Source organism: Electrona antarctica (assembly GCF_951216825.1).
Source record: "Electrona antarctica genome assembly, chromosome: 16".
In the NCBI taxonomy this organism is placed as follows: domain Eukaryota; kingdom Metazoa; phylum Chordata; class Actinopteri; order Myctophiformes; family Myctophidae; genus Electrona; species Electrona antarctica.
Genome location: NC_136797.1, coordinates 42,074,070 through 42,184,389, shown reverse-complemented (window position 1 = coordinate 42,184,389; position 110,320 = coordinate 42,074,070). Strand labels below are relative to the sequence as shown.

General features: G+C 44.3%; 4 protein-coding genes and 1 long non-coding RNA gene across 17 annotated transcripts; all 5 read right to left on the bottom strand.

Annotated features, from left to right (window-relative positions):
• Positions 1 to 16,904: 16,904 nt before the first annotated feature.
• LOC306939959 (uncharacterized protein) lies at positions 16,905 to 19,860 on the bottom strand. Of its 2 annotated transcripts, none has more exons than XM_079524808.1 (4): positions 19,674 to 19,860; positions 18,532 to 18,670; positions 17,850 to 17,954; positions 16,905 to 17,322 (listed from the first exon to the last, which is right to left on the bottom strand). In XM_079524808.1, exons 2-4 carry the CDS (start codon positions 18,667 to 18,669, stop codon positions 17,155 to 17,157), a joined length of 411 nt encoding a protein of 136 aa, XP_079380934.1. In that variant the 5' UTR covers position 18,670; positions 19,674 to 19,860; the 3' UTR covers positions 16,905 to 17,154. The 2 variants fall into 2 exon arrangements, with proteins under 2 accessions (XP_079380934.1, XP_079380935.1); XM_079524809.1 differs by having other exon boundaries at positions 19,683 to 19,860.
• A 2,225-nt stretch (positions 19,861 to 22,085) lies between these two features.
• On the bottom strand, positions 22,086 to 41,413 carry LOC306940164 (protein PRRC2B-like). 5 transcript variants are annotated; one of them, XM_079525174.1, is made up of 20 exons: positions 41,349 to 41,413; positions 41,065 to 41,121; positions 40,841 to 40,948; positions 40,518 to 40,595; positions 40,253 to 40,425; positions 39,817 to 39,837; positions 38,620 to 38,684; positions 38,084 to 38,190; positions 37,650 to 37,797; positions 34,349 to 34,702; positions 33,873 to 33,974; positions 32,906 to 33,110; positions 32,198 to 32,295; positions 31,747 to 31,874; positions 31,004 to 31,244; positions 30,216 to 30,398; positions 28,458 to 28,534; positions 27,134 to 27,203; positions 25,650 to 25,862; positions 22,086 to 24,770 (listed from the first exon to the last, which is right to left on the bottom strand). In XM_079525174.1, the coding sequence occupies exons 10-20, from the start codon at positions 34,559 to 34,561 to the stop codon at positions 24,603 to 24,605; spliced, it is 1,698 nt and encodes a 565-aa protein (XP_079381300.1). In that variant the 5' UTR covers positions 34,562 to 34,702; positions 37,650 to 37,797; positions 38,084 to 38,190; positions 38,620 to 38,684; positions 39,817 to 39,837; positions 40,253 to 40,425; positions 40,518 to 40,595; positions 40,841 to 40,948; positions 41,065 to 41,121; positions 41,349 to 41,413; the 3' UTR covers positions 22,086 to 24,602. The 5 variants fall into 5 exon arrangements, with proteins under 5 accessions (XP_079381300.1, XP_079381302.1, XP_079381301.1 ...); XM_079525178.1 differs by having other exon boundaries at positions 24,634 to 24,770; positions 25,650 to 25,902; XM_079525176.1 differs by lacking the exon at positions 38,620 to 38,684.
• A 374-nt stretch (positions 41,414 to 41,787) lies between these two features.
• On the bottom strand, positions 41,788 to 43,018 carry LOC306939762. Its single transcript, XR_013791923.1, has 4 exons — positions 42,862 to 43,018; positions 42,521 to 42,752; positions 42,309 to 42,416; positions 41,788 to 41,840 (listed from the first exon to the last, which is right to left on the bottom strand). It is a non-coding gene; the product is annotated as an uncharacterized lncRNA (long non-coding RNA).
• A 20,256-nt stretch (positions 43,019 to 63,274) lies between these two features.
• Positions 63,275 to 66,034, bottom strand: LOC306939782 (uncharacterized protein). The gene is made up of 4 exons (XM_079524473.1): positions 65,844 to 66,034; positions 64,701 to 64,839; positions 64,025 to 64,129; positions 63,275 to 63,504 (listed from the first exon to the last, which is right to left on the bottom strand). The coding sequence occupies exons 2-4, from the start codon at positions 64,836 to 64,838 to the stop codon at positions 63,337 to 63,339; spliced, it is 411 nt and encodes a 136-aa protein (XP_079380599.1). The 5' UTR covers position 64,839; positions 65,844 to 66,034; the 3' UTR covers positions 63,275 to 63,336.
• Positions 66,035 to 68,258: 2,224 nt separating this feature from the next.
• On the bottom strand, positions 68,259 to 107,566 carry prrc2b (proline-rich coiled-coil 2B). 8 transcript variants are annotated; one of them, XM_079524626.1, is made up of 33 exons: positions 107,336 to 107,566; positions 104,238 to 104,416; positions 103,456 to 103,633; positions 102,114 to 102,216; positions 101,475 to 101,538; positions 100,959 to 101,102; positions 100,012 to 100,343; positions 99,549 to 99,676; positions 99,278 to 99,447; positions 98,835 to 98,916; positions 98,551 to 98,710; positions 97,355 to 97,730; positions 96,896 to 97,083; positions 92,895 to 93,102; positions 91,540 to 91,744; positions 88,568 to 90,321; positions 88,132 to 88,251; positions 86,949 to 87,213; positions 86,335 to 86,501; positions 85,358 to 85,473; positions 84,459 to 84,606; positions 83,226 to 83,302; positions 80,971 to 81,324; positions 80,478 to 80,579; positions 79,519 to 79,723; positions 78,425 to 78,522; positions 77,974 to 78,101; positions 77,231 to 77,471; positions 76,443 to 76,625; positions 74,686 to 74,762; positions 73,362 to 73,431; positions 71,877 to 72,089; positions 68,259 to 70,983 (listed from the first exon to the last, which is right to left on the bottom strand). In XM_079524626.1, exons 2-33 carry the CDS (start codon positions 104,350 to 104,352, stop codon positions 70,816 to 70,818), a joined length of 6,939 nt encoding a protein of 2,312 aa, XP_079380752.1. In that variant the 5' UTR covers positions 104,353 to 104,416; positions 107,336 to 107,566; the 3' UTR covers positions 68,259 to 70,815. The 8 variants fall into 8 exon arrangements, with proteins under 8 accessions (XP_079380752.1, XP_079380754.1, XP_079380755.1 ...); XM_079524628.1 differs by having other exon boundaries at positions 88,132 to 88,248; XM_079524629.1 differs by having other exon boundaries at positions 98,551 to 98,707.
• Between the last annotated feature and the right edge of the window lie 2,754 nt (positions 107,567 to 110,320).

Here is a 110,320-nt window from a genome sequence, read left to right as displayed (position 1 = left end):
CAAATGAAGGGGAGTGGTATGCAAATGAAGGTGCGTGGTATGCAAATGAAGGGCAGTGGTATGCAAATGAAGGGGAGTGGTATGCAAATGAAGGTGCGTGGTATGCAAATCAAGGTGCGTGGTATGCAAATGAAGGGGCATGGTATGCAAAGGTGTGGTATGCAAATGAAGGGGAGGAGTATGCAAGTGAAGGGCGTGTTTCGGCTACTTTGTGGGATTGGCTTATGCAAATGAAAGGGCGTGGTATGCAAATGAAGGGGATATGCAAATGAAGGGTCTTGGTATGCAAATGAAGGGGAGTGGTATGCAAATGAAGGTGCGTGGTATGCAAATGAAGGGCAGTGGTATGCAAATGAAGGGGAGTGGTATGCAAATGAAGGTGCGTGGTATGCAAATCAAGGTGCGTGGTATGCAAATGAAGGGGCATGGTATGCAAAGGTGTGGTATGCAAATGAAGGGGAGGAGTATGCAAATGAAGGGCGTGTTTCGGCTACTTTGTGGGATTGGCTTATGCAAATGAAAGGGCGTGGTATGCAAATGAAGGGGATATGCAAATGAAGGGTCTTGGTATGCAAATGAAGGGGAGTGGTATGCAAATGAAGGTGCGTGGTATGCAAATGAAGGGCAGTGGTATGCAAATGAAGGGGAGTGGTATGCAAATGAAGGTGCGTGGTATGCAAATCAAGGTGCGTGGTATGCAAATGAAGGGGCATGGTATGCAAAGGAAGGGGCATGGTATGCAAATGAAGGGGCATGGTATGCAAATGAAGGGGAGTGGTATGCAAATTAAGGGGCATGTTTCTGCTACTTTGTGGGATTGGCTTATGCAAATGAAGGGTCTTGGTATGCAAATGAAGGGGATATGCAAATGAAGGGGTATGGTATGCAAATGAAGGGGCATGTTTCTGCTACTTTGTGGGATTGGCTTATGCAAATGAAGGGTCTTGGTATGCAAATGAAGGGGATATGCAAATGAAGGTGTGGTATGCAAATGAAGGGGAGGAGTATGCAAATGAAGGGCGTGTTTCGGCTACTTTGTGGGATTAGCTTAAGCAAATGAAAGGGCGTGGTATGCAAATGAAGGGGATATGCAAATGAAGGGGTGTGGTATGCAAATGAAGGGGAGTAGTATGCAAATGAAGGGCGTGTTTCGGCTACTTTGTGGGATTATCTTATGCAAATGAAAGGGCGTGGTATGCAAATGAAGGGGATATGCAAATGAAGGTGTGTGGTATGCAAATGAAGGGGAGTAGTATGCAAATGAAGGGCGTGTTTCGGCTACTTTGTGGGATTAGTTTATGCAAATGAAAGGGCGTGGTATGCAAATGAAGGGGATATGCAAATGAAGGGTCTTGGTATGCAAATGAAGGGTCTTGGTATGCAAATGAAGGGCGTGTTTCGGCTACTTTGTGGGATTAGCTTAAGCAAATGAAAGGGCGTGGTATGCAAATGAAGGGGATATGCAAATGAAGGTGTGGTATGCAAATGAAGGGGAGGAGTATGCAAATGAAGGGCGTGTTTCGGCTACTTTGTGGGATTAGCTTAAGCAAATGAAAGGGCGTGGTATGCAAATGAAGGGGATATGCAAATGAAGGGGTGTGGTATGCAAATGAAGGGGAGTGGTATGCAAATGAAGGGTGTGTTTCGGCTACTTTGTGGGATTGGCTTATGCAAATGAAAGGGCGTGGTATGCAAATGAAGGGGATATGCAAATTAAGGGGTGTGGTATGCAAATGAAGGGGAGTGGTATGCAAATGAAGGGCGTGTTTCGGCTACTTTGTGGGATTGGCTTATGCAAATGAAAGGGCGTGGTATGCAAATGAAGGGGATATGCAAATGAAGGGGTGTGGTACGCAAATGAAGGGGAGTGGTATGCAAATGAAGGTGCGTGGTATGCAAATGAAGGTGCGTGGTATGCAAATGAAGGGGCATGGTATGCAAAGGAAGGGGCATGGTATGCAAATGAAGGGGCATGGTATGCAAATGAAGGGGAGTAGTATGCAAATGAAGGGCGTGTTTCGGCTACTTTGTGGGATTAGTTTATGCAAATGAAAGGGCGTGGTATGCAAATGAAGGGGATATGCAAATGAAGGGTCTTGGTATGCAAATGAAGGGTCTTGGTATGCAAATGAAGGGCGTGTTTCGGCTACTTTGTGGGATTGGCTTATGCAAATGAAAGGGCGTGGTATGCAAATGAAGGGGATATGCAAATGAAGGTGTGGTATGCAAATGAAGGGGAGGAGTATGCAAATGAAGGGCGTGTTTCGGCTACTTTGTGGGATTAGCTTAAGCAAATGAAAGGACGTGGTATGCAAATGAAGGGGATATGCAAATGAAGGGGTGTGGTATGCAAATGAAGGGGAGTAGTATGCAAATGAAGGGTGTGTTTCGGCTACTTTGTGGGATTGGCTTATGCAAATGAAAGGGCGTGGTATGCAAATGAAGGGGATATGCAAATGAAGGTGTGTGGTATGCAAATGAAGGGGAGTAGTATGCAAATGAAGGGCGTGTTTCGGCTACTTTGTGGGATTAGTTTATGCAAATGAAAGGGCGTGGTATGCAAATGAAGGGGATATGCAAATGAAGGGTCTTGGTATGCAAATGAAGGGTCTTGGTATGCAAATGAAGGGCGTGTTTCGGCTACTTTGTGGGATTGGCTTATGCAAATGAAAGGGCGTGGTATGCAAATGAAGGGGATATGCAAATGAAGGTGTGGTATGCAAATGAAGGGGAGTAGTATGCAAATGAAGGGTGTGTTTCGGCTACTTTGTGGGATTGGCTTATGCAAATGAAAGGGCGTGGTATGCAAATGAAGGGGATATGCAAATGAAGGTGTGTGGTATGCAAATGAAGGGGAGTAGTATGCAAATGAAGGGCGTGTTTCGGCTACTTTGTGGGATTAGTTTATGCAAATGAAAGGGCGTGGTATGCAAATGAAGGGGATATGCAAATGAAGGGTCTTGGTATGCAAATGAAGGGTCTTGGTATGCAAATGAAGGGCGTGTTTCGGCTACTTTGTGGGATTGGCTTATGCAAATGAAAGGGCGTGGTATGCAAATGAAGGGGATATGCAAATGAAGGGGTGTGGTACGCAAATGAAGGGGAGTGGTATGCAAATGAAGGGCGTGTTTCGGCTACTTTGTGGGATTAGTTTATGCAAATGAAAGGGCGTGGTATGCAAATGAAGGGGATATGCAAATGAAGGGTCTTGGTATGCAAATGAAGGGTCTTGGTATGCAAATGAAGGGCGTGTTTCGGCTACTTTGTGGGATTGGCTTATGCAAATGAAAGGGCGTGGTATGCAAATGAAGGGGATATGCAAATGAAGGTGTGGTATGCAAATGAAGGGGAGGAGTATGCAAATGAAGGGCGTGTTTCGGCTACTTTGTGGGATTAGTTTATGCAAATGAAAGGGCGTGGTATGCAAATGAAGGGGATATGCAAATGAAGGGTCTTGGTATGCAAATGAAGGGTCTTGGTATGCAAATGAAGGGCGTGTTTCGGCTACTTTGTGGGATTGGCTTATGCAAATGAAAGGGCGTGGTATGCAAATGAAGGGGATATGCAAATGAAGGGGTGTGGTACGCAAATGAAGGGGAGTGGTATGCAAATGAAGGGCGTGTTTCGGCTACTTTGTGGGATTAGTTTATGCAAATGAAAGGGCGTGGTATGCAAATGAAGGGGATATGCAAATGAAGGGTCTTGGTATGCAAATGAAGGGTCTTGGTATGCAAATGAAGGGCGTGTTTCGGCTACTTTGTGGGATTGGCTTATGCAAATGAAAGGGCGTGGTATGCAAATGAAGGGGATATGCAAATGAAGGTGTGGTATGCAAATGAAGGGGAGGAGTATGCAAATGAAGGGCGTGTTTCGGCTACTTTGTGGGATTAGCTTAAGCAAATGAAAGGGCGTGGTATGCAAATGAAGGGGATATGCAAATGAATGGGTGTGGTATGCAAATGAAGGGGAGTAGTATGCAAATGAAGGGTGTGTTTCGGCTACTTTGTGGGATTGGCTTATGCAAATGAAAGGGCGTGGTATGCAAATGAAGGGGATATGCAAATGAAGGGGTGTGGTACGCAAATGAAGGGGAGTGGTATGCAAATGAAGGTGCGTGGTATGCAAATGAAGGTGCGTGGTATGCAAATGAAGGGGCATGGTATGCAAAGGAAGGGGCATGGTATGCAAATGAAGGGGCATGGTATGCAAATGAAGGGGAGTGGTATGCAAATTAAGGGGCATGTTTCTGCTACTTTGTGGGATTGGCTTATGCAAATGAAGGGTCTTGGTATGCAAATGAAGGGGATATGCAAATGAAGGGTCTTGGTATGCAAATGAAGGGTCTTGGTATGCAAATGAAGGGCGTGTTTCGGCTACTTTGTGGGATTGGCTTATGCAAATGAAAGGGCGTGGTATGCAAATGAAGGGGATATGCAAATGAAGGTGTGGTATGAAAATGAAGGGGAGGAGTATGCAAATGAAGGGCGTGTTTCGGCTACTTTGTGGGATTAGCTTAAGCAAATGAAAGGGCGTGGTATGCAAATGAAGGGGATATGCAAATGAAGGGGTGTGGTATGCAAATGAAGGGGAGTAGTATGCAAATGAAGGGTGTGTTTCGGCTACTTTGTGGGATTGGCTTATGCAAATGAAAGGGCGTGGTATGCAAATGAAGGTGTGTGGTATGCAAATGAAGGGGAGTAGTATGCAAATGAAGGGCGTGTTTCGGCTACTTTGTGGGATTAGTTTATGCAAATGAAAGGGCGTGGTATGCAAATGAAGGGGATATGCAAATGAAGGGTCTTGGTATGCAAATGAAGGGTCTTGGTATGCAAATGAAGGGCGTGTTTCGGCTACTTTGTGGGATTGGCTTATGCAAATGAAAGGGCGTGGTATGCAAATGAAGGGGATATGCAAATGAAGGTGTGGTATGCAAATGAAGGGGAGGAGTATGCAAATGAAGGGCGTGTTTCGGCTACTTTGTGGGATTAGCTTAAGCAAATGAAAGGGCGTGGTATGCAAATGAAGGGGATATGCAAATGAATGGGTGTGGTATGCAAATGAAGGGGAGTAGTATGCAAATGAAGGGTGTGTTTCGGCTACTTTGTGGGATTGGCTTATGCAAATGAAAGGGCGTGGTATGCAAATGAAGGGGATATGTAAATGAAGGGGTGTGGTATGCAAATGAAGGGGAGTGGTATGCAAATGAAGGTGCGTGGTATGCAAATGAAGGGCAGTGGTATGCAAATGAAGGGGCATGGTATGCAAAGGAAGGGGCATGGTATGCAAATGAAGGGGCATGGTATGCAAATGAAGGGGAGTGGTATGCAAATTAAGGGGCATGTTTCTGCTACTTTGTGGGATTGGCTTATGCAAATGAAGGGTCTTGGTATGCAAATGAAGGGGATATGCAAATGAAGGGGTATGGTATGCAAATGAAGGGCCATGTTTCTGCTACTTTGTGGGATTGGCTTATGCAAATGAAGGGTCTTGGTATGCAAATGAAGGGGATATGCAAATGAAGGTGTGGTATGCAAATGAAGGGGAGGAGTATGCAAATGAAGGGCGTGTTTCGGCTACTTTGTGGGATTAGCTTAAGCAAATGAAAGGGCGTGGTATGCAAATGAAGGGGATATGCAAATGAAGGGGTGTGGTATGCAAATGAAGGGGAGTAGTATGCAAATGAAGGGCGTGTTTCGGCTACTTTGTGGGATTATCTTATGCAAATGAAAGGGCGTGGTATGCAAATGAAGGGGATATGCAAATGAAGGTGTGTGGTATGCAAATGAAGGGGAGTAGTATGCAAATGAAGGGCGTGTTTCGGCTACTTTGTGGGATTAGTTTATGCAAATGAAAGGGCGTGGTATGCAAATGAAGGGGATATGCAAATGAAGGGTCTTGGTATGCAAATGAAGGGTCTTGGTATGCAAATGAAGGGCGTGTTTCGGCTACTTTGTGGGATTAGCTTAAGCAAATGAAAGGGCGTGGTATGCAAATGAAGGGGATATGCAAATGAAGGGGTGTGGTATGCAAATGAAGGGGAGTGGTATGCAAATGAAGGGTGTGTTTCGGCTACTTTGTGGGATTGGCTTATGCAAATGAAAGGGCGTGGTATGCAAATGAAGGGGATATGCAAATTAAGGGGTGTGGTATGCAAATGAAGGGGAGTGGTATGCAAATGAAGGGGCATGGTATGCAAATGAAGGGGAGTGGTATGCAAATGAAGGTGCGTGGTATGCACATGAAGGGGCATGGTATGCAAATGAAGGTTTGTGGTATGCAAATGAAGGGCGTGGTGACACCCACTAATTTGCATAAGCGACACCCACTAATTTGCATAGCCCACACCCACAAAGTAGCCGAAACAACGCCCTTCAAATTTTCATAACCCACTCCCACAAAGCAGCGGGAACCACGCCCTTCATTTGCATACCACTCCCCTTCATTTGCATACCACGCCCCTTTATTTGCATACCACACCCCTTCATTTGCACAAGCCAATCCCACAAAGTAACCAAAACACGCCCTTCATTTGCATGCCAGTCCCCTTCATTTGCATACCACGCACCTTCATTTGCATACGACGCACCTTCATTTGCATACCACTCCCCTTCATTTGCATACCACGCACCTTCATTTGCATAAGCTAATCCCACAACGTAGCCGGAACCATGCCCCTTTATTTGCATACCACTCCCCTTCATTTGCATGCCACGCCCCTTCATTTGCATACCACTCCCCTTCATTTGCATACCACGCACCTTCATTTGCATACCACGCACCTTCATTTGCATGCCAAACATGCCCTTCATTTGCATACCACTCCCCTTCATTTGCATGCCACGCCCCTTCATTTGCATACCACTCCCCTTCATTTGCATACCACGCACCTTCATTTGCATACCACGCACCTTCATTTGCATGCCACGCACCTTCATTTGCATAAGCTAATCCCACAAAGTAGCCGGAACCATGCCCCTTCATTTGCATACCACTCCCCTTCATTTGCATACCACGCACCTTCATTTGCATACCACTCCCCTTCATTTGCATACCACGCACCTTCATTTGCATACCACGCACCTTCATTTGCATGCCAAACATGCCCTTCATTTGCATACCACTCCCCTTCATTTGCATACCACGCACCTTCATTTGCATAAACTAATCCCACAAAGTAGCCGGAACCATGCCCCTTCATTTGCATACCACTCCCCTTCATTTGCATACCACTCCCCTTCATTTGCATAAAATAATCCCACAAAGTAGCCGGAACCATGCCCCTTCATTTGCATAACACTCCCCTTCATTTGCATACCACGCCCCTTCATTTGCATAAACCAATCCCACAAAGTAGCCGAAACATCCCCTTCATTTGCATACCACTCCCCTTCATTTGCATACCACTCCCCTTCATTTGCATACCACGCACCTTCATTTGCATAAATTAATCCCACAAAGTAGCCGGAACCATGTCCCTTCATTTGCATACCACTCCCCTTCATTTGCATACCACTCCCCTTCATTTGCATACCACTCCCCTTCATTTGCATACCACGCACCTTCATTTGCATAAACTAATCCCACAAAGTAGCCGGAACCATGCCCCTTCATTTGCATACCATGCCCCTTCATTTGCATACCACTCCCCTTCATTTGCATACCATGCCCCTTCATTTGCATACCACGCACCTTCATTTGCATACCACTCCCCATCATTTGCATAAGCCAATCCCACAAAGTAGCCGAAACACGCCCTTCATTTGCATAAACCGCTCCAACAATGTAGGCGGGCGACACCCACTCATTTGCACAAGCGACACCAACTAATTTGCATAGCCCACACCCACAAAGTAGCAGGAACCACAACCTTCATTTGCATAAACCACTCCCACAAAGTAGGCGGGGTGACACCCACTAATTTACATAAGCGACACCCACTAATTTGCATATACCACACCCACAAAGTAGCCGAAACCACGCCCATCAAATTTGCATAACCCACACCCACAAAGTAGCCGGAACCACGCCCTTCATTAGCATAAACTGCTCCCACAAAGTAAGGCCTAAGTTAGCGAGAATAGTCGCGAAATTCGACAGAACAAATCCGAGACCATCACTGCAACCGGGTCGCGGCCCCGATCGCAGCCGTATAGGGTTTGGGCCAAACGGACATACGGTCGCGACAGTAGCCCTGCACGAAAGCATCGAAATTTGCGACTTTGACGCGAAAGTCGCAGAACAAATCCGAGACCATCACCGCGGCCGGGTCGCGGCCCCGATCGTAGCCGTATAGGTTTCGGGCCAAACGGACATACGGCCGCGGCGGTAGCCTTGAACGAACGCCTACAAATTGCCGACTTTGACGCGCGACAACGCGCCAACGATAAAACATCACGGTCCGACGTTCGGATATGTCGGAGAGCCAGCCGAGACGAACGGTTAGGTGTCTCGGACGTACGCCTCCGACAGTCGTACAAAACGTCCTTCACTTTGGCTCTGTGCATGCAGACACGTCATAGACCCATAGACTCTAACAGTGTCCTGGCTGAAAAATTGAAACGAGACCGCACCTCCTAGAAAGGTCGCCCGAGGACGTTCTATAGATCCATGCGTGCGTCTCCGGGAGCTCTATAACATATCCGAAAATCAGCCCGGAAGGCCTCACCGTCGTGGCGTTCCAGTGAAGCAAAGTTTGACGTTCACGCGCGCCTACGCCGACGATCGTAAGTCTGTTCGGGATGGGCCGAACACCTCTGCGATCGCGGCGACGAGCCGATCTTCGTGATGGTCTGAGTTTTTTTCTGCGACCTCGGGAACCTCAAATCTGACCCGAGGCCTAGCATTGCAGTGTAGTTCCCTTTATCGGACGCTTGTAAGAGTCCCACAAAATCGAGACCAACGCCATTTTATTCGCCATGGCCTGAATATGGATATTCGGGGGTGTTACATATTTAAAAAAATATCTATCACTTAATTGTTAAGGCATTTGGCCCAAAGGTCACCGTGGCAGTCTTTCGGCTGACCTTTGACCTTTGCAAACGTCGTGGAAATTCGAGACTGGTTCCATTGGATTCGACATGTCCTGAATATGGATATTGGAGGTTCTTACATATTTTTTAAATTATATATCACCCCGTTTTTTTAAGAATTTGGCCCAAAGGGTCACCGTTGCAGTCTTTCTGCTGACCATTGACCTTTGCAAACGTCCTGGAAAGTCGAGACCGGCCCCATTGAATTTGGGACGCTCTAAATATGAATAAAATGTCTCGTTTGCGAAGAATAGGGTTAGGGAACATATTTTAAAGGTGTGTTTTGTCTGTTTTCACTTCTGTGGAGAGAGGGGAGAGAGGAGGCAGTCTTTTTGCTGACCATTGACCTTTGCAAACGGCGTGGAGAGCCCAGACCGACGCCATTGGATTCTGCATTTTCTAAATATGAATAAAATGTCTAGTTTGTGAAGAATAACATTAATGAACATGTTGTGTTTTGTGTTTTGTCTGTTCATTCAAAAAGAGAGGAGAGAGAGGAGAGGAGGGGAGAGGCATATGCCTTCATACATGTGGATGGGCTGTGGCGCTGTTCTGAATTCCACTGGCAGATGACGGTCTTTTCTTTGATTCGTTTCTCTGACTTCCTATGTAAGTGCTGCTATTAAAATGCTTACTTTAAAAAGACTAAAATAGCTAAAATACAACAATTCATGGTCATAAGTTCATAAAGCATAATTCATAATAATGTCATGATACAATAATAAATATGTGGTTCATAATTGATTTCATATGAGGTTAAAAATGTAAACATGATGTGATGATAACTTTCTGAGGCAGAACCAAGTTCCCTGTCTGTCAGTAGCAACACTGGACCATGATTGATTGACTGATTGATGCATGATTGCCTGGCATTGCACACAGGTGGTACAAACATTTCTCTCACTCATTCAGACTCTGGTCTGCACAAGGAAGCACACTCGCAGCAGAGTAGTGTGTTTGAACTGTTTAAAGTTATTAAACACGGTCAAAAGGACATTCAAAGGACTGTATGAAACTCAAGAAGCATCAAGAACCTCTTTACACAACAAACGGCCAACGAGGTATTATTATTTGAGAGTTATCTTTGTTGTGTTGTATTGTGGTGTTTTGACGGACACGTTCACCTGCGCATCGCGCATTTCTACATGTTTTGTATTTCTTTGTTTGATCAATATTATGTATTGCGACGTAATTTGTTGATTGTTTATGTGTTTATTATTTTGTGTGAACATAGTTCTCACGGCATGGAACAGCAGAGGGATGAGAAGAATGCCCAATAAATGCCCGTTTATAAAGAACCGACCTGTGTCGTCAATGTTGTGAGAAGAGCTACACCTAGCTCCTTTCGGAACCCTACGTTAAAGTTTCTGACATTTTGATGACTTTATGTAGGGTTCCTTCTCACCGGATTCAAGCGACATGGGATGCCATCTGACTTCCCCTGACTTAGCCCTGTGCTGCGGTGTGGGTGTCGCGCTGACATATTCCAAACGAAGCATATGAACGCTATAGGAGACAACGAACCATCTGACCCCCCCCGCGAACGGCTCAGAAGCCGTTAAGTATTTTTAATGTTTGTACGACCGTTTTGCCAGCTCTGAAATTCTCTCTTGTTGACATCCCATTGTACCGCCTCTCGGCATCTCGGTTGGCTAGCAGCGCCTCCCTACGCGCCTCGTAGGCGCAGCTAGCCAACCGAGATGTCAACAAGGAGGGACCGAAGAGAGAATTTCAGAGCTGGCAAAACGGTCGTACAAACATTAAAAATACTTAACGGCTTCTGAGCCGTTCGCGGGGGGGGTCAGATGGTTCGTTGTCTCCTATAGCGTTCATATGCTTCGTTTGGAATATGTCAGCGCGACACCCACACCGCAGCACAGGGCTAAGTCAGGGGAAGTCAGATGGCATCCCATGTCGCTTGACGCCGGTGAGACCGGACCCTACGTGGTAGGTCCAAAGGAGCTCAACCCGGGGGGTCCGGAGACGGGCTAAGCTACACCCTACGTGTGTGTTTCGTGTCGTGTCATTCATCATCACTTTGTTTACTTTACTTTATCACAGCTAACAGTCACATCAAGGTCTGTGAAATAGTTAGTAATGAATGAATAGCTGACTCTGTCGCGATTTTGGCTTTTATGGTGAATGTTTTACAACTATATGAACTTCAACTTTGGCCAGTAGTTGTACAAAGCCATGGGTCTGAATGTAAACAAAGTATATGCTGCTTTATAAGACAACGTTTTATTTTTATATTGAGTGGTGGTGTGATTTGCATGTTATGTAATGAGTCCGAGTTTGTATTGTGCTAAACCAGTCACCAGTAGCATGGATAAGAAGCTAACTATGCTAATCGGAATTAGCATTAAGCTAACTGCATCCACTATAATGTTACACATTATATTAATGTGCTCTGTGTGTTCAGCCATGGCCAGGACGTCGAGGCACGACCGAGAGATGGCGCTGGACGCCAAGAGACGTCTGTGTGTGAGTTCAGATCCCGTGGAGAGGCTGAGGCTGCAGTGCCTGGCCCGAGGGTCGTCTGGCATCAATGGCCTGGGCAGGTGAGTGTGTGCGCGTGCGTGTGTGTGCGCGCGTGCCTCCCTCAGGCACAGCAGAGGCGTACACAGACAGTTGGACTGTGAGGTGACGTGGCAGCCCTCCTCCTCCTCCTCGCCATCACCCAGGAAGCCTTGGAGGTGTCGGCCGGTGTTGCTGGGCTCTATAACATATGAAAATCAGACCGGAAGGCCTTACCGTTGTGGCGTTCTACAGAAGCAAAGGTTTTAAATAGCAGATCTACAAGCTCGTAGCGCGCCACTCGGTGTAGTGGAACGTTCGCGCGCGCCATGTCGACTAGAAAGGTCGCCCGAGGACGTACTACAGTTCTACGCGTGCGTATCTGGGAGCTCTATAACCTATCCGAAAAGCAGACCGGAGGGCCTTACCGTTGTGGCGTTCTAAAGAAGCAAAGGTTTTTACGTTCGCGTGCGCCATGTCGACTAGAAAGGTCGCCCGAGGACGTACTACAGTTCCACGCGTGCGTCTCGTGGAGCTCTATAACATATCCGTAAATCAGACCGGAAGGCCTTACCGTTGCTGCGTTCTACAGAAGCAAAGGTTTTAAGTAGCAGATCTACAAGCTCGTAGCGCGCCACTCGGTGTAGTGGAACGTTCGCGCGCGCCATGTCGACTAGAAAGGTCGCCCGAGGACGTACTACAGTTCCACGCGTGCGTCTCGTGGAGCTCTATAACATATCCCTAAATCAGACCGGAAGGCCTTACCGTTGTGGCGTTCTACAGAAGCAAAGGTTTTTAGTAGCAGATCTACAAGCTCGTAGCGCGCCACTCGGTGTAGTGGAACGTTCGCGCGCGCCATGTCGACTAGAAAGGTCGCCCGAGGACGTACTACAGTTCCACGCGTGCGTCTCGTGGAGCTCTATAACATATCCGTAAATCAGACCGGAAGGCCTTACCGTTGCGGCGTTCTACAGAAGCAAAGGTTTTAAGTAGCAGATCTACAAGCTCGTAGCGCGCCACTCGGTGTAGTGGAACGTTCGCGCGCGCCATGTCGACTAGAAAGGTCGCCCGAGGACGTACTACAGTTCCACGCGTGCGTCTCGTGGAGCTCTATAACATATCCCTAAATCAGACCGGAAGGCCTTACCGTTGTGGCGTTCTACAGAAGCAAAGGTTTTTAGTAGCAGATCTACAAGCTCGTAGCGCGCCACTCGGTGTAGTGGAACGTTCGCGCGCGCCATGTCGACTAGAAAGGTCGCCCGAGGACGTACTACAGTTCCACGCGTGCGTCTCGTGGAGCTCTATAACATATCCGTAAATCAGACCGGAAGGCCTTACCGTTGCGGCGTTCTACAGAAGCAAAGGTTTTAAGTAGCAGATCTACAAGCTCGTAGCGCGCCACTCGGTGTAGTGGAACGTTCGCGCGCGCCATGTCGACTAGAAAGGTCGCCCGAGGACGTACTACAGTTCCACGCGTGCGTCTCGTGGAGCTCTATAACATATCCCTAAATCAGACCGGAAGGCCTTACCGTTGTGGCGTTCTACAGAAGCAAAGGTTTTTAGTAGCAGATCTACAAGCTCGTAGCGCGCCACTCGGTGTAGTGGAACGTTCGCGCGCGCCATGTCGACTAGAAAGGTCGCCCGAGGACGTACTACAGTTCCACGCGTGCGTCTCGTGGAGCTCTATAACATATCCGTAAATCAGACCGGAAGGCCTTACCGTTGTGGCGTTCTACAGAAGCAAAGGTTTTAAGTAGCAGATCTACAAGCTCGTAGCGCGCCACTCGGTGTAGTGGAACGTTCGCGCGCGCCATGTCGACTAGAAAGGTCGCCCGAGGACGTACTACAGTTCCACGCGTGCGTCTCGTGGAGCTCTATAACATATCCGTAAATCAGACCGGAAGGCCTTACCGTTGCGGCGTTCTACAGAAGCAAAGGTTTTAAGTAGCAGATCTACAAGCTCGTAGCGCGCCACTCGGTGTAGTGGAACGTTCGCGCGCGCCATGTCGACTAGAAAGGTCGCCCGAGGACGTACTACAGTTCCACGCGTGCGTCTCGTGGAGCTCTATAACATATCCCTAAATCAGACCGGAAGGCCTTACCGTTGTGGCGTTCTACAGAAGCAAAGGTTTTTAGTAGCAGATCTACAAGCTCGTAGCGCGCCACTCGGTGTAGTGGAACGTTCGCGCGCGCCATGTCGACTAGAAAGGTCGCCCGAGGACGTACTACAGTTCCACGCGTGCGTCTCGTGGAGCTCTATAACATATCCGTAAATCAGACCGGAAGGCCTTACCGTTGTGGCGTTCTACAGAAGCAAAGGTTTTAAGTAGCAGATCTACAAGCTCGTAGCGCGCCACTCGGTGTAGTGGAACGTTCGCGCGCGCCATGTCGACTAGAAAGGTCGCCCGAGGACGTACTACAGTTCCACGCGTGCGTCTCGTGGAGCTCTATAACATATCCCTAAATCAGACCGGAAGGCCTTACCGTTGTGGCGTTCTACAGAAGCAAAGGTTTTTAGTAGCAGATCTACAAGCTCGTAGCGCGCCACTCGGTGTAGTGGAACGTTCGCGCGCGCCATGTCGACTAGAAAGGTCGCCCGAGGACGTACTACAGTTCCACGCGTGCGTCTCGTGGAGCTCTATAACATATCCGTAAATCAGACCGGAAGGCCTTACCGTTGTGGCGTTCTACAGAAGCAAAGGTTTTAAGTAGCAGATCTACAAGCTCGTAGCGCGCCACTCGGTGTAGTGGAACGTTCGCGCGCGCCATGTCGACTAGAAAGGTCGCCCGAGGACGTACTACAGTTCCACGCGTGCGTCTCGTGGAGCTCTATAACATATCCGTAAATCAGACCGGAAGGCCTTACCGTTGCGGCGTTCTACAGAAGCAAAGGTTTTAAGTAGCAGATCTACAAGCTCGTAGCGCGCCACTCGGTGTAGTGGAACGTTCGCGCGCGCCATGTCGACTAGAAAGGTCGCCCGAGGACGTACTACAGTTCCACGCGTGCGTCTCGTGGAGCTCTATAACATATCCCTAAATCAGACCGGAAGGCCTTACCGTTGTGGCGTTCTACAGAAGCAAAGGTTTTTAGTAGCAGATCTACAAGCTCGTAGCGCGCCACTCGGTGTAGTGGAACGTTCGCGCGCGCCATGTCGACTAGAAAGGTCGCCCGAGGACGTACTACAGTTCCACGCGTGCGTCTCGTGGAGCTCTATAACATATCCGTAAATCAGACCGGAAGGCCTTACCGTTGTGGCGTTCTACAGAAGCAAAGGTTTTAAGTAGCAGATCTACAAGCTCGTAGCGCGCCACTCGGTGTAGTGGAACGTTCGCGCGCGCCATGTCGACTAGAAAGGTCGCCCGAGGACGTACTACAGTTCCACGCGTGCGTCTCGTGGAGCTCTATAACATATCCCTAAATCAGACCGGAAGGCCTTACCGTTGTGGCGTTCTACAGAAGCAAAGGTTTTTAGTAGCAGATCTACAAGCTCGTAGCGCGCCACTCGGTGTAGTGGAACGTTCGCGCGTGCCATGTCGACTAGAAAGGTCGCCCGAGGACGTACTACAGTTCCACGCGTGCGTCTCGTGGAGCTCTATAACATATCCGTAAATCAGACCGGAAGGCCTTACCGTTGTGGCGTTCTACAGAAGCAAAGGTTTTAAGTAGCAGATCTACAAGCTCGTAGCGCGCCACTCGGTGTAGTGGAACGTTCGTGCGCGCCATGTCGACTAGAAAGGTCGCCCGAGGACGTACTACAGTTCCACGTGTGCGTCTCGTGGAGCTCTATAACATATCCGTAAATCAGACCGGAAGGCCTTACCGTTGTGGCGTTCTACAGAAGCAAAGGTTTTAAGTAGCAGATCTACAAGCTCGTAGCGCGCCACTCGGTGTAGTGGAACGTTCGCGCGCGCCATGTCGACTAGAAAGGTCGCCCGAGGACGTACTACAGTTCCACGTGTGCGTCTCGTGGAGCTCTATAACATATCCCTAAATCAGACCGGAAGGCCTTACCGTTGTGGCGTTCTACAGAAGCAAAGGTTTTAAGTAGCAGATCTACAAGCTCGTAGCGCGCCACTCGGTGTAGTGGAACGTTCGCGCGCGCCATGTCGACTAGAAAGGTCGCCCGAGGACGTACTACAGTTCCACGCGTGCGTCTCGTGGAGCTCTATAACATATCCCTAAATCAGACCGGAAGGCCTTACCGTTGTGGCGTTCTACAGAAGCAAAGGTTTTAAGTAGCAGATCTACAAGCTCGTAGCGCGCCACTCGGTGTAGTGGAACGTTCGCGCGCGCCATGTCGACTAGAAAGGTCGCCCGAGGACGTACTACAGTTCCACGCGTGCGTCTCGTGGAGCTCTATAACATATCCCTAAATCAGACCGGAAGGCCTTACCGTTGTGGCGTTCTACAGAAGCAAAGGTTTTAAGTGGCAGATCTACAAGCTCGTAGCGCGCCACTCGGTGTAGTGGAACGTTCGCGCGTGCCATGTCGACTAGAAAGGTCGCCCGAGGACGTACTACAGTTCCACGCGTGCGTCTCGTGGAGCTCTATAACATATCCCTAAATCAGACCGGAAGGCCTTACCGTTGTGGCGTTCTACAGAAGCAAAGGTTTTAAGTAGCAGATCTACAAGCTCGTAGCGCGCCACTCGGTGGCGCGCTATGAGCTTGTAGATCTGCTATTTTTCAATAGCTAAAGCATAACATAATGCTAACACCAAAAGGGGTTCCCGCCCAAAATGGATTAAGGCAACCGGCCGGTTCCACGCGCTGCACAAGGTGCCCTTTTTTAACTTGAGCACCTGCCCCTCTAAATGTCTGTGCACGCCACTGGCGTCCAGTACAGGTACCGCTTAGCATTTCTTACAATTTGCATCAGCATGATGTGTGTGTGTGTGTGCCCTATTTGAGGGCCACAAACCACTGGAATAGAACCTGTCTCCTCTACCTGTCTCCTTGCTCAGGGGAGACATTTTATTAGGACCTTCAGGAAGTACCATTTGTTAACCAGTTGTGTCAAACCCCACACAGGATTCTCAATAGAAGAGCAGGGAGACCAAATACTACCACCCCAATTGTAGAAGTTCTATTGTATTAAGATACTCTACCATACAAACTAACATTGTATTCACTTAAACAAAAGAGTTGCATAGTACGGGATGCATACTAAGATTAGACACACCAACAGACCGACAATGGTCGGACTACCGCTCCAACTGCTGCTCCCGTGCTTGCGGTTATGTTTAGGTTAGGGTTAGAGATAGGTTGTCGATATCGGACTGTCTGACCAATGACTGGTCTAAACTCATAGTACAGCTTTAAGTTGACACATGAATTGCAGATTCGCAGGTGGCTGGAGTTTATTGTTTATTTGGAGCCCAAATCCCCATTAGCTACTACCTTAGTAGCAGCTACTCTTCCTGGGGTCCACACATGAAATACATGACATAATATGAAGACATTTTACATGAAAGTATAAGAAAAACAGTTACAAACTCAGAGGTGACCTCATGTTATGGTCATTCAGGGCTAGCTCTTTGTGTTTCTGGTGCTATTATTGTCCACACATTTTGTATGTCTTTGGCGAAAATGGATTTTGACAAAGATGTCACCAATTACAAGACATCTCGGAGGCAGCGTCGCTGTCACGTCGCGTGCGGATGGGAGACCAGCCGAACTCGGACTGGACGTCTTCAGCCAGGTGGGCACGGGACCAGCGGTGGTTCTGTCTGGAGCCTTGCCTCCCTCCTCCCCATGCACGACGTTTAGGGTTCATCTGGGAAGAAAATGCACACACATGGCTTAGCCTTAAAGCATTTAAGACCTGGAACGCATCTGTGAACGCCTTAGCTTTTAACCACATAAACCATTATTTGAAACTTTATAACTGTTGGAAATTAGCAGATATACAAGCTTGTAGATCTGCTAATTTTGAAAAATCGTGAAAGTGTGTGCAATTCTTTGAATATATTATATATTATTCTTTCACAGCGAATGTTTTTAACTCAAATCTTTGCTTCTGGGGGGTCCCTGGAACAAAGTATTTTGAGATGGGGGGGGTCGGTGGCCAAACATGTATAATGTTTGGGGTCCTTGACATGAAAAAGTTTGAGCACCGCTGATATAGAAGAATGTGTTTTTCAGAAAACGGTCAGGATTTAGAAGACATTTGTAGAATCGACCTCAGGTCTAAATGGGTTAACAAGAATACATTACGAATTAATCACTTAAGCCCTATTTCAATAATAGTGCAAATGTTGGGGGGGAAAAGTTAGACTCTTTTGAAATAATCCTTCGTCTCACCTGAACAAAAACAGTGGTGTTCATCTGAAGTGTCTCCACTCGCTCTGACAAATGGTTCAACCAGTCTAGGTGGTCAGCAATCGATTGGCTTAGATCACCGTTGGTCTACAAAGAAAAAAAATGAGGGCGAGCGTGTTTTAACATCTGGAAGTCAAGTCAATCCAGTACAAAACCAACACCAAGCTGAGACTGTACCAGAGCAGGGTGCATCATGTCTACCCTGCTATACAGTTCAGAATGAGGGGGATAACCACAAGTGATCTCACAAACTGTCAATGTTTCCACAGGACCACATCACAAACCTACAGGAAATACAGAGGATAGTTTGGGCCCAAAATCATAGAAGTCAGAGAACCACTGGCTAAGTTAGTGCACCCAAAAGGCCAGCATTCTATCCTGGGGTACTAATGGATATACATTTAGACCAGAGTACTTTTTATATTGCAGTATTGATACTTTTACTTGAGTAAAAAAATGTGAGTACTTCTTCCACTGCCGATGTTACTTTTGGCAGACGACACGACACCGCCGTATGACGCAGTCGCAGTGTAATAAAAGCGGACTTTTACCCCATACAGGTTGTCCTTGAGTTTAGTTTGACCCTAGCTCTGATCCATAGCTCGAATGCCGTAATACAACGGCAGCAAAGGGCATTAGGGCTATGGATCAGGGCTAGTTTTACCCCAGACAGGTTGTCCTTGAGTTCGCTGGCGGCGAGACGAACGTGTTCCAGTTTGTCTATCTGCTCCTTCAGCCTGTCGTCCAGCTCCTGCATCATCATCAAACCTTCATCTGGCCTGACGCCACTCCTAGAAGACATCCTGCAACGTACAGCAAAAGCATTTACACAGGGGTCGTCATTTATGTCCGTATGCACGGACAAATGTGTCTTGATCAGAATGTATCAGAATGTGAAGTATCCGGGTTTTATTCAGAATATGCGTATTTATTTACAACTCACGAGTCTACGACACTATGGCAGGAGTCAAAGTGGTTCTCAAATGTTTCATTTGCAAGGACCCCCTATGAGCTTACCATATGGACCCATGGTAAGGCGTGGTTCCATTTGTACATTCAGAAAACAAACACATACCATTTCAGATGACATCATTTTGGATCTGTAGTGTTTTTCAAACATATTCATGTCAAGGACCAAAAAATGATTTTATTTGGCCGCAGAGGGGAAAAAAAGCTAAAGTATAAAACAGGGTTACAGTGGTTAAACTGATGCTATTAATTAACACATTTAGCTGGGGAACCCCTCAAGGAGCAGTGGGGGGTTGAGCACCACTGTTGAATGTATAGGGAAGCTCTATTAGGACCAGTATCAAACACAAGATTAATTAATATATATGTATATTTCCAAACTTAAAGGCTGCCATATATAATAGACATAGCTCTGGTCCATAGCTCTAATGCAAATGCAACGCATTAGAGCTATATGGACCAGAGCTAGAATAGACATATATATCTAGTGTAGTAGGCCAGGCCTACATTTGACTTAATCATGCTATAATGTTCATATCAAACACTGTCGATGGCAGCTGCTGCTGAAGCTGAACACATTTCATACTAAATTAATTCAAACAGAGCTGCTTCTCGATTTCGCAAGGCATTACTGACTGGCTAACTGAGCTTGTAGATGGAAATGGTCACAAAAGTAAATACTGTAAACAAACTAAGCGTCAATGTAGCCGACTAGCCGCCTAGTCTCTCTGTATAATGTAGCCTACTAACGTTCATGTGTGCGATGCTGTACAACTGAACAACAACATTAACACAGATCAACAGCGGAAAGGGCATGTACATTATGTTTATTATTACCTGACTCACTGTCTTTTCAACACTTTGGAGAAGTTGGAGGAAAACCCGTGAAAGATATGGTCGACTGCTAAACTGCTTCCTTCCTGTTCTTTCCCTACAAACTTGTACAAACAAGATGTTTTTAAGGCTGTCTCTGCTTGGAGAAGTCTAAACAGGCCCTTGCTTTGTCTGGCAATAAAAAAAAAGTACGGAATTTGACACCTGTGACGTCAGTTCAGTCCGACCCCTAGATTTTTCTAAATTCCATTGAAAAAAAGATGAAAAAAAGTATTTATTTTTTTGATTATTTATTGGACATTTTTTGAACACCATTTTTTAAATTAGGAAACGTATTCAAATATATCCTGTGTGTAGGCTACTTATTGCAACATCTAGCTTATGTAGTTGACATTGGTTAACAGTGTTGGGCAGTAAGTTACTAGTTACATATTACTGTAATATTATTACTTTTTCCAGTAACGAGTAAAGTAAGGTATTACTCTGCCAAAACAGTAATATTATACCTATTTACTTAAAAAAAAATAGCACATATTACATATTACTCTCTGGATTTGTTGGCTACCGTTTGAAAACATTTTATTTAAAAGGTCAAGAGAGATTGCTGCTTTATTTTATAGCCTTTTTGGCTGATTGGCGACTCTTCTTAATATTATTATTCAAAACAATTGGATTCAGTTCTAAAATAAGCTGACTAAACATATTGTGTTGTTGTAGGATCCTTTTTTGCAGGTGGGGGGGGGGGGGGGGCGCAAAAGTAATACTAATGAGTAACATATATTGCCCAACACTGTTTGTGTATACAATATACTGTCCGTTTTGAGATTTTGCAGCTAGTGTGTGCAGTTCAGATTGTTGGAATATGCAGCTGGAAATGACTGATGAGAGACTGTTGAATATTTTGTTTTATATCCTGCAATTATTCAGTTTGGCTGATTGGAGACTTCTTATTCCAATGAATTGGATTCAGTTGTAAAAGGAGCTGGCTAAACAGATTGTGTTCTTTTGCGGGTGGAAGGGGCCCGGTTGAAAAGTAATATAAAGTAAGTAATATGTAACTATATTACTCTAGATTCCAAGTAATAAGTAATGTAATATTATTCATTTTTCTAAGGAGTAATAAGTAAAGTAAACATATTACTCTCCTAAGTAATATTGCCCAACACTGTTGGTTAATAACAACAATATCTATCATAACCAGTAAGACACCCAGAGGGCGAGAAGCGACCTCGCCACATCCGCCTGTGTGGCGGCAGACTGCTGGATGAGCACTGGCGCTTTGGCATGGGGAGTCAGATCAACATGCACTGGCCATAGACTATATGGTGCGTTTACAAGGTTTGATGTCAGATCAACATATGGAATGTCAGAACAGGTCAGCTCCATATATGGAGATCTAAGGGTGGCAGCGTGGGCAGTGTTTTGAGTGTACAGGGTTTGATGAGGGCCCAGGTAGGGCCTTAACTTTCAGACCTGTTGAGAACTCGCCGGCAGCTGCACTAATAACTTTGGGGCGGGCCCGTTAGAGTTTGAATGGACAGGTATTAATCAAAAGGGAGACATCGAAGAGGAAGGATGGTTGGGGAAGGATCAATATATGGAATGTCAGAACAGGTCAGCTCCATATATGGAGATCTAGGTGATGATCCAGTCTTCTCCATGTATGGCTATCCAGGGTTTGATGAGGTCAGTGTCGTGATCTTCATATATGGAGACCAGCCATATATGGAGCATGTCACAAGGCGTGATGGACTGACGACTATATATGGTGGCGTGACATGTCACCAGGCGTCACGAACTGATGGCCATATATGGTGGCATGACAGATGGATCGACTGACATGTTTTGTAGGTTTTCATAGTAATCTGTAAAAATACGTGTTCCGTTTCCGGTTCGAGAGAGGATGAAATCTTGAGGAAAGCTTGCTTGGTCCCTCAGGGCTCTATCCTAGACCCCCTCCTGTTTCCGCAACATAACGTGCTGTGAGTTAGTCTATTTCTGCTGAATCAATGTTCACCCCATCATGCCGACTTAAACAAGGCAATAATACAGAGAATAAATACAAAGGTAAGATTTTTGAGAAATCACAACTGCTTTATTTATTCTCTCAATAAGCTTTTTTTTTCTTCTTTCTTATTTAAACAAGTAAAGGGTGAGTAATTACCACACATTTGAAAGGAGAAAGACCAGGTAAGATAAATAGACTGCTGGATCAGCTCTAGAAAGCACTGGTCCTTTTGACAAAATTAAATATGCATCTTAAAAGTACAAAACAAAAGAACAACAAAAAAATAGGGCAACACTTCTGTGCACAGAAGTTGTATCCGGATCCTCTGGGATTTAAGAGGCAAAAACACCCAAAGCCCAAATAATCCTACCAACAATTGTAAGCAGTCCACTCCAAAAACATCATGGTGACCTTTTAAACATAGTTATTTATTTTTTAATTAGTTCATACAATATCTAAAATGAAGCATGATCATAGCCTCCCCCCCACTGACAAAGTTTGACTGTACAGTTAAGTATGCATATACATATATACCAGTGAAACACTGTCATAAAGATACATCGGAACATTTTGTAGTGTCATGGAGCGTTTTAGTAAGCAAGTAACATTTATAACCAGTTATGACATTGGCATAGTGAAGTTTCAAAATGACTGTCCATTAGAAAGAAATCAATGATGGTGCCGACAGCTTCACATTTTTCAAACAGAACAAACACAAGTCCTTCGTAGTCCATTGGAACTGCAGTGATCACAGGAAAAAAGCTTAAGCAAAAACGTTCATACATATATTCAACAAGCAAAGCTAAAAGCCTCTCTCTTTGTGATGATCGACGTCTAAGTTAAAAATAATTATTTGGACCCTGATTGTGATTATAGATAGGTTGCATTTATTGCTAGTGCCACCTCGGAGACCAGAAGCGGAATAAAAATCAGATGGTGGTTTGTTTCTTCACATTTTCCCGCCCCACGTTTCACATAAGCTGGTTTCAAATGGAATTGCAGAGAAAAGGTATTTCAGGAGCCCTATGAGAAAACGTGAAGGAATAAAAACAAACACACACTAGGCCGGGGTATATAAAAATCACTTATCACGTGGCCACCTAACAAACATCTCAATTCTTTACAGCCAAAGTGAAGCAACATAGAGTAAACGTCTCATAATCCGTTTAGGTTTCATTTTACAGCAGGGCTTCTCAAACTTCTGGATTTCAAGGACCCCCGAGTTTGTTTTGCATTAGGCCACGGACCCCCATTACAGTTACAGACTGGCAAGGGTCCATTTGTTTAAGAATCAATCATTTAGATAGGGAACCTCCTCAAGGACCCCACTTTGAGAACCACTGATTTACAGTAATTAATGAATGCAGCCCCCTTTCCCAAAACTACAGAACAAGCCTTCCAACATGATCAACTTTGTTGATCAAAATCCACACACTGTGGCAGCATCCAGTATGTCCATTGACTTCAGGTACTGAATGTGTGTGTGCGTGCACGCTGAATGTGTGTGTGTGTGTGTGTGTGTGTGTGTGTGTGTGTGTTTTCTAAAATGTCACCAGGTCCCGGGGTGGGAGGAGTCCCGTAAGCTCATCATCACATGCACACACCCGTTATCAAAGCCAGCGAAGTTCCGGTGGAAGAAATGACAATTTTTCCAAAACAATGTCCAACTTTTTGCTTCAGTTTACATGAAGAGAGCGAGCTAAAACTTAAAACCAAAACAAAAAAGCAAGGAATATCACCATAAAAAAAAACAACTACCAATCCAAGCGGTTTTGTCACAGATCACAAGCTGTGAAGTATACCCCCAGAAAGATCCACTTCACTCTTTCCATGTTAACACAACATCCTCAAATTCAAGTTAAAATATTTTTTATTTTTTTATTTTTTTGATGATTGAATAAAAGCAGTCCTTTAGTAATTGAGTAAATATGTGACAATAACTTAGAAAATGTTTCAGCTCCATAACTACCAGCAAAAAAGAAAGTGCCCTTCTGCATTTTCTTGGTCGAAAACACCTCGCAGACACTCATGGTAACGGATCAACGTGTGCCCGGTTTTAAGGACTCTATAGTCCCATGAACGGGGCATACATACAGTTTGGCAAAAAAAAACGGTGTGGAAAAAAAAATCTGTTTGTCGTTTTCCTTTTCCTCACTTTTGGAGCAAGAAACACACAAAACAGGAATATATATTTTCACCTCACCATTGTTCTCTTAAAAAAAGGACATTAAACGTTAATAAATAAAAAGTGGGACCTTGAAGAGATCTGCTTTAGAAGAAGTGTCTATTGTGTCTATGTATATATTTATTATATATATATATATATATATTTATATATCTCTATACGTGTTGTGAGAGAATAAGTGTCCGGTTCTGACAGTTCAGAGGGGATAGTACAGTATGCCTCGGTGCCTTTGGGGGGGCCTTGGGATGAGGTGGCTCGTAGGAGGCTTATAGCTCTTTTAAACTACGAAAGGTAATCCAGAACCTGAAACTTTCCAGAACCCTTGAAGTTCTGTGATGTGGTTTTCTTTCAGAACCACCCCTGATGGGGAGGTCCACCATTAAAAAAGAAAGAAAAAATAGCTGAAATATAAGCATCGCGTTGACTTATATCTTGACTTGAGCTTATAGATCTACTATTTATTTTTTGCTATTTTTAGGAACATTTTGAAAATTCTAAGTTCTGGGTCCCCAGAACTGATGGTTAGTATCACCACATCCTTGCACAGAGCCCAAATTAGGTTCTGAGAACCTTTCATCTGAAACCGAGCCATTGCGTGTGGAAAACATATCCGGGAACCGCAAAATGATGTTTTCACGGCACAGTTCACTTAAGTTTCTTGTAGTGGGAAAATGGTCGGTGTAGGGGGAGGGGTGGCTTTCTGGTGGTTTTCGAGAGAAGGCTTTTAAAGGTCTGTTTGCTAAGCCTGGCCCTCCTTCACTTTGACAGCCTGAGGTTTGATGGCTCCAGTGCGTGCTGGTTTGGCTTGTCCCGGGGAGGGCAGGGGCTCCTGGAGTTTGCTGGTCATGCCCCCCGATGGCACCTTTCCCTCACCCACCGCCTTGTGCACGTCCCGCAGGGTTTTAGTCTGTGCCAAGAAGGGATAGGCAAAGGTTACTAACATTTCACAATGCCAACATCTGCCTCACTAACACCATTGTTTAATAAAATATGTTGTCTTTTCCTGCTTTTAATCACTTTTCTTTTTTTTCTCAAAAATGTGATTATAGCAGCTCTACAAGCTCACAACACATCATATCGCGATTCTTAAAATGATAGGATTCAGGTTAAAATCAGGCCTTTATTACTTTACATACAGTTAAAGTGCTCAATCAATACCTATGTTGGCCGTTTGCGGAATTATCCACTACATGCTAATGCATTATACAGTATTCTCTCTTCCCCCATTTCTAAAACCAATAGCATTTCATGCAAAGATATTAAGCACAATTAAGTTTAAACATATTCACAATCAATAGTATTTACTGGAATTCTAGCATTGCCAAAATGTTAAGCATAATTACAAACTACAAACTATTAAAGGGATAATTTCACTTCCAAACATGTTTGAAAGTCAACTATCCCTTTAACTTATTAGTTATATCTGACCAAAGCCTCAAATCAAGCCAATATAAAATCTACAATGTAACAGTATATTGTCGATGCCGGAAAGAAACCTTGTTTGTCCATATTTCATCTTTTTTTCTTCCATAGATCAAAGCCATATTCTACGTGCAAAGTGCGACTTTGCACCTTGTCGCATGACAAGGTAGCAAAAATAGCAGATAACAGCTTTGGACCTACAAGGTTTCCACCTGACAGTATTAGTTATAGACAATTACCCCCAAACCCCAACTAACTGTACAACAGCAACATTAGCATGCATTCACATTTCATTGGCTCAAAATGTAAAAAGGGAAAAATGGATTAAAAATGAAATTACCTAAATTTACAGTGGGTGGCTCACCTTCATGCCATCCTCTGGCCCCTTAACGGGGGGCTCGGGGGCATTGGGAGGGGTGGAGTGGGAAGGCTCGCGCCCCCCGGGGCTGGGGTACGGGGGGGAACGGATGATGACTGTCTTGTTGACCTGCATGACAGGTCTCTGGATGGGGGTGGGGAAAGGACCAGTGGTGGGGGGCCGCATGTGCATCACCATGCTGCCCTGGGGAGGTGGCGCCTACAGGGGGCAGCAGAGGGACACTATTATACATCCATGTCTGGATGTATAAAGAATGCTTCAATAACAGTCATTTATATCATTGTACTTGCATATCAGATGTAATGACAAATAACAAATAACTGAAATTAAGTTCAAGGCAATTATGGTTGAGTAAATGTTTTCTTTTGGGGGGGGGGGGGGGGGGGGGCATTGAACAAGAATATATAACAAATAACTTAATATACAAAGCCCATTACTGAAATATACAAATACAGGTAAATTAATGACAATGCCCAGTGCTAATTATCAAAAATAAATAATGTGTCTATGACCAAAAAAATCCACAGTTAATCATTTTACACTTTTGCAATGTTTTTGGCCTAAATCTAAATACCCCAAAAAAGAATGCTAGGTTTAAAGTGGCTAGAAGAGGATGGACAATAACATGAAAATAATAATATGTGTACATTTCTGTTCATTTCATCCAGCTGTTTATATATATTTTATGAAAAATAATTCCTATCAGCGGCCATATTGTGATCAGGTGATTATGTAATAATTGTGACATGCCTAATCTGAGGACAAGAAGCTTCAATAAACTATTTTGAATTTCCTTTTTCGGCAGCAGAAAGCTTATAGGAATGCAATATAGTGGTTGCTATTTGCAACCATTTATTCCACACATCTCTGAACAAGACAGTACAACTATCATTCACTTTTCTTTTAACTCTCTGGCATGATGTCCACATTTTGTTTTAAAATACAAAATTACTATCCTTTTTTCGTCAAGGCTGGTAATGGTATAGTAGACTTTAATGGTTTAAAGTAAAAACATAACCAGGTCTTCATATATGACAACAGTTACTTTTCCCCTTCAACTTTGAGAGACATAAATATGAACTTGAACTTGAGCAACAGGCAGACTCATTCAAATATTAAAGATCAGAACTTGGTGGTATTTGCTAGTTGGAAATGGCCATTTTGAAATAGTAATTTTTCATGTTTAACTTCATAAATCATGTATTGTAGATTTTTGCGTTGGCTATTCAAAAATAGCAGGAGTACAAGCTGCAAGCTTGTACTTCTGGGGAAAGTACAAGCTGCAAGCTTGTACTTTCCTTCTACGTGCTTCTACTGTTGTTGAACATTTTGGAGAGATCTTGAAGGTGTGAAAACTACATTTAGATTGGAAGACATGTGCAGAATTGGCCTCAGGTCTAAATGGGCTAAAATGACTTTATAAATGTGCAGTGTGTTTTAATGTTGAGTGACTAGTAGGCCAGCTATACCTGCTGAGTGTAATGTCCCACTGGGCCTCCAGGACCAGAGGGCTTCCCACTGGGACTGGCAGAGCCTGGCCTGCAAACACAAAAACATATACACGGTCAACTAGACACTTAGGGCAGATTCAATTTCATTTGATTCAAACTGTTCCCGAATACGATTGCCTGGTCCCCACTGGCCATGATTGACATTGGCCTTGATTCTTCCGCACCAGAGTACACTTCATTCAACTCAGTATTCAATTCTTTCACATTGCATCGATCCGTATCCGAGTACACTTCAATCGGTCCCGAGACTACCTCCATGCGGTCCCGGGATTGGTTGGATGTTCCGCTCCGGGGAATGGTACGCTGCAGTATTCATTCACACTACCACAACATCTGCCAAGTGGTCCCGAGTGCGCACCCAGGACCATAGTGTGAATCTGTCCTTACAGTTGAACGGGGTTGGCTCTGGACTTGGGTCTGTTTTTTTTACCCCTCTCTACACCAGTAGTTCTAAAACATTTTTTTAATATTATATATTTGGCGGCAAACCCCCGTCTGAAGATAAATGTCTTGTGCCAGGGACGAAGATGTGTAAAAAACAAACGAATGACACTCGTGTGAAGTGAGCCCACTGGATTTATATCGGCAACATGGCATCTTACTTCGTCATTAGTGAACTAAACAAAATTCAAGTCCATAGACTTGGCTTGCAAATGATTTACGTCATAAGAGCTCTAAACAAACATTGTAATATCCTCAAAATCCCATACACTTGGCTGCCATATGAGGTAATTTTCAAAAGCCATGCATTGGAGGGGCTAGCGCCCCTCAAAAATCTAATTATTATTCAACATTTTTGATATTTTTCAAAAGAATAAAAAAAAACAAAGCAGATGCACAAGCTCGTAGAACTGCTATTTTTGTATAGCCAACATATACAATATGGATGAAGTGGTTCAAATTATTGTAATGCGGCATTAACAAATTTGTCTGGAAACCCTATGTAACCACCTCAAGGACAGCAGACCCTGAGCATGTATTTACATCTGCTATATTGGGCGAATGTTTCCCAAAAATAGGGACGTTAGGGTTCATGTGGTTAATCCCGGTGCCACTTGGATGGATGGATTCCATGATTTAGTAAATACATACAAATACATAACTATGTAACCATATATATATACTCTGTGCATTACCGATAGACTCACAGCGGTTCACGTTGCATGCTTGTGGATCTACAATCTCGTCACATTTAGTTTTTTTTGCCAATGACGACATAGCCAGTAGGGAGTACAGGTTGGAAGCAGGCTTGAATACATTCAGAGTAGACTTGTTCTCCTACCTGTAAGAGCCCTGTAATCCTGGGGAATGATTGGGCTTGTCTGAGAACTGGAAGCCTTTCAGTTCCATCTGTGAGCCCTGGGAGTGAGGAGGGAACAGCGTTACACATTGGCTTCTACACTACTTCATGTCAAGTACACACGTGCTTCTTCTCAGTTTCATGTCAAGAAGAATGGATTTGGACCCCCACCAGAAAAGATACTACATGTGCCAGGGACCACCATGCAATATTTGTGTTCTTAAAATGTTTAATAAAAATATTCAAACATTTAAAAAATAAATGCCTGGATTTTTTTTAACATAGCAGTCGTTAGACTTTGTCAAGTAGTTTTGCCGAGGACCTCCCGTAACGTCCCTCAAGGACCCCCGGAGAAGCACTCTGGAGTACAGCACATGGCATTCTTTGAAGATTGACATGCTCTAGAATTATCTAAAGGCAGCGTAACTGATTATTTTTTGTACTAAAATACGGCCAGTAAGTGTTAAACAGCTCTATATTCCAATAGTAATCACTGCTATAGAGTATTTGTTCAGTAACAGGGGTCGCACCCCTCTCTCCAGCTCTTTAGTAAACAGAAAATACAGGATACAGGATAACAATTTTATTCAGTCAGGAGAGAGAACGCATATGGTACAGGATAATAACAAGTGAAATTGGAAGTGATTTAGTTAGTTTATTCATTTCGGTCACAATTTAACATAACAGTTGTGCATACAATAGAAGCAGCAAAAATAATTATTGGCCGAAAAGGCATGGGCTGAAGCCGAAGCTTATTATGCCCACCTATTAATATTTGAATTATTTAACACACCAGGAAAATAAAAATAAAAATGTGACTAGAGAGCAAACAAAAGAAAACAATATTTCAACGTAGTTTCATATATTACATCAGAACAAACAGTTGACACAATTCCGGCAATGCATCAATTATACAGAAGAAACAATAGATAAACAAAACAAAGCAGAGCTTGATCTGCAAGGATAGTATTTATTTGAGATCCCTTTTCGATATGTGTTCTTACATACATAAACACCTATATCTGTACACATATATACAGTAGGTGCATGTATGTAAGAATATATACTGAAAGGGAGGTAAAAATGATTAAACAAAACAATGATGAGCTGGGAAAACACTGGAACTGGATCACTATAAAAGTCAGGCTGATAAATTGGTTCTCTCTCCTGATTGGATGAGGAGCTATTTTCACTACTTGTGAAAAAGGTGGTTAAAGCGGCACTATGTAACTTCTATTTTCTTTTCATGAATAAAATGTAATTTTGTCCAATCTGTATGTATGGTAGAGTATGTTACAATATAACTTATACAATTGGGGCGGTTGAATTTTGTCTCACCTGCTCTTCTATTGAGACATTTAGATCGTGATCGTTTAGAAGGTCATGTCTCACCTAGACACAGGATCTGACACAAACTTTAACATGATGGTCTCAATATTCAATTAATCCCCCGAGCAAGCAGGCTAGGCTCTATTACAGCTCAACGGTAAAAAGAAAAAAAAATCAGCACTTCAGCGCTGGAAACCGGGTTTAAAATCCGGGAGGGGGGGGGGGGGGGGGGTAGAAGAGTAAAAGTTACATAGTGCGGCTTTAAGTGTGCCTGTGGGTTTTATAAATATTGAACAGGGAACGGTTCTGGACATACAAAGTCTCCGGCTGACGGTGAGGGATTTGCTCGTTATGCTGATGCAAACCCATCAGGCTGCCGTTGCCGTGTTGCTGTGACCCAGTGGACCTCACCTCTCGGGGGCTGCCAGTCATGACTTGTTGGGGCTGTGAGCCGGGCGGCAGCATGCGGCGCTGCGGGGGCGCTCCCACCGACAGGTTCTGTCCTGTCTGCTGCAGCTGGATGGACTGGGGAAGGATGAGGTGCTGCTGCGCCGAGCCGTAGCGCAGCTGAGAGCCCGGCAGGGGCATGGTCACCTGGAGGAGGGGGGGGGGGATTCAGGGAGAAAACAATGATATAGCGACTGCTGCGACAAAGACTAGAGGCACACGGATATTAACCCATTCAGGCCTGACGTCGAAATAAAAAAAACGTTCGCTCTGAAAGAATATATATTCCAAGATTTGTGCCGCATTTTTACGATTTTTCAAAAATAGCAGACCTACAAGTTCATAGCGCGCCACTCGGTGGCGCGCTATGAGCTTGTAGATCTGCTATTTTTCAATAGCTAAAGTATAACATAATGCTTAGTTAAAACACCAAAAGGGGTTCCCGCCCAAAATGGGTTTAAAGCTATAATATGACACACATGCGTCCTCAGGTCTAAATGGGTTAAAACTGATTTACTGCCGACATTGCCATCTGATGTCGGAAAAGTGTACTACAGCAGCGCCATCCAGCCATTTAATACGGCAAAATTACTTTTGGTACTTTAAGTATATTTTTATGCCGATACTTTTGTACTTTCACTCAAGTGCATTTTGAATTCCGGACTTTAGTAGTTCTAAATTTGCAGTATTTATACGTGTACTTAAGTAAAACAATTGAGTACTTTTCCCCACCACTGTGCATATATATATACCTGTATGAGCTGGGAGTCCATGAGCTGGGAGGAGCTCATGCCGGGGCCCTGGTTCATCTGGCCGTCGTAGACCATGGCCTGGCTGCCGTTCATGGGCTGGTAGTGGGAGCCCGACTGGGACTTGACCATGTCAGAGGGCTGCATGCCCGGGAAGGGCGAGTAGGGCCCTTTGAGCTGCCCTCCCCCCGACAACACCATGGGGTTCGGCTGAGACAGATTGGGATGCATGTAAACCTGGGACCTGTGCGGGGTAGAAAAAAACCCAATAGGAATTATAGGCATTGTAGCGTCAAAGTCCCTTCACTTTGGGCTACGTGCTCAAAAACTCATCACTTTTGAACTTGTGGATCTGCTACTTTTGTGTGACGCTGTAGCATGCATGATCAAATAGGGCGTCAATTTACAAAAAAACACGAAAACGTAGACTATGGAGATAAGAGGTTTCTGCCCGACAACAGCGATACATAGCATAGCAACAACCAAGTTGATAGCCTGGCTAATAAACCAGACCCAATCAGCCGTTGGCAAAAACAAAATTGCCTGCCGGCGGATTAGACTGGCTTATTAGCCAGGCTACCAAATTGACACACAGAGGCGTTCCCAGCTGGAAAGGTATAAATAACAACGTATGTGTAGCAGGTATAAATAAAAGAACAGTTAAAGTGCCATTTTATGGAAGCTTGTTCCAGATATATTATGTGGTTGACAAAAGGCGAACGTACTGCTGCCGGTGGGTACGGTACCTGAAGGGGGGCATGGAATTGAACATCTCCTGGGACTGGGAGACGGGCAGGCCTCCCCTCAGCCCCAGCTGGGCCTGGGCCTGGAGGGACGTGTGCAAGGAGATGGGGATCTGCTGGGCCGCGGCCGCCTGAATGGAGGAGGAACACACATGGACACATGGAAATGTTAAAAGGAGTGGAATGCTGTGATTTTTTTAAACTTTTTCTGTTTTGTTATGTGTCAATGGAGTTAACATTGCTAGTCTAATAGACCCCCAGGTGTGGTTAGAAAATTCAAATAATGTCTTCCCTGTGTATTTTTGGTTTCTTCCTGAAAGCCGAAAGCCTTAGAGTCGAAAAGGTCCAATCGAAACACACCACTTTAGTCACATCATCATAACCCTAACCCCTCCCCCAAAAGTAGCTAAAATATGTTGTCTATATTTTAACTCGGGCTTTAGCGGTGTGGTACCTGCTGGTAGCTCTGCTGCTGGCTCATGGTTTGTGGTACGAGGCGCGGCTGGCTGGGAAACACGTGACCGTCCAGGTACAGAGGAGGAATATGGTTCCCTGTGAAGGACAAACAACAGTTCAGTTCAGTCACTACTACAACTATGGCTCCCTACAAAGGACAAACAACAGCTCAGTTCAGTCACTACTACAACTATGGCTCCCTACAAAGGACAAACAACAGCTCAGTTCAGTCACTAATAGAGGAATATGGTTCCCTGTGAGGGACAAACAACAGCTCAAGTTCAGTCACTACTAGAGGAATATGGTTCCCAGATCAATTATTTTCATCAGGTGACGTCTTCTGTTGATCAATTATTTTCATCGTCCTGTGTACATTAGGCTGCAGTCAAGCAAGCAATGCATTTGACCATGTTACATATTACACCTCATGTTACACAAAGACAATGTAGAGATACAAACAAACATTTTCCCAAACATTCCTTTTCCAGGCCCGGGAAAAGTTTTTTCCAATTTCAAAATATTTCCAGGAATTTGCTACTTTTTAATTTCAATCCTATTAGTTTTGCTACTTTTTAACGATTACATGCAGCCACCAGGTGGCTTCACTCAGGAGCTAGTGCCAGCATAATGCAGGAAAATTAGACTCTTTAGAGAGCCTACAATTATACAATATTGAAGGGGAATAAAGAGGGATGTTATTTTTTACCCTGCATGGACATGGAGGGAGCCACGGAGGCCACGGGCATCGGGGGCATGGAGACGCCTCCGAAGGAGCCGTAGCTGACGCCCCCGCCGGTGGAGCCCACACCGCTGCAGGGAGGCTGGCTGCTGTTCCCCCCACCACCACCGGGGGAGCCCTGCTGCTCGGGGAGGGACTGGGAGTTCTCCCAGGCCTTGCGCGCCGATTCCATCTGGAGAGAGAGAGAGAGGGAGAGAGAGAGAGAGAGAGATATTGAGGACACAGAACAGCCCTGATCTGTTACCGAACACACTCCAGTCTATATCAATGCAATTTGCCAGCTTACAATTAAGAACATAATAGCCAGCACTCCAAAGGCCTTCCGGTACTTTTAATTCCTTAAGGGCAGCATACATGGATGGACACGTATCGGTGCTCAAGTCATCCTCAGTGTGACATGAATTAAAAGTACCAGAACACAGAACAGGGCTTGACATTTTGAGGCACTTGATTTTAAAACAACGAGCCATAATATTGATTGCTCGTTTAGCGCAAAGAATGACGTGATGATGGCCAGTAGCCATTTTAAATAAATAAATAAATAAGTGATGTAGGATAGTTTTCCCCTTTGAAAGTAAATAAATACAGAATAACACGCATACAGAATTCTGTTTTCCTGAAACGGAATGGTGGACAACAATATTGGGAAGGTGATTATTAGGAAAGCCAGACACTAATGTCAGACAATATTGTTGGCTTGGCAAAGTGAAACCATGAGTCTCTTGTTTAACGGACAAGTAAAATGTTAATGCACTTGTCTGGAAAGATTTATTACTAGGACTAAAGACTTTCCTTTAGATAAATAACTTTTCTTATTAAGCACAAGTCTTAGACTAAAATGTTCTTTCTTACTTTTTGTTAGACTTCTATCGAATGTAAAATGATATAAATAAAATATATTAATAGTAATTAATCCTATTCCTTCTTTGTGTACCTTGAGGGTGAGGTCAGCGCTGGGGAAGGAGATGGGGTTGAGGTTCATGCCAGGCTGCAGGTGGTTGGAGCGCAGCATTGGGATGCTCTGGTTGAGAGTGGGCTGTTGACACACAAACACACGTCCAGTTCCATGAGAACATCCACACACACAACGCAAATAACAGTATAATAACTGGATGTCAGTGATTCTCAACTGCAAGATTTCTCACACCGATAAATAGGAGCTTAAGCCATTAAGACCTGTAACGCAGCTGGTTATATCGGCTATTGAAAAATAGCCGATATACAATATCATAGCGGCAGCACCAAATATATTATATTAATATATTTTGAATTCCGTACTTTTACTTGCAAGTATTTCTATATCGCAGCATTGAAACATTTAAGTACTTTTTTACACCACTGGACATAAGAGGTTTCGTGATCCTAGGGCGACGACTTTCAACATTCATTCTCTCTCTCTAAACAACTCACGTTTGTCTGCAGCGCGTCCTGCAGCTGCTTGCTCACGGGGTTGGACACGACGGGCACCGGGGGGGCGGAGGAGCCTGGCGGTGGTGGCAGGCTGAAATCAGAGTCCTTGGCGCTGACCCCAAACTCGATGGGGGGCACGCCGGCCCCCAGCCCCGTGTCCACCACCCCGTGCAGGTGGTCCACCTGCACGCCGTTGACCCCCGGCCCCGCCATGCCAGGTCCGCCGCCCTCTAGGCGCTCCGCCACGCCCTGCGCCTCCGAGCCCTTCCGGTGCTTCAGGGAGCGCTCGTTGCCGATGGGCCCCGGCTTGTTGTGCTGCTCCTTGTTCTGCTGCTCGGGGCCGGCGTCAGAGTCCTGCAGCAGGAGGGGTGCAAATTAACACAGGCATAAACGTGTATTTACGTTCTATCAAATCCCACACTTGTGTGCCATATCGATATGAAACTGCCGGGTGCAGGTCTTTTTTCCGACCCGCCAAAATTCCGACGGGCAACAGTCCGACAGTATACAAACCCATCTCTCAGAGCTATGATCCCCAACACCGAAGAGGTGACATTGACACACAGCTGCAGGACTGACACAATGATCAACACCGCAGTCACACCTTGCGCCAGCACCTGGTGACAAGAACCCAGCTGGCACAAGACGTCTACATGACGTTAGGATAACGTTGTACTCCAACGTTGGATGACCATTGTTTTTTGGTTGGATATGAAAGTTTGATTGACGTCATAACCTAACGTTGGTCTGACATAAAAACCTAACGTTGGTCTGACATCATAAACTAACGTTGGTTTGACATCATAAACTAACGTTGGTTTGACGTAAATCTCTGAGGTTATGTAGACGTTGATTATAGGTCCGGCTCCCAACGTTGGATATTAGTTGTATTTTGGTTGGATATGAAAGTTTGATTGACGTCATAACCCAACGTTGGTCTGACATCAAAACCTAACGTTGGTTTGACATCATAAACTAACATAGGTTTGACGTCAATCTCTGAGGTTATGTAGACGTTGATTATAGGTCCGGCTCCCAACGTTGGATATTAGTTGTATTTTGGTTGGATATGAAAGTTTGATTGACGTCATAACCCAACGTTTGTCTGACATCATAAACTAACGTTGGTTTGACGTCAATCTCTGAGGTTATGTAGACGTTGATTATAGGTCCGACTCTTAACATTGGATATTAGTTGTATTTTAGTTGAAAATTAATTTGATTGATGTCATAAACCAACATTGGTTTGACGTCAACATCTGATGTTATCTATACGTTGGATATAAGTAAGAATTGTATTGCTGTCAAAACCCAATTAGGTTGACATAAATGCCCAAATTTGGACAGATGTTGCATGTTGGTTGTAAAACAACAGATGGCCGTCAAAACCCAAAGTTAGCCTTACATCAACTTCCAACATTAGACAGCCATGAGAAAAGAATAAAGTTAAGACAATTCACAATATAAATCAAGACAGATTTATTTAACCACTTAATGGTTCTCAAAAATAGCAATTCACAGGCACCATTTCAAAACAAATTTCACAGCCTCCTGGGAAAAACAAAATCACAGCCTGTCTGTCAATGGCAGACGTAAATGGGTCTAACCATTATTTTAACCCATTCTGGGCGGGAACCCCTTTGCGTTTTAAGCGTACGAAAAATAGGTGCAAATCTTTGAACATATATTTCAGAGCGAACATTTTTAACTAAAATATTTGCATCTGGGGGGTCCCTGGAACAACATATTTTGAGATGGGGGTCTGTGGCCCAATAGAGATAATTCTGGGGGTGCTTGACATGAAAAAGGTTGAGCACAACAGAAATAGAAACATGGGTTTTTCAGAAAACTATTAGGATTTAGAAGCCTTTTTTTTAAATAGACAGTCCAAACAAAACTGTAGCTGTTGAAAAATAGGAGTCCCTTGAACAACATATTTTCAGACGGCCAAATACGCCTACATATTTTTTGGGTCCTTGACATGAAAACGATGGAGCACCACTGAAAATACTGTCAAGACATAGAAGACATTTGTAGAATCACCTTCAGGCATCAATGGGTTAAATTCAATAATAGCAATATAAGTTTTTCGCAACATTGTTGCGAGACCTGGGACCCGCGAAACACATCCCAGGCTTCATACACACATAAAGAACTGTTGTGTGCTCTGCCTGTGTTTCATGGCCGCCTCAATGCTTTTCCAATGGAAGTCACGTGGTTTGACCAAACACTTGTTTGATGCGGGGGAGGGGGGCAATCAAACACAAGTGTTTGGTCAAATCACATGACTTCCATTGGAAAAGCATTGAGGCGGCCATGAAACACAGGCAGAGCACAGAACAGTTCTTTATGTGTGTACGAAGCCCCAGAGACCCGAAACACGTGCATTAGAGACCAGCGGGTGGCGGATTTAGCCGCGGTTGCCGCGGGTGAACCGCAGTTTAGGGTGGATTAGGGTCAATTCAATATATTATAAATTAATATCGGATAAACCGCGGGTGAAATAATGCTGGAAATAATAAATGAATGGCAGCCATCTATCTATAGGCTTTATAACTTTTAAAACGGAAATAAATTAATGATATCTATCTATAGTCTTATAATATATTTTTTAAAAGGCACAAAATCTCAGCATGCGTGCGTTAGTAGTATTTTAATATTTTCCATCAGGCACAAATTAGACGCCTATATTGGCTAAGAAGGACCACAACAACGAGTGGGCTGCTAGCTGCTAGGCTAACAGGCAGCTGAGAGTATGAAAGAAACTTACAACTAACTGAAACAGAAGGGAAGAATATAAGTTTGGCGTGGGACTCGGTGCCATGGGACTGCATGGGAGCGAGGGCTGGATATATGCCACATGAAAAGACGTTCGTTGCGATGTGCGAACGTGACTGACTGAACGGACGGCAGCCTTGTTGCCATGGAAATGGGAATATACAACCGTAACTTTGGTGAACTGTCGGCAGTGGTGAGTGACACAACTTATAAATAGCCGATCTACAAGCTCACAACGCGTCGCAGCGAGCCAGCGACGCGTTGTGAGCTTGTAGATTGGCTATCCCTGCAGCGGATTTCGGGTGGTTGCGGATATATAAATTGGATTAATTAATTAATGCGGTCGGATAACGGGCGGATCATTAATATGTACGGGCGGATTAGGGTGACAAAAAAGCTCATCCGCAGTTCTCTAACGTGCATCAATGAGGTTTTCTTTGTATTTGTGCATAAAACAGCTTCCTTGTGCAAAACAGCTTCCTTGTGCAAAGTAAAATAAAGTACTGTTGTCTCCAGTCTAGACCTTGTGCAAAATAAAATACTGTTGTCTCCAGCCTAGTCCGTCTTGGTCCTGCCACCTCCACCCAGCCTGTCTGGAGCATATTTCAAGCAGTAAGCAATTTGGTCAGAGATGTTAGCCTCCGTTTCTTTGGTGCTCCTCTGGACACTCTCTGCAAGACAGACAAGATGGGCTACAGTAAGCAGTAAAACCATTAAGCGGCAGAAATTCGAAGGGGTCAAACATTTAATCTAATGCTCAAAGTTAAAGGGATTTCAAGTTTGGACACTGGCTACATCATTACAAAATGAAAGCAAAAAGAGATATCCGTTTTAAAGGTGTCAAAGAACATAAGAACCATCCAGAATGTATACACTTGAAAACATTGTGGGTAGTTGCCTGGTTATTCACAAGTGGCCACTGTGTCAAAACATGGGTACTGGATATATGCCGTTTACCTATGACCACAGAGTAGAGGTGGAGCTTGATGAAAGACAGCTTTCTTTCTTTGGTTCCCAGCTTTCCCTTCATATTGAATTTTGCCATGAGGTCATTTGACATCAACCTGTGGATACAAAAGGTATTTAAAAGTGATGCAATTCCATTAACTTGTAGACTAGTAGAGGGCACCCCTAGAAGAGTACCTGTTGAGGGTACATGCAGTAGAAGTTAACACTCAGACTGCCAACACAAATTATATCACTCCATTTTTAAAGTTAAAAACGGATTGAATAGACAGTAACAGAGTACCGTCAAACGGGTGCAGTACTTAGTTTAGTCATTTGGTTAGACCAGTCATTAGTCCTACAACCCCTCAAACCCTCACCCCCACAGGGCAGCACACCTAAACCTAACCTTAACCCATGTCTAATCAATGACTAGTCTAAACTAAGTATGCACCCCCTGTCAAACAATTAGTCTAAAGCACCGAAAAAAGTTAAATGCAAGTCTACCATAATATTAATGCCCAATTAATACCTATAAAATAACATACTTTTCCATGACTCTCTTGACGTTATCCCTCAGTGTTGTTCCTCCAATCAGCGCCAAGGAATTAATCTGAAATGAACGGGGTTGAGAAAAAAAAAACAACAGCTCAGAATATCACCACGACTGTTGGAAGTGTAACACTCCACATTCAAGAACACTTTGTTGATTGAATAGGCTACTTGACAGAAATGTAAACAGCACCGTGGTACAGTAAGACATTAAACCATTCTTGGTGGGAACCCCTTGGTGTTTTAAGCAGTAGGTTATTTAAAAAATAGCACATTTTCAAGCTCATAGCGCGGCACAAGTGTCACACTATGAGCTTGTAGCTTGAGCTGCTATTTTTGAAATATCGTGAAAATGTGGCACACATCTTTGAATACAGATTCTTTCAGAGCGAACGTTTAACTCAAATCTTTGCTTCTGGGGGGTCCCAAATACAGATATGTCTGGGGTCCTTGACATGAAAAAGGTTGAGAACCACTGGCATAGAAACATGGGGTTTTCAGAAAACTGTCAGGATTTAGAAGACATTTGTAGAATCTGTTTTCAGGATGTTTGTTTTTCCTTTTAGCATCAACCCATTTACACGTGAGGACTTTTTCCCCATTGTGATCCTGTGTATTCAAGTCAACAGAGCATCACATATTACACCTTAATACATGTCATCAACAAATATAAACAGCTATATTTACTACTAGTAGTCTTGAGTAGCCAGTCATGTCTCAGACGAGTGCATTTGGGGATATCTAAATTCAATGTAGGGGCTACAACTGTGTGGAAAGTCTTTTGCGAATTAAAACCTGCATTGCAAAGTCTTTCATATTTGGATGGTATCAGGATTGGTTTAACGCAGAGGGTGTAGTACATCTGGAAACAGACAACCCTAAACCAAAGCAAAATGGAATGCTACCTAGCACTAAACAGATAATATATATGTCAGAATACCTGAGCATCGTGAACAACCCAAAACTTAAGTCTTTACTAGGTACAGAGTCAGTGGACACAGCCTTCAATAGAGAAAGGCCGCCACAGAAAGACCCCGCTCCCAAGGGATGACTATGCACCATTGCACCCACCCACTGCACACACAATGTGGTGGAAACTGAGCAATACTTTTTAAGCACCTGCCCACTATACAAAGACAGACATACTTCCCACAGATTACATACACCCTATGTGAGTTTGAAAACTACCATACCACAGCAGCAAGATGTGTGACCTGTTGTGATAAAAGAAGGTTAGCTAATGGAATACAACCAAACTAAGGTCTACTAACCATTGAGTGTACCTCTCGACCTACTGCACATATAAACAGCTGCTACCTTTATGTATTTTAAATCGGATGCTTTTATTGTATACCATTTAAATATTTTTAAGGACAATTGCTGCCATTTGTCCAAAAGTGACTGCAAAAGATTGCTGCCATTTGTTTCAATAAGCTTTAATACACTGTAGGCTATACTGTAAAGCATGTATAATGACGCAATGTGATACAACAGTTTACACAATGCCGTACCCCTCCAACTGTATACTTCCCCATTTTGAAATGATTAAATTACATTTTGACACATGCTTTGATACAGTGTCAAATTGCTACAGTTTTGAAACAGTTATGCTACAGTTGTGAAACCTACCAGATGCTGTCTTTCAGTAGCCGAGGTGAGGGACTCGTCAAGGACGGTTAGTCCCTCTACTGTGGTCGCCTTGGCCGGAAGGGGAGCACTCTCATCTTGACTGCTTGACAGCTTCAAGTCCTGCAACCCGTCCCGGATAGAAACGAGCAGCTCCAGAACCTTCCTCTGAAATTCTAAAGCATAGAAACGAATGATCACCACAAATAGAAAGAGCACAACCATACCAACAGCACAATGTGTGTGTGTGTGTGTGTGTGTCGCTTACTTGCTTGCTGCATTGGGTACGGTGATGCTCGTTGTAGTCTGGGGGTGGAGGTGGAGGTGGGGTTGCGTGACTTTTTTCCTGTTTGATGAGACAGGCATCCATAAGGTTATTTATTTGCCACTTTTCTTTAGTATAAACCATTGCATTAAGTACAAGTTCAAATCCTACAAATGTAACCTAGTAGTGGCAGCTAGTGTTCTTCCGAAATGAAGAACAGCAGCCCCCCCTCTCCACACAGTAATTAATCAATTGTAAGTATTGTAAGACTAGCATATACCGGTATAGGTCAAATGTTTATTAAAAAATTCTGACTTCATACGAACTTTTCGTAGGGGTAACTGGTGGGAAACTCTGTGCAGATCCCATGCTGTCATCAGTCTGATAATCTTGCAGTTCTGGCTCTTGCAGTTCTGGCTCTGAACTGAAGTGCCCTAAAGAAAACAGTGATTAACACCTTCTGAAATTCTAATGCATAGAAACAAATGACTACAATTAATTAGAGTGCAAAACCATACCACAACAACTTAAGTGTGCGTGCGTCGCTTACTTGGTTGCATTGGCTCAGGCAATTGAGTGGAGCTGGGTCCAGGCGACTTGGTTTTTTCTGTTTGATGAGACAGGCATCCATGAGAAGGTGATCTACTTTACTTTTATTCAATATGAACTACCATTGCATTTAATATATCCTCCATATATGACAGAGTGGCAGCTCCAAAATGAAATAAATGCAAACAATGATGACTTTAACAAACCAACAATCTAAAGTTGAAAAATGTTTAAGGAAGCACAACCTAGTTTTGGGGTGTGTGTGTGTGTGTGTGTCACAATTACTTCCTTGGTGTTTCTGGGCATTTTGGTCAGAGGATGGAGTGGAGGTCGTCCCTTGCGACTTTTCTGTTTGATGAGACATAGTTTTGGGATTCAGTGTGTGTCTCTATTACATTGTTGTGTATGACTAGCATACCACTATGAGTATGGGGCAAATGCTAATAAAAGCAGACTTCATACTAACCTTTTGGTCAAACACTTTGCAGCACCACCTTCTGTGGCACAAGTGGCAGCTCTGGACTGAAGCGACCTAAAGAAAACTGTGATTAAAACCGGATTTTTTTTACTGTATAGACTCATTACCTGCCTTCAGCTGTATTGTATATGAAACAGAAAAGATACTATATTCCACGTCAATATTGCTCCCGTCACTGGCATTTGTAGCCTACACACTCAATCATAATCAAATGGGACTGCCAACGTCCAGCGGTGGGGGGAACAAACCTTGATCTTCCTCTTCTTCAGATTGCCCACCGTGTTCCTCTTCATCCTCAACTAATTGAGACAGAAATGTTGGCAAAAACTTCAGTTGCAAATAGCTTTGTTGAATTATTATTGTGTTGGCGTACAGACGTTATAGTAGCCCTGTCGCAATTATTGCCTGATTGCAGTTGTGGGTGATACGCCTTACTCGCTTCCACGTAAGAACAATATTCAAAATGTTCCCAAAAAATAAAAAGAGGAAGAGTTGCCAAAACAGCTCTACAAGCCCACAGTCATCAAGAGCTTGTAGATCAGCCATTTTGTATATAAAACTTAAAGCAATGTTTCGTTTTTCATTTAATATTTTGTCATCTGTGCTTTTTTTTACAAAACCTAAAAGCCAAACAAATTATGCTTTTAGATTCCAAATGTTCAATGCCAAAAAACAATGACCTTGTTATTCAGTTATTCGAGTGACAATCAATCATGTAAGCGTTACAATTCAGAGAAGATTGACTACTGCCAAGTTAAAGAACATACCATATTCTGGATAAAGCCTTTTTTTCTTCTGTCTTTTTCCAGAAGGTTCTTCACCACCAGCTTCTGCAGCACTGGTGAGATCGTAATCTTCACATGCTTGGAAGTCATCTATCAATCAAACAGAGGCAAGGCAATGGTTGTCAATGCATAACATATGCACAAGTTGGCACGTTAATGAAGACAAAGTGCACATAATAGATGCAACTACCAACCTGAGCGCATCTTCTCTTTTATGAGGCGAAACTGACGCCAGCCACTTTTTGGTTCTCGTCGTTCCGTCATGCGTTTCTTGGCATTTGGGACAGCTGGCCAAAACAGTTTCATATGTTCAAAGTCCATCCATTACAACTGTAACTCCCTCCGAGCACAAACAGACACAATGTGGTTTCCTTGAAACTGATTTATTGGAAGGTGCCTTCTTGCCCTCCCAATCCACCGTGAAAACTAAACAAACAATAAAACAAGCACGTACAATTAACATAAATGACATGCACAGCATGTAGATGCAAACATTTCACATGAGTAAAATACAGACAAAACAAACAACAAATACCTCGTTGGCTGCGTGCATAACAAAGGGGGAATACTCTCCAGTCTTCTTATAACCTTTTCTTAGACAGTCTCTTATGACCTTTACTTCTTGTAACTTTAAAGTCTTTGTGTGACCATGACCAGTGTAAACGGAGCTGGCAGAGCTGCTGCTTCTAGCTGCTTCTAGCTGCGGCTTGATTGCATACACAAAACTCCTGTGTACCAATTGACGTGAGAGCAGACCAAACGAGACACAGAATATGACGTTGACTCTTCAAAATAAAAGCATTACAACAACTTGACATGAAATAATGTTTTAACATGAATGTAACTATTAACTATGAACTTCTTAATTATGCACTTGTACACTTAGAAAGATAATAAACAATTATGAACTTATTTTAACCTTATTATGAACTATATCCCCTATAGTGGCAACAGTTACAACAACAACTTGAGACAAATACATGAAATAATGTTTTAAATGTGACTTAATTATGAACTTCTTCATTATGAACTTGTACCTTTTAGGAATAAAGCAAACTATATCACCTATAGTGGCAACAGTTACAATATGAATGTGTTTAAATGCCAGTGTAGCTGGTTCACACACACACACACACACACACACACACACACACACACACACACACACACACACACACACACACACACACACACACAATGCAGCAGGCATTAGACAACCTGACAGCCACCAACCTGGCAACCCTGAATGAGCCAGTCAGCTGCCAGTCTCTGGTGTGTGTGTGAGAGAGAGTCCTGTACTGTTAAAACAAACTCTACCCTAACGTCAGTAAAAAGTACATTAAAACACTTTTTCCTTTCCAAAACAAACACAACGTACATTATGACAATATTTCACCCTTTGCATTGGTAAAATAGACTTTTTCTTTTTTTTGTCTTCCCTTCCAAAAAAAGAAAAAAGATAAAATTACCCCAAATCCATGGTTAAGAGTATTCCACGATGGCTCAGTGGTTCTGGCAGTTGCTGATGGTGTGAGAGGACGCTGGTTCGAGACAGTCAACAAGTCTGCAGTCAAGATTCGTGACCTCGGACCAAGGACTAAGGATCCAGAATGAATAAATCAAAATAAATCAGTCTTTACCTTTTGGTCAAGTAAATGTACTATTGGAATGTATGTTGGCGGACGTAATCCAAGATAATCCACTCTGTCAACTTGTAACAGTCAGCAGTGCCAGTTGTTGCCACAGGGTGGTGCACTGCTCCCTTTTGTTTTGCTTTGTGTAGAAGATCTGACGCAATTCCACCTCTTGCTATAGATAGACATGACATGACATGATGTGTGTCAAACAATTGTCACACATGGATGGATGATTAGCCGTGTTTATTTATTTATTTCCGGGGGGAATGAATGAATGAATGAATGACTAACCCTGTAAAACCCGGATTAATTTCTACTTGCAAAAAAACGATTTCAACCTTACTACTACTTTTTACTACTAGGACTTATCAGAGGAAATCATGTAAAATAAATTATATATATATTTTTTGCACATTTATAATAATTATTAAAATAATAATAATACATTAATAATTTACATTTGGGGGACATCTTTCACAATAATAAGGATAAATCCAAATAAATCACACATTACCTAAATGTACAATTGAAATGTATTTAAGACCCGACTCAGCGCCGTCCGAGTTACGTCCCGATAGGCAGAGAATAGTATATATCAGTAGCCCCTAGTTTCCATGTGCTGGCAATAGTTGGAAATGACACGTCCACCTGGGGGAAACCTTGACCAGGCTATGGTGAGTATGCCAGTATGGCCACATTATGCGTGTATTATGTTGGCAGCAGTGCTCCGTTCACGTTTGTTTATTATATTAGTGCTGTCTGCCGTGAGACCTGGCTTAATATGGTCAATACTGAATCAGTCTAAAATATGCTTTGGCGCCCCCCCCCCCCCCCCCCCCCCTCCACCTCTCCTCTTGTCTATAGACAGACATGACATGACATGACATGACATGACATGATGTGTGTCAAACAATTGTCACACATGGATGGATGATTAGCATTGTTTATTTATTTATTTCCCGGGGGAGGGAATGAATGAATGAATGAATGAATGAATGAATGAATACATACATACATACATACATACATACATACATACATACATACATACATACATACATACATACATACATACATACATACATACATACATACATACATACATACATTCATTCATTCATTCATTCATTAATAAATAATCATATTTCCGGGGGCATTTCTCTCCAGGTGAGGACAACGCCATCCAGTCAACCAAATATGGATGTCAGAAGATCAGGCATCATCTCGTATGTATTACTTCTACTTCTACTACTACTACTACACACACACCTCACATTGGTTACAAACTCCACCTTACAAACTCCACCCCCTCTCGTTAATGACTCTGCCTCTCGTAATGTTAGGCCACACCTCTCATTGTCTTAGGCCACGCCTACTCGCTATGTAACTCCGCCTGCTTTGTGGGCGTGGTCTATGCAAATTGCATGGGCGTCGTTTATGCTTATTGATGGCCGTCGTCCCGTCCGCTTTGTGGGCGTGGCCTATGTGAATTAGTGGGCGGCGTCCCGCCTCCTTTGTGGCCGTAGTTTCGGCTACTTTGTGGGATTGGCTTATGCAAATGAAAGGGCGTGGTATGCAAATGAAGGGGATATGCAAATGAAGGGTCTTGGTATGCAAATGAAGGGGATATGCAAATGAAGGGGTATGGTATGCAAATGAAGGGGAGTAGTGTGCAAATGAAGGGCGTGTTTCGGCTACTTTGTGGGATTAGCTTATGCAAATGAAAGGGCGTGGTATGCAAATGAAGGGGATATGCAAATGAAGGGGTGTAGTATGCAAATGAAGGGGAGTAGTATGCAAATGAAGGGCGTGTTTCGGCTACTTTGTGGGATTGGCTTATGCAAATGAAAGGGCGTGGTATGCAAATGAAGGGGATATGCAAATGAAGGGTCTTGGTATGCAAATGAAGGGGATATGCAAATGAAGGTGTGGTATGCAAATGAAGGGGAGGAGTATGCAAATGAAGGGCGTGTTTCGGCTACTTTGTGGGATTAGCTTAAGCAAATGAAAGGGCGTGGTATGCAAATGAAGGGGATATGCAAATGAAGGGGTGTGGTATGCAAATTAAGGGGAGTAGTATGCAAATGAAGGGTGTGTTTCGGCTACTTTGTGGGATTGGCTTATGCAAATGAAAGGGCGTGGTATGCAAATGAAGGGGATATGCAAATGAAGGGTCTTGGTATGCAAATGAAGGGGAGTGGTATGCAAATGAAGGTGCGTGGTATGCAAATGAAGGGCAGTGGTATGCAAATGAAGGGGAGTGGTATGCAAATGAAGGTGCGTGGTATGCAAATGAAGGTGCGTGGTATGCAAATGAAGGGGCATGGTATGCAAAGGAAGGGGCATGGTATGCAAATGAAGGGGCATGGTATGCAAATGAAGGGGAGTGGTATGCAAATTAAGGGGCATGTTTCTGCTACTTTGTGGGATTGGCTTATGCAAATGAAGGGTCTTGGTATGCAAATGAAGGGGATATGCAAATGAAGGGGTATGGTATGCAAATGAAGAGGCATGTTTCTGCTACTTTGTGGGATTCGCTTATGCAAATGAAGGGTCTTGGTATGCAAATGAAGGGGATATGCAAATGAAGGGGTGTGGTATGCAAATGAAGGGGAGGAGTATGCAAATGAAGGGCGTGTTTCGGCTACTTTGTGGGATTAGCTTAAGCAAATGAAAGGGCGTGGTATGCAAATGAAGGGGATATGCAAATGAAGGGGTGTGGTATGCAAATGAAGGGGAGTAGTATGCAAATGAAGGGCGTGTTTCGGCTACTTTGTGGGATTATTTTATGCAAATGAAAGGGCGTGGTATGCAAATGAAGGGGATATGCAAATGAAGGTGTGTGGTATGCAAATGAAGGGGAGTAGTATGCAAATGAAGGGCGTGTTTTGGCTACTTTGTGGGATTAGTTTATGCAAATGAAAGGGCGTGGTATGCAAATGAAGGGGATATGCAAATGAAGGGTCTTGGTATGCAAATGAAGGGGAGTGGTATGCAAATGAAGGGCGTGTTTCGGCTACTTTGTGGGATTAGTTTATGCAAATGAAAGGGCGTGGTATGCAAATGAAGGGGATATGCAAATGAAGGTGTGGTATGCAAATGAAGGGGAGGAGTATGCAAATGAAGGGCGTGTTTCGGCTACTTTGTGGGATTAGCTTAAGCAAATGAAAGGGCGTGGTATGCAAATGAAGGGGATATGCAAATGAAGGGGTGTGGTATGCAAATGAAGGGGAGGAGTATGCAAATGAAGGGCGTGTTTCGGCTACTTTGTGGGATTAGCTTAAGCAAATGAAAGGGCGTGGTATGCAAATGAAGGGGATATGCAAATGAAGGGGTGTGGTATGCAAATGAAGGGGAGTAGTATGCAAATGAAGGGTGTGTTTCGGCTACTTTGTGGGATTGGCTTATGCAAATGAAAGGGCGTGGTATGCAAATGAAGGGGATATGCAAATGAAGGGTCTTGGTATGCAAATGAAGGGGAGTGGTATGCAAATGAAGGTGCGTGGTATGCAAATGAAGGGCAGTGGTATGCAAATGAAGGGGAGTGGTATGCAAATGAAGGTGCGTGGTATGCAAATGAAGGTGCGTGGTATGCAAATGAAGGGGCATGGTATGCAAAGGAAGGGGCAAGGTATGCAAAAGAAGGGGAGTGGTATGCAAATGAAGGGGCATGGTTCTGGCTACTTTGTGGGATTAGTTTATGCAAATGAAGGTGCGTGGTATGCAAATGAAGGGGAGTAGTATGCAAATGAAGGGCGTGTTTCGGCTACTTTGTGGGATTATTTTATGCAAATGAAAGGGCGTGGTATGCAAATGAAGGGGATATGCAAATGAAGGTGTGTGGTATGCAAATGAAGGGGAGTAGTATGCAAATGAAGGGCGTGTTTCGGCTACTTTGTGGGATTATTTTATGCAAATGAAAGGGCGTGGTATGCAAATGAAGGGGATATGCAAATGAAGGTGTGGTATGCAAATGAAGGGGAGGAGTATGCAAATGAAGGGCGTGTTTCGGCTACTTTGTGGGATTAGCTTAAGCAAATGAAAGGGCGTGGTATGCAAATGAAGGGGATATGCAAATGAAGGGGTGTGGTATGCAAATGAAGGGGAGGAGTATGCAAATGAAGGGCGTGTTTCGGCTACTTTGTGGGATTAGCTTAAGCAAATGAAAGGGCGTGGTATGCAAATGAAGGGGATATGCAAATGAAGGGGTGTGGTATGCAAATGAAGGGGAGTAGTATGCAAATGAAGGGTGTGTTTCGGCTACTTTGTGGGATTGGCTTATGCAAATGAAAGGGCGTGGTATGCAAATGAAGGGGATATGCAAATGAAGGGTCTTGGTATGCAAATGAAGGGGAGTGGTATGCAAATGAAGGTGCGTGGTATGCAAATGAAGGGCAGTGGTATGCAAATGAAGGGGAGTGGTATGCAAATGAAGGTGCGTGGTATGCAAATGAAGGTGCGTGGTATGCAAATGAAGGGGCATGGTATGCAAAGGAAGGGGCAAGGTATGCAAAAGAAGGGGAGTGGTATGCAAATGAAGGGGCATGGTTCTGGCTACTTTGTGGGATTAGTTTATGCAAATGAAGGTGCGTGGTATGCAAATGAAGGGGAGTAGTATGCAAATGAAGGGCGTGTTTCGGCTACTTTGTGGGATTATTTTATGCAAATGAAAGGGCGTGGTATGCAAATGAAGGGGATATGCAAATGAAGGTGTGTGGTATGCAAATGAAGGGGAGTAGTATGCAAATGAAGGGCGTGTTTCGGCTACTTTGTGGGATTATTTTATGCAAATGAAAGGGCGTGGTATGCAAATGAAGGGGATATGCAAATGAAGGTGTGGTATGCAAATGAAGGGGAGGAGTATGCAAATGAAGGGCGTGTTTCGGCTACTTTGTGGGATTAGCTTAAGCAAATGAAAGGGCGTGGTATGCAAATGAAGGGGATATGCAAATGAAGGGGTGTGGTATGCAAATGAAGGGGAGGAGTATGCAAATGAAGGGCGTGTTTCGGCTACTTTGTGGGATTAGCTTAAGCAAATGAAAGGGCGTGGTATGCAAATGAAGGGGATATGCAAATGAAGGGGTGTGGTATGCAAATGAAGGGGAGTAGTATGCAAATGAAGGGTGTGTTTCGGCTACTTTGTGGGATTGGCTTATGCAAATGAAAGGGCGTGGTATGCAAATGAAGGGGATATGCAAATGAAGGGTCTTGGTATGCAAATGAAGGGGAGTGGTATGCAAATGAAGGTGCGTGGTATGCAAATGAAGGGCAGTGGTATGCAAATGAAGGGGAGTGGTATGCAAATGAAGGTGCGTGGTATGCAAATGAAGGTGCGTGGTATGCAAATGAAGGGGCATGGTATGCAAAGGAAGGGGCAAGGTATGCAAAAGAAGGGGAGTGGTATGCAAATGAAGGGGCATGGTTCTGGCTACTTTGTGGGATTAGTTTATGCAAATGAAGGTGCGTGGTATGCAAATGAAGGGGAGTAGTATGCAAATGAAGGGCGTGTTTCGGCTACTTTGTGGGATTATTTTATGCAAATGAAAGGGCGTGGTATGCAAATGAAGGGGATATGCAAATGAAGGTGTGTGGTATGCAAATGAAGGGGAGTAGTATGCAAATGAAGGGCGTGTTTCGGCTACTTTGTGGGATTATTTTATGCAAATGAAAGGGCGTGGTATGCAAATGAAGGGGATATGCAAATGAAGGTGTGGTATGCAAATGAAGGGGAGGAGTATGCAAATGAAGGGCGTGTTTCGGCTACTTTGTGGGATTAGCTTAAGCAAATGAAAGGGCGTGGTATGCAAATGAAGGGGATATGCAAATGAAGGGGTGTGGTATGCAAATGAAGGGGAGGAGTATGCAAATGAAGGGCGTGTTTCGGCTACTTTGTGGGATTAGCTTAAGCAAATGAAAGGGCGTGGTATGCAAATGAAGGGGATATGCAAATGAAGGGGTGTGGTATGCAAATGAAGGGGAGTAGTATGCAAATGAAGGGTGTGTTTCGGCTACTTTGTGGGATTGGCTTATGCAAATGAAAGGGCGTGGTATGCAAATGAAGGGGATATGCAAATGAAGGGTCTTGGTATGCAAATGAAGGGGAGTGGTATGCAAATGAAGGTGCGTGGTATGCAAATGAAGGGCAGTGGTATGCAAATGAAGGGGAGTGGTATGCAAATGAAGGTGCGTGGTATGCAAATGAAGGTGCGTGGTATGCAAATGAAGGGGCATGGTATGCAAATGAAGGGGCATGGTATGCAAAGGAAGGGGCAAGGTATGCAAAAGAAGGGGAGTGGTATGCAAATGAAGGGGCATGGTTCTGGCTACTTTGTGGGATTATTTTATGCAAATGAAAGGGCGTGGTATGCAAATGAAGGGGATATGCAAATGAAGGTGTGTGGTATGCAAATGAAGGGGAGTAGTATGCAAATGAAGGGCGTGTTTCGGCTACTTTGTGGGATTAGTTTATGCAAATGAAAGGGCGTGGTATGCAAATGAAGGGGAGTGGTATGCAAATGAAGGGGATATGCAAATGAAGGGGTATGGTATGCAAATGAAGGGGCATGTTTCTGCTACTTTGTGGGATTGGCTTATGCAAATGCAGGGTCTTGGTATGCAAATGAAGGGGATATGCAAATGAAGGTGTGGTATGCAAATGAAGGGGAGGAGTATGCAAATGAAGGGCGTGTTTCGGCTACTTTGTGGGATTAGCTTAAGCAAATGAAAGGGCGTGGTATGCAAATGAAGGGGATATGCAAATGAAGGGGTGTGGTATGCAAATGAAGGGGAGGAGTATGCAAATGAAGGGCGTGTTTCGGCTACTTTGTGGGATTAGCTTAAGCAAATGAAAGGGCGTGGTATGCAAATGAAGGGGATATGCAAATGAAGGGGTGTGGTATGCAAATGAAGGGGAGTAGTATGCAAATGAAGGGTGTGTTTCGGCTACTTTGTGGGATTGGCTTATGCAAATGAAAGGGCGTGGTATGCAAATGAAGGGGATATGCAAATGAAGGGTCTTGGTATGCAAATGAAGGGGAGTGGTATGCAAATGAAGGTGCGTGGTATGCAAATGAAGGGCAGTGGTATGCAAATGAAGGGGAGTGGTATGCAAATGAAGGTGCGTGGTATGCAAATGAAGGTGCGTGGTATGCAAATGAAGGGGCATGGTATGCAAAGGAAGGGGCATGGTATGCAAATGAAGGGGCATGGTATGCAAATGAAGGGGCATGGTATGCAAATGAAGGGGAGTGGTATGCAAATTAAGGGGCATGTTTCTGCTACTTTGTGGGATTGGCTTATGCAAATGAAGGGTCTTGGTATGCAAATGAAGGGGATATGCAAATGAAGGGGTATGGTATGCAAATGAAGGGGCATGTTTTTGCTACTTTGTGGGATTGGCTTATGCAAATGAAGGGTCTTGGTATGCAAATGAAGGGGATATGCAAATGAAGGGGTGTGGTATGCAAATGAAGGGGAGGAGTATGCAAATGAAGGGCGTGTTTCGGCTACTTTGTGGGATTAGCTTAAGCAAATGAAAGGGCGTGGTATGCAAATGAAGGGGATATGCAAATGAAGGGGTGTGGTATGCAAATGAAGGGGAGTAGTATGCCAATGAAGGGCGTGTTTCGGCTACTTTGTGGGATTAGTTTATGCAAATGAAAGGGCGTGGTATGCAAATGAAGGGGATATGCAAATGAAGGGTCTTGGTATGCAAATGAAGGGGAGTGGTATGCAAATGAAGGGGGGTGGTATGCAAACAAAGGGCATGTTTCGGCTACTTTGTGGGATTAGTTTATGCAAATGAAGAGGCATGGTATGCAAATGAATGGGAGTGGTATGCAAATGAAGGGGCATGGTATGCAAATGAAGGGGAGTGGTATGCAAATGAAGGGGCATGGTTCCGGCTACTTTGTGGGATTAGTTTATGCAAATGAAGGTGCGTGGCATGCAAGTGAAGGGGAGTGGTATGCAAATGAAGGGGAGTGGTATGCGAATGAAGGTGTGTGGTATGCAAATTAAGGGGAGTAGTATGCAAATGAAGGGGCATGGTTCCGGCTACTTTGTGGGATTAGTTTATGCAAATGAAGGTGCGTGGCATGCAAATGAAGGGGAGTAGTATGCAAATGAAGGGGAGTGGTATGCAAATGAAGGTGTGTGGTATGCAAATGAAGGGGCATGGTATGCAAATGAAGGTGCGTGGTATGCAAATGAAGGGGAGAGGTATGCAAATGAAGGGGCATGGTTCCGGCTACTTTGTGGGATTAGTTTATGCAAATGAAGGTGCAAGGTATGCAAATGAAGGGGAGTGGTATGCAAATGAAGGGGCATGGTTCTGGCTACTTTGTGGGATTAGTTTATGCAAATGAAGGTGCGTGGTATGCAAATGAAGGGGAGTGGTATGCAAATGAAGGGCATGGTTCCGGCTACTTTGTGGGATTAGCTTATGCAAATGAAGGTGCGTGGTATGCAAATGAAGGTGCGTGGTATGCAAATGAAGGGCGTGGTGACACCCACTAATTTGCATAAGCGACACCCACTAATTTGCATAGCCCACACCCACAAAGTAGCCGAAACAACGCCCTTCAAATTTTCATAACCCACTCCCAAAAGTAGCGGGAACCACGCCCCTTCATTTGCATGAACCGCTCCCACAAAGTAGCCGGAACCACGCCCTTCATTTGCATACCACTCCCCTTCATTTGCATACCACGCCCCTTTATTTGCATACCACACCCCTTCATTTGCACAAGCCAATCCCACAAAGTAACCAAAACACGCCCTTCATTTGCATGCCAGTCCCCTTCATTTGCATACCACGCACCTTCATTTGCATACGACGCACCTTCATTTGCATACCACTCCCCTTCATTTGCATACCACGCACCTTCATTTGCATAAACTAATCCCACAACGTAGCCGGAACCATGCCCCTTTATTTGCATACCACTCCCCTTCATTTGCATGCCACGCCCCTTCATTTGCATACCAAGACCCTTCATTTGCATACCACGCACCTTCATTTGCATACCACGCACCTTCATTTGCATGCCAAACATGCCCTTCATTTGCATACCACTCCCCTTCATTTGCATACCACGCACCTTCATTTGCATAAACTAATCCCACAAAGTAGCCGGAACCATGCCCCTTCATTTGCATACCACTCCCCTTCATTTGCATACCACTCCCCTTCATTTGCATGCCACGCCCCTTCATTTGCATACCACTCCCCTTCATTTGCATACCACGCACCTTCATTTGCATGCCAAACATGCCCTTCATTTGCATACCACTCCCCTTCATTTGCATACCACGCACCTTCATTTGCATAAACTAATCCCACAAAGTAGCCGGAACCATGCCCCTTCATTTGCATACCACTCCCCTTCATTTGCATACCACTCCCCTTCATTTGCATGCCACGCCCCTTCATTTGCATACCACTCCCCTTCATTTGCATACCACGCACCTTCATTTGCATACCACGCACCTTCATTTGCATGCCACGCACCTTCATTTGCATAAGCTAATCCCACAAAGTAGCCGGAACCATGCCCCTTCATTTGCATACCACTCCCCTTCATTTGCATACCACGCACCTTCATTTGCATACCACTCCCCTTCATTTGCATACCACGCACCTTCATTTGCATACCACGCACCTTCATTTGCATGCCAAACATGCCCTTCATTTGCATACCACTCCCCTTCATTTGCATACCACGCACCTTCATTTGCATAAACTAATCCCACAAAGTAGCCGGAACCATGCCCCTTCATTTGCATACCACTCCCCTTCATTTGCATACCACTCCCCTTCACTTGCATAAACCAATCCCACAAAGTAGCCGAAACATGCCCTTCATTTGCATACCACTCCCCTTCATTTGCATACCACTCCCCTTCATTTGCATACAATAATCCCACAAAGTAGCCGGAACCATGCCCCTTCATTTGCATAACACTCCCCTTCATTTGCATACCACGCCCCTTCATTTGCATAAACCAATCCCACAAAGTAGCCGAAACATGCCCTTCATTTGCATACCACTCCCCTTCATTTGCATACCACTCCCCTTCATTTGCATACCACTCCCCTTCATTTGCATACCACGCACCTTCATTTGCATAAATTAATCCCACAAAGTAGCCGGAACCATGTCCCTTCATTTGCATACCACTCCCCTTCATTTGCATACCACTCCCCTTCATTTGCATACCACTCCCCTTCATTTGCATACCACGCACCTTCATTTGCATAAACTAATCCCACAAAGTAGCCGGAACCATGCCCCTTCATTTGCATACCATGCCCCTTCATTTGCATACCACTCCCCTTCATTTGCATACCACTCCCCTTCATTTGCATACCACGCACCTTCATTTGCATAAATTAATCCCACAAAGTAGCCGGAACCATGTCCCTTCATTTGCATACCACTCCCCTTCATTTGCATACCACTCCCCTTCATTTGCATACCACGCACCTTCATTTGCATAAATTAATCCCACAAAGTAGCCGGAACCATGTCCCTTCATTTGCATACCACTCCCCTTCATTTGCATACCACTCCCCTTCATTTGCATACCACTCCCCTTCATTTGCATACCACGCACCTTCATTTGCATAAACTAATCCCACAAAGTAGCCGAAACACGCCCTTCATTTGCATAAACCGCTCCAACAATGTAGGCGGGCGACACCCACTCATTTGCACAAGCGACACCAACTAATTTGCATAGCCCACACCCACAAAGTAGCAGGAACCACAACCTTCATTTGCATAAACCACTCCCACAAAGTAGGCGGGGTGACACCCACTAATTTACATAAGCGACACCCACTAATTTGCATATACCACACCCACAAAGTAGCCGAAACCACGCCCATCAAATTTGCATAACCCACACCCACAAAGTAGCCGGAACCACGCCCTTCATTAGCATAAACTGCTCCCACAAAGTAAGGCCTAAGTTAGCGAGAATAGTCGCGAAATTCGACAGAACAAATCCGAGACCATCACTGCAACCGGGTCGCGGCCCCGATCGCAGCCGTATAGGGTTTGGGCCAAACGGACATACGGTCGCGACAGTAGCCCTGCACGAAAGCATCGAAATTTGCGACTTTGACGCGAAAGTCGCAGAACAAATCCGAGACCATCACCGCGGCCGGGTCGCGGCCCCGATCGTAGCCGTATAGGTTTCGGGCCAAACGGACATACGGCCGCGGCGGTAGCCTTGAACGAACGCCTACAAATTGCAGACTTTGACGCGCGACAACGCGCCAACGATAAAACATCACGGTCCGACGTTCGGATATGTCGGAGAGCCAGCCGAGACGAACGGTTAGGTGTCTCGGACGTACGCCTCCGACAGTCGTACAAAACGTCCTTCACTTTGGCTCTGTGCATGCAGACACGTCATAGACCCATAGACTCTAACAGTGTCCTGGCTGAAAAATTGAAACGAGACCGCACCTCCTAGAAAGGTCGCCTGAGGACGTTCTATAGATCCATGCGTGCGTCTCCGGGAGCTCTATAACATATCCGAAAATCAGCCCGGAAGGCCTCACCGTCGTGGCGTTCCAGTGAAGCAAAGTTTGACGTTCACGCGCGCCTACGCCGACGATCGTAAGTCTGTTCGGGATGGGCCGAACACCTCTGCGATCGCGGCGACGAGCCGATCTTCGTGATGGTCTGAGTTTTTTTCTGCGACCTCGGGAACCTCAAATCTGACCCGAGGCCTAGCATTGCAGTGTAGTTCCCTTTATCGGACGCTTGTAAGAGTCCCACAAAATCGAGACCAACGCCATTTTATTCGCCATGGCCTGAATATGGATATTCGGGGGTGTTACATATTTAAAAAAATATCTATCACTTAATTGTTAAGGCATTTGGCCCAAAGGTCACCGTGGCAGTCTTTCGGCTGACCTTTGACCTTTGCAAACGTCGTGGAAATTCGAGACTGGTTCCATTGGATTCGACATGTCCTGAATATGGATATTGGAGGTTCTTACATATTTTTTAAATTATATATCACCCCGTTTTTTTAAGAATTTGGCCCAAAGGGTCACCGTTGCAGTCTTTCTGCTGACCATTGACCTTTGCAAACGTCCTGGAAAGTCGAGACCGGCCCCATTGAATTTGGGACGCTCTAAATATGAATAAAATGTCTCGTTTGCAAAGAATAGGGTTAGGGAACATATTTTAAAGGTGTGTTTTGTCTGTTTTCACTTCTGTGGAGAGAGGGGAGAGAGGAGGCAGTCTTTTTGCTGACCATTGACCTTTGCAAACGGCGTGGAGAGCCCAGACCGACGCCATTGGATTCTGCATTTTCTAAATATGAATAAAATGTCTAGTTTGTGAAGAATAACATTAATGAACATGTTGTGTTTTGTGTTTTGTCTGTTCATTCAAAAAGAGAGGAGAGAGAGGAGAGGAGGGGAGAGGCATATGCCGTCATACATGTGGATGGGCTGTGGCGCTGTTCTGAATTCCACTGGCAGGTGACGGTCTTTTCTTTGATTCGTTTCTCTGACTTCCTATGTAAGTGCTGCTATTAAAATGCTTACTTTAAAAAGACTAAAATAGCTAAAATACAACAATTCATGGTCATAAGTTCATAAAGCATAATTCATAATAATGTCATGATACAATAATAAATATGTGGTTCATAATTGATTTCATATGAGGTTAAAAATGTAAACATGATGTGATGATAACTTTCTGAGGCAGAACCAAGTTCCCTGTCTGTCAGTAGCAACACTGGACCATGATTGATTGACTGATTGATGCATGATTGCCTGGCATTGCACACAGGTGGTACAAACATTTCTCTCACTCATTCAGACTCTGGTCTGCACAAGGAAGCACACTAGCAGCAGAGTAGTGTGTTTGAACTGTTTAAAGTTATTAAACACGGTCAAAAGGACATTCAAAGGACTGTATGAAACTCAAGAAGCATCAAGAACCTCTTTACACAACAAGCGGCCAACGAGGTATTATTATTTGAGAGTTATCTTTGTTGTGTTGTATTGTGGTGTTTTGACGGACACGTTCACCTGCGCATCTCTACATGTTTTGTATTTCTTTGTTTGATCAATATTATGTATTGCGACGTAATTTGTTGATTGTTTATGTGTTTATTATTTTGTGTGAACATAGTTCTCACGGCATGGAACAGCAGAGGGATGAGAAGAATGCCCAATAAATGCCCGTTTATAAAGAACCGACCTGTGTCGTCAATGTTGTGAGAAGAGCTACACCCTACGTGTGTGTTTCGTGTCGTGTCATTCATCATCACTTTGTTTACTTTATCACAGCTAACAGTCACATCAAGGTCTGTGAAATAGTTAGTAATGAATGAATAGCTGATGTTTTACAACTATATGAACTTCAACTTTGGCCAGTAGTTGTACAAAGCCATGGGTCTGAATGTAAACAAAGTATATGCTGCTTTATAAGACAACGTTTTATTTTTATATTGAGTGGTGGTGTGATTTGCATGTTATGTAATGAGTCCGAGTTTGTATTGTGCTAAACCAGTCACCAGTAGCATGGATAAGAAGCTAACTATGCTAATCGGAATTAGCATTAAGCTAACTGCATCCACTATAATGTTACACATTATATTAATGTGCTCTGTGTGTTCAGCCATGGCCAGGACGTCGAGGCACGACCGAGAGATGGCGCTGGACGCCAAGAGACGTCTGTGTGTGAGTTCAGATCCCGTGGAGAGGCTGAGGCTGCAGTGCCTGGCCCGAGGGTCGTCTGGCATCAATGGCCTGGGCAGGTGAGTGTGTGCGCGTGCGTGTGTGTGCGCGTGCGTGTGTGTGCGCGCGTGCCTCCCTCAGGCACAGCAGAGGCGTACACAGACAGTTGGACTGTGAGGTGACGTGGCAGCCCTCCTCCTCCTCCTCGCCATCACCCAGGAAGCCTTGGAGGTGTCGGCCGGTGTTGCTGGGCTCTATAACATATGAAAATCAGACCGGAAGGCTTTACCGTTGTGGCGTTCTACAGAAGCAAAGGTTTTAAATAGCAGATCTACAAGCTCGTAGCGCGCCACTCGGTGTAGTGGAACGTTCGCGCGCGCCATGTCGACTAGAAAGGTCGCCCGAGGACGTACTACAGTTCTACGCGTGCGTATCTGGGAGCTCTAGTATAACCTATCCGAAAAGCAGACCGGAGGGCCTTACCGTTGTGGCGTTCTACAGAAGCAAAGGTTTTTACGTTCGCGCGCGCCATGTCGACTAGAAAGGTCGCCCGAGGACGTACTACAGTTCCACGCGTGCGTCTCGTGGAGCTCTATAACATATCCGTAAATCAGACCGGAAGGCCTTACCGTTGTGGCGTTCTACAGAAGCAAAGGTTTTAAGTAGCAGATCTACAAGCTCGTAGCGCGCCACTCGGTGTAGTGGAACGTTCGCGCGCGCCATGTCGACTAGAAAGGTCGCCCGAGGACGTACTACAGTTCCACGCGTGCGTCTCGTGGAGCTCTATAACATATCCGTAAATCAGACCGGAAGGCCTTACCGTTGTGGCGTTCTACAGAAGCAAAGGTTTTAAGTAGCAGATCTACAAGCTCGTAGCGCGCCACTCGGTGTAGTGGAACGTTCGCGCGCGCCATGTCGACTAGAAAGGTCGCCCGAGGACGTACTACAGTTCCACGCGTGCGTCTCGTGGAGCTCTATAACATATCCCTAAATCAGACCGGAAGGCCTTACCGTTGTGGCGTTCTACAGAAGCAAAGGTTTTAAGTAGCAGATCTACAAGCTCGTGGCGCGCCACTCGGTGTAGTGGAACGTTCGCGCGCGCCATGTCGACTAGAAAGGTCGCCCGAGGACGTACTACAGTTCCACGCGTGCGTCTCGTGGAGCTCTATAACATATCCGTAAATCAGACCGGAAGGCCTTACCGTTGTGGCGTTCTACAGAAGCAAAGGTTTTAAGTAGCAGATCTACAAGCTCGTAGCGCGCCACTCGGTGTAGTGGAACGTTCGCGCGCGCCATGTCGACTAGAAAGGTCGCCCGAGGACGTACTACAGTTCCACGCGTGCGTCTCGTGGAGCTCTATAACATATCCCTAAATCAGACCGGAAGGCCTTACCGTTGTGGCGTTCTACAGAAGCAAAGGTTTTAAGTGGCAGATCTACAAGCTCGTAGCGCGCCACTCGGTGTAGTGGAACGTTCGCGCGCGCCATGTCGACTAGAAAGGTCGCCCGAGGACGTACTCCAGTTCCACACGTGCGTCTCGTGGAGCTCTATAACATATCCGTAAATCAGACCGGAAGGCCTTACCGTTGTGGCGTTCTACAGAAGCAAAGGTTTTAAGTAGCAGATCTACAAGCTCGTAGCGCGCCACTCGGTGTAGTGGAACGTTCGCGCGCGCCATGTCGACTAGAAAGGTCGCCCGAGGACGTACTACAGTTCCACGCGTGCGTCTCGTGGAGCTCTATAACATATCCCTAAATCAGACCGGAAGGCCTTACCGTTGTGGCGTTCTACAGAAGCAAAGGTTTTAAGTAGCAGATCTACAAGCTCGTGGCGTGCCACTCGGTGTAGTGGAACGTTCGCGCGCGCCATGTCGACTAGAAAGGTCGCCCGAGGACGTACTACAGTTCCACGCGTGCGTCTCGTGGAGCTCTATAACATATCCGTAAATCAGACCGGAAGGCCTTACCGTTGTGGCGTTCTACAGAAGCAAAGGTTTTAAGTAGCAGATCTACAAGCTCGTAGCGCGCCACTCGGTGTAGTGGAACGTTCGCGCGCGCCATGTCGACTAGAAAGGTCGCCCGAGGACGTACTACAGTTCCACGCGTGCGTCTCGTGGAGCTCTATAACATATCCCTAAATCAGACCGGAAGGCCTTACCGTTGTGGCGTTCTACAGAAGCAAAGGTTTTAAGTGGCAGATCTACAAGCTCGTAGCGCGCCACTCGGTGTAGTGGAACGTTCGCGCGCGCCATGTCGACTAGAAAGGTCGCCCGAGGACGTACTCCAGTTCCACACGTGCGTCTCGTGGAGCTCTATAACATATCCGTAAATCAGACCGGAAGGCCTTACCGTTGTGGCGTTCTACAGAAGCAAAGGTTTTAAGTGGCAGATCTACAAGCTCGTAGCGCGCCACTCGGTGTAGTGGAACGTTCGCGCGCGCCATGTCGACTAGAAAGGTCGCCCGAGGACGTACTCCAGTTCCACACGTGCGTCTCGTGGAGCTCTATAACATATCCGTAAATCAGACCGGAAGGCCTTACCGTTGTGGCGTTCTACAGAAGCAAAGGTTTTAAGTGGCAGATCTACAAGCTCGTAGCGCGCCACTCGGTGTAGTGGAACGTTCGCGCGCGCCATGTCGACTAGAAAGGTCGCCCGAGGACGTACTCCAGTTCCACACGTGCGTCTCGTGGAGCTCTATAACATATCCGTAAATCAGACCGGAAGGCCTTACCGTTGTGGCGTTCTACAGAAGCAAAGGTTTTAAGTAGCAGATCTACAAGCTCGTAGCGCGCCACTCGGTGTAGTGGAACGTTCGCGCGCGCCATGTCGACTAGAAAGGTCGCCCGAGGACGTACTACAGTTCCACGCGTGCGTCTCGTGGAGCTCTAGAACATATCCCTAAATCAGACCGGAAGGCCTTACCGTTGTGGCGTTCTACAGAAGCAAAGGTTTTAAGTGGCAGATCTACAAGCTCGTAGCGCGCCACTCGGTGTAGTGGAACGTTCGCGCGCGCCATGTCGACTAGAAAGGTCGCCCGAGGACGTACTCCAGTTCCACACGTGCGTCTCGTGGAGCTCTATAACATATCCGTAAATCAGACCGGAAGGCCTTACCGTTGTGGCGTTCTACAGAAGCAAAGGTTTTAAGTGGCAGATCTACAAGCTCGTAGCGCGCCACTCGGTGTAGTGGAACGTTCGCGCGCGCCATGTCGACTAGAAAGGTCGCCCGAGGACGTACTCCAGTTCCACACGTGCGTCTCGTGGAGCTCTATAACATATCCGTAAATCAGACCGGAAGGCCTTACCGTTGTGGCGTTCTACAGAAGCAAAGGTTTTAAGTGGCAGATCTACAAGCTCGTAGCGCGCCACTCGGTGTAGTGGAACGTTCGCGCGCGCCATGTCGACTAGAAAGGTCGCCCGAGGACGTACTCCAGTTCCACACGTGCGTCTCGTGGAGCTCTATAACATATCCGTAAATCAGACCGGAAGGCCTTACCGTTGTGGCGTTCTACAGAAGCAAAGGTTTTAAGTAGCAGATCTACAAGCTCGTAGCGCGCCACTCGGTGTAGTGGAACGTTCGCGTGCGCCATGTCGACTAGAAAGGTCGCCCGAGGACGTACTACAGTTCCACGCGTGCGTCTCGTGGAGCTCTATAACATATCCCTAAATCAGACCGGAAGGCCTTACCGTTGTGGCGTTCTACAGAAGCAAAGGTTTTAAGTGGCAGATCTACAAGCTCGTAGCGCGCCACTCGGTGTAGTGGAACGTTCGCGCGCGCCATGTCGACTAGAAAGGTCGCCCGAGGACGTACTCCAGTTCCACACGTGCGTCTCGTGGAGCTCTATAACATATCCGTAAATCAGACCGGAAGGCCTTACCGTTGTGGCGTTCTACAGAAGCAAAGGTTTTAAGTAGCAGATCTACAAGCTCGTAGCGCGCCACTCGGTGTAGTGGAACGTTCGCGCGCGCCATGTCGACTAGAAAGGTCGCCCGAGGACGTACTACAGTTCCACGCGTGCGTCTCGTGGAGCTCTATAACATATCCCTAAATCAGACCGGAAGGCCTTACCGTTGTGGCGTTCTACAGAAGCAAAGGTTTTAAGTGGCAGATCTACAAGCTCGTAGCGCGCCACTCGGTGTAGTGGAACGTTCGCGCGCGCCATGTCGACTAGAAAGGTCGCCCGAGGACGTACTCCAGTTCCACACGTGCGTCTCGTGGAGCTCTATAACATATCCGTAAATCAGACCGGAAGGCCTTACCGTTGTGGCGTTCTACAGAAGCAAAGGTTTTAAGTAGCAGATCTACAAGCTCGTAGCGCGCCACTCGGTGTAGTGGAACGTTCGCGCGCGCCATGTCGACTAGAAAGGTCGCCCGAGGACGTACTACAGTTCCACGCGTGCGTCTCGTGGAGCTCTATAACATATCCCTAAATCAGACCGGAAGGCCTTACCGTTGTGGCGTTCTACAGAAGCAAAGGTTTTAAGTGGCAGATCTACAAGCTCGTAGCGCGCCACTCGGTGTAGTGGAACGTTCGCGCGCGCCATGTCGACTAGAAAGGTCGCCCGAGGACGTACTACAGTTCCACGCGTGAGTCTCGTGGAGCTCTATAACATATCCGTAAATCAGACCGGAAGGCCTTACCGTTGTGGCGTTCTACAGAAGCAAAGGTTTTAAGTAGCAGATCTACAAGCTCGTAGCGTGCCACTCGGTGGCGCGCTATGAGCTTGTAGATCTGCTATTTTTCAATAGCTAAAGCATAACATAATGCTAACACCAAAAGGGGTTCCCGCCCAAAATGGATTAAGGCAACCGGCCGGTTCCACGCGCTGCACAAGGTGCCCTTTTTTAACTTGAGCACCTGCCCCTCTAAATGTCTGTGCACGCCACTGGCGTCTAGTACAGGTACCGCTTAGCATTTCTTACAATTTGCATCAGCATGATGTGTGTGTGTGTGTGCCCTATTTGAGGGCCACAAACCACTGGAATAGAACCTGTCTCCTCTACCTGTCTCCTTGCTCAGGGGAGACATTTTATTAGGACCTTCAGGAAGTACCATTTGTTAACCAGTTGTGTCAAACCCCACACAGGATTCTCAATAGAAGAGCAGGGAGACCAAATACTACCACCCCAATTGTAGAAGTTCTATTGTATTAACATACTTCTACCATACAAACTAACATTGTATTCACTTAAACAAAAGAGTTGCATAGTACGGGATGCATACTAAGATTAGACACACCAACAGACCGACAATGGTCGGACTACCGCTCCAACTGCTGCTCCCGTGCTTGCGGTTATGTTTAGGTTAGGGTTAGAGATAGGTTGTCGATATCGGACTGTCTGACCAATGACTGGTCTAAACTCATAGTACAGCTTTAAGTTGACACATGAATTGCAGATTCGCAGGTGGCTGGAGTTTATTGTTTATTTGGATCCCAAATCCCCATTAGCTACTACCTTAGTAGCAGCTACTCTTCCTGGGGTCCACACATGAAATACATTACATAATATGAAGACATTTTACATGAAAGTATAAGAAAAACAGTTACAAACTCAGAGGTGACCTCATGTTATGGTCATTCAGGGCTAGCTCTTTGTGTTTCTGGTTATTATTGTCCACACATTTTGTATGTCTTTGGCGAAAATGGACTTTGACAAAGATGTCACCAATTACAAGACATCTCGGAGGCAGCGTCGCTGTCACGTCGCGTGCGGATGGGAGACCAGCCGAACTCGGACTGGACGTCTTCAGCCAGGTGGGCACGGGACCAGCGGTGGTCCTGTCTGGAGCCTTGCCTCCCTCCTCCCCATGCACGACGTTTAGGGTTCATCTGGGAAGAAAATGTACACACATGGCTTAGCCTTAAAGCATTTAAGACCTGGAACGCATCTGTGAACGCCTTAGCTTTTAACCACATAAACCATTATTTGAAACTTTATAACTGTTGGAAATTAGCAGATATACAAGCTTGTAGATCTGCTAATTTTGAAAAATCGTGAAAGTGTGTGCAATTCTTTGAATATATTATTCTTTCACAGCGAATGTTTTTAACTCAAATCTTTGCTTCTGGGGGGTCCCTGGAACAAAGTATTTTGAGATGGGGGGGGTCGGTGGCCAAACATGTATAATGTTTGGGGTCCTTGACATGAAAAAGTTTGAGCACTGCTGATATAGAAGAATGTGTTTTTCAGAAAACGGTCAGGATTTAGAAGACATTTGTAGAATCGACCTCAGGTCTAAATGGGTTAACAAGAATACATTACGAATTAATCACTTAAGCCCTATTTCAATAATAGTGCAAATGTTGGGGGGGAAAAGTTAGACTCTTTTGAAATAATCCTTCGTCTCACCTGAACAAAAACAGTGGTGTTCATCTGAAGTGTCTCCACTCGCTCTGACAAATGGTTCAACCAGTCTAGGTGGTCAGCAATCGATTGGCTTAGATCACCGTTGGTCTACAAAGAAAAATAAATGAGGGCGAGCGTGTTTTAACATCTGGAAGTCAAGTCAATCCAGTACAAAACCAACACCAAGCTGAGACTGTACCAGAGCAGGGTGCATCCTGTCTACCCTGCTATACAGTTCAGAATGAGGGGGATAACCACAAGTGATCTCACAAACTGTCAATGTTTCCACAGGACCACATCACAAACCTACAGGAAATACAGAGGATAGTTTGGGCCCAAAATCATAGAAGTCAGAGAACCACTGGCTAAGTTAGTGCACCCAAAAGGCCAGCATTCTATCCTGGGGTACTAATGGATATACATTTACACCAGAGTACTTTTTATATTGCAGTATTGATACTTTTACTTGAGTAAAAAAATGTGAGTACTTCTTCCACTGCCGATGTTACTTTTGGCAGACGACACGACACGTCGTATGACGCAGTGTAATAAAAGCGGACTTTTACCCCATACAGGTTGTCCTTGAGTTTAGTTTGACCCTAGCTCTGATCCATAGCTCGAATGCCGTAATACAACGGCAGCAAAGGGCATTAGGGCTATGGATCAGGGCTAGTTTTACCCCAGACAGGTTGTCCTTGAGTTCGCTGGCGGCGAGACGAACGTGTTCCAGTTTGTCTATCTGCTCCTTCAGCCTGTCGTCCAGCTCCTGCATCATCATCAAACCTTCATCTGGCCTGACGCCACTCCTAGAAGACATCCTGCAACGTACAGCAAAAGCATTTACACAGGGGTCGTCATTTATGTCCGTATGCACGGACAAATGTGTCTTGATCAGAATGTATCAGAATGTGAAGTATCCGGGTTTTATTCAGAATATGCGTATTTATTTACAACTCACGAGTCTACGACACTATGGCAGGAGTCAAAGTGGTTCTCAAATGTTTCATTTGCAAGGACCCCCTATGAGCTTACCATATGGACCCATGGTAAGGCGTGGTTCCATTTGTACATTCAGAAAACAAACACATACCATTTCAGATGACATCATTTTGGATCTGTAGTGTTTTTCAAACATATTCATGTCAAGGACCAAAAAATGATTTTATTTGGCCGCAGAGGGGGAAAAAAGCTAAAGTATAAAACAGGGTTACAGTGGTTAAACTGATGCTATTAATTAACACATTTAGCTGGGGAACCCCTCAAGGAGCAGTGGGGGGTTGAGCACCACTGTTGAATGTATAGGGAAGCTCTATTAGGACCAGTATCAAACACAAGATTAATTAATATATATGTATATTTCCAAACTTAAAGGCTGCCATATATAATAGACATAGCTCTGGTCCATAGCTCTAATGCAAATGCAACGCATTAGAGCTATATGGACCAGAGCTAGAATAGACATATATATCTAGTGTAGTAGGCCAGGCCTACATTTGACTTAATCATGCTATAATGTTCATATCAAACACTGTCGATGGCAGCTGCTGCTGAAGCTGAACACATTTCATACTAAATTAATTCAAACAGAGCTGCTTCTCGATTTCGCAAGGCATTACTGACTGGCTAACTGAGCTTGTAGATGGAAATGGTCACAAAAGTAAATACTGTAAACAAATAACTAAGCGTCAATGTAGCCGACTAGCCGCCTAGTCTCTGTGTAATGTAGCCTACTAACGATCATGTGTGCGATGCTGTACAACTGAACAACAACATTAACACAGATCAACAGCGGAAAGGGCATGTACATTATGTTTATTATTACCTGACTGACTGTCTTTTCAACACTTTGGAGAAGTTGGAGGAAAACCCGTGAAAGATATGGTCGACTGCTAAACTGCTTCCTTCCTGTTCTTTCCCTACAAACTTGTACAAACAAGATGTTTTTAAGGCTGTCTCTGCTTGGAGAAGTCTAAACAGGCCCTTGCTTTGTCTGGCAATAAAAAAAAAGTACGGAATTTGACACCTGTGACGTCAGTTCAGTCCGACCCCTAGATTTTTCTAAATTCCATTGAAAAAAAGATGAAAAAAAGTATTTATTTTTTTGATTATTTATTGGACATTTTTTGAACACCATTTTTTAAATTAGGAAACGTATTCAAATATATCCTGTGTGTAGGCTACTTATTGCAACATCTAGCTTATGTAGTTGACATTGGTTAACAGTGTTGGGCAGTAAGTTACTAGTTACATATTACTGTAATATTATTACTTTTTCCAGTAACGAGTAAAGTAAGGTATTACTCTGCCAAAACAGTAATATTATACCTATTTACTTAAAAAAAAATAGCACATATTACATATTAATCTCTGGATTTGTTGGCTACCGTTTGAAAACATTTTATTTAAAAGGTCAAGAGAGATTGCTGCTTTATTTTATAGCCTTTTTGGCTGATTGGCGACTCTTCTTAATATTATTATTCAAAACAATTGGATTCAGTTCTAAAATAAGCTGACTAAACATATTGTGTTGTTGTAGGATCCTTTTTTGCAGGTGGGGGGGGGGGGGGGGGGGCGCAAAAGTAATACTAATGAGTAACATATATTGCCCAACACTGTTTGTGTATACTATATACTGTCCGTTTTGAGATTTTGCAGCTAGTGTGTGCAGTTCAGATTGTTGGAATATGCAGCTGGAAATGACTGATGAGAGACTGTTGAATATTTTGTTTTATATCCTGCAATTATTCAGTTTGGCTGATTGGAGACTTCTTATTCCAATGAATTGGATTCAGTTGTAAAAGGAGCTGGCTAAACAGATTGTGTTCTTTTGCGGGTGGAAGGGGCCCGGTTGAAAAGTAATATAAAGTAAGTAATATGTAACTATATTACTCTAGATTCCAAGTAATAAGTAATGTAATATTATTCATTTTTCTAAGGAGTAATAAGTAAAGTAAACATATTACTCTCCTAAGTAATATTGCCCAACACTGTTGGTTAATAACAACAATATCTATCATAACCAGTAAGACACCCAGAGGGCGAGAAGCGACCTCGCCACATCCGCCTGTGTGGCGGCAGACTGCTGGATGAGCACTGGCGCTTTGGCATGGGGAGTCAGATCAACATGCACTGGCCATAGACTATATGGTGCGTTTACAAGGTTTGATGTCAGATCAACATATGGAATGTCAGAACAGGTCAGCTCCATATATGGAGATCTAAGGGTGGCAGCGTGGGCAGTGTTTTGAGTGTACAGGGTTTGATGAGGGCCCAGGTAGGGCCTTAACTTTCAGACCTGTTGAGAACTCGCCGGCAGCTGCACTAATAACTTTGGGGCGGGCCCGTTAGAGTTTGAATGGACAGGTATTAATCAAAAGGGAGACATCGAAGAGGAAGGATGGTTGGGGAAGGATCAATATATGGAATGTCAGAACAGGTCAGCTCCATATATGGAGATCTAGGTGATGATCCAGTCTTCTCCATGTATGGCTATCCAGGGTTTGATGAGGTCAGTGTCGTGATCTTCATATATGGAGACCAGCCATATATGGAGCATGTCACAAGGCGTGATGGACTGACGACTATATATGGTGGCGTGACATGTCACCAGGCGTCACGAACTGATGGCCATATATGGTGGCATGACAGATGGATCGACTGACATGTTTTGTAGGTTTTCATAGTAATCTGTAAAAATACGTGTTCCGTTTCCGGTTCGAGAGAGGATGAAATCTTGAGGAAAGCTTGCTTGGTCCCTCAGGGCTCTATCCTAGACCCCCTCCTGTTTCCGCAACATAACGTGCTGTGAGTTAGTCTATTTCTGCTGAATCAATGTTCACCCCATCATGCCGACTTAAACAAGGCAATAATACAGAGAATAAATACAAAGGTAAGATTTTTGAGAAATCACAACTGCTTTATTTATTCTCTCAATAAGCTTTTTTTTTCTTCTTTCTTATTTAAACAAGTAAAGGGTGAGTAATTACCACACATTTGAAAGGAGAAAGACCAGGTAAGATAAATAGACTGCTGGATCAGCTCTAGAAAGCACTGGTCCTTTTGACAAAATTAAATATGCATCTTAAAAGTACAAAAAAAAAGAACAACAAAAAAATAGGGCAACACTTCTGTGCACAGAAGTTGTATCCGGATCCTCTGGGATTTAAGAGGCAAAAACACCCAAAGCCCAAATAATCCTACCAACAATTGTAAGCAGTCCACTCCAAAAACATCATGGTGACCTTTTAAACATAGTTATTTATTTTTTAATTAGTTCATACAATATCTAAAATGAAGCATGATCATAGCCTCCCCCCCACTGACAAAGTTTGACTGTACAGTTAAGTATGCATATACATATATACCAGTGAAACACTGTCATAAAGATACATCGGAACATTTTGTAGTGTCATGGAGCGTTTTAGTAAGCAAGTAACATTTATAACCAGTTATGACATTGGCATAGTGAAGTTTCAAAATGACTGTCCATTAGAAAGAAATCAATGATGGTGCCGACAGCTTCACATTTTTCAAACAGAACAAACACAAGTCCTTCGTAGTCCATTGGAACTGCAGTGATCACAGGAAAAAAGCTTAAGCAAAAACGTTCATACATATATTCAACAAGCAAAGCTAAAAGCCTCTCTCTTTGTGATGATCGACGTCTAAGTTAAAAATAATTATTTGGACCCTGATTGTGATTATAGATAGGTTGCATTTATTGCTAGTGCCACCTCGGAGACCAGAAGCGGAATAAAAATCAGATGGTGGTTTGTTTCTTCACATTTTCCCGCCCCACGTTTCACATAAGCTGGTTTCAAATGGAATTGCAGAGAAAAGGTATTTCAGGAGCCCTATGAGAAAACGTGAAGGAATAAAAACAAACACACACTAGGCCGGGGTATATAAAAATCACTTATCACGTGGCCACCTAACAAACATCTCAATTCTTTACAGCCAAAGTGAAGCAACATAGAGTAAACGTCTCATAATCCGTTTAGGTTTCATTTTACAGCAGGGCTTCTCAAACTTCTGGATTTCAAGGACCCCCGAGTTTGTTTTGCATTAGGCCACGGACCCCCATTACAGTTACAGACTGGCAAGGGTCCATTTGTTTAAGAATCAATCATTTAGATAGGGAACCTCCTCAAGGACCCCACTTTGAGAACCACTGATTTACAGTAATTAATGAATGCAGCCCCCTTTCCCAAAACTACAGAACAAGCCTTCCAACATGATCAACTTTGTTGATCAAAATCCACACACTGTGGCAGCATCCAGTATGTCCATTGACTTCAGGTACTGAATGTGTGTGTGCGTGCACGCTGAATGTGTGTGTGTGTGTGTGTGTGTGTGTGTGTGTGTGTGTGTGTGTGTGTGTGTGTGTGTGTGTGTGTGTGTGTGTGTGTTTTCTAAAATGTCACCAGGTCCCGGGGTGGGAGGAGTCCCGTAAGCTCATCATCACATGCACACACCCGTTATCAAAGCCAGCGAAGTTCCGGTGGAAGAAATGACAATTTTTCCAAAACAATGTCCAACTTTTTGCTTCAGTTTACATGAAGAGAGCGAGCTAAAACTTAAAACCAAAACAAAAAAGCAAGGAATATCACCATAAAAAAAAACAACTACCAATCCAAGCGGTTTTGTCACAGATCACAAGCTGTGAAGTATACCCCCAGAAAGATCCACTTCACTCTTTCCATGTTAACACAACATCCTCAAATTCAAGTTAAAATATTTTTTATTTTTTTATTTTTTTGATGATTGAATAAAAGCAGTCCTTTAGTAATTGAGTAAATATGTGACAATAACTTAGAAAATGTTTCAGCTCCATAACTACCAGCAAAAAAGAAAGTGCCCTTCTGCATTTTCTTGGTCGAAAACACCTCGCAGACACTCATGGTAACGGATCAACGTGTGCCCGGTTTTAAGGACTCTATAGTCCCATGAACGGGGCATACATACAGTTTGGCAAAAAAAAACGGTGTGGAAAAAAAAATCTGTTTGTCGTTTTCCTTTTCCTCACTTTTGGAGCAAGAAACACACAAAACAGGAATATATATTTTCACCTCACCATTGTTCTCTTAAAAAAAGGACATTAAACGTTAATAAATAAAAAGTGGGACCTTGAAGAGATCTGCTTTAGAAGAAGTGTCTATTGTGTCTATGTATATATTTATTATATATATATATATATATATTTATATATCTCTATACGTGTTGTGAGAGAATAAGTGTCCGGTTCTGACAGTTCAGAGGGGATAGTACAGTATGCCTCGGTGCCTTTGGGGGGGCCTTGGGATGAGGTGGCTCGTAGGAGGCTTATAGCTCTTTTAAACTACGAAAGGTAATCCAGAACCTGAAACTTTCCAGAACCCTTGAAGTTCTGTGATGTGGTTTTCTTTCAGAACCACCCCTGATGGGGAGGTCCACCATTAAAAAAGAAAGAAAAAATAGCTGAAATATAAGCATCGCGTTGACTTATATCTTGACTTGAGCTTATAGATCTACTATTTATTTTTTGCTATTTTTAGGAACATTTTGAAAATTCTAAGTTCTGGGTCCCCAGAACTGATGGTTAGTATCACCACATCCTTGCACAGAGCCCAAATTAGGTTCTGAGAACCTTTCATCTGAAACCGAGCCATTGCGTGTGGAAAACATATCCGGGAACCGCAAAATGATGTTTTCACGGCACAGTTCACTTAAGTTTCTTGTAGTGGGAAAATGGTCGGTGTAGGGGGAGGGGTGGCTTTCTGGTGGTTTTCGAGAGAAGGCTTTTAAAGGTCTGTTTGCTAAGCCTGGCCCTCCTTCACTTTGACAGCCTGAGGTTTGATGGCTCCAGTGCGTGCTGGTTTGGCTTGTCCCGGGGAGGGCAGGGGCTCCTGGAGTTTGCTGGTCATGCCCCCCGATGGCACCTTTCCCTCACCCACCGCCTTGTGCACGTCCCGCAGGGTTTTAGTCTGTGCCAAGAAGGGATAGGCAAAGGTTACTAACATTTCACAATGCCAACATCTGCCTCACTAACACCATTGTTTAATAAAATATGTTGTCTTTTCCTGCTTTTAATCACTTTTCTTTTTTTTCTCAAAAATGTGATTATAGCAGCTCTACAAGCTCACAACACATCATATCGCGATTCTTAAAATGATAGGATTCAGGTTAAAATCAGGCCTTTATTACTTTACATACAGTTAAAGTGCTCAATCAATACCTATGTTGGCCGTTTGCGGAATTATCCACTACAGGTTCTACATATCATGCTAATGCATTATACAGTATTCTCTCTTCCCCCATTTCTAAAACCAATAGCATTTCATGCAAAGATATTAAGCACAATTAAGTTTAAACATATTCACAATCAATAGTATTTACTGGAATTCTAGCATTGCCAAAATGTTAAGCATAATTACAAACTACAAACTATTAAAGGGATAATTTCACTTCCAAACATGTTTGAAAGTCAACTATCCCTTTAACTTATTAGTTATATCTGACCAAAGCCTCAAATCAAGCCAATATAAAATCTACAATGTAACAGTATATTGTCGATGCCGGAAAGAAACCTTGTTTGTCCATATTTCATCTTTTTTTCTTCCATAGATCAAAGCCATATTCTACGTGCAAAGTGCGACTTTGCACCTTGTCGCATGACAAGGTAGCAAAAATAGCAGATAACAGCTTTGGACCTACAAGGTTTCCACCTGACAGTATTAGTTATAGACAATTACCCCCAAACCCCAACTAACTGTACAACAGCAACATTAGCATGCATTCACATTTCATTGGCTCAAAATGTAAAAAGGGAAAAATGGATTAAAAATGAAATTACCTAAATTTACAGTGGGTGGCTCACCTTCATGCCATCCTCTGGCCCCTTAACGGGGGGCTCGGGGGCATTGGGAGGGGTGGAGTGGGAAGGCTCGCGCCCCCCGGGGCTGGGGTACGGGGGGGAACGGATGATGACTGTCTTGTTGACCTGCATGACAGGTCTCTGGATGGGGGTGGGGAAAGGACCAGTGGTGGGGGGCCGCATGTGCATCACCATGCTGCCCTGGGGAGGTGGCGCCTACAGGGGGCAGCAGAGGGACACTATTATACATCCATGTCTGGATGTATAAAGAATGCTTCAATAACAGTCATTTATATCATTGTACTTGCATATCAGATGTAATGACAAATAACAAATAACTGAAATTAAGTTCAAGGCAATTATGGTTGAGTAAATGTTTTCTTTTGGGGGGGGGGGGGGGGGGGGGGCATTGAACAAGAATATATAACAAATAACTTAATATACAAAGCCCATTACTGAAATATACAAATACAGGTAAATTAATGACAATGCCCAGTGCTAATTATCACAAATAAATAATGTGTCTATGACCAAAAAAATCCACAGTTAATCATTTTACACTTTTGCAATGTTTTTGGCCTAAATCTAAATACCCCAAAAAAGAATGCTAGGTTTAAAGTGGCTAGAAGAGGATGGACAATAACATGAAAATAATAATATGTGTACATTTCTGTTCATTTCATCCAGCTGTTTATATATATTTTATGAAAAATAATTCCTATCAGCGGCCATATTGTGATCAGGTGATTATGTAATAATTGTGACATGCCTAATCTGAGGACAAGAAGCTTCAATAAACTATTTTGAATTTCCTTTTTCGGCAGCAGAAAGCTTATAGGAATGCAATATAGTGGTTGCTATTTGCAACCATTTATTCCACACATCTCTGAACAAGACAGTACAACTATCATTCACTTTTCTTTTAACTCTCTGGCATGATGTCCACATTTTGTTTTAAAATACAAAATTACTATCCTTTTTTCGTCAAGGCTGGTAATGGTATAGTAGACTTTAATGGTTTAAAGTAAAAACATAACCAGGTCTTCATATATGACAACAGTTACTTTTCCCCTTCAACTTTGAGAGACATAAATATGAACTTGAACTTGAGCAACAGGCAGACTCATTCAAATATTAAAGATCAGAACTTGGTGGTATTTGCTAGTTGGAAATGGCCATTTTGAAATAGTAATTTTTCATGTTTAACTTCATAAATCATGTATTGTAGATTTTTGCGTTGGCTATTCAAAAATAGCAGGAGTACAAGCTGCAAGCTTGTACTTCTGGGGAAAGTACAAGCTGCAAGCTTGTACTTTCCTTCTACGTGCTTCTACTGTTGTTGAACATTTTGGAGAGATCTTGAAGGTGTGAAAACTACATTTAGATTGGAAGACATGTGCAGAATTGGCCTCAGGTCTAAATGGGCTAAAATGACTTTATAAATGTGCAGTGTGTTTTAATGTTGAGTGACTAGTAGGCCAGCTATACCTGCTGAGTGTAATGTCCCACTGGGCCTCCAGGACCAGAGGGCTTCCCACTGGGACTGGCAGAGCCTGGCCTGCAAACACAAAAACATATACACGGTCAACTAGACACTTAGGGCAGATTCAATTTCATTTGATTCAAACTGTTCCCGAATACGATTGCCTGGTCCCCACTGGCCATGATTGACATTGGCCTTGATTCTTCCGCACCAGAGTACACTTCATTCAACTCAGTATTCAATTCTTTCACATTGCATCGATCCGTATCCGAGTACACTTCAATCGGTCCCGAGACTACCTCCATGCGGTCCCGGGATTGGTTGGATGTTCCGCTCCGGGGAATGGTACGCTGCAGTATTCATTCACACTACCACAACATCTGCCAAGTGGTCCCGAGTGCGCACCCAGGACCATAGTGTGAATCTGTCCTTACAGTTGAACGGGGTTGGCTCTGGACTTGGGTCTGTTTTTTTTACCCCTCTCTACACCAGTAGTTCTAAAACATTTTTTTAATATTATATATTTGGCGGCAAACCCCCGTCTGAAGATAAATGTCTTGTGCCAGGGACGAAGATGTGTAAAAAACAAACGAATGACACTCGTGTGAAGTGAGCCCACTGGATTTATATCGGCAACATGGCATCTTACTTCGTCATTAGTGAACTAAACAAAATTCAAGTCCATAGACTTGGCTTGCAAATGATTTACGTCATAAGAGCTCTAAACAAACATTGTAATATCCTCAAAATCCCATACACTTGGCTGCCATATGAGGTAATTTTCAAAAGCCATGCATTGGAGGGGCTAGCGCCCCTCAAAAATCTAATTATTATTCAACATTTTTGATATTTTTCAAAAGAATAAAAAAAAACAAAGCAGATGCACAAGCTCGTAGAACTGCTATTTTTGTATAGCCAACATATACAATATGGATGAAGTGGTTCAAATTATTGTAATGCGGCATTAACAAATTTGTCTGGAAACCCTATGTAACCACCTCAAGGACAGCAGACCCTGAGCATGTATTTACATCTGCTATATTGGGCGAATGTTTCCCAAAAATAGGGACGTTAGGGTTCATGTGGTTAATCCCGGTGCCACTTGGATGGATGGATTCCATGATTTAGTAAATACATACAAATACATAACTATGTAACCATATATATATACTCTGTGCATTACCGATAGACTCACAGCGGTTCACGTTGCATGCTTGTGGATCTACAATCTCGTCACATTTAGTTTTTTTTGCCAATGACGACATAGCCAGTAGGGAGTACAGGTTGGAAGCAGGCTTGAATACATTCAGAGTAGACTTGTTCTCCTACCTGTAAGAGCCCTGTAATCCTGGGGAATGATTGGGCTTGTCTGAGAACTGGAAGCCTTTCAGTTCCATCTGTGAGCCCTGGGAGTGAGGAGGGAACAGCGTTACACATTGGCTTCTACACTACTTCATGTCAAGTACACACGTGCTTCTTCTCAGTTTCATGTCAAGAAGAATGGATTTGGACCCCCACCAGAAAAGATACTACATGTGCCAGGGACCACCATGCAATATTTGTGTTCTTAAAATGTTTAATAAAAATATTCAAACATTTAAAAAATAAATGCCTGGATTTTTTTTAACATAGCAGTCGTTAGACTTTGTCAAGTAGTTTTGCCGAGGACCTCCCGTAACGTCCCTCAAGGACCCCCGGAGAAGCACTCTGGAGTACAGCACATGGCATTCTTTGAAGATTGACATGCTCTAGAATTATCTAAAGGCAGCGTAACTGATTATTTTTTGTACTAAAATACGGCCAGTAAGTGTTAAACAGCTCTATATTCCAATAGTAATCACTGCTATAGAGTATTTGTTCAGTAACAGGGGTCGCACCCCTCTCTCCAGCTCTTTAGTAAACAGAAAATACAGGATACAGGATAACAATTTTATTCAGTCAGGAGAGAGAACGCATATGGTACAGGATAATAACAAGTGAAATTGGAAGTGATTTAGTTAGTTTATTCATTTCGGTCACAATTTAACATAACAGTTGTGCATACAATAGAAGCAGCAAAAATAATTATTGGCCGAAAAGGCATGGGCTGAAGCCGAAGCTTATTATGCCCACCTATTAATATTTGAATTATTTAACACACCAGGAAAATAAAAATAAAAATGTGACTAGAGAGCAAACAAAAGAAAACAATATTTCAACGTAGTTTCATATATTACATCAGAACAAACAGTTGACACAATTCCGGCAATGCATCAATTATACAGAAGAAACAATAGATAAACAAAACAAAGCAGAGCTTGATCTGCAAGGATAGTATTTATTTGAGATCCCTTTTCGATATGTGTTCTTACATACATAAACACCTATATCTGTACACATATATACAGTAGGTGCATGTATGTAAGAATATATACTGAAAGGGAGGTAAAAATGATTAAACAAAACAATGATGAGCTGGGAAAACACTGGAACTGGATCACTATAAAAGTCAGGCTGATAAATTGGTTCTCTCTCCTGATTGGATGAGGAGCTATTTTCACTACTTGTGAAAAAGGTGGTTAAAGCGGCACTATGTAACTTCTATTTTCTTTTCATGAATAAAATGTAATTTTGTCCAATCTGTATGTATGGTAGAGTATGTTACAATATAACTTATACAATTGGGGCGGTTGAATTTTGTCTCACCTGCTCTTCTATTGAGACATTTAGATCGTGATCGTTTAGAAGGTCATGTCTCACCTAGACACAGGATCTGACACAAACTTTAACATGATGGTCTCAATATTCAATTAATCCCCCGAGCAAGCAGGCTAGGCTCTATTACAGCTCAACGGTAAAAAGAAAAAAAAATCAGCACTTCAGCGCTGGAAACCGGGTTTAAAATCCGGGAGGGGGGGGGGGGGGGGGTAGAAGAGTAAAAGTTACATAGTGCGGCTTTAAGTGTGCCTGTGGGTTTTATAAATATTGAACAGGGAACGGTTCTGGACATACAAAGTCTCCGGCTGACGGTGAGGGATTTGCTCGTTATGCTGATGCAAACCCATCAGGCTGCCGTTGCCGTGTTGCTGTGACCCAGTGGACCTCACCTCTCGGGGGCTGCCAGTCATGACTTGTTGGGGCTGTGAGCCGGGCGGCAGCATGCGGCGCTGCGGGGGCGCTCCCACCGACAGGTTCTGTCCTGTCTGCTGCAGCTGGATGGACTGGGGAAGGATGAGGTGCTGCTGCGCCGAGCCGTAGCGCAGCTGAGAGCCCGGCAGGGGCATGGTCACCTGGAGGAGGGGGGGGGGGATTCAGGGAGAAAACAATGATATAGCGACTGCTGCGACAAAGACTAGAGGCACACGGATATTAACCCATTCAGGCCTGACGTCGAAATAAAAAAAACGTTCGCTCTGAAAGAATATATATTCCAAGATTTGTGCCGCATTTTTACGATTTTTCAAAAATAGCAGACCTACAAGTTCATAGCGCGCCACTCGGTGGCGCGCTATGAGCTTGTAGATCTGCTATTTTTCAATAGCTAAAGTATAACATAATGCTTAGTTAAAACACCAAAAGGGGTTCCCGCCCAAAATGGGTTTAAAGCTATAATATGACACACATGCGTCCTCAGGTCTAAATGGGTTAAAACTGATTTACTGCCGACATTGCCATCTGATGTCGGAAAAGTGTACTACAGCAGCGCCATCCAGCCATTTAATACGGCAAAATTACTTTTGGTACTTTAAGTATATTTTTATGCCGATACTTTTGTACTTTCACTCAAGTGCATTTTGAATTCCGGACTTTAGTAGTTCTAAATTTGCAGTATTTATACGTGTACTTAAGTAAAACAATTGAGTACTTTTCCCCACCACTGTGCATATATATATACCTGTATGAGCTGGGAGTCCATGAGCTGGGAGGAGCTCATGCCGGGGCCCTGGTTCATCTGGCCGTCGTAGACCATGGCCTGGCTGCCGTTCATGGGCTGGTAGTGGGAGCCCGACTGGGACTTGACCATGTCAGAGGGCTGCATGCCCGGGAAGGGCGAGTAGGGCCCTTTGAGCTGCCCTCCCCCCGACAACACCATGGGGTTCGGCTGAGACAGATTGGGATGCATGTAAACCTGGGACCTGTGCGGGGTAGAAAAAAACCCAATAGGAATTATAGGCATTGTAGCGTCAAAGTCCCTTCACTTTGGGCTACGTGCTCAAAAACTCATCACTTTTGAACTTGTGGATCTGCTACTTTTGTGTGACGCTGTAGCATGCATGATCAAATAGGGCGTCAATTTACAAAAAAACACGAAAACGTAGACTATGGAGATAAGAGGTTTCTGCCCGACAACAGCGATACATAGCATAGCAACAACCAAGTTGATAGCCTGGCTAATAAACCAGACCCAATCAGCCGTTGGCAAAAACAAAATTGCCTGCCGGCGGATTAGACTGGCTTATTAGCCAGGCTACCAAATTGACACACAGAGGCGTTCCCAGCTGGAAAGGTATAAATAACAACGTATGTGTAGCAGGTATAAATAAAAGAACAGTTAAAGTGCCATTTTATGGAAGCTTGTTCCAGATATATTATGTGGTTGACAAAAGGCGAACGTACTGCTGCCGGTGGGTACGGTACCTGAAGGGGGGCATGGAATTGAACATCTCCTGGGACTGGGAGACGGGCAGGCCTCCCCTCAGCCCCAGCTGGGCCTGGGCCTGGAGGGACGTGTGCAAGGAGATGGGGATCTGCTGGGCCGCGGCCGCCTGAATGGAGGAGGAACACACATGGACACATGGAAATGTTAAAAGGAGTGGAATGCTGTGATTTTTTTAAACTTTTTCTGTTTTGTTATGTGTCAATGGAGTTAACATTGCTAGTCTAATAGACCCCCAGGTGTGGTTAGAAAATTCAAATAATGTCTTCCCTGTGTATTTTTGGTTTCTTCCTGAAAGCCGAAAGCCTTAGAGTCGAAAAGGTCCAATCGAAACACACCACTTTAGTCACATCATCATAACCCTAACCCCTCCCCCAAAAGTAGCTAAAATATGTTGTCTATATTTTAACTCGGGCTTTAGCGGTGTGGTACCTGCTGGTAGCTCTGCTGCTGGCTCATGGTTTGTGGTACGAGGCGCGGCTGGCTGGGAAACACGTGACCGTCCAGGTACAGAGGAGGAATATGGTTCCCTGTGAAGGACAAACAACAGTTCAGTTCAGTCACTACTACAACTATGGCTCCCTACAAAGGACAAACAACAGCTCAGTTCAGTCACTATCACTAATAGAGGAATATGGTTCCCTGTGAGGGACAAACAACAGCTCAAGTTCAGTCACTACTAGAGGAATATGGTTCCCTGTGAGGGACAAACAACAGCTCAAGTTCAGTCACTACTAGAGGAATATGGTTCCCAGATCAATTATTTTCATCAGGTGACGTCTTCTGTTGATCAATTATTTTCATCGTCCTGTGTACATTAGGCCGCAGTCAAGCAAGCAATGCATTTGACCATGTTACATATTACACCTCATGTTACACAAAGACAATGTAGAGATACAAACAAACATTTTCCCAAACATTCCTTTTCCAGGCCCGGGAAAACAGTTTTTCCAATTTCAAAATATTTCCAGGAATTTGCTACTTTTTAATTTCAATCCTATTAGTTTTGCTACTTTTTAACGATTACATGCAGCCACCAGGTGGCTTCACTCAGGAGCTAGTGCCAGCATAATGTAGGAAAATTAGACTCTTTAGAGCAGGGGTTCTCAGCGTTTTTGGCCGGGGAACCCCGGAAATGCTTTGGCAATGTCTCGGGACCCCCGCCCCGCCCCCTCCCGACCCCCAATATAAATTGACTGCTACAATAACCTTAACCCATTTTGGGCGGGAACCCCTTTTGGTGTTTTAAGCATTATGTTATAATTTAGCTATTGAAAAATAGCAGATCTACAAGCTCATAGCGCGCCACCGAGTGGCGCGCTATGAGCTTGTAGGTCTGCTATTTTTGAAAAACCGTGAAAAAAATAAAAAAATTAAACTTTTTTTTTGGAAAATAATTTGGGGACCCTCCAAACTAATTTGGCGACCCCCCGAGGGGTCGCGACCCACGGGTTGAGAACCCCTGCTTTAGAGAGCCTACAATTATACAATATTGAAGGGGAATAAAGAGGGATGTTATTTTTTACCCTGCATGGACATGGAGGGAGCCACGGAGGCCACGGGCATCGGGGGCATGGAGACGCCTCCGAAGGAGCTGTAGCTGACGCCCCCGCCGGTGGAGCCCACACCGCTGCAGGGAGGCTGGCTGCTGTTCCCCCCACCACCACCGGGGGAGCCCTGCTGCTCGGGGAGGGACTGGGAGTTCTCCCAGGCCTTGCGCGCAGATTCCATCTGGAGAGAGAGAGAGAGGGAGAGAGAGAGATATATTGAGGACACAGAACAGCCCTGATCTGTTACCGAACACACTCCAGTCTATATCAATGCAATTTGCCAGCTTACAATTAAGAACATAATAGCCAACACTCCAAAGGCCTTCCGGTACTTTTAATTCCTTAAGGGCAGCATAAATAGATGGACACGTTTCGGTGCTCAAGTCGTCCTCAGTGTGACATGAATTAAAAGTACCAGAACACAAGAACAGGGCTTGACATTTTGAGGCACTTGATTTTAAAACGAGCCATAATATTGATTGCTCGTTTAGCGCAAAGAATGACGTGATGATGGCCAGTAGCCATTTTAAATAAATAAATAAATAAGTGATGTAGGATAGTTTTCCCCTTTGAAAGTAAATAAATACAGAATAACACGCATACAGAATTATGTTTTCCTGAAACGGAATGGTGGACAACAATATTGGGAAGGTGATTATTAGGAAAGCCAGACACTAATGTCAGACAATATTGTTGGCTTGGCAAAGTGAAACCATGAGTCTCTTGTTTAACGGACAAGTAAAATGTTAATGCACTTGTCTGGAAAGATTTATTACTAGGACTAAAGACTTTCCTTTAGATAAATAACTTTTCTTATTAAGCACAAGTCTTAGACTAAAATGTTCTTTCTTACTTTTTGTTAGACTTCTATCGAATGTAAAATGATATAAATAAAATATATTAATAGTAATTAATCCTATTCCTTCTTTGTGTACCTTGAGGGTGAGGTCAGCGCTGGGGAAGGAGATGGGGTTGAGGTTCATGCCAGGCTGCAGGTGGTTGGAGCGCAGCATTGGGATGCTCTGGTTGAGAGTGGGCTGTTGACACACAAACACACGTCCAGTTCCATGAGAACATCCACACACAACGCAAATAACAGTATAATAACTGGATGTCAGTGATTCTCAACTGCAAGATTTCTCACACCGATAAATAGGAGCTTAAGCCATTAAGACCTGTAACGCAGCTGGTTATATCGGCTATTGAAAAATAGCCGATATACAATATCGTAGCGGCAGCACCAAATATATTATATTAATATATTTTGAATTCCGTACTTTTACTTGCAAGTATTTCTATATCGCAGCATTGATACTTTTACTTAAGTAAAACATTTAAGTACTTTTTTACACCACTGGACATAAGAGGTTTCGTGATCCTAGGGCGACGACTTTCAACATTCATTCTCTCTCTCTCTAAACGACTCACGTTTGTCTGCAGCGCGTCCTGCAGCTGCTTGCTCACGGGGTTGGACACGACGGGCACCGGGGGGGCGGAGGAGCCTGGCGGTGGTGGCAGGCTGAAATCAGAGTCCTTGGCGCTAACCCCAAACTCGATGGGGGGCACGCCGGCCCCCAGCCCTGTGTCCACCACCCCGTGCAGGTGGTCCACCTGCACGCCGTTGACCCCCGGCCCCGCCATGCCGGGTCCGCCGCCCTCTAGGCGCTCCGCCACGCCCTGCGCCTCCGAGCCCTTCCGGTGCTTCAGGGAGCGCTCGTTGCCGATGGGCCCCGGCTTGTTGTGCTGCTCCTTGTTCTGCTGCTCGGGGCCGGCGTCAGAGTCCTGCAGCGGGAGGGGTGCAAATTAACACAGGCATAAACGTGTATTTACGTTCTATCAAATCCCACACTTGTGTGCCATATCGATATGAAACTGCCGGGTGCAGGTCTTTTTTCCGACCCGCCAAAATTCCGACGGGCAACAGTCCGACATTTGTCGGACTATCGCCCGAAATATGAGCTTTTACCGCCAACGGTCCGACATGGCATTATACAGACAATAGTTCCGGCAATGGTCCGAAAACCGTTGTTTAGACCAGGCATGGATTCCGTTTGTTAATTGTCCCCCCCCCCCACCCCCCCCCCCCCCCGTGTGTGTGTGTGTGTGCGCGTGGGGGGGGGGGGTGTGTGTGTGTGAGTGTGTGTGCGTGGGGGTGTGTCGCGTGCGAGAGAGAGAGAGAGAGAGCATCAGACTGTGTGTGTGTGTGCGTGGGGGGTGTGTGTGTGTGTGCGTGGGGGGGGTGTGTGTGTGTGTGTGTGAGTGTGTGTGTGCGTGGGGGTGGGGTGTCGCGTGCGAGGGAAGGAGGGAGAGAGAGAGAGATAGATAGAGTGCGTGCGTGCGGCCGTGCGTGCGGGACTGGGGGTGGGACTGGGGGTGTGTGTGTGTGTGTGTGTGCGTGGGGGGGGGGGGTGTGTGTTTTAAACTTCTGAAGAAATGTGTAAAACTGTGTTGGCAAATTGGCCATAGATATGTTAATATTACCTGGACCCCTCCTAATTTACAAACGGAATCAATTTGCATGCCCCCCCCCCCCCACGCACACACACACACACACGGGGGGGGGGGGGGCATGCAAATTGATTCCGTTTGTAAATGGGGTGTGTGCGTGGGGGGGGGTGTGTGTGTGTGAGTGTGTGTGTGTGTGTGCGTGGGGGGGGTGTGTCGCGTGCGAGAGAGAGCATCAGACTGTGTGTGTGCGTGCGTGGGGGGTGTGTGTGTGTGCGTGCGTGGGGGGGGGGGTGTGTGTGTGTGAGTGTGTGTGTGCGTGGGGGGGGGGGGGGGGGGTGTCGCGTGCGAGGGAAAGAGGGAGAGAGAGAGATAGATAGAGTATATAATCGCTACGCGCCTTAGAGAGTGTGTGTGTGTGTGTGTGTGCGTGCGTGGGGGGGGGGGGGTGTCGCGTGCGAGAGAGAGAGAGAGAGAGAGCATCAGACTGTGTGTGTGTGTGTGTGCGTGGGGGGTGTGTGTGTGTGTGTGCGTGGGGGGTGTGTGTGTGTGAGTGTGTGTGCGTGGGGGTGGGGGGGGGGTGTCGCGTGCGAGAGAAGGAGGGAGAGAGAGAGAGATAGAGTATATAATCGCTACGCGCCTTAGAGTGTGAGTGTGAGTGTGTGTGCGTGCGTGCGTGCGTGCGTGCGTGCGGGACTGGGGGTGGGACTGGGGGTGGGACTGGGGGTGTGTGTGTGTGTGCGTGGGGGGGGGTGTGGCGGGGGGGTGTGGGTGTGTGTTTTAAACTTCTGAAGAAATGTGTAAAACTGTGTTGGCAAATTGGCCATAGATATGTTAATATTACCTGGACCCCTCCTAATTTACAAACGGAATCAATTTGCATGCCCAAGGGCTGCCAAGGTAGGCTGGGCCCCGCCCTCCCCCTCCTCCACACACCCCCCTCTCTCTCCCCAAGCCAAAGTCTCTAGTATAATGCCATGTCGGACCGTTGGCGGTAAAAGCCCATATTTCGGGCGATAGTCCGACAAAATCGGACCATTGGCGTGTCGGAAAAGCGCACGGACCCCGAAACTGCCTTGCTAAATCAACTTTTAGCCCTGTACCGGTTGCTAGATCTGCATGTTTTTTTTTTGTTTTTTTCTTTCCGAAAATTGTCATGATTTAGAAAACTTTTTTTTTTTTTTTTTAATTTCGACATCAGGCCTGAATGGCTTAAGTATGCAGCTGCATGAGTGTACCTCAGAGTTGGGCTCGCTGCCGGTGTACGACACTTGTTTAGTCCACGAGTCTCCTCCTGAAGACTGGACTGACAGAGCTGTGGAGGAAAGCGGAAGGAACCGGTTTAATACCAGTGGTGGAAAAAGTACTCACATTTTGTACTTGAGTAAAAGTATCAATACTGCAATATAAAAATACTATGTTACAAGCAAAAGTACAATTCTAAGGCTGAGCTCACACGGTTAATGCAATGCTCTATTCTCGTTGGGTAGTGTCATGGCCGCCCCAATGCATTTCCAATGGGAGTCACATGGTTTGACACAACATTGTGTTGTGTGAGGGGGAGGGGCGCAGTCGAAACACAGCTGAAAGCCATACAACAGACCATGTGACCTCCATTGGAAATGCATTGGGGGCGGCCATGACACTCACAACAAAAATCACTGCATTAACCGTGTGAGCTCAGCCTAAGGCTGAGCTCACACCTTTCATGCAATTCTGTGCTCGTTGGATGCTCGTTGGATGCATGTTGTGTTGTGTCATGGCCGCCCAATGCATTGCCAATGGAGGTCACATGGTTTGACACAACATTGTGTTGTGTGAGGGGGAGGGGCGCAGTCGTCCGCCCCTCCCCCTCACACAACACAATGTTGGGTCAAACCATGTGACCTCCATTGGAAATGCATTGGGCCGCTGGGCGGCCATGACACAACACCCAACGAGCACAGAGAATTGCATGAACCGTGTGAGTGCACCCTAAGGCCTCACTCAGACCTTTACAGCGTTGTGAGTGTCATGGCCGCCCCAATGCATTTCCAATGGAGGTCACATGGTCTGTTGTATGGCTTTCAGCTGTGTTTCGACTGCCCCCTCCCCCTCACACAACACAAATGTTGTGTCAAACCATGTGACCTCCATTGGAAATGCATTGGGGCGGCCATGACACTACACAACATTCATCCAACAAGCATACAGCAATGCAGTAAAGGTCTGAGCTCAGCCTAAATGTGGTTAAAGTACCAAAAGTAGAAGTATTTTGAAAATAATCACTAAAGATTGGATTTCTGTTGGGCTTTAAATAGTGGAATTAACATTAATAGCCAGCTATTTCCGCTACGACTATTTCTGAATCTTCTATTTTGTGAAAATATCGTTTCAACGTGGAAGGACGATTATGCAAAAAAAAAAAAGAAGCAATTATCTCAAATGATTGCGATTAGGGGGCGATCGTATGCAATAATAACTTGACCAACCCGAGCTGTTGGTCTCCCAGATCTCAGTGCCGAGGTTATTGGAGGAGGAGAGTGCGCCATCCTCTGGCTGCTCCATACTCATGCTGCCCTGTTTCTTGGCAAACCGCGGTGGCATCTTGGAGGTGATGGTCCTGCTCTTCACCGGTACCTAAACCACAACATCACAAAGCATGTTACTGTGAAGATCATATCGTTGATCATCACCTCCATCTTGGAGGTGATGGTCCTTCTCTTCACTGGTACCTGTACCACAACATCACACGCATGTTACTGTAAAGATCATATCGTTGCTGTCGGCAGTGATGGAAAAACTACTCAAATGTTTTTACTTTACTTTAGAAACACCAGAAATACTGGCATCAAAGTGTACTTAAAAGTATCAAAAGTAAAAGTGTGTGTTGTTACGCTGACACTCGACAAAAAAGTGTGTTCATAGTAGTAAAAACATCAATATGGAATGGTTATTGTTAATTGTTTATGTGAAAAGTATGATTTCAAAAGGGCTAGGCTAGGCATCCTCCTTTTCGCTCTACACAAAAAATATCTGCAGAACATATAACCGATCTACAAAGCTTCGCACTGCGACACTTCATGACCTTGTAGATCAACGACTTTTTATGATGATTTGAATTTTCTTATTTGTCATGTCATGATTATGAATTGAATACCAAGGACCTGAATGGAAACAAGACCACAAGGACTTTTTTTTTCCGGTGATATCCTTTTGGACAAAGTGTTTGACTGTACTCTGTACCGTTTACATTTCTGCCAATAAAGTATTCAATCAATCAATCAAATCGTCTGTTTTCGCATAATCTTAGCCCTAGAATGGGGATGCTCAGTTTCAAGTGGTTAATCAAGTCAAATTGAGGAGTTAAATATGCAAAAATTTAGCTTACGCTGGCTCCCTGTTCCTTCCTCCTCCTCTCGTCGTCCTGTGGTCGTCTCTGCTTCTTGGACAGAGAGTCTGTGAAGCCATCTGGACTGGACACTCCACCCCCCACGTCCCCCTCGACTGCACAAACACAAACATGGAAAAATACCATCACAAACGGCAAACAACTTTTTTTTTGCTTAGTAAAAAGGTGATAGAAATGTTATAAAGATATCGCCTGTCAGGTGGAAATCTCATATGTCCAAAAACTGTTACTTTGCAGGATTCAAATAAAAAAAAGAAATGGAAAAAGTTGCGATTGCGAACTTGCGGATCTGCTACTAGATGCTTTTGTGTGACACTAATATGATCAAATAGGACATTCTTTACGAAACAAACAGTTGTTACACTAAGAAGAAATACTCTATATTATTTGAGATCTTGCAGATCTGCTACTATTGAATTTGAATCCTGTAAACTATGTTTTGAAGTAGTTTTGGACAAGTGAGGTTCCACCCCCGACAATGACGATATAAAGCCAAAATCTAAAATGACAATATGCTTTCCTGGTTTTAAAGGAGTTAACCCATTAAGACCTGAGACCCGATTCTACAAAATGTCTTCTAAATCCTTTTAAACAGTTTTCTGAAAAAACATCTGTTTCTATTTCAGTGGTTCTCAAACTTTTTCATGCCAAGGACCCCCAGAATTATATGTATTTGGCCACCGGACCCCCATCTGAAAATATGTTGTTTCAGGGACCCCCCAGAAGCAAATAATTGTTCGCTGTGAAATAATATATATTCAAAGATTTGCACACGTTTCCACGATTTTTCTAAAATAGCAGATCTACAAGCATGTATATCTGCTATTTTTCAACAGCTAAAGTATAAAATAATGGTTAATGTGGTTGCACGCTAAAGTGACACAGATGCGTTCCAGGTCTTAATGGAGTTAAACGGTACCAACTTGAACACAACAATTCAAGTCTCTCTGGCTTACTTGGGTAGCTGTTGAGATCGTACTGGGACAGCGGCTCAGCCATGTTGTCAGACTTGACGGAGAGCGGCTTCAGGTCCTTGTCCAGTTTCTTCCCAGAGTGCTCGGCGGGCTCTCGCTCGTCAGGCTGCTCTACGCTGTACACACACCCCACAGACTCATCTGGGGACCTGTTGGGGAGACATCAGGGACCACAACATTAGTAGGGACGAAGAATGTTCGTTGACTTAGCGTTTTTCCACTGACAAAACTAAATAAAAACCAAGCTACGATGACTAAGACACTTGACAATTTCGTCAACAAATAAAAACTATACTAAAATGTTAGGGAGAGACTAGTGGAGAAGAGATCCAGTAAGTCATATTATGCTTGGTTGATCCATTAGTCATTTTATGCTAGGTTGCATGCTGAAAATAGCAGATCTACAAGCTCACAAGACTAACACTAAAACTAAATTAAATTGTATTCAAAAGACTATGACTTAAAAATAAATCAAAATTTGCTGTCAAAATCAACACTAGACCAAAACAATGCTTTGAGTTTGGGTGATTGTTAAAGTGGTTAAGAGCCAACAGCTGCGTTCCCCCAAAAAGTGACTTGCATTCATTTCAACCAACCTTTTGCAAGGAGCGCCACCATTCTGCCAGCTGTCACTCCTGTTACACGCAATTGGGTTATTATCGGCCCGCGTCGTCATCTTGCTCCCCTCCAGCGTTAGGGTGCAGGGCTCTCCCTTCCGGTTCTGCCGCTCCACCAGGGGGCGCTGGCTGGAAAAGCTCCTCTTGGAAAGCTCCCTCTTCTCCCCGGAGTTTAGCTCGCCACCGTGTCCTCCGCCAGAGTCCGAGGGCATGTCCCCGACGTGTCCCTGCTGCTGCCCGCCTCCTAGGGGTTGGCACATAGGTGTATGCAAAGGTTACATATGTCATTTACATTTAGAATTAATTTTATCAGATTTATAATTTAGCATTTTATGTAGACATAGCACTTTATAATGTATACTCATTGCTTCACTGTACAAATAATCTACTGTTAGACTTAGGTTAGGTTCTCAGCTTGCTTATGATTCTTGATGACTATTTCCTTGATGACTATATTGAATGTATTCCCATGTGTTTTTGCTTACTGTAAATCGCTCTGGATTGAGAGCGTCCGCTAAATGCCTACATTGTACATAAAAAATGGAAATAGCAGATCTACACACGTCACTTCGTGAGCTGTTTCAGCTATTTTTTAAGTATAAAATGTATACAAATGGCAGTTATTTCTTGGTATATATTTATTTGTCATATCTGCCCCGAGCCGAAAAAGCCACTATGAATAGAAAATGTAATTTCCATTCATAGTGTTCCAATTTCCAACGCCAAAAAAACACAATTAAAGGTATATTCAGTGATTTGACTTAATCTAAATATCACTTCTTTTTTCTTTTTTTCTGGATAATCCTCCCTACTATAGAGTGTGCTGACCATATAAGGAGTTCCTCCCTGTCCCCAGTGAGCCCCTGGGGTCAAAAAACCCTAGTTTCAGTTTTGGTGGCGGGTGGCAAAGCCTTCATCCAATCAGGATGAGAGGGGCCTTCCTCCAATCATGATCGAGTGGGGGCGTGTGGGTGCACATGCTGTTGGCCTGTTGCACTTCCCCCCCACTGTAGAGCGTGCATGTGCACATTTTGTTACCGGGGCGGACTGGGCGGTTTTCCAAATCACTCAAATCACTGAATGCTCCTTTAAGTCGTTAATCGCAACTATTTGTGCGACAAATAATGGTCAGGTTCAATGTGTGTAATGGTGACAGCCCTACCGCCTCGCTTCTCCCTCCAGTCTCCGAATTCGCTGTTTTCCGAGCCCGTGTCCCAGTCCTCGGCCTGGTGGCCGTGCTGGCCGTGTTGGCCGGAGGAGCGCCCGCCACTGTACTGACCTGCTGTTGATTTGGACCGCAAAACATTGATTTTAGTCTTAGTCATAGTCCTTTGAATCATTTTTTCCATTTAGTTTTAGTCACATTGTAGTCAACTGAAATGTTTTAGTGTTAGGTCTAGTTTTAGTTGACTGAATCTACAGTTGATTTAGACTAAAATGTATTTTGGCAGACCTTGATGGCGTCATAATGACAAATCTGCTATTTTCAGCATACAATGAAGCATAAAATTACATTATAAATTTTCCTCAGTGAGAAAAGGTAGTCGACGAACATTTTTCGTCACAGTTTTAGTCGACGAAATCAACACAATACTGACCGCTGGGCCAGCTGTCCTCTCCGGCGGCTTTGGCGCGTCCGCCGGGCCAGGGGTTGGTGGTGAAGTCTCCTCCTCCGTTGATGTACTCGTCGCTGGTCCATTGGCCTCCCGGGCCGGCCTCGGGTTCCTGCCGCAGGCGGCGGAAGCGCGGAGGCTTGTCCTGGCGGGGCGGCCGCCGCCTCCTCAAGGCTTCCTGCCTGTTGGGGTTATTATCGTTCTCCAAGTAGTACTCTCCTCCTCCTCCTCCGCGCTCCTCCGTGCCGTTCTCCATGAAAGAGGCGTTGAACTTGGGGGTGTACTGCGAGGGCTCGCGTTCGGCGGGCGGCGGGGCTCTGCGGGAGTAAGAGGTGTCTACTACCTCTCCAGGACCGTAACCGTTCTCTTGCAACGGAGCGCCTCCTCCACCGCTGCTGAACTGGGTCTGGGTCCCTCTGCCCCTCCAGGTGGAGATGTCCCGTGGGCCCCCGAAGCCCCGGTTGTAGCCGGCCCCGGTGGTGTTCAGCCTGGGAGGCAACTCGCGTCCCGCAAAGCCCCTGTTGTGGGCCTTAGCCTTGTCTCTGGCGTCGATGGCTGCCTGGTCATCTGTGTAGACTTTGTTGGACCTCCAAGAGTCTCTGTCCGCCTTCCGGACCTCTCCAGACTCGGCGTAACCCTCGCCGTTTTCGGAGCCTTTCTGGCGGCGCCTCTTCGGCAGCTCCTCGTACTCCGAGGTCTCACTCATGGTTTCGCTGACATTCCGCCTGCGCGGTTTCCCCCTCTGGAGATCCTCCACCTTGACAAATTCCCTGATGGGCCCTCGGCCTCTACCCGCCCTTTGGCCCCCGCTGCTGCTGCTGTTGTTGTTGTTATAACTCCCGCGGAGGTTGTCTCCACCTCTGCCGCCTCGACCTCCTCCTCCTCCTCTAGAGCTGAACTCTCGGAAGCCGCCCCTGGAACGGCCCCCTCGGCCCGCTCCCCTGGCCCCGGCAAAGGCCTGCTCCTCATCGATGAAGATCCAGTTGTTCCGACGAGGCGCCTGCTGGGTATCCCGGCCGTCCTGGCTGTGACTGGACGACTGGCTCTTGCTGCTGTCCCAGCCGCTGTCTTTGTGGGAGTCTTCGCTCTGCGTGCTGATGGCTCTCTCTGGTTTGGCTGGAGCCGGTGACAGTGGCTGAAGCTGCTTCTCTTCGGGCTGCTTCTCGACAACAGCAGGCGAGGCTGAGCGCCTGTTGTTGCCAATCGGTTGGTTATCTTTCTTCAAGTCATACACGTTGGTGAGGACTTCCTTCTCCAGGCGGTAAGGAACTGGCTTCTCCTCTGGCTCAGGTTTGGGTTTCTCGTTCTCCTTGTCCTCCACTTTGAGCGCTTTGAGCACCGGCTTTTTAATGGGCCCCGTCCTGCGGATCAGCGTGCGCCCGCCAGTCTCAGGCGGCTGACTGACACTGCTAGTCGAAATAGAGACGGGTTCGGACCACTGGCCTTGGACTGCACCGAGTCCGCCGTCTTTTTTCTGGCTTCCATCCCTTCTCCAATTGTCTGTGGAGCCATCGAAGGGCTCGCTGCGAGGCTCAGGCCCGTCTTTTGGGTTCTTGTCTCTGGGGTCCTGCTTGGGGTAGTCGCCCTCGGTATGCTGCTGGGAGTGGCTCTGAACAGTGGTGAGCAGGCCTTGCTCGTGGTGGTGGTTCTGCTGGTAGCCCTGATCATCTGACGGGTGGTCCAGGCACTCAGTGGACCTCTCTTCATAAGACTCCCGCTGGGAGCAGGCCACGTCACCTCTGGGGGAAAGAAAACGGTGGAAACGGGAGATTAAACGGGCGCTGTAAGTGACCATTATTATTTCGTTTTTGTAAAACAGTGGGTCGGATACAGCAAAATGTACATGTATGTTTATTCATTGCTGCATCAATAAAAATAGTGATTTAAAAAAAAAAGTTGGTCTCCCCTTCTTCAGCTCTTTGATAAACAGAAAATACATACCGGTGTCCGCCGTCCGGTATACCAATCTCGAAAGAGAACCCATTTACCAACTTCAATTAAATCATTATTATTACAATTATATGCCAAATTTCTTTGTTTCATGATATCCAATTTCACGTGATTATCCAGTATTCTGTTATCCAGTTATTTTCCGTTTACTAAAGAGCTGGAGAGACCACTGTTACCGAACACTGAATAACTACGTTTACTACGGTAAAATAGAGCTAGTATGGGAAAAACGTGTTTTTAAACACAAATCTTCACTTCTGGAGGTCCCTGGCAAAAAAACATTTTCAGGGGTCCACAGCCAAATACATATCATTTTAGGTGGTCCTTGGCACGAAAAGGTTTGAGAACCACAGATTAGGAAGGTATTCGTAGAATCTGTCTTAACCCATTTTGACCTGAGATCAGATTCTAAAAATGTCTTCTACATCCTGACAGTTTTCTGAAAAAGCTATGTTTCTATGTCAGTCGTTCTTCGATTTTTCAAAAATAGCAGACCTACAAGCTCGTAGCGCGCCACTCGGTGGCGCGCTACGAGCTTGTAGGTCTGCTATTTTTCAATAGCTAAAGCATAACATAATGCTAACACCAAAAGGGGTTCTCGCCCAAAATGGGTTAATGGGTGGTTCAAAAGTTATTTCACAGCATTTTGTTTATCGGCCCATTAAGACCTGGAATGCACCTGGCTGTTGGAAAATAGCAGATCTACAAGCTCATCTACGAGCTTGTAGATCTGCTATTTTAGAAGAATTGTGAAAATGTGTGCAAAATGCAAATCTTTGAATATATATTCTTTCACACAGAATGTTTTGAACTCATATCTTTGCTTGGGGGACAACATATTTTTGAGATGGGGTCGGCGGCCAAATACATGTAATATTTGGGGGTCCTTTACATGAAAATGTTTGAGACCACTGACATAGAAACATCAAAAACGTTTCAGAAACTGTTAGGATGTCGAAGACATTTGTAGAATCTGGTCTCAGCTAGGTCACAATGGGTCAACTAACCTGTCATCTGGCTGTCCGACGTCCAAGCTCTCGTGCTGTCTCTGGTAGGGCGGGGTGAAACTGCGGAGGGGGTATCCATCTTGGCTCCACGCGGGGTAAGGTTCAGTGGATGGGGCCCTTCTCTCCTGATGGAGGCCAGGGTGGCAGCCTTCATCCGAGCCAGGGCTGTTAAGGTGGTCCTGGTGCATTACGGGTTTCATCATTCCTGTGCAAAAAATAAAACCCCACAAAAGTCCAGATTTATTTTTTGAGAAAAACATAACAAAACTGGTGATGAAACGTTTCATCACATTCTAATGTGCAAACATCTTTGCAATTATGACAACACTGGATACAGGACACTTGGGATTAAATTTACCCCCATTTTTTTCTTGCAATTCTTTCTTTTTCAACTCTACACAAACGTCTTTGTTTTTGGATTCTACCTTTACCATAAAGGAATATGATACAAACTTCGCCTTGGCATCACAGGGTGAGTAAATGATAGAGCAGAGGAGGAAAATGCATTTGAGTATTCCTCGCAGGAACCCCTTTTGGTGTTTTACCCCTTCTGGAGGGGAACCCCTTTTGGTGTTTTACCCCTTCTGGAGGGGAACCCCTTTTGGGGTTCTGTACAGTATTACAGTATTAAAAAATTACAAAAAATGTGATGCTGCTATATAAATATTTGAAGTTATTCAGAAAATTTGGGTCAGGATTTAGACAGCGTTTTTAGATCAGCCTCAGTCCAAAATCGGTTAAGCCACCTTTTCTGGGTCTTGAAAATCTCTAAAACGTTCATGGCCCACCCATATGACCACTTAACACAGCGGCCGTGTTAAGCAGATGTACAAGCTCAAAGCCCATGAGCTGTGAGCTTGTACATCTGATATTCCTGAATATTTTTGAAAAATCTTGAAAGTGTTTGAAGAATCTTCTTTTCCTTTCGGCTTTTCCCTTCAGGGGTCGCCACAGCGAATCATCTGCCTCCATCTCACCCTGTCCTCTGCCTCCTCTTCTCTCACACCAACTAACTTCATGTGGCCTGGCAGTTCCAACCTCAACATCTTTCTACCGATATACTCACTATCCCTCTTCTGTACGTGTCCAAACCATCTCAGTCTGGCCTCTCTGGCTTTATCTCTAAAACATCTGACATGCGCTGTCCCTCTGATGTACTCATTCCTGATCCTATCCATCCTTGTTAGTGTTACTTCCAGAGAGAACCTCAACATTTTAGTCTATTTTTAAACACAAATCTTCTGGCCCCTGGCACAAAACATTTCAGATGGGGGCTCCGCGGCCAAATACATATCAATCTGGAGAACCTTGACAGGAAAAGGTTTGAGGACCACTGCTTTTAAGATAGTGCTCACCTGACGAGTGCACGGCGTTGGGATAGTAGTCCACCGGAGATCGCCCCTGGGCCATGCGCGGGTCCATGAAGGGGGGCATCATCATCCAGCGGGGGTCAAATCCAAGCACGTGTGGGGGGTAGTAACCCCGCTGGGGATGGCTGGAGCCGGAGGGGGCGGTGTGACCCGGCTGCTGCTGCTGCCAGTGCTGCATCTTGTACGCTTGCTCCTGAGGAGGGAACAGAAGGGATGAAACCTCGTTAATTAACCACATGAACCCCCAGCGTGACCGTCCCTACTCTGGGCATGCCACAAATAAGGTTCTGCAAAATGGTCATGAAATGTGGGTCATCATGACTGCAAGATCATCACGGATACAGGCAGCTGCTCCTTTATGAAGAAAGGTTGAGGTGGTTCGGGCATCTAGTCTCCAAAGGGAGATTTGCCAGGCACTCCCAGCTAGGAAGACCAGATTATGCCTCGGGGATCCCCCGTCGTTCAGAGCTGACTAATGTGGCCACCAGGGAAAGGCAAGTCTCTGCTGGAACGGCTGCCTCCACGACGTGACAAGCGGATGAAGATGGATGGAACTACATCGCTGTTGTCGGAAACCTCATATCTCCATATTTTATACCGGTATGCCTTTACTCACACAAAAGTGGCAGATCCACAAGCTCATAGATCTGCTACTTTTGCCGTTTTTGAATTTGAATCCTGGAAAGTAACAGTTTGACACATGAGGTTTCCACGCGACAGAGAGGATGTTCTCGCAGGAATATCTAAACTTCAATACAAAATAAATCATGGTTTAAGATCTTAGAGTAGAATACAAATACTGTATATAAAGACAGGATGAAAGGCAATCAGATCTAGTTATATTAGCCAAAACATAGCAGATCTGGAAGCTTACAACAGGCAAATGCGATGCGTTGTGTGTGAGCTTGTAGATGGGGATATTTTTGCAAAGAGATTTGGTGTAGACTGAAAAACATGGTCCAAGTACAGAGCCAACTCAGGTCTAGTTTACCCAGTCTTATTTTACAGCGTTTAATATTGCTGAAATTATTTAGCAACGAATTGGAAACTTCAAGATAGCTTATCGATCACAAAAAACTATTTGAATTGCTTTCGCAGTGATTAACCTATATATATATATATATATATATATATATATAAAAACATTTGCTGCACATTTACAAAAGTGCAACGATGTGTGAAATTAAATGTAAGCTTATTATAAACACAACAATCATTGTTTAGTTAACATCATTCATCATTGATTGCCCAGATGTTCGTCTTTTTTGTTTTCTTGTTTGTTCGTTTTTTGTTTTTGCTCCAAAGAAAAAGAAAAATGTTGTAACTTTGGTCACCATTGAGAACATGGGAAATATATATATATGATTGTAATGTACTTCTCATGATGTAGTTCATTATGCTTGTACACGATGACCAAAATAAAAACATAATTAAAAAAAACAAAAACATCATTCATCATTGACTGTCTTCCATCCTATGTTATGGAAAAGCTACTTTTCAGTTGCTTCAGCTTCACGCCCAAGTCATTCCATTATTAAACATATGGAGGATTTCTGGATTGTGATGGCTACAGTACAGATGCGACATTCAATTGAATATATAATCGCTCAACACTCATATACATAAACACCCTATGTATAGGTCTGCAACCAATTTAAGAAATTAATCAGAATTTCTTACCCCAGAATTGATTAATATAAAAAAAACAATTTAAAGAAAATATATAATGGTGCTTGATTATAGTTTTAATTGAAAAAGTGCCTCAATTACCCTAAAAAAAACCCTCATTAGAAATCGCACTGAAATGTTATGGGATTTCATCGGTTTGACTGGCATGTGCACTCCCACATCAAGGGAGCCATTCTGCAGTAGGTGGTCCATCACTACACCAAAAACATGACTGCCATGTTTGTGCATGCTTTCAGCACACCCAAGGCATGAAAATCTTTCCCTACTTGCTTGCAAAGAAGCATTCCCTCATTTTATTTATATTGTGCTTTCTTATCCGACTGTTTTCCACGTTTCTTTTTTCTAAACTTTTACCCATGTATCTCTTGAAACAGAAAAATGTTGGGAGCTTGTACATTTTTTATTTCAACCACTCAAAGTTCTGATGTGACAATTGGCAATAGTAAGTGATGTAGATGGGAGATCTAGGTTTATTTTTAAAGTGAACGAGTAAGACGCCTGAGGGTGAGAAGCGTGCACAGGCCATATATGGAGCGTGTCTTGAGTGTACAGGGTTTGATGAGGTCAGATCAACATATGGAATGTCAGAACAGGTCAGCTCCATATATGGAGATCTAAGGGTGGCAGCGGGGGCAGTATCTTAGTGTACAGGGTTTGATGAGGGCCGAGGTAGGGCCAGGCCTTCATTTTCGGGACTGTTGAGAACTCAGTTTTTGCCGGCTGCCAGGCGCGGCTGCACAAATAAACTTTGGGGCAGGCCAGTCTAGAGTTTAAATGGACATCAGTCAAAAGGGAGACATCGAAGGGGAATGATGGATGGGGAAGGATCAACATATGGAATGTCATAACAGGTTCTGACATATATCCATATACTAATATTGATGACATCAGGGATCTCCATATATTGCCTTAATTGCGACAGCAGGTCGCATTTACTATGACCCCTAATTTACCATCATCCCTGATGACCTGGACACAATATATGGTCCCCATGTATGGGGATTTTGAGTGACTGATGGACCAAAAAAACTCACAATTCCATAGTTAACTGCGACCTTCGGTCGCAATTAGCTCAGACTGGGCCAATTCAGGTTAGATGCATTTAACCACTAACACTATACTTGAGCGGATTCCCATGGGCTCTACCAACTACACCATGCCTGTGTCCCTCTCATCTGCAACAAAGACATCCCAACTGTATTTTGTCATTTCAATTCCTACATAGGGGCCCATAACAAACAATCATTAAAAAAACAAAACCTGTCTTGACTAATGTTTTAAAATATTGTTTAGCTCTCCTATCCATTCTCCTTCCTGCCATTAGTCCTAATCAGACATGTATCAGTTGTGTTTATGTGCTGAACCAAGCCCATTGCTCCCTTCAACTCTTGTCTTTCCTTACAGAATGGCCCCCCGAGGAATTACATTGTAATTGTTTTATCACTTTTATTGCAATTTCTTAAAAAGGTCATTACAACCACAGTCAGTTTAATTTAATCTCCTTGCAATTATTGTAAAAAAAAAAGAAAAACGATAGCATACACGCAGTGATGCAAATAAACAGGAAAGAAAATCAATGAAAACAAAGAAAAAGACATTCATCCATATTTCAAATACATTAATATATCGGTTCTGTATGCATACAAATATGTGAATACATTAAGGCTGCAACAGTTAATCAAACTAATAAAAAAAATCTAATAAAATAAAAAGATTTTTAAAATATTTGTTTCACAATCACGGTTTAGTTAACATCATTGGCTTCTGAAGAAACAATTTATCAGTTGCTCGTCACTTCAGCTTTGCATGCATGGGTAAATTTTTAGACATGAGTCGCAACAAAGATTCTCCATGCATTCATGGCTATACGGGGTGAGTGATTGATAGAAAAAAAGCAATTCCTTTGAATACAGTAGCATAAATGGACCATTAAGTCCAATAGGGCTGCAACAGTTAATGGGACTAATCGATGTGAACCATTATAGAAAATCACTTGGTCTTTCACAGTTTATATAAAATTAAATATTTAAAAATGTGCTTCTTGATTATTCAATTCATCGAAAAAGCAATCGATAGAATAATAAAGAAATGGATAGTTGCAGCCCTAAAAGACACACGTGACATGCATACGGGTATACGTGCATCTACCTATATAGATTAACCGTCTCCACCTATATAGATCCAATTCGACAATTAAAAAAGATGAACCTTTAAGGTGGGTGTGTGCAGGGGGTGTGTAGGCATTAGATTGTCATTAGGACATTGGGGGGTTTGAAGGGGTGTCACCAGGCCCTCACCTGCTGCTGGTGGTGCTGCTGTGGCTGCTTCTGAAAGCGGGGTGGAACAGGCTTAGAAGGCTGATGCCCACTGCTGTCCCCTAAGGGTGAAGTAGGCTCCTGGCCCTCCTCCTCGCTGCTGCGATAGGCAGAGAAAACGGGCTCTTCCCGGTAGTCTGGGAGTGGCGAGTGGGTGCCCTCATTCGGATCTGGAAGAGGGAAAACATTTGGAAGGTTTAAAGCTGTCGAGCTGTGCATGTTTCATTTACCCCTCCCCCCCAATAAGTCCAATATTATCTGCATGTTTTGGTTTATATTAAACACTAAAGCATATAAAAAAAATGAAATGGCCCTTTCTACAAAATCACAACGTGTTGCGATGAGACATGTGAGCCCCCCGTGAGCTTGTAGACGGCCATTTTTGAATTTTCTTTGCAAGCTATTTTTTTTAAACAGCATGTATTCTGAGGCTTCTCTCACCCTTTGAAGTGTACTGCCAGCTCTCCCGTTGGGGTTTGCTTTGCTCTCGGGTCGGCGACAGCGAGGAGTCCTTGTCCGAAGAATCCTTCGGGCACTCCTCAGTCTTTGACGTCTGCCGCTCGGGCTTCCCGAACTTCTCGTCCAGCTTCTTGAGTTTCTCGGCGCAGGCCGCGAGCCTCTCCTCGCGGGCGCGGCGCTCCTCCTCCTCGCGGCGCCTGCGGGCTCTCTCCACGGCCTCCGACAGCTCGGCCGACACAAACTTGGCCCTGGGTGGGGGAGCCTGCGTCAAAGACTGGCGCTGCTGGTGCTCGTCCTGCTCGTCCAGGAGCTCGCCCTGGTGGGCCGGGCCGGGCCCCAAGCTGCTCTTCTGCTGGGTCTGGAGAGGGGAACAGAGGAAATCAGTTCTCTGAAAACCCTATGTTTCATCAGTGGTGCTCAAACTATTTCATGTCAAGGACCCCAAAAATTATGTAATTGGACACCCAGGTCTTAAGATTTGCTCTACCTCTACTGTGTTACACCATTTATACCGTCTACAGTACACCATTTATGAGATTCTTTACCTTGTTGGATTAAAGCAAAAATAGTCAGGCCAAATCCCAATCTGTGATTTGTGAAACGAGTTTGACCAATTCAAACATTTTAAATGTTACAAGAAATTGTATATGTAGTATTACAGTAAGGGCCCTACTTAATCAGCCACATGCTTAGGGTTATGCCCAATTTATACTGTACTAGTTCACACTAGTAAAACATGGTCCACACCAGTTCCAAGTGAGCTGGCAACTACCACTGCTGGGTCACCCCTTCCTCTCTCCACCGAAGGACCCCATCAGTGAGGCAGAATGTCACATGTCAGCAGCCAGCGTAAGGGAAGCACCCGTCCGCCCAGGTCCGCTTCTCTCCACAACTGGGTGCTGACATAAGGCCCCAAGACCATCATGTATTTTATATTGGTTTAACCGAGTGAACTACCATCATGTCGGGTGAAAAGCTCGTTTCTTTTATTTAGTCACAAGCTTGTGTGAATACATTGGTTCAATATTTAGAAAAAAAACACTGGCACACTTAAAAAAAAAAATTCTACAAGTGAGCAACAATGTGAGCTTGTAGCAAAAAAAAAAAAAAAAAGTTGAAATACGGAGATGCAAGGTTTCTACCAGACAGCAACAATATTTGAGCTCCATTTGAATTACCTGGGTCTCTATAGGGGGATATCTGACACTGGGCTTCCGGGTGAGATCGTGGTGGTGATAGGGGTAAGTCTCCTCGGGGGTCTCTTGAGGATACAGTCCTTCGGAGGGCTGGCACTCCCGCTGATACTGGTTCTCCCTCGCCCTCTCCCACTCCGCCCTGCTATTAAACACAATCACATTCAAATGAGGACCTTTGTTCCCACATTCCTTTGATCAAAAGCACAACAACACACAGAGGCCGGGCGGCGGTCTTTTCAAAACTCTTTAGAGATAAGCAGTCTCACCACATCTTGTTCTTTTCACCGTGTTCGTCTTCATCGTCACTGAATTTGAGTTTCTCGCCGTAATCAACTTCTTCGTGAATCCCTGGAACAAGAAAAACATATTTAAGACGGGCAACAGATCATTTTAAATGAACAATTCAAATAATGTGACCCATGTTATAATCTCATATATATATATATTTTTTTTTAAAGCTAAATCTACCCTTCCACCACATTTCACATACTCAAGGCTGTGAGGAGTGGAATAAGATCCACTTTGGTAAACTCACCCAAGACTCAGAACAAACAAATAGGATACTTAAGAGACCTTCTACACTTAAATATGAAATTAAATGCATATTAATTTCATATTCAACTGTAGAAAGTCTCTTAACTGGCCAGTCCAGATGATTGAAGTCACTTTAATCACTGCTGACAAATCAAAATGTTGTTTGTGTCCTTACCAGCCCATCCGTCCTCCGTGTCAACGTCAAGCTCATCCAGGTCCTTCAGGTCTTCTGGGTTGACGATGGCTGGCCGTGAAGGCCGCTCACCCGGACGGCGGATGGGTTGAGATTGAGAACTGAGGCGAGGCGAAGCACGGCCGAAGCGATTCTCTCTCTTGACTTCACCACTAACAGGGAGAGGGGAAACGGTTGAATGAACTGGCAGGTCAAAAAAAAATTGTTGGGCCTATTGGAACCATTTTCGCACAGTGGCTGTAACAGAACTTACTTGACGGACTCTGGATTGGTAAAGTTTTGCCTGAAGCTGGGTCTGTTGTCAAAGCGGGCTGGGGCCACCACGGTGGTGGGGACATGGTCCATTGTGCCTGGGGCCTCACGGGTGTCTTTGGAGCACATCTGACAGAAGACAGGGCGAACAGAGCAGATATTAATTATATCTATATTATTGTATCAGGGATATGAGCCATCTTTAAAAGTCTACTCCCGCAAAGTCTCAAATAGCCTTACATACAAATATTAAGGCGAAAGTTCAGTCAACCGACCATCATCGGGCACCCGATGCCTGATGAACGTCAGTTGACCAAAACCTATCAATAATTTACTTGAACCCTAGCATTCCTATTCTGGAGAGGTAGGACATTCACTGAAAATGGCACATCTACAAGCTCACAACATCACGGTGAGGTTGTAGATCAACCATAGTTTATGTTCAAACTATGGTTGGTACTTACAAATGCAGGCAGCATGTCGTGGTAGACAGCCGTCGGGGTGCGGTGGTTGTGGCTCTGCAAGGCAGTTGGGATGGTTGTCCTGCGGACAGGCTGGGCCGGTCGCAGACTGGGCTCCTTGGGGTCTGGAACCGGGGACTGGGCTGTGACAGCGCTGGAGGTGGTGGTGGTGGCAGGGCCAGCGGAGCCGGTGATAGAGGCAGGGTGAGATGAGGGTGGAGGCGTGGCGGTGGTCTCAGCCATGGCACTGAGCTTGCCCTCGGGGTCTGCGGGCAGGCCGAGTGGCAGGGAAGGTTGGAGGTTCCTCCCACCCCCCTCCCTCCAGCTGGTCACATCTTGAGCGGGAAGGAAACGGTGAACATTTAGAAATGTACAAATTGCACCTTTTTAACTTGACTTTTGTTCAAGCACTTTACTATTTTGGGCATGTCAGGCAAAAGCTTTCAACTTTTTTCAAAGATGATCTACAAGCTACGAGTTGTAGAAGAACCAATTGCTGCTGATGCATAATGAATGTGTTTATAATGTAATACAAATATTGGTGGGGAAAAATAAAAGACTGGGTTCAATAAAGGCTTCACATCAATTTCAGACTTGATGTGGCCATTCTATGACAGCAGTTCTCTATGCCTTCATATTTGAGTCGAGGTTTCAGCCTGATCGACCAAAATGTACTTCGTAATAAAGACAGCATGGCTGTGAAAGGGTCTAGCGGCTAGACTCTAGCCGACGATGTCACCTATCCCCAAATGTTGTCAATCAGAGCCCATTTGACTTGAAATGATAAAAAAACCACAAGAGTTAAGATTTCAGAACATGTTAATTTTGTTAGAAATGAGCAGCGTCGCACGTTACGACAGCAGCGAATAAAAGCAATTAAGAATGTGGGTCAGCTCCTATGAACCAATAAATCACCAATATTTCTCCCCCCATTGTCTTGCCAAACCTACTCTGGGGGCGGAGGCTTGGTCCGGGCCCATACGACGGATCGAAGGCGCTTCTTTCCTTGCCAGCCTTGTCCTGTTCCCCAGCTGCCTTCAGCGTGGGAAATTCCTCGTGAGAGAAGGGCTGAAGTCGGTTTGAGGCCCTTGAACCTGCAGTTACCATGGCAACAGGCATCCAAGAAAAAACAAAATGTCAGCCTGACACAAGTAAACAGAGGCAGTGTTGCAAGCATCAAAGTCAAGGACCATAGTGTAGGGTTAACAGTTAAACAAATCAATTTAGTTGGTTATAAAAATGATAATTGCTTAAAAATAATCAATCCACAATTTGAGCATATCATTATAGGAGACATAGTGAAAATAGCCCATTTACAAGCTGATGCACTGCATTGTGAGCTTGTATTGTTTGAGACTACAAACTTTGCCACTCTATTGGCACCTGCCACCAAGTGTTAGAAATCTGATTAAATATCTATATAATTTGTTTCAGTGCGTCATACACTATGAATTAAGATGACTCACCACCTTGCTCTACTGCCTTTCCATTTAGCTGGGCCCATTGCTTTGGTCCACCTGCGTTTGTGCTCTGTGGAAATCAAAAGGATGCAATTACAAAAACAAACAGAAAAAAGGGGTGAAAAAAATCCAACAGTGTGTAACTTAAATCATAATCAAAAGTGCACCAAGTACAGAACCAACTCATGTCAGGTTTAGTAAGTATAGTAAGGCTTTAATCGACCTATGCAACCAACTTGTTCACGTCTAGTTTTTTTCTGAGAAAACTGATCTCACTAAGCTCTATGAATAGAGGTAAAGTATGCACTGGCAATTATACCAAAAATGTGTTCTCATAAGGGCTTTATTCCTCCTCTGTGTTATGCACAAAATAAATGACCGTGAGTGTTTTACAAAGGAACACTTGTGTAGGCTAGAATGCTTGAAAGCAAACAACTTTATTGTAGGATAGAGTTGAAAACATGTATCCCAAAATTACAGTACCGTTTCATGCCCATTCATTAATATTTACCTACATATTTATGCCAGTGGAAAAAATAAATATAGTTTCCGACCAAAAAAAAACATAATATTCGAGTCAAAATGGTTCCATCCCTGATTACAATGTCAGTGAAGTTCGATAAAGCCCTTCACATCCACACATACCTCCTGGCTGGCTACTGCTGTGGGCTTCTGAAGATTGGACACAGATTTCTGTAAAGCCAGCTGTGGCTGCAACTCCGGCAGCTGTGCTGTTGATGCAATAGTACTGGGGACAAGAGGGGGGGAAAAGAAAAAAAGATGCCATCAGAACATCAGCACATTAGGGCTGAACGATATATATTGAATTCATGATGTAGTGATGTGACAGATATGGCTGTGATAGAAGTGTCACTGTTCTCTTTCACAAGCCAATAATGAAACACAGCAGATGTGCAGTGCTCATGGAACATGAAACATAGCGGATGTGCAGTGCTCATGGAACATGAAACATAGCGGATGTGCAGTGCTCATGGAACATGAAACATAGCGGATGTGCAGTGGTAAATGGTAAATGGTGCATTTATATAGCGCCTTTATCCAAGGCGCTTTACATAGATTGTGCATTACATTCACCCATTCATACACCGATTGCGGCGGAAGCCATGCAAGGTACCAACCAGCACATCGGGAGCAATTTGGGGTTCAGTGTCTTGCCCAAGGACACTTCGACATGTAGACAGGAGGAGCCGGGATTCGAACCGCCGACCCATGGATCATTGGACGACCTGCTCTACCTCCTGAGCCACAGTCGCTCATGGAACATGAAACATAGCGGATGTGCAGTGCTCATGGAACATGAAACACAGCGGATGTGCAGTGCTCATGGAACATAGCGGATGTGGAGTGCTCATGGAACATGAAACATAGCGGATGTGCAGTGCTCATGGAACATAGCGGATGTGCAGTGCTCATGGAACATGAAACATAGCGGATATGGAGTGCTCATGGAACATGAAACATAGCGGATGTGGAGTGCTCATGGAACGCATTCAGCTTCACTTTGAGAAGTCATGGCGGTGACATCGCCAAACCCAATGAAGCCAGATATTATTATCCATATCCACTTAGAACAGCTGTGCTCTAGCAATTTTATTCCAATTTAGGAGGCAATGCTTATTGACATCAGAATAAATGTTCCGGTTCCATAGTTTGTGAGAAAAATGGTACGGTTTAAGCATTCTGTGGTGAAATGTATTAAACATTAAATACACTATTACTACAAGTAACTAGGAACCATACCAGCTTCATTGGATGAGTGTCTTAATGTTACTATGGAATGAACCACCTATAAGATGTTGAGAGTCCCTAAACAAGGACATCCAGCACCACATAAAAATAAAAAAAATCTGGCCGACATATTGCCCATTTGACTTACATCGGTAGTGGCAATTGTGCAGCCGATGTGTCCCTATTTCAATATGGGAGTAGGACCCAATATATGGAATAGTTTAGGTCCAGTCCTCACCTCTTTTGATCTGGCTGTTCCTGCTTGTTTGCCCATCCTGTTCCGTCTTTGGGCACAATAAACACGTTGGGATCGTTTCCTTTGTTTTCAGACTTCAGGCTCGGCAGGTGAGCAGGTGGGGGCATGCGGCGGGCTGCAGCCACTTTGCCAAGACTCTGTAAGCCATGTCGCGGAACTACTGGGGGAAAATGAACAGAACAAGGGAGAAAGGAAGGAGAAGCAGAGTGGTACACAGTATGAGAGCCAATACCTATCCACATGTTCAATTACATTTGTCGTTACAAAATTAAAAAAGCATTATATTATTGCTTGCTGTCGGGCAGAAACCTCACTTCCGTATTTCAACATTTTATTTATTTTTTAAATTAATGGCCTACTTCATCATGTGCAACAGTAGCTAAATTAGACGATCTGTAAACTTACAACGCACCACATTTTGAGTGGTTACGTGTGTCTGTGTTTGTGAGCTTTATACATAATTTTGCCAATGAAAAGTATTAAAAAGATCTTGCGTTAATAATAACTACACTGAATCCATTGAAACACAGGTACTTTCCCCACTCCATTTCCTGAAGTAACAGTTTTGGAAATGCACGGTTTCCACCCAACAGCAATGAAAGTTAAGCCCATTCACTGTGACTTGAATAAGCTTAACTGTATGTATTCTAAATATTTCAGCTGGCTTGTCAAATTTAATGCCAAATGTATTTCATTAAAAACAATCTGTATGGCAACAGCCTCTGTAAATGTACAGAAATTATGATGAATGGACAGCATCTTACCTGTGGTTTTCTGAGTTTCTATTGACTTTCCCTTGTACTTGTCAAATAGGCTGAGTGAGGAATACTTGCTTTTCCCATCCTTGGACTTGGTTATTTGCCCCAAACGATCGGACATTTCGATGTAATGTCATCTAGTATGGAAATTTTTATTTGCGCCGCTTTCCAAGTGCTTTCTGGTTCTGTCGAATGAGAAGAAAACGAAATAAAGCATGATGCAACAACAAACTGAAAAACACACCCATTTTTAGACCAAATACCCGTTCTTTGTATATTACGAGTGAGATATTTGCTTGAGTGAGTAATGTGAAAAAAATAGCTGAAACTTACATTTAGTATGACACTTAATTAAAATGTTCTTATCCATGAACAAAAGGTACAAAACAAATGACAACATTTTAGGAGCAGGACATAAACCATCACTCCAAGTCATGAAATTGAAAATATAATGCAACCATGTATAAAATACATCAGTCAGGATATTATTTCTACAGACTTCAAATTAAGATTAATTACACTGCCCTTCCATTAATTCAAAAACCAGGCAGACTGCCAGTGGTCTAGTAATGCACACATCTCACAGCCACAAACAGAGCAAATTTAACCATTAAAATTAAAAATACAAAAAATGGAGTGTTTTGTCCAATTACTTCAGTTTGAACATATTCACCCACAAGAATATGATGCTGGCCTGAGACACTCAGAGCAGCGGAGCTCTATCTGGATAAGTGGTTCCCAAACGTATTAACTCGAGGCCGAAACTAGTGAAAATAGCCGATCTACAAGCTCAAAACTTTGAGACATGTTTGTCAGTTTCGGAAGCACTGATCTGGACCATAACAGGACATTTGCTCACTGCTGCTGGTGAGCATTCAGCATTAATGCGGAGCCTGACACTCTTCCTGTGGGTTTGATCCACTACCAATTTCTAATATTCTAGGGGTGCCGTTTTTTGGGAAAGAAACTGGTTTGTTTGTGTCAACCAATAGCTGGAGTATGGAGTTTTCCTACCCTGAGAGTGAATTGTTTAGAGTTATTAAGCATTATAAACTACCAAATGTGTCTTTAAGGGTAGAAAATAACTAGTTACAACTCAATATATAAATATTTGAAACTATTTCAATACTCTGCAATATCAAAACTGTTTCTGCCTTCTTGAAAACATGTATTTTCAAACACCTTCCTCTCACTCAGAATGATCTAGTCTGATTTGAGGGTCTTGCGTTTATGTGATTTTCCAGTGTGAAACACCAGCTGAGTCATGGATTTCACAGACGTCAGTACTTAAGTAAGTTGCCTTGGACATAGAACCTAAAAGATTGCAGGTGCAGAACCAGGGAGTGGTTTCGTTTGACAATATGAGGGACCATACTGCGGTCAATCAAATTATGCCATTAATCTCTCCCTCATGCGCAGGCATACTGTACATTCTGTAAAGTAAACCTGGTCCGAAAAGAACAACATTACCATTGCAGTCTAGAAAACCACAGATCCGTTGAACGTGAACATTTGTGAACCCCCCCCCCCCAAATATGTTGCACATAGCAGATCCAGATGCAGTCCATGTTGGCTAATCCCAGATTTACAATATATCAATCAACTAGTACTACGTGCAATTTCAAAATCACTGCACAAAACTTTACCCAGAAATACTGACACAGCCAGAACTCCATGGTACACTATGATGTTGACGGCTTGTGTAAAGCCATCCTCTTGAGTATGGCTCGACCTGGGAACCCTGGCCTCCCAATGAAGCACTAAAGTGGACACTAAACACAAGGCTACTACTGGGCTGGTTTTTTACTTTGCATTTTGAATTTGTACATGTACGGACCATTAAACAGTATATAGAGTATATATTTGGGGGTGATGTCCAAGGCTGACAGAGATCCAAGGCTACAGATAGACCCTTCTTAGTAAGGTGGTCGATATAGATAATGTGTGAAATGGCTTTGGGTCTCTGGCTCAGGCTAACCAAATAGCATTTCTCACCAGCGAATCGCACCAATGCCTCGGTGGTCGCTCGGTCAAAGCCGACGCATAGGCGTTACAAATGGGCACAATTTCACAAAGCAGCCGCCGGTGCCGAATAACACCGGAGTGTTGAGGTTGTCGATGCCGGATAAACCTATTTAACTTAACCGAGACATACGTATACAAGTTGTCCGTGAGATCACAAAGCGTAGCTTGTCGTAATGCCGTTATAACTGGAAGACTAGACGAGTGTATTTTTTTTCTCGTTGCATGTACAGTAGAAGTGAAAATGCAATTTGAAATCGTCGACTGTGACATTTTGATTTTTCTGAATCCGCATCAGAACATTTTGACCTCGCTAGACCAGACCCAGCTAGCTTGTCCCCCTCGGACGAAAAATGCTACTGTCACACAAAACGGCAAATTATGTATCGTACGCAAATAGATAGCAACTACTTTGTATCGTGTAAAGGGGAGGTAATTTGATTAAACCCAAGCAGAGTCGGTGACAACCTTACAGAGTTTATGGTTTAATTAAAGGCGACAACAAGGTCCTTTGATGTTAGCAAGGCAGCCGAACTAGCTAAAAAATACTAGCCACAGGGCTATGTAAACACTTACATGGGTTGCTTATATGAAACCAGCATTTAAGAGGGCCTAGATGAATTGCATATTTGGTGTATATTACATATATTTGTTTATTACAAAAACAAAATAGTGTTTTATTTAGGGTTGACCACCACAGAAAACAGTGCGAGGTTGGCCGGTTAAAAAACGAAGCCTTTAGCTCCGCAAACTACAGTACAAGTTCCTGGGCTGGAAATAGGAAAACAAACCGCACAGCGACAGACAGGGCCTAGCTGAGCTTGCCCTGAATCAGTACCAATTTACATTCGGTGTCCATTTTAAAACGCGGTACCGTATAGATTACATTATCCAAGAAACATTTCCACCGTTTTTCTCCAGCGTTCCGTACCAAGGAAGACGGCCGATGGAAATATAGGACAAGACGATTAAAAATGGCTGCTGTGCCCAGAACAAAGCAACAATAAAACTGGGCAGTCGGAGGAGGAGAGCGAGTCCCAAAAAAGAGCAAAATAACCCCACCGCACGCATCCGTAACTTACCGATTAAGCGATTTAAATTAACTTCAGGTCAGTGGCAGGGATATATTTCCACGATTTGCTGTTTCTTCAAAGGATGGACGGCGATTGTACAGCCGAAGGTTGTTCCTTGCTCCCGTGAAGCAGTGAGTGTTGTTGCTGGGGACCAGAGCGGCCTGGATGTGGATATGAAGCACTTCTTCTTCCCGTACACCGTCACACGTCGCTGGGGGAGGGACCAGAGGCGAGGGCTTTAAATCTAGCGGCTCCCATTGGCAGCATTTCAATGGTTCTGAAACCTGAGACCTGTTTGACCCAATTGATTGATTGATTGAATACTTTATTAACAGTTTGCAAATACCGGTAGTTGGTTATAATAACCGTTGGTGCTAAATGGGTAACGCAAAAAACCCAGAGGGCTAATTGTTTCCATTGTGATCCTGTGTATTCAATTCTTAGAGACAATATTATAATACATGCATGCTTTACAGAAACAAAATAAAACCAACGTTATTAGGAAAAACGAGTTAAAAAGGTTAAGAACTATAAAAGAAATGTAAGCAAAGGGAGGTTGGGATGCCTAAATGCCTACTTTCAAGATGTTTGAAAAATAAAAATAGCATATTCTATATTCAATTCATCAAGAGGCAATAATATACCGACATCATCAACAGTAGTAGCAATAAACGTATGTGTATGGGAAAATACAAAATAATAGGCCTACTGCTATATCATCTTTTAGACGGGATATGCAAAATAGCCATTCTTTAAAAAAAGAATAAGTGTGGTGTAGCCTGCTCATTTTGTGTTTAATACATTTTTTATTAATTTGCAATATTTGCAAACAGATTAGTGCTTCTCTGCTTGGATAGGCATTGGAATAGAAATGCATCAGACGACCAGACAGACAACCCATCATTGCCTCAAGTCAATACCTGTGTCAAGGATTCAGAACTCAATATACTAACGTAAACTTCTATCACTATTCACTATAGTATACATTTCAATTCAACTTTATTATCACAGGTTTACAAATTAAAAAGGTGGGTGAAACTGATTTTTTTCATACAGCTGGAAAGTTGGAAAGAGATAGACATTTATTTTTATTTTGGGGGGAGGGGGGATGATAACCATTTGCATGTTACAGCAGGGGCAGGGCGCCCCATTTGCATGTTCCAGTATCCCCTCAACAGCAGTGCCCCCCAGCCCCTCCCCCCCCCCCCCCCCCACACACACACACAAACACACATACGTTGCATACATCCTCCACCGATCTCTTTAGTCTTTACCGCCAGATTTTGTACAAACATAGGGATGAATTCATTCTACTATTATTGCACCAAAATGTAGAATGCCCTACCACCAGCCATCAAAAAGTGTGATTCCCTATTCCCTATACCCTCCTTCAAAACCGCCATAAAAGAGCACTTGTCTGCAACTTCAAACTCAAGTCTTTTAATCTAGTTTGCCAAAAGAAAATGACACCCACTATTCTGTAAATATACTTTTAGCACTCAAAACATCAATCATTTTCATATCAAGGACGACAAATTCATATTTATCTGGTTTCCATCTGAAAATAATTTTGCCAGGGACACCCATACAAGATTTCTGTTATTAAAAAAACAACAAGCTTATTAGAAAATATCTTACAAATCGCCTGTCTTCAAATAATGTATAGGGTTAAAGTGGTGTGTACTTATATTCAGCCCTGATGAAGACCGTTTAGGTCGAAACATGTTGGTTTAAAATAAATCTAACTATTGCTATGTATTTGATGTATTATCCTTGTGTTGTTCTTGCTTTATGTAAATCGCTCTGGATTAAGAGTGTCTGCTAAATGCCTAAATTGTAAATTGTATAAGTGAAGAATGGCCACTGGTACAAGGGAGTCAGGGGACATCTGGTCTTTATACATTTTGAACCAGCTGCAGGCCAGATAGTGCTGACTGACACTGACTGATAGATCTATTGATCCACTGGGGAAATGCAGTTGTCATGGTGTGGCAGCAGTTATGAAACACACAGGACAGATGCAGAAAAAAGAGTAACAAATAATACTAATATCAATACTAATAAAGAAAATACAAAATAAAAAAAGATTAAGCAGGTGCCAGGTAGTAATATACAGGAAAGAGTATACTATTGATTGATTGATTGATTGATTGATTGATTGATTGATTGATTGATTGATTGAAATATTTATTAACAGTTTGCAGAATTACAGTACATTTCAAGCACAAACTCAATACAAAGACTGTTAACTGTGAGTGGACGACCCAATTAAGCATTACACTTGTTTACAAGAGGGTCCACCTTGTTCAATTCATCAAAACATTTAGAGACGTACAAATAGACACTTCTATATAGTCAAAGAACAGAACAGGAATTCATCATAAAGGAGGTAAAAAGGGAAAAGAAACATATACAGTGAGGGGAAAAAGGGGTGGGGGGGGATTCAGATTTTACGGGGGCCAGTTTCGAATTGCAGCCATCCGTAGGTGCCCTTTCAGAGCGGTTTTGAAGGAGTCAAGGGATTCGCATGTCTTAATGACTGTTGGTAGGGCGTTCCACATTTTGGTGGCATAGGAGCGAAAATAATTTAGTCCCTTGTTTGTGCCGAATCTGGGTTGAACATGATTCGTTGCACTCCCTCTGGTGTTGTGGGTGTGGACTTCGTTAACATTAAGGAAGTATCTACACAGGTACATGGGTATCTTGGTGGAGTATCGAATCTTGTGGACCAGACCCATTGCAAGATGCTGTACTCTGTCGCCGACCCTAAGCCATGCCAGTCTGTCAAAGTGGGCAGGGGTGAGGTGGGTTCGGGGGGTGAGGCCAAGTAGGAGCCTGACCAGTTGGTTTTGGGAGGTCTGGAGCCTAGTTTTAAGGGCCTTTGAGGTGCTGTGGTACCAGGAGGTGCATGCATAGTCAAAGAAGCCTTGTACAAGGGCTCCTGTTAAGGTCTTCAAGGTGTTTTTGTCGACCAGTGAGGAGATCCTGTAAAGG

What these genes read in the sequence shown, in the direction of transcription:
- prrc2b (XM_079524626.1), bottom strand. Translation starts at nt 104,352, where the DNA reads ATGTCCGATCGTTTGGGGCAAATAACCAAGTCCAAGGATGGGAAAAGC. An exon ending in CACGGAGGACGGATGGGCTG is followed by an intron (nt 98,917 to 99,277) that starts GTAAGGACACAA and finishes TTCTTGTTCCAG; the next exon opens with GGATTCACGAAGAAGTTGAT. An exon ending in TGGGACATTACACTCAGCAG is followed by an intron (nt 72,090 to 73,361) that starts GTATAGCTGGCC and finishes TGCCCCCTGTAG; the next exon opens with GCGCCACCTCCCCAGGGCAG.
- LOC306939782 (XM_079524473.1), bottom strand. Translation starts at nt 64,838, where the DNA reads ATGTCTTCTAGGAGTGGCGTCAGGCCAGATGAAGGTTTGATGATGATG. An exon ending in TCAAGGACAACCTGTCTGGG is followed by an intron (nt 64,130 to 64,700) that starts GTAAAACTAGCC and finishes TTTTCTTTGTAG; the next exon opens with ACCAACGGTGATCTAAGCCA. An exon ending in ACACCACTGTTTTTGTTCAG is followed by an intron (nt 63,505 to 64,024) that starts GTGAGACGAAGG and finishes TTTTCTTCCCAG; the next exon opens with ATGAACCCTAAACGTCGTGC.
- LOC306940164 (XM_079525174.1), bottom strand. Translation starts at nt 34,561, where the DNA reads ATGGCGGGGCCGGGGGTCAACGGCGTGCAGGTGGACCACCTGCACGGG. An exon ending in TGGACTCCCAGCTCATACAG is followed by an intron (nt 30,399 to 31,003) that starts GTATATATATAT and finishes CCCCTCCTCCAG; the next exon opens with GTGACCATGCCCCTGCCGGG. An exon ending in GGATTACAGGGCTCTTACAG is followed by an intron (nt 27,204 to 28,457) that starts GTAGGAGAACAA and finishes TTGTGTTTGCAG; the next exon opens with GCCAGGCTCTGCCAGTCCCA.
- LOC306939959 (XM_079524808.1), bottom strand. Translation starts at nt 18,669, where the DNA reads ATGTCTTCTAGGAGTGGCGTCAGGCCAGATGAAGGTTTGATGATGATG. An exon ending in TCAAGGACAACCTGTCTGGG is followed by an intron (nt 17,955 to 18,531) that starts GTAAAACTAGCC and finishes TTTTCTTTGTAG; the next exon opens with ACCAACGGTGATCTAAGCCA. An exon ending in ACACCACTGTTTTTGTTCAG is followed by an intron (nt 17,323 to 17,849) that starts GTGAGACGAAGG and finishes TTTTCTTCCCAG; the next exon opens with ATGAACCCTAAACGTCGTGC.